Below are 127,928 nucleotides of genomic sequence, written 5' to 3'. Positions count from 1 at the left end.
CCTCCGGCGCAAAGAGAGCTGAATCCGGCGTTTGTGCCCTTGGTTTCTGTGTTCCTCTGCAGGTAATGCCACCACAGACCTGCGGCCGTTCAATCCAAGCCTTGGGTCCCTGATTAATCCAGGAACATGCCCGCGTGACTTTGTTTCCACTGGAGGCCACAGCGTTTCTTTCTTTTGGGGGGGGCTACGTCAGCATCTTCATGCAGCGAGCCCTCCGACCCGTGGAGTTCAACCGGACAGAGCGGCTGATAGGAACCCACTAGAGATTCCTATCCCGGGGTCGGCATGCAGGAGTTTCACGTTCCAAAGGGCATGAAAAACAAGACGGCACCGCCCATCAGCCGTGTACGATGCCGGAAGTCGTACGGATGGGAAGTCGCGGTTTTGGGCGACGGCCTGGGTGTCCAGAGGACAGGACAGTTTGTGAAAAGGGTTATTGGAGCAGAGGCCAAAGTGTCTTTCGGGGGGGGGGGATAGTTCATCTCTAGGTTTGGAGGGGTAGTTGGGGGGGTGGAAAGGGGGAGGAGAGCAAAAGGTTTATTTATGTATTTATTAATTTATTTTGTTGGTGGGATGACCTAGCTATTTATTTATTTTTTTAACGAAATGGCAGGACTCTTGTTTTTTTGTGTAATTTCCCGCTAGTGAGCTGTGGTCTAAGTGGAGCCATGGGTGTGTGGCTGTTTTCTTTCTCTTACCGTGATGAATCTGTCTGATGTTGGATTGTGGCCTTTCCCCCCCCCCCCAACTGCCCTTTACTGCGCAGTGAGGACAGGAAAGAGGGAATGATGAACAGGTGCCAATCGGAGAGTAGCAGGAATTCATTCTCCCCATCTCTGTGCACCTTAAACAATGAGCCAGGCCTACGTTTTGAGGGTTTTTTTCCTCCTTTTAAGAGTGTCTCTTTGTTAAGCAGAGATCAAAAGGTCACCAGCAATCCAAAGGCTGGTGCTCAGTCAGGGTTGCCAACCTCCAGGTGGGGCCTGGAAATCTCCCAGAATTACAGCTGATCTCCAGACTACACAGATCAGCTCCTCTGGAGAAAATGGGTGGTTGACAGGGTGGAGTCCATTGAATTACACCACGCTGAGGCCCCTCCCTTCCCCAAACCCCACCCTCAGGAACCCCTTCCCCAAATCTCCAGCTATTTTCCAAACCAGAGCTGGCAACCCAAAATTCGTAGGGTTGCCAACCTCCAGGTACTGGCTAATCTCCTGTTAAGGAAAAATATCCCAACACGCAGCCACTTCCAATTCTTTTGTTATTTTTATATTTTTCCCATGCTTAGTATCTCTTTAAATACCAGTTCACAAAGTTTTCATAACACGATTTACAATACTAAACCACCATAGACAAGATGGATAAATTGTCCACAATGTCCTGCAATCCAAGTCCTCAAAGAGAAATTACAGATGTCTTGCTGCACAGTGTCGTCTTGCAATATGTCTTCTAAAAGTCAGCTGACAAGCTGACCAATAGGATTCCTCTTTTGCACAGCCGTTTAACAGTCCATACTCAGTATCCACCGTAGTGAATATATGCAGGCTAATGCAATGATAATATGACAAGCAACCGGTTATGCCTTGTTTCGCTGGATTTCTGCTTCTTCAGATAATTACAATTTCATCCGATCACAATTTTGCGATTCAAAGTTCCATGCTCAAGAGCCTTATAGGCACCTTCTATGGCACTGAAGTCCCTCCCCTCCCCAAGCTCTGCCCTCCTCAGGTTCCACCCCCAAAACCTCCTGGTATTTCCAAATCCGGAGCTGGCAACCCTAACAATTCGGCACATTTCACTGGTATCTATGGGAAAGGTAGGCATGTGCTTTTAAATTGAGGGGAGTCCACAATGCCTAACATTGGCTGCATAGTGCCTCTGAACTTTGGGGAGTAATAACATAAATGTAAGCCAAAACGTTGTTTTAAAATGTCTGCTGTGCTTTGAAGAAAGAGTATGATAACTTTGATCATGTGTATTCCAGCTTAAATAGGGTCGCCAACATGTCTTCATGGGGTCTTAAATGTTCATAACCATTTGACCATTCAAGATAAAACAGAATTGTAAATGGCGCGATTGGTTTTTACGGGCCAATGGCTCACACAAATCCACACTTGGATTTCCACCCCGTGTTGTGTTGCAGCTGAACGGGCAAATAATTTCCTACCATCAGCACTTTGTATCAAGACAATTGGACCTGTCATGGTTGATCTGCCGTGTCCCGGTTGGACATGTGAGTCACCAAACACTGCAGTCATTTAAGGGATGAAAGTTTGAACTAGGGGTGCACTCCGACAGGAGTCTCCCTTGCCAAAAGAAATTCGCTCTCCCACAAAGAAGTGAGGCTGCAAGGCAAACATAGCAAAAAAGTCTCAGAAAGCCTTTGATTGACTGGCCAAGATTCCACAACGAAAAGAGATTCTTTTGCTAGCAGAGAGGTGCTCTGTTAGAGCAAATTTTGCCCTCCCTCTCCAAAAATTGCACCTTTCACTGTGAAAAATAAATTGCACCTCTAACTCTCATTGGTAGGGTTGCCAACCTCCAGGTACCAGCTGGAGATCTCCTGCTACTACAACTGATCTCCAGCTGATAGAGATCAGTTCACCTGGAGAAAATGGCCACTTTGGCAAGAGGACTCAAAAATCTCCAGGCATTTCCCAAACCGGAGCTGGCAACCCTAATTACAACTGATCTAGAGATGACAGAGATCAGTTCCCGTGGAGGAATTGGCTGCTTTGGAGGGTGGACTCTATGGCATTATGCCTCGCTGAGGTCCCTCCCCAAACCCATGTCTCCCCAGCGTCTACCCCCCAAATCAGAATTTCCCAGAGCCTTACCATTAACAGCAGCGTTGCTTGCCTGTGCAAGAAAACTTGCAGACACGATGAATGAGCAGGTGGCACAGCAGGGCTGGGGGGGGGGACCCTTAAAATTCTGGGTTCAGACACAGAATTCTGCAACAAAGGGGAATTCTGAGACTTCAATACAGTATGCAAATTGGGCAAACATGTATTATGGTCCTTATTTTGCATAATTTATTGATAATTTAGGAGGAGAAAAAAAGCACCCAACAGTCACTGAAGAGACACTTCTAAAAAACTCTTCACAGCCATGAGGGCTAGGAACTTGCTATTTTTATTTTGTATAAGGATTGGTTCTGAAGCAGGTTATGGGCATGAGGAAGGCAGGCTGCAATTTCCATGGATTTCCTTCTCAAGGTACACTTTTTCCTGAGGATCCTGCAACCTTTGAGAATGGCTTTTGTGGGAGACGTAGGGTTGTGGCAGGAAGGGACACGTAGGAAAGAACCATTCCTCTCACAATTATTAGCAGCCCATCTACTGACTGATGAGATTTTCTGAACAGCCAGTTTTGTGCCATTCTGCATTTTGCTTCTGCAAACCCGCAGAGAGAATGAGATGCAAATGGATTTGGCTGCCTGATGCATTGATCCCATGCTATCGGGAATCTCATTTGCCTGGAAAAACAGATGGGGATATTTATTTCAAAGCATGAGCCAATTCAAACCAGATTTCCACATGTATTTGGGCATGGAAATCCAGTACAAGAGTTATCCTTTTATATCTGGCCAATTATCTGTGTGTGAATTTATCCTAAATCCAAGGTAGGATTGCCAGCCTCCAGGTGGGGCCTGGGGATCTCCCAGAACTACAACTGATCTCCAGACTACAAGTATCAGTTTCCCTGAAGAAAATGGCTGCTCTGGAGGGTGGACTCTATGGCATTATTTCCTTCTGAGGTCACCCTCAAATTCTGTCGTCGCCAGAATCCACCCACAAATCTCCAGGAATTTCCCAATCTGGAGTTGGTAACCCTAGCCAAAGGGACAAGGATTCGGGAAGGGAGAAAGCCAATGTACTCCTCCCCCAAGGAGTCCCTTAGGTCAGAGGGACATGCACATGCTAGGGTTGCCAACTTCCAGGTGGGACCTGGAGATCTCCAGAAATTACAACCGATCTCCAGACTACAGAGATCAGTTCCCCTGGAGAAAAATGGCTGCTTTGGAGGGTGGATAGTATGGCATTATACGCTCTCCAACACCCACCCTTCCTAGGCTCCATCCCCAAGATCTCCAGGAATTCCCCACCGAGGAGCTGGCAACCCTAACCACATGCCCAGAAGAAACTGCCACCTTTGACCGAGTCAAAAGTGTTGTGGCCAGTACCTTCTTAGAGATAATCAAAGGGAGTTTGCTCTCTGAAAAATGAAAAAGGTTCACAGAAGCACTTAAGAGTAAATCATTCTGAAGTTGCTAAAAAAAAAAAAGTGTTGGTGTGCCAGAAAGAAAAGGTTCATCTGTTAAGCTATTTTTTTATTTATATAAATATATGTATATTTTAGCCTTTAGCAAAAAACGTGCCAGTGTTCTGAATACCAAAATGCTCCTTCCCTGTGTCTTAATCCCAAATAACAGAGCACATAATTTTATGGGTGTGGGGAGCTGTGAAAGGGGAGGGGGGCAGGGATAGATACAATATATGGCAATCAACAGGTTAATTGTGGCCAATTCATTGGATAGCTGGTGGTTCTCTAAATCTTAAGTCTTCTCTTGGCATTTGCAAACTTTTGGGCATGAGACAGTGGCAGAGTTGAATCGAGGCTTCTCGGGAAGGTGCAGGGAATTATAAATGCTTTTGAATTCTGAGAGGTTTCTTCATCTTTTTAAAACTTTGCCAAAATTATTTCATCAAAATCAGTCCTCAGCAAAAAACATGGGTCACAAATGGTGGCAGGCACCGTTCCTTTCCAATTTTACATGTCACCTCCAAACTCCCAAACGTTTACACATTTCAAGGCTGGATTGAAAAATTCAGATGCAGTTATTGCAAATCTGGGAAATGGTCAGTTTGGTTGCCTGAAATTTAATAGTGTTCAAATTCAATTAAATATTTGGACCTTCTCCTAAAATACCAGAAACCAGCAAACTTTAATCAAGTTGTACCCTCGCATCTGAAGACATAAAGAGATCTTCCTTTTAAAGTACTACAGTTCCAGGCTTTAGCAAAATGACTGTTTATGATTTTCTAAAAAATAGGTTAAATATTTGCAATAATTCTTTTCCTACCTTATATACTTGGCTGGGTGAATCACAATTCTCTAGACTGCAAGGATGACTTGCAATTCCAACTTTTTAATGGATTGGAGAAATTATGGTTATTGTTATGATCTTACTCCATTTAAAATGCACCTTTCTCACTGGGACTCAAGGTGGGTCACAAAATATGATCTTAAAAATTCAATCAAACAGCAAAGATCTCTAATGAGCAAACAATGTAGTGGGGCTAGGACTAAAGAATTGGAAAGGTTTAACAGAGGGCTTAGAACTCATTGTCCCATGGAGCAGTGGGTCAGACCAGTGGTCCATGTCATCCAGCATCCTTTAAAATGCTTAGGGCTGTTTAGCTTGGAAATAAGGCGGTTAAAGGGAGATATGATAGAGGTCTATAAAATTTTGCATGGTATGGAGAGAGGAGACAGGGAGGAGCTTTTCTCCCTCTCTCATAATACCAGAACGTGGGGTCATCTGCTGAAGCTGGAGGGTGAGAGATTCAAAACAGATAAAATGAAGTCTTTCTTCACAAAATGCAGAGTTAAATTGTGGAACTCCCTTCCCCAGGATGTGATGGTGGCTGCCAACTTGGAAGGCTTGAAGAGGGGACATGTTCATGGAGGAGAGGGGTATCCACGGCTACTAGTCAAAATGGATACTAGTCATGATGCATACCTATATTCTCTAGTATCAGAGGAGAATGCAGGTGCTGTGGAACATAGGCAGGATAATGCTGCTGCAGTTGTCATGTTTGTGGGCTTCCTAGAGGCACCTGGTTGGCCACTGTGTGAACAGATGGCTGGACTTGATGGGCCTGGGTCTGATCCAGCATGGCTTGAACAGGGCATAGAGGCTGAGGCCCTCAATGCTTCCTCCTAGCATGGGTGTCTGGAGGTTTGCTACCTCTGAATACGGAAGTTCCCTTTAATCCTCATGGCTAGTAGTCATCGATTGACCGCTCCTCTATGAATCACAGTAGATTGGATCTGGTGAATCCCATTCTACTAATGATGAGGCCTTCTTCTGGAACAAGGAGACCTCTTCCGCTGGAAGAAGGCTCTGCCACAAGTGGAATGGATTTAGAAAACCCAGCCTAGAAACTGCCATTGCCACAAATGCTTCTTTGGAAGCAGGCATCACCTTTCCCCAAAATACAAGATATTCCATTGCAAATAGAGAACAAAAACTGCGCATCAGATAAAGAGAGGTGGCTCCCATGTGCCCACATTGGACAAGACGTTGGAAGCACGATGAGGGCTTCTTGTGCCTTGTCTGTCATTGGAAGATCCATCTTTTGAGAACCACCATATTCAGGAAATTGGAGACAGGCCTGTGAGACCAGAAGGGAAACCTTTGCACTGCGATGAAGAGGTGGGTTTTCTTTCCGTAAAGGACGAATTGGCAAAAGGCAAAGTGAGCTGAGAGAGGGGAATGTAGGGACAGAAAAGAAGGGGGGCTTTCGTTTGCTAAGGGGGTGACCCGAGAACAGCCTGTCTTGATATTCATTCTGGTGACTCTCTCGACCCCATCAGGAGACCTTCATTTTTTTGGGGACACTTTGGGGGCAGAACTATCATCTGTAAATGCACTTTGATGTTGTTGCTTTTCAACTTTGCCGAATGTAAACAATGCGTATTTAAAAAGGAAAAAACAGCTACATGTTATAAGAGCTATTTTATGATTCAGTGGTGAATAAAGGTTCTTCAAATTAAGCGGGCTGGCTCTCTTTACCTTTTCCACATGACCGCTGAAGGGTTATGGTCAGTCCGCATTAGAAAATGGGTCCCAGGGTATGTTTGGGAGAGCGCGTGATGAAACCACCTCACCAAAGGTAAACAGGGAAATGTCCCTATCCCAAGATGAGTAGGTTCGAGTCCAAAAGCATCTTCGAGAGCAACAAGATTTTCGGGGTATCTTGAAAGCTCATATCTTGGAAATCTTGTTGGTCTTTAGGGTGCTACTGGACTCTAATCTCACTGTTCTATCGAAGACCAACATGGCTAACCTCTAGAGTTGCCAACCTCCAGGTACTAGCTGGAGATCTCCTGCTATTACAAATGATCTCCAGCTGATAGAGATTGGTTCACCTGGAGAAAATGGCCGCTTTGGCAATTGGACTCTATGGCATTGTTCCTCCCCTCCCCAAACCCTGCCCTCCTTAGGCTCCACCCCCAAAACTGGTGGCAAAGAGGGACCTGGCAACCCTACTACCCTCTGAAACTATACAGAGATGGTAAACGATCCCCTGAACATATGAAGAACTAGATTCTAGTCCAGTAGCACCTTCGAGATCAACAAGATGTTTGGGATATAAGCTTTTGAGAATCAAAGCTCCCTTCAAGAGTCCAAGCTTATACCCTGGACACCTTGTTGGGGAGGGTCTGTGGCTGTGTTTGTAGAACATCTGCTTGGCATGCAGAAGTTCAATCCCCGGCATCTCCAGTTAAAGGGACTAGGCAAGTAGGTGATGTGACAGACCTTCTGCCTGAGACCCTGGAGAGCCGCTGCCGGTCTGAGTAGACAAGACTGACTTTGATGGACCGAGGGTCTGATTCAGTAGAAGGCAGCTACATGTGTTCATGTGTATTTAAGGTGCTACTAGCCTTGAATCGAGCTCTTCTCCTGCAGTGCAGCATGGCTACCCACCTGAAACTACCCCAGAACATATGCAAGGTTTTCGGGTGCCTGAAGGTGTGGACAGGATTGGAAGGTTGGAAAACCCTACAGCTGTCCCATGTCTCTGCTCACGGAAACTGCCCCTTCCAGCGTGGAGAGCCAGCGTGGTGTAGTGGTTAAGAGCGGTGGTTTGGAGCGCTGGACTCTGATCTGGAGAACAGGGTTTGATTCCCCACTCCTCCACATGAGCGGCCGAGGCTGATCCGGTGAACTGGATTTGTTTCCCCACTCCTCCACACAAAGCCAGCTGGGTGACCTTGGGCTAGTCACAGCTCTCTTAGAACTCTCTCAGCCCAACCTACCTCACAGGGTGTCTGTTGTGGGGAAGGGAAGGAGATTGTAGACCGGTTTGATTCTGTCTTAAGTGGTAAAGAAAGTTGGCATATAAAAACCAACTCTTCCTCTTCTTCTTCACCACCTCACACCCTGAAGGTGCCAAAAACAAACCGGGTAACTCCTGCTGCTACCAACAACTGAGAGTATCTCCTACTAAACAGTCACACATTTAGCATTCTGTACTTCTGTTGCTGTTCAGAGGCTCCACCTAGTTGCTCCACCTCCTGCTTCATTACTACAAGCTAGCGCGGGGGGGGGGGGGAATCACAATTTTGCCATTTCAAGCTATTGTGCTCCAATGAGGGAGAGCTAACTCACTGTCCCTTATTGTTACCACACTTCAGATAGCAAAACCGAAATGGTATGGTTTGTTGCTGGAGATCAGGATTACAGCATTCAAAATGTAAAGAAGCGTGATAAATGAATAAAAGGAATACACATTGTTCAAGCATTCAGGCTGAGCAAGGTTACAAAGAAAGGGTGCGAACGCACAACCCTCTTTCCCTGCATTCGGTACTTATCCTCAATGATGTTTAAATAGGACAGGCTAGTATTACTTGACGTTGCACTGGTTAAAGCTCTGCATTGCCTTAGATCTCATGGTTAGTACTTTTTCACATTGTCCCTTGACAATGGAGTCCCTAGGTTAAAGTTCGGTTTTTCATGACCCATGCCCATCTGTGGGGAAGAGCAATATGAAAGAAAGTTTCTTCTCTGTATCCAGAGAATTTATAATATTCCCTTGGGAGAGTCTGTCCCCCACGCCTCTCATTTCCTGGGATCATGCATCCTTTCTGCTTCAAGAAGGATGTACATACTGTGTAGCATCACATGCTGCTACCTGAGGGTGGAAGTTGGATCCCAGGTCAAGAAAAGTCAAATACCATCCTTAATAAATGCATTTATTTTATTTATTTTCATTTAGAGATCGCCTTCTCGCTGAGACTCCATTCCACAAAACTCCTTTTGTCAGCCTTGATTTTTTTACGCAACCTACCTGCAAGAGGGGATTTTTTTTACTAGCTCTAAATCTGGGTCAGAGCTCTACAGTTCTGCACACTGCAATGCCTAACAATAATTAATATTCAGAGAGACACAATCTACCAGGCGTGTCTCTGCATCAGCAATTGGCAACCTCCCATTCTGGAGAAACAATATCTGGGTAAGGGCCCATTGATGCAGCTGAACATGCCCATCAGGCATTGCGATGTTCACAGCATTTAAGCACTCCCTGCTTCCTTGGACAGTGAGAAGTGTGGGAGTAGCACAGGTCCTTGGCTTTTCTTCTGGGTAAGAAGATGAAGAGTTGCTTTTGATATGCCGAATGTCTCTACCTTTTAAGGAGAATCAAACCGGCTTACAACCGCCTTCCTTTCCTCTCCCCACAACAGAAGAAGAAGAGTTGGTTCCGATATGCCGACTTTCTCTACCACTTAAGGCAGACTCAAACCGGCTTACAATCACCTTCCCTTCCTCTCCCCACAACAGACACCCCGTGAGGTAGGTGGGGCTGAGTGTGACTCGCCCAAGGTCACCCAGCTGACTTTGTGCGTAGGAGCAGGGAAACAAATCCAATTCACCAGATTAGCCTCCGCCGCTCATGTGGAGGAGTGGGGAATCAAACCGGGTCCTCCAGGTTAAAGTCCACTGCTCCAAACCACCGCTCTTAACCACTTCACCACTCTGGCTCTCCAACAACAGACACCTTGTGAAGTAGGTAGGGCTGAGAGAATGTGGAAAGAACTGTGACTAGACCCAGGTCAACCAGCAGTAGGGTTGCCAACCTCCAGGTGGTAGCTGAAGATCTCCTGCTATTTCAACTGATCTCCAACTGATAGAGATCAGTTCCCCTGGAGAAAATGTCTGCTTTGGCAATTGGACTCTATGGCATTGAAGTCCCTCCCCAAACCCCGCCCTCCTCAGGCTCTGCCCCCAAAATCTCCAGGTATTTCCCAACCTAGAGCTGGCAACCCTACCCAGCAGGTCTCATGTGTAGGAGTGAGGAAACCAACCTGACTCACCAGATTAGAGTCCGCTGCTCATGTGGAGGAGTGGGGAATCAAACCCCATTCTCCAGATTAGAGTCCGCCGCTCTTAATCACTACCCCACACTAGCTTTAGGGATCATTACAGGCCTTTTGCGATGTCCTCAACCACCTTTATTCGGAAAAGCCATGATTCGTGTTTTCTGAAAGCACGCTAGCCCAGTTTTGGCCAGGGCTTTTAAAAATCCAGTTTTCGTACTGAAGAGAGAAACCAGGTCCTGCCAATAGCAAGCCTCAGATGAAACAGGCCCACAAGATCTCCCAGCTGGGGAAAGACTTCGGTAAGCACACCGTGTTGCTAACCAGAAGCCAAGACACCCTCCAGCCACGAGGCTTCATGTCAGGCAGAATTATACTCTCAATGTGATGTATAGAAGTAGGTCAGTGGGCATAAATCAAGAGCTCCAGAAATCGAGAGGGCCAGAAGCAAAATGCAAGAACAAGGAGGGTTCCCGAGGGATTTGTATCAACTACAACCTTAGCTTCAGAATTTCAGCTCAGACTGTGATGTTCAAACTGTGCCCCTGTAGGGTTGCCAACCTCCAGGAACTCAAAATAAAGACTAGTGCCAAATAGAAACTGGTTATAGGAAAAGATAGCACTTATGGCATATACTGACTCATAATCAATATTGCTTTAACATTTTATCAGATCATAACAGTTATGCGAGTGCATTGGAGGAATGTTATTCAGATGTTACATAACTGTTGTGTGTGTGTGTTAAGTGCCGTCAAGTCGCTTCCGACTCATGGCGACCCTATGAATGAAAGTCCTCCAAAATGTCCTATCTTTGACAGCCTTGCTCAGATCTTCAATTTGCAAGATCTGAGCAAGGCTGTCAAAGATAGGACATTTTGGAGGACTTTCATTCATAGGGTCGCCATGAGTCGGAAGCGACTTGACGGCACTTAACACAAACACACAACAGTTATGTAACATCTGAATAACATTCCTCCAATGCACTCGCTGAATATATGCATTCAATACAAGTCATGGCAAAAACAAGTTACACTTCAACTGTATAAGTTGCCGGATGGGCTCGAGTTTCTCCTGTGTCAAAAGTTCTCCATGTGTATGAAGAATCTTCTGCGGATGCCAAAAAATAGGTTTCCAAAAGGTAGTCCTATTTCGCAAGGCTTTTTCAATTTCGGCTGTCCCGCGTTGTGAAGCTTGAGCCGTTTGGAACTTTTGTTCAAAAACCGGCGGCGTGTTGCCTCATTTTACAAGCGGATGGCGATGCTGCGTCCTCTGACGATCTCCAGCCGATAGAAATCAGTTCAGCTGGAGAAAAAGGCTGCTTTGGCCATTGGACTCTATGGCTTTGAAGTCCCACCCCTCCCCAAACCCCACCCTCCTCAGGCCCCGCCCCTAAATCTCCAGGAATCGCCTCACCCAGAGCTGGCAACCCTATGCCCTTTCCCCTCCTTAGTGCAGCCGGCTGCTCTGTGCAACTGTTAGCCTCTGCGCAATTCAATATTGTCTTAAGGACTAGAAGCTTGTGGGATTGTGAACGGAAACAGAAGCTGCAGTGCTGTAATGGTTGCAGATTCCTGCGGCTGTGCGGTGCAGTCTCAAAACGCACAACGCTCCGGCGGAGCCATCCTAAGCAGAGGGGTGGTCTTCCAAGACCATGCAAGCCAATGGGCTTGCAAAGCCATCCTAAGCAGAGGGGTGGTCTTCCAAGACCATGCAAGCCAATGGGCTTGCAACTCAGGATGCAACTCAGACCCGGCTTGACAATATGGTAGTACTGGCCTACTCCACAAGGCTGTTGTAAGGATTACTATAATGCTTCATGAAGCCGTTTGAACACTGAAGCTTGTGGGATTGTGAACAGAAGCTGTAGTGCTGTAATGGTTGCAGATTCCTGCGGCTGTGCGGTGCAGTCTCAAAACGCACAACGCCCCGGCGGAGCAATTTCTCTCTGGCCCGAGCAATAAGCAACCGGCGCACGCTTTTGCTGTGTCAGGAAGGAGAAGACGTCGAGAAAGCACCCGGCCCCTCTTGGGCATAGCTAAGCTTACTTCTAAATAATGTTCAGGCAGGTATGGATTTTCCGAGCTGATGGGCAGGTTTCCTTGGTTACCTTCGGTCTCAGCTGAGCCGCACAGCGCAGCTCCCCGAGCAGAACACCGATCGATCCCAGGCGTCTGGTTTTTGGGAGCAGCTAAAACCTCAGGTTTGACGACCTCTCCTCTTTCCAAAGGAAAAAAAATGATGCTCTTATTCCGGGCAGTCTGGCATTGCCAGCTGTTGCCAGGTTAGGCCCAGGAAATAACAGCTGCCACGTGAACTGAAATAAAAGGCAGCTCATTATAACAAAATTCACAATAAAATGCCCCCCCCCCCAAATTAGGACTCAGAGGTGCCCATAATGCAGCCTGCCTGCTTTCATGGCTACACAGGGCTCTTCAGTTCATTCTCCTTGAGGTGGCAAACCCATGTCTGAGCTGTACCATGTCAAACTGCAGGTGGGGGGCACGGATTTGAATGCTCCTCCGTATAACAAGAATCCCTCCCCACCAAGAGACAGCTCGCATATCAAGGACGGAGGTGGGGAGAGCCAGCGTGGAGCAGTGGTTAGGAGCGGTGGACTCTAATCTGGTGAAATGGGTTTGATTCCCCACTCCTACACATAGGACCAGCTGGGTGACCTTGGACTAGTCACAGTTCTCTCCAAACTCTCAGCCCCACCTGTCTCACAAGGTGTCTGTTGTGGGGAGAGGAAGGGAAAGGAGATTGTAAACTGGTTTGATTCTCCTTAAAAGGAAGAGAAAATCTGCATCTAAAAACCAACGCTTCTTCTAATCCAGGGATTCCCAACCTTTTCGAGCCTGCAGACCCCTACAGGATTTTGACACCGTGTGGTGAATACAGTCACAAAACGACTGCCACAATCAAAAGCCCCGCTGGGCAAAAGCCCCACCTATCTCTGCCTATTTTCTAAAAACACTTGGCGAGCACCACATTGTCTGTGGGCATCATGTTGGGAACCCCTGGCCTAATGCATCAGCTGCTAGCTTCCTATGCACAGGGCATTTTGTGTATGAGAGAGCATTAATTCACGTGAGCTCGTATGGCACAGCTCAGGTGCCAATTCACTGGCTCCATGAGATCTAAATCTTCCTCAGTCGGGTTATACTTTCACATCACCTACTACCTGGTCTTCTTTAACTGGAGATGCGGAGGACTGAACCTGTGACCCAGCAGATGCTCTACCACTGAGCCATCTCTCTCAGCCTAACCTACCTCGCAGGATACCTGTGAGGACAAATTGGGGGCAGGGAGAGAAGAAACGCAGGTGTCACCCGACAGAGCTCCTTGGAGGAATAAAATTGCATAAGCAGACATTTTCTAAACAGGTAAAATAACACTCTACTGCGCATGTGTACACGCAAATTACATTTTTGCAAGGTATGCCCCAAATCCGCTTCAGAAAGCAAGCACATGACCATATTGTCAGGGACAGAAACCAGAAAACAGAGACAGCTAGAATACAGGTTCCTTCCCCAATCCCCCCACCCCAAGCGGGAGAAATTTCTTGTTCTTTGCACCCCTGAAGTGTTTCATGCGCAATCACATCTCTTCTCAGTCACGGCTAATGTGCTAGAAGAACAAAACCCTAAATGGGTCTCCATCAGCCCGAGTGCACCGTTTTAATGACCTGCTAAATTCAGACATGTTAAGGACCTCGCCAAACGAGCCAGGGACCCGACTCGCTACAAATTGGCAATTAGCGCAGGTAATTTGCTTTCCACAAACAGAATGAACAGGGAGGGAAGAGAAACACGCTGGACCCGCTCAGAATTGCAGGCAGGCATCGAAAGAGAGGGAGGGAGGAAGGGAGGGAAGGAAGGAAGGACCGGGCACCAGGAGATGAAACAGCGGGAACTCTGCTTTGATTTCACTGCAGTCCCCACAGGTTTCCCAGAATAAACATGCGCAGGCACTTATGGTTAAAGGACCACAGTGGGGACTCGCAAGATTTTTGTAGATGGGCCACCACCTTCTGTCCAACTCATCGCGATGGGGGCGAATTGCTGCCTCTGTCCTCACACATTGCAAAAAGCCACCCAGTTTTGCAAGTGGACCGAGGAACAGACAGAGCCGGTAGCCCGTCACAGCTGGTGCAGACGTTGCGGGTTCAAATGTCACCTCTGCCACAACCTCATTGGCAAAGCCATCCTAAGCAGAGGGGTGGTCTTCCAAGACCATGCAAGCCAATGGGCTTGCAACTCAGGATGCAACTCAGTCCTGGCTTGACAATATGGTAGTACTGGCCTACTCCACAAGGCTGTTGTAAGGATTACTATAATGGTTCATGAAGCCGTTTGAACACTGAAGGTTCTAAAAAATTATTACACTAGCAGGGTTGTGTTGTAGGCTGGTGTGCTGCAGAAAAATTGGGTACAGAATTGGGTACAGAATCTTGCATCTTGCAATTCTGAACATTTGTTCTTAACGTTTGCTAGCCCTGTCATCAGGAGGCAGATAAACGCTTGAGGTTCCTTCTGTTTTAAAAAAAGGGATAGAAGCTGAAGCCTCTTACCTGCAGGATCTAAGAACCAAGAAGAAGGAAGAGGGAGGAATAAGGAAGGAAGGAAGGGTTAGTTTCTATATGCCGACATTCTCTACTACTTAAGAAAGAGTCAAACCGGCTTACAATCACCTTCCCCTCCCCCCAACAGACACCTTGTGAGGTAGGTGGGGCCGAGAGTCCGGAGAGAACTGTGACTGGCCCAAGGTCACCCAGCAGACTTTGCGTGTAAAAGTGGGGAAACCAACCTGGTTTGCAAGATTAGAGTCCGCCATTCCAAACCACCACTCTTAACCACTATACCACGCTGGCAGCAAAGCATATATTTCCCACCCAGTGTTTGTGTGTGTTTCTCTGCCTGAGACCCTGGAGAACAGCTGCCGGTCTGGGTAGACCACTGGTTCCCAACCAGGGGTCCATGGACCTCCAGGGGTCCGCGAGAACTAAATTAAGGTCCGTGAAACAAAGTTATAAACCCATAATAAATTAATATTTTCAATTAAAGTTCTCTATTATAAAATATATATATTCAAATATAATTCTAAGTTTAATGTTTAACTAACAGTTATGATTAAAGTTTATTTTCAAATTCCCGGAATTTTTATTTTGAACCTTGGGGTCCCTGCACCGAACAAAAAAGTCCTAGTGGTCCCTGGTCAAAAAAAGGTTGGGAAACACTGGGGTAGACAATACTGACTTGGATGGACCAAGGGTCTGATTCAGTAGAAGGCAGCTTCATGTGTTCACGTGATTTGTAAAGTGTGCCGCTCCTGAGGAGAGGGTGCAAATTTCCAGGGGGGTATCCTATGACTACCACCTGGATTTATCAGTGCCTCCTTTAGTGTTGTGCCAACTCTCCTCCCTAGCTACCTAAGGCTGTGGTGCAGTTATATTGACTTCATTTATACCTCACCTTTCTCCCCGACGGGGATCCAAAGTGGCTCATGACATCCTTTTCCCCTCCAGTTTATCCTCGCAACCACCCTGCGAGGTAGGTTAAGCGGAGAGTCTGCGACTGGCGCAAGTGCACCCAGCAAGCTTCCAGGGCAGATTCAAACCTGAGTCTCCAAGATTCTGTTCCGACACTCTTAACCGCTACCCCACATTGGCATGCAGAGGATAAAACCCAAGTTGTGGGGTTTTATAAGGAAAAGCAAGCAGCGTTGCAAGGTTCCCCTTCTTTGCCCACAAAGGGCTCAATTCCAACTAGGGTTGCCAATCTCCAGGTGGTGGCTGGAGATCTATTACAACTAATCTCCAGCCGGTAGAGATCAGTTCCCCTGGAGAAAATGGCCCCTTTGTCAATTGGACTCTATGGCATTGAAGTCCCTCCCCTCCCCTCCCCAAACCCCGCCCTCCTCAGGCTCCACCCCCAAAACCTCCAGGTATTTCCCAACCCAGAGCTGGCAACCCTATTTCCAACAGTTATGTACAGTCGTCAGATATGAGACTGTCGTGTTTAGATGCCATTAAGGCCTTGCACCTCTTCGATGCCTTCTTACCCCCGTGCCCAAGGAGATAAGGGAATCAATATTTTAAATAAGAGAAAGGACTGTAAAACGGCAGTCACAGAAGAGGGAGCCGCCATGACGCAGCAGGGCCGCATCTGCAGTGAGGTCCAAAGACAGCGGAAGCCTCCCCACACCCCCGGAGTGCCCCACCTGGCAGAACCCCTCACCACCCAAAGGAAAGCTGCTTCAAGTACTCCTCCAGACAACAAAAAAAAGTTGGTTTTTATACCCTGCTTTCCTCTACTTTTTAAGGAGAATCACAGAGGCTTACAATCACCTTCCCTTCCCCTAGCAGACACCTTGTGAGGTAGGTGTGGCTGAGAGTTCAGAGAGGACTAGCCCCAGGTCACCCAGCAGGCTTCATGTAGAGGAGCAGGGAATTGAACCCCGTTCTCCAAATTAAGAGTATGCTGTTAAGCTACACCACACTGGCTCTCACAAAAACTCATGAAACCTGCCTTCTCGGAAATCTGTGGGCTTTCTTTAGGGTTGCTGGTGGTTCAACTAAAATGCAAGGCCACCTCATGCTTATCTGGAGAGATGGCAGGCAGGGTGTTGTAGCCCGTGTGTGCCACTCAGAAGAGAACACCATGGAGTTGCCACCCACTCACGGTGACCCTCGTCCACAGGGCGTTCCAGGCAAGAGACTATGGGCGAAAATGCATGGTTGCTTTAGCCTCCTTTATTCCGTTTCAGCCAGGATTCAGCCAGGATCGAACGCATGTTCAGCAAAAACGCATGAGTTTGATCCTGGCTGAAACAGGGAATAAAGGAGGCTAAAGCAACCATGCATTTTTGGCCCAAGGAGAGGTGGTTTGCCATGGCCTTCCTCCTTGGGGCCTCCCTGGTCTTCCTTGGTGGCCGACCTTACTTAGCTTCCAAGCTCTGGCAAGCCTGGGCTATTCAGGCTGCCCCTTTAACTCAGAGCATGCATTATTGAAAGCTGGATGTTAAAACAATGCAGGCTGTACGCATACCTCCTGAGGGCTTTCCCCTTTAGGCTCCGAGGAGGCAGCAACTGCTGCTTCCAGGCCATTTCCTGGGACCAGGACACATGAACACATTAAGCTGCCTTCTCCAGAATCAGATCATCGGTCCATCAAGGTTGGTATTGTCTACTCAGACCAGGGGCTCAGGCAGAAGTCTTTCACATCACCAACTTGCCTAGTCCCTTTAACTGGAGATGCTGGGGATTGAACCTTCTGCATGCCAAGCAGAGGCTCTACTGCCGAGCCACAGCCCCTCCCCTGTACTCACAGCTCCTGCTGCAGAATTTATAAGCGGTTACTATACAACCGGGGGAAGCGACCATTTTAATCACCGGGGGGGGGGGGGAGAGAGAGAGAAGAAAAGAGGCAAGAGCATGGAACACGCCACCAGTTTTCAAGTTGTTTATTTTGTTGGTGTCATGAGGCTTACACCTCCAGCACAAAAACCAATAAATACAGTCAATAGCCAACCTTCCAGCAACATGCCGACATTAGAGATCCGGAGGCCTGAAGCTTCAAAACTGATGGGCAAAGAGAAACTTGGAAGAAGATCTGGGGGGAGGGGGAGGGAAGAGATAGATATGATCTATTCTCTGAACTTGTATGCAAAGGGTGTGCAGTTCTAGGGATTTGCCTCACTTTGCCTGTTATGAAAAAGAGGAGCAATTCTGCAGTGGCTGTCCCCTCCCCCCATCAAAAGGGGAAACATCCCAACTCCCCCACCCCAGCGAAGGAGTGCCCAGCGGCTCGTGTTTTACCAGACGACCTCTCAACTGCCAAGCCCCCAACCCCTGTGCTGGCAAAGCCGCCCCTCAATGGTTGTGGGGCCGGCCCCGCCCTCTGCCACGGCCCACAGGGGGGCCATCTACTGTGGAGCGGGGGTTCTTGATTGTCTCGTCCACGGACACGATCAGGCACGCCGCCTCGGCCGCTGCTGTAAAAGCGTTGATGCGCACCACCGCCGGCTCCCACACGAAAGCCTCGAAGTTGTCGGCGATGTCCTCGTTGTTCACGTCCACTCCATACCACATCCCGCCCTGGAAGGCAGAAAACACGTTTGTTAGGGCAGAAGTCAACTGCTCCATGTATGAGAGAAGACTCCCCAAAGAGCAGCATGAAAATGATTTTAAAACACATACACACTGTTTGAAAACAATAGTAGGAAGCATTTCAGTCAGTATAGACTATACCAGGAGTCCCTGACCTTTTTGAGCCTGCAGGCACCTTTGGAATAGAGTTGGAAGGGACCACCAGCGTCATCTAGTCCAACCCCCTGCACAATGCAGGAAATTCACAACTACCTCCCCCACACACATCCCCAGTGACCCGTACTCCATGCCCAGAAGATGGCCAAGATGCCCTCCCTCTCATGATCTGCCTAAGGTCATAGAATCAGCATTGCTGACAGATGGGCCTCTTCTTAAAAACCTCCAGAGAAGGAGAGCTTACAACCTCCTGAGGAAGCCTGTTCCACTGAGGAACCGCTCTGTCAGAAAGTTCTTCCAAATGTCTAGACGGAAACTCTTTTGATTTAATTTCAACCCGTTGGTTCGGGTCCGACCTTCTAGGGCAACAGAAAACAACTTGGCACCCTCCTCTATATGACACAGTGTGGTGGGCTCAGCCACAATTCTGACACAGTGTGGTGGGCACAGCCACAAAACGGCTGCTGCAGGAGGCGGGGCCAGCCACAAAAAATGGCTGCCACAGCTTATCTTCAGTCCCACAGTGAAGATCTTTGTGTTGTGGTGGCAGCTGCTGACAAAGTAATATTTTTAAAAAAATCTGCACAGGCCAATCAAATCTCCAATGGCTAATCAGAAGATTTGCAGGGCAAAAGCCCCACCTGGTCCCACCCACTTTCTAATCCACTTTGGGGACACCATGTCACCCACGGACCACGTTGGAGACCCCTGAGCTATATGATCACTTGCAAACCAGAATGGTTATTGTAAAATTTTGTTGTATGTATTCCATCTTCTGTTCAAGAACTATCTTTATATACAATAACCACTGCTCGTATTGTCTTCACCAAACACTGGAAGAAAAATTCCCTCCCCAGTAAAAACAAAAAACCCCCAGCTGTTAGAGAAATTAAATAACATGATTTGTATTATCATAGAAGTTGGAAGGGACCACCAGGGTCATCTAGTTCAACTCCCTGCACAATGCAGGAAATTCACAACTACCCCCCCTACATCCCCAGTGACCCCTACTCCATGCCAAGAAGATGGTCCATGTAAGAAAGGGCCACAAGCGCCAAACACTTGCAATTTTAAAAGAAAGCCTCCAAAAATGACAAATTGTGAATCAGATGGACAACTAATTTTGGTTTACATTAAATAGCTGACGGTAGTGACGAATCCATTTTACTTATATTCTGCTTGTCTCACTGTACTGTGAACTAAAATACTTTATCCATAGCATGCTTATCTCACTGAATTTCCTGTGGGATATGTTTTCTGTGTGCAAAAACAAAACAAAACAAATTTTAAAAGCTAAAAAGGCAAATAAAATAAAACACACCCTCAAAGAACACTTAGCAGAGTGATCAACAAAGGTTACAAGCCAACCCGACACCCGAAAAGTTCTAATTTAACAACCAATAAGTCTACTTTTATTATACATTGTGCACAATGGTTTAAAAACACAGGGCCTAAAATACAGGCTTCCTAAAAAGCACAAACATAGTTGCAAATATTACCAACACATAACAGTTGATGTTAGTACATAAAATGACCCAAATCTGACCAGATGCGTTTCAGCCTTTTACAGGCCTTCCTCAGTGGTCATACATACACAATTTTACAATACACATCCTGACATATACACAAACATTGTACCAGGTAAAAATATATATATAAAAGCCTTTTGGAAGGAGAAAAAAAGGGGGGGTGAAAAATCCAATTAGTATTACCTTAATAAATAATATAACCATTTTGTTTTTTAAAAAATATTGAAATTACATGTTCACCTTTCATTCTTACATGTTCACTTTCATTCTGTGTGGCTTTATGTTAAAATAGTTCATGTGCCTTAAAACATGACCCAGGTGTAAGCCATGAGCCAAAATACATTTTAAAAAAATCTTAAGTCATAATGCCCATACAAGAATTTTTTCTATAACCACCCTCCCATTCCTTAGAAATATCCCAAATTTCCAATTAAAACCGACCTTGTATATGGTGTCCAGCGTTTCAGGATGTGTATGTATGACCACTGAGGAAGACCTGTCTAATGCCAAAATCTGTCTGGTCAGTTTTGGGTCATTTTATGTACTAACATCATCTGTTGTGTGTTGGTAATACTTGGAACCATGTTTGTGCTTTTTAGGAAGGCTGTATTTTAGGCCCCATTCTTCCTGTGCACACAGAGCCTAGACAGCAGAGCTAGCATGAGAACTGAAATAAAAAGAGAGAAGTAGCCAAACGGCTGGGAATTCGTGTCTGCTAGATCTGCCACATGGAAAAATGTGCCCGATGAGAGCTTTGACCTTCACACCTGCTCCGGCTACAGAAGCCCACCTGTGCATGCTTGGCTCGCAGTTTGTTGAGGATGTTGGTGGCATCGAAGCCAGCGTTGTCACAGAGTTGGCGGGGAATGATCTCCAACGCTTTGGCGTATGCGCCGATCAGCAGCTGCTGCTTGCCCGGAATGGTCCTGGAGTAGTCGCGGAGGTACTTGGAGAGCTCCATCTCGATAGCACCCCCGCCGGCAACGACAGAGTCGTTCTGGAAAACACAACAAGGAGGGAAAAGGTCATTTCCTTTCTCTGGAGAGTCCGTTGCTCCGATGGCTTGTGCCCTTCAGAAGGAAGGCGCTAGCTGCTTGCCCGATGCCAACCTGGCTGGTGGCATTTGAAAGAGCGGCAGGGAGCTGTCGGATTCAAGCCAGTCGAACCCAACCGCCAGCTGGCCGGCACGCACAGGAGAGGCGCAGCTGTTGCACGGTTTCAGACCAGGCTTTCAGAATCTGTCACCAAAGAATCCACAAATCCATGCAGAGAGCGAGATAGCCTCTTGTGGCCCCCGCAGGCTGCCAAAGGGCCCCTTCGCACGTGACGAAAACGACAAACCTGGGTGTAAAGCCAAGCATACATTCAATGCGAAGAAGCACTGAATCCCTGGCTCCATGCCAATATACAAAGCAACCCCCAAAAGACCAGGGGAAGGCTCACTTACAAAGCAGTGTGGCTACTTCATTGAGGACCATGTAATTGTGAGCCCAGGCCCATGGGGTTTCCGAGGCAAAAAATGAGCAAAGATGGTTTGATGTTGCCTGCTTCTGCGTAGCAACCCTGAACTGCCTGGGTGGTCTCCCATCCAAGTACTGACTGTGACTGACCCTGCTCAGCTCCCAAGCCCTAACAAGATTGGTACATGTGGGACTGCCTCTCCCAATATACCCCCCAATGAGCGCTTCACTTATCTGGCGAAGATCTCCTGGCGATCCCTGGCCCAAAAAGCACCCAGCTGTCCTCAACCAGAGCCTTCTTTGCTCTGGCCCCTGGTGGATCGCTATGCCCAGTGAGGCTCAGGCCCTGCGGGACCTAAAACACCCTCCACAGGGCCTGTAAAACTGAACTGTTCCGCCAGGCATACAGTTGAGGGCAGCGACAGTCTTCCATCTAGCTGGCCAACCCCTTCTCTCATTCCCTCCCACCTCCACTATCCCCCCACAGATAATAAATTGTTATTGCTGCTCTGGTCCAATGCATTTTTAATTGCTGCTGTGATATAAATGGGCATCTGGGTTTTTATGGGTATTACTGTTATATGTATGATTTGGACTGATTTTTAGATTGTTTTAACAGAATGTAAGATGCTCTGAGCCTGGCTTGGTCAGGAAAGGGCAGCCCTGGAATTGGATAGATAGGATGGGATGGCGGTGAGAGGGAAAGAGGAGGAAGGGGAGGAGGAGAGGGAGAAGAAGAGTTGGTTTTTATATGCCAACTTTCTCTACCGCTCAAGGGAAAATCAATCCGGCTTACAATCACCTTCCCCTCCCCACAACAGACACCCTGAGAGGAAGTAGGGCTGAGAGAGCTCTAAGAGAGCTGTGACTAGCCCAAGGTCACCCAGCTGGCTTCGTGTGTAGGAGTGGGGAAACCAACCCAGTTCACCAGATTAGCCTCCACTGCTCACGTTAGAATTTCTGTAGCAGGGCTGCTCCTCTGGTCACCTGCATTGGCCTACACCACCCAGACCACTCGGAGCAGGGGGCCAGCACGCTGGCTGCAGGTGGGCGGTCGGGAGTGGAAAGCCTTTGGTTACTTCTCATTCTGATTCTATGAAAGGTCGGGGGGAGAGTTAGAGACACTCAGTTCAGCTGGCTCAGCCTTGCTAGTTGCCCCCGCCCCAGTTAACATTCCCCAAGAGTGAACATCAGCCAGCCTGCTCACATGCCTATCTTTTGAGACTCAGGGGAGACTCAAAGGCAAAGTAACAACAACATTAATAATTCCAGTTCACACAGGTTCTCTGCCAGATTGCCTGAAGGTGATTCTTCATGGCCAATGGGGGAATCAGGCAATGAGCAACCGACCTCTCCAGGCTGGCCAAGCCCGCAGAGGTCAAGAAAACTCCAACGGTACCTTGATGGCTCTTCTAACGATCATGATGGCGTCGTGGAGGGAGCGCTCCGTCTCCTCCATGAACTGCTCCGCCCCTCCTCGCAGGATTATCGTGCAGGTCTTGGCCTTGGGGCAACCCGTGAAGATGTTATACCTGTCAAGGACAGCACGTGAGAGGAAGGGAGAAGCTGGGGGGGGGGTGCAGAAGGGTGTGCAGCTGTCAGGGAGGATGATGGAAGACGCTTCTTCACAGCAAACTGCTGTTACCTCACCCACGCCCTTGGAAGAGGACAGGCCATCGATCAAAATCAGCATCCTATTGCTAAAGCTTGCTAGGGAAGCTCTGGGAAAGGAAGGATGGAGAGGACTGACATTTGGCCAACCATCCCAACGTATGATCAGAACACTACATTGCTACCACTGGCTGTTCGTTTTTTTTTTTTATATATATAATATTTTTATTGGTTTTCAACAATAAATAAGGGTACAGAAGGAAAAAGGCACTGGCTGTTCGTTTTGACCACCAAGCGAAACAGATTAGATTTCATCTAGATTCGAGTCCAATATCTCCTGAGAGACCAACCAGATTTTGGAGGCATAAGCTCCCCAAATATCTGGTTGGTCTCTCAGGTGCTCCTGGACTCGAATCTAGCTGTTTTACTGCAGACCAACAGGGCTACCCTCTGAGACTAGACTTCAGTGGGAAAGAAAGTTATAGCGAAAGGGCAGGTTAGGAGATTTAAGTGTTGATTTCACAAAATAGCAACACAGTGAAGCCTCTCGGTTTTTGGAAAGGAAGAGAAACCCCAGGAGTTTCTACCATGCAGATCAGCTACGCGGCCCACAAAGCTTTCCAGGTTGCCTTAGGGTTGTTTGTGACAAACACCAGCCACAGAAGGCAAGGAGAAAAATTCAGTTGCTGGGAAGGGGTCCGTGATGATCTGCAAGCCGCCTGAAGCAAGCCACACACAGCGGCCAAGGGTTACCCCGCTCTTCCGACAGCCCAGCCAGTCCACATGTACCTCTCTCCTCCAACCTGCACCTCCTCGAAAAGTGCACAGTGGCCCAGGACATCGGGTGTCAAGGCGCCAACGCTGGTCTGGATGGAACCACCACAGGCCTGAGAGACACAAAAGAGACCGCGGAGTCAGCAGGAGAACCGGAACTACGAAAGGACCAACTTCAAACCCAAACCAAGGCCTATTAAACAAGATTTCCCACTATTAACATTTAACGTGTTTTTAGAAACATTAATGCCAAATCAACGTAACCTAGCCATCCTCCACCTCCCCACCCTGCCCCACCATTTGGCCTGTATTCACACTTAAACAGACAACAATGAAAACTACTAACCTCCTTCAATAAGGATTACTTATCTTGTAAATATGCAGCTGAGTACAACTAGATCAGCGGCCCCCAACCTTTTTGAGCCTTTTGGGCACCTTTGGAATTCTGATGCGGTGTGGTGGGCGCAGCCACATGAACACATGAAGCTGCCTTATACTGAATCAGACCCTGGGTCCATCAAAGTCAGTCTTATCTTGTCAGACCCTAGCAATGCTTCCGCCCTCACCACCACTGGTCCTGGGCGTTTGGCCAATACAATAGAGACGAGCATCTTACCATCATGGTCCTCTTGAGATCTTCCTCGGGGACCCGGCCAGCACAGAACATGTCCCTGTCGGCGAAGTACTGCGTGGCCACGTCACCAATGGGCAGCTTGGACAGCACCACTTTGGCGCCCGAGTCGTACAGCTTCTCCAGCTTGTCGTACAAGATGTTCCACTCGGCGTCCACAATGGCCTGGTAATCCTGCAAAGGGAAACGGAGGCGAGAAGCCTTCAGTTCCCAGTTCTTTAGCATGCTGGCGGCAGCAATTACAGTGCCAGGCTAGACCTGCATTCAAACTTCCATAAAATGCCCGTGTAACACGGGGGAGCTGGGAACCATTGAGCATGTTGTTGTTTTTATGACCCCTCTACAAGTTAGCCCACTTCAATATTATTGGCCCTTTGATTAGGGAAATGGGCTCTGGTGATGAGGGTGAATGGACCAAAAGGTTTGTGCTGGGAAGACAGCTCACCAATCACCACCCAGGTTGCTACATACTGTGCAGTAGCAATGAAGCTATGTCGCCTTTACGTACATCCTCAATCTGTGGAAATGTAAAATTGGGTGATTCCTAATTTCGCTGGCCTTGGTTGTAAACATCTACTCTGTATGGTCAGTTTCTGTTTTACCTTTTTTATCTGGCATACTAGCAGTAAATAAAAAATTATGTATTAATTTATTTATGCACTGGGTGACCTGGGGTTTGGCACTCACTCATTCTCAGCTTAACTGACATCTCAGGCTTGTTCTGAGCATGAATACGCATGAACACACATGAAGCTGCCTTCTACTGAACCAGACAGTCCACCAAGGTCAGTACTGTCTACTCAGACTGGCAGCGGCTCTCCAGGGTCTCAGGAGGAGGTCTTTCACATCACCTACTACCTGGTCCTTTTCAATGGGAGATGCCGGGGATTGAACCTGGGACCTTCTGCAGGCCAAGCAGGTGCTCTGCCACTGAGCCACAGCTCGTCCCCACAGGGCCCCTCAGATGAGACTCTTAAGGAGGGATGTCGGCGTGATGCAGGATTCCACCACCTATTGCAGAATGTGGTATGCAGAATCCAAGTCAAGCCATTTCTGCCTGGCATGTAGACTGTCAGCAATACAGCACCTGACCAAAGCCCTCGCTGAGAAGTTACATCTACCCGCCCCGCTGCATCACAAACCCCGCCTCTCACCTCCACGGTGTGGACTCGGACTTCAGCGTTGTCCTTCTCAGCCTTAAGCTCCAGTTCAACATTCAGCAAAGCAATCTTGGGAGACTCGTACTTCTTGGGCTGCATCTCAAAGCCGGCGTAAGAGAAGGTTTTCTTGAAGGCCACTCCGGCCACCAGCTGGGAATCCTGGAGGAAAAGCCGGAGGAGCTGAGATCTGAGGAGATGCGCAAGGCCTCTGCAAATCCACCAGCCAGGTCCGGGCCTTCACCAGCCAGGTCCGGGCCTTCACACAACCAAGGTTTGCAGCGTTTGTGCCCAAGGGGATATTATTATCTTTAACCCGCTCCTCCTCCCATGTGCCAACCAATGTCCTTCTGTACAACAGAGCTTCTGGTTCGAGTCAATCCTCCCTCCCAGCCTGCAGACTGACTGAAGGAAAGAAAGATAAAGGATGGCCCTGTGTTTACAACCACACTCTCTTTCTTTCCCTTGGAAAGAGGGGAAGATGATAACCTGGACGGTCACCTCAAACCTATGCACTGGCCTGCATTGTTCTAAGATATTTATTCTATTCTGGACAGCGAGTCTTGACAAGTACAACTGGCTTAAAGGTTTTGGAGTGACGGGGAGAGAATTATTACTCTTTTTCCAGTTTGCAAAAATCTGGGAATCTCCTGATTTAACATCTGAAAGACCAACTTCCCACTCTCCCCCCAGTGACTATCTTATCTTCACTAAGGACTAAAGGCAAGTGGGAAAAGCCTGCATTAACTTGGAGAAAAATGATTAATTTAACAGCTGCAAATGCTGAGCATTTGGTATCTTGGATTCTGACTGAAACTAGGAGACTGAATTGCGGCACAGCTGGTGCCCTGAGGGGGGAAAATGCAATAAATGATGAGATGAAGGGCGGGAGACTCACTTCCAGGGCTCCTCCCTGCACCTTCTTGATCCCGATCATTTTGATCTGCAGGAGCTCATCCAGCATCATAACGGCGTCCACCACCATCTTGGCGAAGAAGTCCTTGTGCTGGGCGATCAGCTTGGAGCTCAGGGCGGTGGCCGCGCACTTCTCCAGAAGACCTTTGAACTCCCTGCAAGGTGAAGTGCATGCATTAATGCCAGCCTCCATCCCAAGGGTACATATCCCACAAGGGCACGGCAGAAACACCAGTAAGCCTTTTTGGAGTCATAACCATATAAAATATCAAAGCCCTGGCTGGACACTGTTGAAGCAGGGGTGTCAAACATACAGCCCGGGGGCCAAATTCGGCCCCTTGAGAGCTCTTATCTGGCCCCACGAGCCACCCCTCACTCCCGATCTGGGCTGGCGAGCCTGAAGCAGACGACGCAGCCAGCGCCCCCCCAGCCCCCAAGGTGTCAATGATCAAAGACTTAAATAAAAGAAAACACTGTATGAGTGTCATTGTTTTAAGCACGTTTGTATTTTAAATAAAAAAATAAAGTAAAAAATATCATGAATTGGCTTTGCCTGTAGATCATGATGGGTGGCCGTGTTAGTCTGTCACTAGCAGTAGAAAAGTGTAGGAGTCCAGTAGCACCTTAAAGACTAACAAAATTTCTTGCAGGGTATGAGCTTTCGTGAACCACAGCTCACAATCTCTAGATTGAACAGAAGTGAGCTGTGGCTCACGAAAGCTTATACCCTGCCAGAAATTTTGCTAGTCTTTAAGGTGCTACTGGACTCCTTTGCTTTGCCCGTGTCTCCTATAAAGTTTGTATCACTGGTACCTGGCATTAAATTTTATGGTACACATGGCCCGGCCAAGTGACATTATGTCATATCCGGCCCTTGTCACAAATGAGTTGGAGACCCTGGGTTAAAGGGCCAAAGACACTGGCCTGTACCCCACTGACTGACTTCCACATCAGCAGACAAATGTCAGCAAACGCCTTTTCACACACCCTCCCGTGTTCCACACTGGGACTGGCAAAAGGGGTCCCTGGCAGAACCCTTCCTGAAGGCGGTTTGTTTGCGTGCTGGCTTGTGCCCTGAACAGCTTGGGTTCCTTGGATGAACTCAGTCAGAACATCTGCGGGAGTGGGGACTGAAGAGCACTTTATGTCTCGTGTCCCAGCATGAGAAAAAGTGGCTGACGTGCAGGGGAAAGAGCTGTGGCTCAGAGACGGATCTGACTGGCAGGCAGAAGGTCCTAGGTTCAATCCCCGGCATCTCCAGTTAAAGGGACTAGGCAGTAGGGGATGGGACTCTATCCTTCTGAGCCGGCGTGGTGAAGTGGTTAAGAGCAGTGGTTTGGAGCGGTGGAGTCTGATCTGGAGAACCGGGTTGGATTCCCCACTCCTCCACCTGAGCGGCGGGGGCTAATCTGGTGAACTGGATTCGTTTCCCCACTCCTACACACAATGCCAGCTGGGTGACCTTGGGCAAGTCATTCTCTCAGCCTCACCTACCTCACAGGGTGTCTGTTGTGGGGAGGGAAAGGGAAGGTGATTGTAAGCCGGTTTGATTCTGCCTTAAGTGGTAGAGAAAGTCAGCATATAAAAACCAACTCTTCTTCTATCCAAGACCCTGGAGAGCTGCTGCTAGTCTGAGCAGACAATACTGACCTTGATGGACCAAGAGTCCGAGTCAACATGTAACAACTGAACTTCCAGTTGCTTATGTCTAGATTGAACATTTAATTAATTTATGTTTAATTCATGTTACTGATTGTCTACCTTTCTCATTTGGACTCAAGGCAGATTACACAGAGTGAAATAATACAATCAACAGGATGGGGCACTTAATAAACAATAGAGTAGAATGAGCATTGTAGAACCTACCAGAAATCTAAAAACACAACTGAAGCAAAGCTTGAGTATTAACATGATACATTAAATGATGCTCCAGTTACATAGTGAGATCTTAGTTTCAGCAAGCTAAACACGGTAGTTTATTTAAAACATTTGAATGTTGCCTTTTCACCGAACGTAGGCAGTGAAAAATCACAGCAGTGCTAAAATACATATAAATACACATAAAATATTTAAAACAAACACACAAACAGGACAGTAGGGTTGGTGAAAGTTAGTGAGGGAATGCAAAATAAAATAAAAATATCTTCACCCGCTGGCAGAAGACAACGATAGAGGGAGACAGATGAATCTCTGTGGGCAGGGATTTCCAACGTTCTGGGGCCACAACCAAGAACGCCCTTTCTTGGGTTGCCACCCATCTAGCCTCAGATGGCAGGGACGGCAGAAACAGAGCCTTTGAAGATCACCGGAGTGGTTGAGAAGGTTTATCTGGGAGTAGACAGTTTTCAAGGTACGCTGGCCCCAAGCCATTATATCAGTTGCTGGCCCCAAGCTGCATAATGCTTCAAAGGTCAACACCAGCACCTTGAATTGGGCCCAAAATCAAACTGGGAGCCAGTGTAGGTGGAACAAGACCGGAGCAACATGGTCCCTCCAGCCCACCTGCTCAATATTCTGGCTGCAGCATAACGTACCTACTCTTAACTTCCTGGCACTCTTCAAGGGTAGCCCCACAAACAGTGTATATGAGACTGGCAATGTCACCACTTTCGAGGATGCAATAAAAACCCCAACCCCCAACTGCAGATGCAGCAGAGTGGCGCACACTTCACATTACTTCAGTACACACAAAGATTGTTTCAGGTGTCAGTACAAATACGCACACAAGACGGTCACATGGGAAGGGAAGCTGAAGACTGATCCCTTCTAAGAGATATCTGGACGAGACAGAAACTTACTCGTGGTCCGACTTCTTGACAGTGACCGCAATCGCCTTGATCCTCTCGACTGCCTGCCAAAACACGGTGACAATCAGTTGGTCTTCTGACCCTCCATCTGCCGCTCGCCCTGATCTTTCAGACATCATGCATGCTTACTCCAATTTCAAGCTCTCACTGTGACCACAGTGTAGTGGCAAATTCTCTCTACTACGCCCACGGTCAGTTCTCATTCAGTTAAGTGCAAGAACCACACCCTGGGCCAGAATTTGCGGCACTAGCAGCTCAGCCACTGAGAAAGAATTTCAAGCCAACGTCTAAACAAGAAAGACACACAAATGACATGAAGCTCTCTGGGGTATCTGTTCTATTTTTGGTTTTCATAAAGATTAATAGCACAGCACGTTTCCAGCAGACATGCTGACTCAATCCATGTCTGGTAACACACGGAGACATCAGTTATAAGCCTTGAAACAGAAAATCACTCTGTACTCCATAGGTCCCCAACATGGTGCCTGTGGGCACCACAGCACCCACCAACACCTTTCCTGGTGCCTGCCAAGTGTTTTAAGAAAGAGGGCCAGGACGGGCTTTTACCCAGCAAAGTTCCTGATTGGTTGTGTCAACTTTTTAAAATGTTGCTTTGGCAGCAGCTGCCACCACAGCACAAAGATCTTCACTGTGTATCTGAAGCTAAGCTGCGGCAGCCGTTTTGTGGCTGTGCCCATCACACAGTGTCAGAATTCCAAAGGTGCCCATAGGCTCAAAAAGGTTGGGGACACCTGCTCTATTCTCCGAAGTTGTTGGGTGTTTTATTTTTTGTTTTTAATATGCCTACTTTCTCTTCCACTCAAGGGAGAATCAAACCGGCTTACAATCACCTTCCCTTCCCCTCCCCACAACAGACACCCTGTGAGGTACGTGGGGCTGAGAGAGCTGTGACTAGCCCAAGGTCACCCAGCAGGCTTCACGTGTAGGAGTGGGGAAACAAATCCAGTTCACCAGATTAGCATCCGCCGCTCATGTGGAGATCAAACCCGGTTCTCCAGATCAGAGCCTACTACTCCAAACCACTGCTCTTAACCACTACACCACGCTGGCTCTTCTAAGTGACATCTGGACAAGACCGATTAAACCAAGGAGAGCTGTATTGGTTGCTCAGATAAATTACTGGCTTTAAAAAAACAACACCAATTGCAGTATTAATTCTCAGCCCCGGACTATGTTTAGAGCCCATTCAGGAGTCTCCTTGTTCTTGCCTCCACCCCCCCCAAAAAAAACATTTCTTAGGCAGAAGTGTTTGCACAACACATGCTCTCTTGTGGGCAACCCTGGGCCCTGAGCGAGACCTCGCGGCAGCCCTACGGCCCCTTACCAACTGAGTAGCTGTGCGATAGGCCCGAATGATGATCTGGGGGTGCAGGCCTTCCTCCACGTAGGGCTTGACTTGCTTGAGGAATTCAGCTGCTAGGAGGGTGACCGAAGTGGTGCCGTCACCAACCTGCAGGGCAAAAATCGGTAGACTTAAATGTAATTTTTTTCTAGGAGACTCACCAACGAGCCTTTTCCCCTCACTCCCTTCTTTTTTTTAATTTTTTTAAATTAAATTTATTGCCAACAAAATTACATCAAGATGATAAACAGGATAAAAAGGGAAAGGAAAGAAAGAAAAAAATATAAAAACACAGACAAAAAGATACTTTTATTTTTGTTTGTATCGAATATAAAACTAATTAAGAAATTACTACCTGTTCTCTATCTACAAATACAAAATTATTTTTTAAATTATTCTTACAACTAAAAATCAAACTTTTCTCTGTCATGGCTACATTCTTATTCTTTTAATTTTCGAACCCACAAATAATCAATTCATTTTTTTGTAATGCTCAACAAGTCAAGTAAGGGTTTCCAATTTTCTACAAACTTAGGTAAGTTATTTTCTCTAACCAGAGCAGGCAGTTTGGCCATTTCCGCTAATTCCACCATCTTGACCAGCCATTCTTCTATTGTAGGTATATATGACTTTTTCCATTTCTGTGCATATATTATTCTTGCTGCTGAAATCATATATCCCTCATCTCCCTTCTTGATTTCACTACTCTCAGCCCCATCTGCCTCCTCTCACATGCCAGCGTCTCATCTGGCATCACAAAATCAACATCAGAGAGCTCCTTCCAAGAGACATGAGGTCTCTGGGCTTAACGGTGCTTCAGTACACTCATACCACGAGGCGCTTCTGATGCCCACTAAAGGCTTAATGAAGCTTAGCAAACATCTGTACAGAGAAGAGATCTGAGCACCACCTTCTGTCACTTTCTGAGAACAGCCCCATTCTTCTCACCTCTGCATCCTGTGACTTGGCGATGTCCACTAGTGTCTTTGCAGCAGGGTGCACCACGTCAAGAAGCTTCAGGATGGTGGCGCCGTCATTGGAGATGGTTGCTTTCCCTGCAGCAGAGGTTATAAACAAGCATCCTGATTCGATGCCTCAGCCAACAGTGGAGCAAGTCAACTAAGATTCTACACCTCTGGGCTAATCCCAAAGTTAACAGCACACAGAAAGAAGAGGAGTTGGTTTTGATATGCCGACTTTCTGTACCACTTAAGGAAGACTCAAAGTGGTTTACAATCACCCTCCCTTCCCCTCCCCACAACAGACACCCTGTGAGGTACTGTTAGGTAAATAAAGATACAACTGATGACTAAAATATATTCCAAGGCATACCTGTGTCCCCGATCCCAACTCACCCTTTTCTTAAGTACCCCAAATTCTGATCTCTTATGAGGTAACATGCTAACTCCTAATTTACAGATCTATAAAATGTAATTCCTTACAAGAGACCGGGCATTAAGATTATTGGACTGTTAATATGAAGAGATACTCTCTTCCACCTTCTTAGAAGAAGATGGTTTTTATATGCCAACTTTCTCTGCCACTTAAGGAAGAATCAAACCAGTTTACAATCACCTTCCCTTCCCCTCTGCACAACAGTCACCCTGTGAGGTAGGTGGGGCTAAGAGAACTGTGACTGGCTCAAGGTAACCCAGCTGGCTTCATGTGGAGGAGGGGGGAATCAAACCTGGTTCTCCAGATTAGAGTCCACCGCTCTTAACCACTACACTATGGTAGCTCTACAGAACAGCCTGAAGCTATTCTTTCTACTCGGCAAAAACTTCAAGAAAAGAAGCACCCACGTCAGAGGGGTAACCTGGTACTACACCCAAACGTCGGTCACCCTCCCAAATCTGCATGATGACGAACCCAAAGAGGTTTGCACCACTGTCCAATTTTAATAGATCTGGGTCAGCTGGAAGAAGTTACTGAGCACAGCTGTTGTCTGAAAAGTGTCTCCTCTCTGCTGACACCTGGACCAAAGGCGGGCATGCTTACCTCTGTCATCGACAATGAGCTTGTCCATGCCCCGGGGGCCGAGGGTGGTGCGGACAGCCTCTGCAATGACCTGGCAGGCACTGATGTTGCTGACCAGCTGCGGGACTCCCTGAGAGGTGTCCGTGCCCTCCTTCAGCAGGATTACAGGTGTGGGCTGCAAGCAGGGCGAGGGGTTAGACAAGAAAGCATCCCAAGACTTACAGCGCAAGCACAGTGATCGTCAACGTGGCTAGCATAATATAGTGCTATAGCCCTTTGCACTTGAATGATTGGTGTTGTTAAGCACACTGTTTTCCATACGCAAAAGACAGATAAGTACAAGACAGTTCAATAAGGCAACAAATTCAATGCTTTATATCCATAAGAACATAAGGAAGGCCCTGCTGGATCAGACCAAGACCCATCAAGTCCAGCAGTCTGTTCACACAGTGGCCAACCAGGTGCCTCTAGGAAGCCCACAAACAAGACGACTGCAGCAGCACCATCCTGCCTGTGTTCCACAGTACCTCCCTGCCTCCCTGGGGCAGGGAGTTCCACAATTGAACTAGTCTGGCCCTTTCGACGCTACCATTCTATGAGTTTTCAAGACCAGGCTGGACAAGGCAGCTGAGAAAGCAGAGTATATGCCAGCATACCACCCTCAGCGCCCTTGCCAGGAGATGCCAAGGGTGTGCCGCCTGCTTTGCAGAAACGCATCCCGACAGACTCTAATTCCCAGCATGCACCGGGAGACTACAGGAACTACCCGACCCCGCGAAAGGGCCCGGTGTGCCGGAAGGGGGGGGGGCACACCCTACTCCAGCGGGAACCCCGACAAGCACAGGCTGGAAGAGAAGGAAACCTCGGCCACGAGATCCCCAGGCAACGGCGCGCGGAAACGGCAGCGCCACCACGGAGGACTACATTTCCCAGCAGCCCCCCGCGCGGAAAACGCCGTTCCACAACGAGAGCCGGCTCCCGCAGAGCTTGCCGGGGTTGGCAGTGCATACGCCCTAGCCTCAGGCCGCCCTTAACGACGCCCGTCTACCGCACGAGGAAGGCGTGCGGGGCAGAGACTCCGTATTTCCTTCTTGCGGCCTCTAATTCCCCGCCGCCCCCGGCCGATACCGCCTCGGCCTTACCGGAGGGGCTCCCCCGGGGACCGAAGACCCCGCGAAGAGGGAGGCCGGCCCGTCCCCGAGGCGGATGGAAGCCGATAACAACCCCCTTCCTCCTCCTCCATTCTTTCACTCACCATCATCTTGCCGGCTAACGGTCCCTTCCCACAATGCACTTGGCGCGCACCTAGAAAATTCCGGCAGGGAGGCGGGACAAGTCTAGGAGGAGGGGCTTAGAAAAGCGGAAAGGCCTGTCCTGGGAACGGGAACTCTATGCTCGGATGATGGGAAGGAGCGGCCAGTGGCTAGGGCGTCACCATAGAGACGTTCTTAGCGGCTGCATCTCTGGCAAGTGAATTCTCCCTGTAGGCGGGTCAGGAACAACGTGGGTTGCCACCTCTGGGCTGGGAAATTCCTGGAGATTTGGGGCTGCAGTTTGGGGAGGCGGGGGCTCAGCAGGGAGGTAACGCAATGGAGTCTTCCCCGCACAGTTGCCCTTTCCTCCAGGGGGAACAGTCTCTGTAGTCTGGGGTGGGGGGTATCAGTTGTAATTTTGGTGATACTCAGGCCTAAGAGACCCACCCAGGCCCTAAGTTCAGGTTCAGACCCTCATATTGGATTAAGGTTTCATTAAGCTCAAAAGTGCATAGCAAAAAGGCCTGACTGTAGTAACATTTAGATGTTTCTAGAGTTCACAGATAACGAGAGGAACACTGGAGTTTCATCAACACCGCTAAGATCACAACAAGCTCAGGTCCACCTTGTAAAGTGACCAGGAGTTACTCAGTGATGCAAATGTGGCTAGAACACACCTCTTGTTAGAAAGTGGTTCTCCTCCAAGGATGGCTGGGCAAATGCAGCAGGAGTTTATATAAGATAGTAAGCTGTATGCATGTGTGTGTTATGTGCCGTCAAGTCGCTTCTGACTCATGGTGACCCTATGAATCAATGTCTTCCAAAATGTCCTATCTTTGACAGCCTTGCTCAGGTCTTTCAAATTGAGGGCTGTGGCTTCCTTTATTGAGTCAATCCATCTCTTGTTGGGTCTTCCTCTGTTCCTGCTGCCCTCAACTTTTCCAATCATGATTGTCATTTCCAGTGACTCTTGTTGTCTTATAATGTGACCAAAATACGACAGCCTCAATTTAGTCATTTTAGCTTCCAAGGTCAGTTCAGACTTGATTTGATCTATAACCCACTGATTTGTTTTTTTTGGCCGTCCACGGAATCCGTAACACTCTCCTCCAACACCACATTTCAAAGGAATCTGCTTTCTTCAATGTCCAGCTTTCACACCCATACATAGTAATAGGGAGTACGATGGCATGAATTAACTTAATCTTGGTGGCCAGTGGCACAGCTGTACACATGCTAGAATAATAATGAGATGTGCTAATTAATAATGTACTTTCCAAATATCTATAACAGAAGGAGGAAATTAGATGCCATATATTGTTTGTGACTGGGAGTAACGGTGTGCTTCTCTCTTCAAGAGCCGCTTGAGCTGAGGGAGGGGGCACCTTATTTGTGTGCACAGAAATGAACTTTTTTTTCTATTCATCCCCGTAGTGTGGTTATTGGTTCAACAGCACGCAGGTCAAACCTGTTTAGGGTAACACTGGGAGATCTCCAGGCTGTACTCGAAGGTTGGCAACCAAAGCAACTGGACTTATACCTGTCCAAACACAATTCAGATCAATGGCTTTGTTGTGGGAGGGTGCGCTGACTCTTACTGCAGGGGCGGGGCGGAGAAACTGGCCAGGCTTGGAGTGATATCAGGTTCAAACTGCTTCACTGTTGGAAGTGCCAGACTCCCATTTGCCCAGTCATTCAGACTCCAAGGAGTGGCAATTGCACCTCTGCATGTCTGGAATTCTGGTCTTTCCATAGCTAGGAGCCTGCTGTAGAAGGAAACTCCATCTCCCATCAGCCCACACCCTTACTTATTTTAACTAGATTTGACCTTTGTGTCAGACTTATACCTAGGGTTGGAAGATTTTGGGGGTGGGTTTTGGAGATTTTGGGGGTGGAACCTACAGAGGGCAGGGTATTTGAAGGGGAGGGACCTCACCATGGTAGAGTGTCATACATAAGACCCATCAAGTAAGTTGCCAGCCAGGTGCCTCTAGGAAGCCCATAAACAAAACAACTGCAGCAGCATCGTCCTGCCTGTGTCCACAGCACCTAAGATAATAGGCATGCTCCTCTGATCCTGGAGAAAAGAGGTATGCATCATGACTAGTATCAATTTTTACCAGTAGCCATGAATATCCCTCTCCTCCAAGACCATGTCCGCTCCCCAAGTTGTCAGCCATCACCACATCCTGAGGCAGGGAGTTCCGCAGTTTAACTATGTGTTGTGTGAAGAAATACTTCCTTTTATCTGTTTTGAATCTCTCCCCCTCCAGCTTCAGCAGATGGCCCCGTGTTCTGGTATTATGAGAGAAGGAGAAAAGCTTCTCCCTGTCCACTCTCTCCACACCAGGCATACTTTTAAAGACCTCTATCATGTCTCCCCTTAACCGTTTTAACTGTCATAGTCTACCCTGCAAAGCAGGCATTTCCTCCAGGGGAACTCATCTTGTCATCTGGAGGTCAGTTGTCAAAGCAGGGGATCTCCAGGCCTCCCATGGAGGTTGGTAGCCCTACTTATAGTCATGCATTTTCATATCATAGACCTGAATATAGGGTTGCCTGGTCCCTCTTCGCAACCGGCGGGAGGTTTTGGGGGTGGAGCCTGGGGAGGGACTTCAATGCCATAAGAGTCCAATTGCCAAAGCGCCCATTTTCTCCAGGTGCACTGATCTCTATTGGCTGGAGATCAGTTGTAATAGCAGTGGGTAGCCATGTTAGTCTGTCTGCAGTAGTAGAATAGAGCAAGAGTCCAGTAGCACCTTAAAGACGTAACAAAAATATTTTCTGGCAGGGTCTGAGCTTTCGTGAGCCACAGCTGACTTCTTCAGATACAGCTAGAATGTGAATCCATCTGTCACTCTCCTCTAAAGACCGATGGATTCACATTCTAGCTGTATCTGAAGAAGTCAGCTGTGGCTCACGAAAGCTCATACCCTGCCAGAAAATATTTTTGTTAGTCTTTAAGGTGCTACTGGACTCTTGCTCTTTTGTAATAGCAGATCTCCAGCTATCACCTGGAGGTTGGCAACCCTGCCTGAATACGTATCTGGCCAGTTCATTGTCGCCTCTCCTTCCCCATTTAAATATACATATCTGCAAAAATGATTGCATGCTCCCTGCAGCTGATAAAGCGAGGCTCGTCTCTCAAAAGCTTCTGCCAAAATAAAAAATATAGTTCATTGCGGAAGTGCCACAGAGCCTCTTGTTTATTTCCTCAGTGCCCTCCGATTTTTCAGTCATTCTCTGCTGCTTTCATTCCTCCTGCGCTAGTTTTACGTGGTCCAGAAAACTTGGGAACGATGCAAACTACACTTCCCATCATGCCATACACCGGCTTCCTGTGGCTCATCGCTTTCCCTTGTACTTCCCTTGGTGGCCTAGCCCGGAAGGCGGAGCTGGTCGGAAGAACTACACCTCCCATCATGCCCCAGCCCCACTTCCGGCGTCACTTTCTACACGGCCCAGCCACAGTCGGGATGCTGCGGAGGATTCTGGCTTCCCCGGGCCCCGCCTCCGGCCTCCTGGGCCGCCGTTTGCCGGGCCTGCCGCTCTTGGCAGCGCCTGCCCGCGGCCGGAAATCCCGCACGGACCCCCCGGCCAAATCCAAGGCCGGCAGGATCAATACGCCGCCGCCCGTCGACCCGGCCGAGCTGCTGGTGGTGAAGGAGCGTTACCGCCGTTACGCGAGCATTCTGAGCTCGCTGAGGTGAGCGCGGCGTCTCATTGGTGGCTGGTTGCGTCGGTCAGAGCGGGCAGCCTATCAGAGTGGACGGTGTCTCCTGGAGCTGGGGAAGCAACCATTCTGGGGGGGGGGTAATAGAGGCGGTACAAGGGACCTACCTGCCCCCTGGCTAAAAGGAATGGACTGGCCCGAGTCTCCTCGCCCTCCTTAAAGCCTCTGTCTCGTTCGCAGCTGAATGGCAGGCAGGAGTCCAACAGGTCGTGCACTGTTCTGAACTCCACTGAATGAGCACTACATCACACTGGTTCTTGCATATGCCCTCTGTGTATCATGTGCATATATCGTACATAATCCTGTATATATAAATAGGTTGTTTTGACCAGAGTGCTTATTTTATGTGAGAGACAGCGTGGTGTAGTGGTTAAGGGCGGTGGACTCCGATCTGGAGAACTGGGTTGGTTTCCCCACTCTTGCACATGAAGCCAGCTGGGTGACCTTGGGCTAGTCACACTCTCTCGGCCCCACCTACCTCACAGGGTGTCTGTTGTGGGGAGGGGAAGGGAAGGTGATTGTAAGCCGGTTTGAGTCTCCCTTAAGTGGTAGAGAAAGTCGGCTTATAAAAACCAACTGTTCTGAGGTTGGATGGGTAGAAATGCAAAGAAGTGAGCTGTGGCTCATGAAAGCTCATACCCTGCTAGGAATGTTATTAGTCTTTAAGGCACTACGGGACCCTTGCAAAATGGAATTATTCCAGAGTAAATACACCTGTATTGTAATGAAACAGTCAGAAAGCTGAATTGGTGAAGGGATCGGTTCTGCAGCCCATACTATTGTATTGGTACCTATCTCTGTAAGTATGCTTCAGGCTTGGTAGTTTCCTCACCACTTAACATATCACATTTAAAAGCTCCTGCTTTGTCTCAGCTCTGATTTCTTGTTTTCAGATTTCTGTAGTGCCAGCGTGGTGTAGTGGTTAAGAGCGGTGGTTTGGAGCAGTGGAGTCTGATCTGGAGAACCGGGCTTGATTCCCCACTCCTCCACATGAGCGGCGGAGGCTAATCTGGTGAACGGGGTTGGTTTCCCCACTCCTTCACACGAAGCCAGCTGGGTGGCCTTGGGCAAGTCACACTCTCTCAGCCCCACCTACCTCACAGGGTGTCTGTTGTGGGGAGGGGAAGGGAAGGTGACTGTACGCCGGTTTGAGTCTCCCTTAAGTGGTAGAGAAAGTCGGCATAATAAAAACCAACTCTTCTTCTTCTCCTCCTCGCCCTATTGTACTGTTCATTGGATGCCCCGTGCTGTTGATTGTACTTGACATTCACTCTGCAATCTGTCTTGACTTTCAGCAAGAAAGGCGGACTATTGATAACTTGTAATTATTGCTAAATTGGAACGGCTTAAAGAGGCAGGAGGCGGCTTCGTGGCCCTCTCTTTAAGGGGGGTGGGGAAGCGGCGGAGGGCATTGCTGCTCTTTTTAAGGTTCCCTACCACGTCCTCCACCAGGGCCGAGTTCAAACATGCGGTGGTGATGCGGCGCTACGAGGAGAAGTTTGGCCAGCTGCGGGCACAGAGGAAGCAGGCAGCCGAGGAGGAGCACCGGCAGCTGATGGCCTTTAACGACGCCGAGAACCAGCGTCTCCAGCAACGGAGGTGAGAACGAGATCGCCCTGTCTCACGCGCATGTACAAACAGGGCCGGCAGCAGCCTCTGCAGTGGGATAACGGCACTGTCTTGCCAGAGATCCTGTTGCGGGAGATACAGGCTGCTCCTTCTGAGGCCTGTTTGGGATGCAAATGTAGGTAAGGCAGTCGAGGGGGAAGGGTGAGCCCGGGAGGGGTGGGAGCAGCTTGGCGGGAGAAGGGATGTGAAGAAGGAGGGCTCAGTCAAGTGGGGGGGGCAATGGGAAGAACAGCTCGGGAGAAGATACTGCAGGGTAGGGGAAGGCAAATTTATTTATTTATTAAAAACATCTCTTTGCCACCTTTCTACCTTGAGGAGGGGTGTGTGTGTTTGTGTGTGTGTATGTAAAGTGCCTTCAAGTTGCAACCGACTTATGGCAACCCCTTTTGGGGTTTTCATGGCAAGGGACTAACAGAGGTGGTTTGCCAGTGCCTTCCTCTGCACAGCAACCCTGGTATTCCTTGGTGGTCTCCCATCCAAATACTAACCAGGGCTGATCCTGCTTAGTTTCTGAGATCTGATGAGATCAGGCTAGCCTGGGCCATCCAGGTCAGGTGAGGAGGTTTACAATCTACATAAAGCAACAATTACAAAATGTATAAAAGACAACAGTCTTTTATAGGGCTGCCAGTAAATAAGAACTGAACCAGTCAAATGCAATCCTGAATAAAACTGTCTTCAACTGTCTCCTGGAGAGCAAAAGTGAGGGGGCCAGGCACACCTCCCTAGGGCTGCCACTGAAAAGGCCCTTTCTCATGAGCTCACCAGATGAGCTTCTTTGATTGATGGGACAGGCAGGAAAGCCCCTCCCTGTGATCTTGAAGGGATGAGGGTGATGGGGGTTGGCATCATTAGCTTTGTCAGATTGCAAAGAAAAAGGCACGACGGAGTTGACGTAGAACGCTAAGTATTCTGGGGGTAATACATACAAACTATCCTGCAAGGTAGACCAGTATTATTTCCCATGTTGTGTGTGTGGGGGGGTGGCTTGCCAAAGGCAGCATAACAAGGTCATGGGAGGTTTGAACCTGGGTCTGCCTGGCTGACCGTTCCTACTTTGGGCATCTGCAGTATAAGCCTATGCAGGCAGTCTTTTTACCGTCCATCTGGATGTGGTACAAAGCGAATGTCTTTATGCCAGTTGGCAGGAGGAAGGCCAAGCTAACCTGGACCAAGAGAGCCTGGCCGGGGGCGGGGGGGAGAGTTTGTCTGGGGGCTGTACCAACCTCCAGGTGGGGACCAGAATCACAACTCATGTCCCGATGACAGAAATTGGTTCCTTGGGAGAAAATGGCTGCTTGGGAGGGTGGACTGTATGGCATTATACCCTGCTGAGGTGCCTCCCCAACTCCACCCCCAAATCTCCAGGAATTTCCAAACCAAGAGTTGGTAACCTTAGGCTGTATGGCATCATGGATCCGGTCCTCTCAGGAAACAGGTGGTGGTCGGAGTCAAACCAAAGGCCAGCCAAGCGACGGCAGTGCGCTAACCCTTTCTTTGTTTCCTGCAAAAAGGGCCCTTTGCCCGAGGACACCATTGGTTCTCCTGAGGACTACAAGCAGCCTGTTTTTTCTCCCTTCCTTCTGCAGGGAGGTTCGCCTACGAAGGGAAGAAGCTGCAGAGAAGGAGCGGCGTCTGCGTGGGGCTCAGAAACACGCTGACTTTTTGGAGGAATTCCTCAAGGAAAGGGAGAGAGAGGTGCTCCAGCTACAGGTAAGGAAGGCCGTGGGTGGCGGAGGGCTGTTCCAACTCAGTCGGCCATTCACCACTTCACCCAGGTTCGCCATCAAAATGGCACGTCCGGCCTCAACTGACCTTTTAAGAGCCTCTAGGACTTCATGGTTTATCCTGCTTTGTTATTTTGAGTTTTACAGAATTTATCTTTAGTCAGACTTCCTGGCATTCCCTATAAATGTTTTGGCTTTCATCTATCTTATATTGTTGATGTTCACATCCTGGCTTCATATTTTAATGCTTTAACGTTGCTGTTTCATAGCTGTTTCCAGTTGTCTTCTGTAGTTTTTATGTCGTTTATTCCACTGTTCTGATCCTGTTCTTTCGATAACAGATTCTATTATTATGCAATTAAATATTTTTAAAAAATAAATAAAAAAAGACAGACCCTGCCTTGGTGCAGTAACGTAACCAGGCTTTACCTGGGTTTGATGTCTGTAACTCCTTGAGCAACACACACCATAAAGCAAAAGAAGGCTGTATCGAGGAATATATTAAAAACAAGGCATATATGAAATGCACAAAAATAACAAACTGACTAGCTTATTGGAGCCCTAACAGAGCACAATTGGTTCTTTAGCCAAAGAGTTCCAGAGCATAATCTTCTTGGCAGCAAGGAAAATTATACGAAAATTGATGGCCATAACCTCTTGACCTCCTTAACCAATCCATGGAACTTTGCATGGTGAGAGTGAATTCCCCCTCCCATACCAGACTACTGCCAAGAGGCAAAAAGCTCTTTTTTCACTAGGGATTTCAAAAGCAGTAAGAACACCAATAATAGACGAAAAGCAGTTTTATTGAAATCCTCTCCCCCATAGGGGGAGTCAACAAGCCACTTTAATAAGCCTAGATAGAGAATAACAGAGAATTATACCCAGGCCCCTTTCAGCTGCTGGAACCCCGAAGAATGACAGTGGGCTGATATGCTCACCGCTGTTCTGTGGTTTAGCCTGAGCTGAGATTCAGAGGGGGGGGGGAAGTACCCCCCAGGAACTTATATACTATTTTACATATACGTTTGTGTGAACACATGAAGCTGCTGTATACTGAATCAGACCCTTGGTCCATCAAAGCCAGTATTGTCTACTCAGACCGGCAGCAATTCTCCAGGGTCTCAGGCAGAGGTCTTTCCCATCACCTACTTGCCTAGTCCCTTTAACTGGAGATGCCGGGGATTGAACCTGGCACCTTCTGCCTGCCAAGCAGATGCTCTGCCACTGAGCCACAGCCCCTGCAGTGTGTGTGTGTGTGTGTGTGTGAGAGAGAGAGAGAGAGAGAGAGACGTTCTAATACCAAATCTTGGAAGGGAATTATACTCTCCAAGGTCAAGAGATCAGCAGGAGTCCAGTGCAAAAACTCCCCACATTCCAGCACCAGGTACATTATTTAATATATAAACAACCCATTTCCAACGTTCATTGGCTACAAATAAGTGATGAAGGAGCAAAAAAAGGTATATTTGGAATGATTAGCACCAGTCACCCCTTCAAGTCCGATACTGTCACAGAGCATTTTTGGCACACAGAGAGAAATCTGTGATTCACCACTAACTCCTCAATACTACAATGATCTTCTTCAATGTGCCACTACAGATTCACAGTTGACCTGTGTGACCTAATTAACAGGCCTTAATACAGGAACTACATGAACACATGAAGCTGCCTTATAGTGACTCAGACTCTTGGTCCATCAAAGTCAGTATTGTCTCCTCAGACCAGCAGCGGCTCTCCAGGGTCTCAGGCAGAGGTCTTTCGCACCACCTATTTGCCTGGTCCCTTTAACTGGAGATGCCAGGGATTGAACCTGGGACCTTCTGCATGTGAAGCAGATGCTCTACCGCTGAGCCACAGCCCCTCCCCAAGCGGATGGCCTTGAAGAGGAACCACCAGTTTGTGTGCATGCGGGGGGGGGGGGGATGGATAACACCTTTCGAGAATCAAAGAGCAGGAAACTTAACTGGAACTACCTGGAAAATTGTTTAAGATGGCTTCTCTCTTGACATCCAGTTTCACTCAAAAGGGTCTTAATAAGACCAGCAAGCAAAAAGGGAGTACTCAGGACAGTGTTTGAAACTGAGCCATGAACCTGCCGGCATGTCGCTTCTGACTTTTGTATGATTTGTGGTTTCCTCTTTTTGTAATGGCAGGAGGACGCCAAAAACTTCATCACCCCCGACAACCTGGACGAGAAGATCGAGGAGTGCTTGAACAACCCCCGCAACTATAATTTCGCCGTCGACAAGGATGGCCGGGTGGCGAAGCGGACCGCTCTGTCTTAGGGGCCTTTCTGGGGGAGGGGCCTCCCCGGGGAGTCGACCGTCCCTTCAGAGAAAAAGGGCTCGCGCAGCAAAGTCGATAAACCAGCGTCTGGATCGCTGGACGGATCAGTGTCAACTTGGGACTTTGTGCCAGGAGAACTTTGCGGTTCCTCTTTGACTAGGAGCTGCTGTTTTGCAGGAATAAAGGAATGGGTTTTGCCGAGAGTGATGGCTTGCAGTGTCTCAGACTTGTGCTGTTTCTCTTTTTGGGGTTCTAACTTGGCAGGCTGCCAGGATGGGTTTTGGCATTATGCCGCTGAGCCGAAGCCCTCTCCCAAAACAGCTGGGCACTGTCACACTGAGCTTCCTTGGCTGTGGTAACCCAGTTTAAACTAGATTCCGTGTGACTGCAAAATCTAGGGTTGCCAACTCCTGGGTGGGAAATTCCTGGAGATTTGAGGGGCTGAAGCCTGGGGAGGGCAGGATTTGAGGGGAGGGCCCTTAGGGGGTATAATGCCCTAGAGTCCATCCACCACAGCTGCCATTTTCCCAGGGGAACTAATCTCTCGTCTGAAGATCAGTTGTAATTCTGGGAGGTTGGAGTAGGGAGAGGAGGTATTGGGCAGTGCAACAAAAGGGCTCCCATGAGGTGGGGGATACCAGTCACAGAATGGCTGCCCAGGGGGCTGTGTCCAGTCTCAAAGCGTTGCTAGCATCTGCAAAATTCTCGGAGGTTGCAAGCCAAGTGTGGTCCTACGATGGACGCAGCAGTTTTGGCCTGGGTGCTCTCCTCCTGGGATCTTCGGAAGCACCTCCTGCTCCTGTAAGGTAGAGGAAGACAGGATAGGCCCTTAGCTTTGACGAGGAGATGCTTTGGGGAAAGAAACATTGACATGCACAGCGGTGCCCATAAGCACGGTGTTTGTGATTTCTGCCTTAGAGGCTAGACTAATCGGTTTCCTCTGGTGCCTGCTGTCTTGCTCAAGAGAGCCAGCATGGTTTAGTGGTTAAGAGTGGCGGACTCTAATCTGGAGAACTGGGTTTGATTCCCAAAACAAATCAGATTTCCTTCCTTCTTTCCAGAATGATACATGATCAGTTAGGACAAGTCTCTGTCTTCTCACTGGAGAGAAGTCAGAAGTTTATTTATTCCAGGGCTTTGGTGAAAACCTTGCATCCCGGCCAGTGATTGCTCAAGGTTGTCTTTTAAGAACTTTATTTCAAATCACTCTTCTTACACGAATCACAATGATACAGAAAACACTGACATTAATAAATACTGCAATTTTTTGTGTGTTTTTTGTCGATTTATGGCGAACCCATAGGGTTTTCTGGGCAAGAGATGTTCAGAGGTGGTTTGTCATTCCCTGCCTCCACATCGCAACCCTGGTACTCCTTGGTAGTCTCCCATCCAAATACTGACTGGGGCTGACCCTGCTTAGCTTCCGAGATCTGGCAAGATTGCTCTAACCTGCATTTAAAGATAAAATGCAATTTCTAACATTCGTAGCAAGCCCTTTAAGAAAAGATAAGCGATTGTCACTGCAACCCAGATCAGAGAGATTTCCGATTGTTAGAATGTAGATATCTTTTATCAACAATCTTTTACAGACATAATTATGTAAGCCTCAGATGACTTTATTAAAGCATTTAATTTGTTTTCTCGGTGTGATGAACACCTCTGGGCATCCCAAAGAATAATAGTTGCAAACTCCGTTCCGTTTGTTCTGAGATTTATTCCGGGCACAAAGTCATTGATTCATAAGTTATTCCTCTCAAGGCTGAAAATTTTGCTAGAACTGGGGCGCGGGGGGGGGGGGGGGGAGGGGAGGGGATCACGTTTGCAGATTTACGCAAGAACCTGAAAGCAAATTCAAAAGAAAGAAAAACTTGAAGTATTAAGTGTTTCCTACATAAAACCATAAGGAAAGCCATGATGGATCAGACTAAAGCCCATCAAGTCCAGATGTCTGTTCACACAGTGGCCAACCAGGTGCCTCTAGGAAGCCCAAAAAATGCTGCTAGACACAAGTTGAAAATGAGTACATACAGGGAGGAAAGCTTTGTTTGCCGTCTGGAGTTTGCAGAGTAGAAATATGCTAAATAAAATAAAAACAAATTTGCACAGTGGGCCATTCAGCCTCAGTCTGAAGAAAACCTTAGGGGCCGCTCATAAACAAAGTCCCTCCTTCCTGGAGGTTTTTACATTGGGGGAAAAGATAAAATATGATAACTCATAAGAGAAGCCCTGCTGGATCAGACCCAGGCCCATCAAGTCCAGCAGTCTGTTCACACAGTGGCCAACCAGGTGCCTCTAGGAAGCCCACAAACAAGCAGCATTTATCCTGCCTGTGCTCCACAGCACCTAAGATAACAGGCATGCTCCTCGGATCCTGGAGAGAATAGGCATGCATCATGAATTCTGTATCAATGTGATTCTGGTTTATTTCATCTGTTCAAGTACAACAAGAGTGATTTGAAATGGATAAACTGGCAAAAAAGGATTTTGAGTGAGTTATAGAAACTAGTTTTAATACTTTTATATTTTACTGTTAATAGATATTTTTAAAACTGTTTAGACACTTCTTCGGAAGTCGGGTGATGGGTCACTTTTTAAGGTGGGTGGAGGGTCGAAGGGGTATCTTTTTGAATTTCATAATTTTGTGACCAGGAATGTATTAATAAGTATAAATAGATACTCTTTTGTATTTTCTTTTTTTAAAAAAATTATTTATATTATTATTATTGTATTTGTTTTGTTTTATGGTGTGTGTGTGTGTGTGTGTGTGTGATTTGAAATGAAGTTCTTAAAAGACAACCTTGAGCAATCACTGGCCGGGATGCAAGGTTTTCACCAAAGCCCTGAAATAAATAAATAAACAGCTCTGTGGCTCACGAAAGCTCAGACCCTGACAGAAAATATTTCTGTTAGTCTTTAAGGGGCTACTGGACTCTTGCCCTTCTCTTTAGGATTGCAATGTAAGTGCTGCAATGTGAGCTGTGGCTCACAAAAGCTCAGACCCTGCCAGAAAATATTTGTGTTAGTCTTGAAGGGGCTACTGGACTCTTGCCCTTCTCTTTAGGATTGCAATGTAAGTGCTGCAATGTAAGTGAGCTGCGGCTCACAAAAGCTCCTACCCTGCCAGAAAATATGTGTGTTAGTCTTGAAGGGGCTACTGGACTCTTGCCCTTCTCTTTAGGATTGCAATGTAAGGGCTGCAATGTAAGTGAGCCTGTGGCTCACGAAAGCTCACACCCTACCAGAAAATATTTTTGTTAGTCTTTAAAGTGCTACTGGACTCTTGCCCTTCTCTTTAGGATTGCAATGTAAGGGCTGCAATGTAAGTGAGCTGCGGCTCACGAAAGCTCAGACCCTGCCAGAAAATATTTGTGTTAGTCTTGAAGGTGCTACTGGACTCTTGCCCTTCTCTTTAGGATTGCAATGTAAGTGAGCTGCGGCTCACAAAAGCTCATACCCTGCCAGAAAATATGTGTGTTAGTCTTGAAGAGGCTACTGGACTCTTGCCCTTCTCTTTAGGATTGCAATGTAAGGGCTGCAACGTAAGTGAGCTGTGGCTCACGAAAGCTCATACCCTGCCAGAAAATATGTGTGTTAGTCTTGAAGGTGCTACTGGACTCTTGCCCTTCTCTTTAGGATTGCAATGTAAGGGCTGCAACGTAAGTGAGCTGCGGCTCACAAAAGCTCATACCCTGCCAGAAAATATGTGTGTTAGTCTTGAAGGGGCTACTGGACTCTTGCCCTTCTCTTTAGGATTGCAATGTAAGTGCTGCAACGTAAGTGAGCTGCGGCTCACAAAAGCTCAGACCCTGCCAGAAAATATTTGTGTTAGTCTTGAAGGGGCTACTGGACTCTTGCCCTGCTCTTTAGGATTGCAATGTAAGTGAGCTGTGGCTCACAAAAGCTCCTACCCTGCCAGAAAATATTTGTGTTAGTCTTGAAGGTGCTACTGGGCTCTTGCTCCTTTCTACTACTGCAGACAGGCTAACACGGCTGCCCACCGTGACCTGTCCTTAACTGATCATCTATCATTCTGGAAGGAAAGGAGGGGGGGGGGAAATCTGATTTCTTTCGGTTTCCGCTTGCGTCTCTACTAGGGACTTGTCGGTAGAGGGGGCCGGATGAGCGAGGGCCAGGCCGCCCAATGGCGTGGGCCCGGCCCTGGCCCGGGAGGGAGGGAGGGAGGCGGGCCTCTGGCGCAGGGGTTCCCCGCGCGCTCTGCAGGGCGGCTCCGGAGATGCTCCCCGCCTGGCTGCGCGGCTGGCTGTGGCTCTGCTCGGCCGCGCACGGTGAGTCTCCTCCGGGGGGCCGCCGCCTGCTGGGGCTGCCGGGGCCGGGGAGCTCTTGGCCCGCCGCTGGCCCACCTCGCAGGGGTGTCAGCCTGCAGTGCATGCCCTGCAATGCATACGCAAACGCGCCTTCCCGGTTTCGGTTGCGGGCTTGACCGTCCGGGGTGGCTCGGGCCGAGCCAAAGGAACCCTCCCCGCCCCTCCTTTCGGTGGTTGCTGCTTGCAATGGGTTTGTTGGGGGGAGAGGCCGTGGCTCGGTGCTAGAGCCTCTGCTTGGCATGCAGAAGGTCCCAGGTTCAATCCCCAGTTAAAGGGACTAGGCAAGCAGGTAATGGGAAAGACCTCTGCCTGAGACCCTGGAGAGCCAGGGAGAGGGGCCATGGCTCAGTGGTAGAGCGTCTGCTTGGCATGCAGAAGGTCCCAGTTTCAATCCCCGGCATCTCCAGTTAAAGGGACTAGGCGAGCAGGTGATGTGAAAGACCCCTGCCTGAGACCCTGGAGAGCTGCTGCCAGTCTGAGTAGACGGTACTGACCTTGATGGACCACTGGGGAGGGGCTGTTGCTCAGTGGTAGAGCGTCTGCTTGGCATGCAGAAGGTCCCAGGTTCAATCCCCGGCATCTCCAGTTAAAGGGACTAGGCAGGTGATGGGAAAGACCTCTGCCTGAGACCCTGGAGAGTCATGGAGAGGGGCCATGGCTCAGTGGCAGAGCCTCTGCTTGGCATGCAGAAGGTCCCGGGTTCAATCCCCGGCATCTCCAATTAAAAGGACTAGGCAGGTGATGGGAAAGACCTCTGCCTGAGACCCTGGAGAGCCGCTGCCAGTCCGAGTAGGCAATACTGACTTGGATGGACCAAGGGTGGGAAGGGGCTGTGGCTCAGTGGTAGAGCCTCTGCTTGGAATGCAGAAGGTCCCAGGTTCAATCCCCGGCAACTCCAGTTAAAGGAACCAGGCAAGTAGGAGAGCCGCTGCCGGTCTGAGTAGACAATACTGACCTTGATGGACTGCTGGGGAGGGGCTGTGGCTCAGTGGTAGAGCGTCTGCTTGGCATGCAGAAGGTCCCAGGTTCAATCCCCGGCATCTCCAATTAAAAGGACTAGGCAGGTGATGGGAAAGACCTCTGCCTGAGACCCTGGAGAGCCGCTGCCAGTCTGCATAGACAATTCACAGTGGGTCGCCGTGTTAGTCTGTCTGCAGTAGTAGAAAAGGGCAAGAGTCCAGTAGCACCTTAAAGACTAACACAAATATTTTCTGGCAGGGTAGGAGCTTTCGTGAGCCGCAGCTCACTTCTTCAGTCCCCGGCATCTCCAGTTACAAGGCAGGGCTTGGAAAAAGACCTTTCTGGGCCTGGAGCTCATTGAGAGCTGCTGCCAGTCAGGGTGGGCAATACTCAGGCAGCTGGGCCCAGGGCTTGTCTTGGTATGTTAGCTTCACGTGTACATTCCTGGGATTGCCTGCTTAGGGCAGCTCAGTGGCAGAGCTCCCGCTTTGCCTGCAGGTTCAATCCCCAGCACCTGGTGTTTAAGAACCAGGTGGTCAGAGAAGATGGAGGGCAGGCCCTTCCTTTGCCTCAGTCCCTGGAGAGCCACTACTGGTCAGAGCAGGGAATGGTGTTATGCACGCCTAATTTTTCCAAGCTGCGGGGAGTTCCAAGGGCAGGGCTTGTTCCTGGGGAGGGCCATTGGGCAGAAACACAGGGATGCAGTTTCATGGCCTGAATGCGCCCAAGTATGCCTCAGGGGCAGGAAGGCAACGGAGTGAGGAATATGGCAAAGGACAGAAACCCGTGACAATATTACACAAAACCACAACAGAAGTAAGAACATAAGAAAGGCCCTGCTGGATCGGGCCAAGGCCCATCACGTCCAGCAGTCTGTTCCCACAGTGGCCAACCAGGGGCCTCTAGGTAGCCCACAACAAGACGACTGCAGCAGCACCATCCTGCCTGTGTTCCATGGCACCTCATATAACAGGCATGCTCCTCTGACCCTGGAGAGAATAGGTATGCATCATGACTAGTATCCATTTTGACTAGTAGCCATGGATAGCCCTATCTTCCGCGAACATGTCTGCTCCCTCTTAAAGCCTTCCAAGTTGGCAGCCATCACCACATCCTGGGGCAGGGAGTTCCACAATTTAACTATGTGTTGTGTGAAGAAATACTTCCTTTTATCTGTTTTGACTCTTTTACCCTCCAGCTGCAGCAGATGACCCCATGTTCTAGTATTATGAGAGAGGGAGAAAAGCTTCTCCCTGTCCACTCTCTCCAAACCATGCATAATTTTATAGACCTCTTATCATGTCTCCCCTTAACTGCCTTCTTTCCAAGCTAAACAGCCCTAAGCGTCCTAACCGCTCCCCATAGGACAGTTGCTCTAGTCCCTTAATCATTTTGGTTGCTCTTTTCTGCACCTTCTCAAGCTCTGTAATATCCTTTTTTAGGTGTGGTGACCAGAACTGTACACAGTATTCCAAGTGTGGTCTCACCATAGATTTGTACAAGGGCAGTATGATATCAGCAGTTTTATTCTCTATTCCTCGTCTAATTATGGCCAGCATGGAATTTGCCTTTTTTACAGCAGCCGCACACTGGGTTGACATCTTCATTGAGCTATCCACTACCACCCCAAGATCCCTTTCTTGGGCTGTCGCTGCCAGCACAGATCCCATCAGTGTATATGAGGAGTTGGGATTTTTTGCCCTAACATTTAAACCACAACAGTGACGGTATGATATCAATATCTCTTCTTCAGACTGTAACCTTGGGATTCTGTGACAAACAAAAATATAACAAGTACAGCCTTCATATATTATATAATAACTAATTTGCAACCAGGTAGCATAGAACTTACTGTAGCTATTATCCAAACTGAAGAAATTCAGTGGAAACAACCACCGCCACAGGAACAGGTAAGCTGTGAGCCTCTTTGAGATTCAACCTCATGCCAGGGGTGGAAGGATATGTAGCTTTGTTGGTTTATGGTCATTGCAATTGTGGCTCCCCATGAGCTGTGGAGTGAGTACAGAAATCAAGACCTCACCTAAATCCAGCTCCATTTCCTCCACTCCTGCGGTGGACCTTTGGAACTGCTTGCCACTGGCATTTCTCAGCTCTTCTTTTTGTGTGCATTCCCTTTGCAGGTTTACACATTCAGCAGTATCTCTATTTCCAAGTCCTCAGCCCCGGGGACATCCGCTACATCTTTTCTGCGACACCGGCCAGGGATTTTGGGGGAGTGTTCGTAAGTACAAGAACCAGGCATTGTTAACGGTCTCTCTAAATAATCCTTAAATTATCCTGGGTATTCAGCATGCTTGCTGATGATGTTTGTGAAAGATGAAGCCCCATCTTTTCACAAGGAAAACCAGGCAGGCAATATTTTAGTGTGACCTGACTGTGCTAGGGCGAGCCGTCAGAAGGCATCTCTCCCAGACAAATCCCGGAGTGAGCTGATATTGTAGGATCCAACAGTATCCTACTGGTCCATTACATCACCTGCTGCTAAGTTAGTGTCTGCAAATACCATCCTTTGACCATCTATAGTGGTGGTACTAAGGTTACCAACCTCCATGTGGGCGTTCTCCAGGAATTACTACGAATCTCCTGTTATACAGAGATCAGTTTCCCTGGCAGCTTTGGAGGGTGGAATCTATGGCATCACATTGCCTGCAACTTGACGGCACTTTCCGCCATGGCGGACTCTAATCTGGAGAACCAGGTTTGTTTCCCCACCCACCCCACATAAGTGGTGGACACTAATCTGCAGAACCAGGTTGATTTCCCACTCCTCCACATGCAGCCTGCTGGTTGACCTTGGGCCAGTCACAGTTCTCTCCAAACTGTCTCAGCCCCACCTCCTTCACAAGGTGCCTGTTGTGGGGAGGGGAAGTGATTGTGATTGTAAGCCTCTTTGAGATTCTTTAAGACAGAGAAAATGGGGGTATAAAAGCCAACTCTTCTTCCTCCTCCTCCTCCTCTTCTATGGGTACCTTTCAGAGAAGTAGTGGGAAGAAGGCGCCTAGACACATCTCTCTGCTGTATAATTTTGGCCAGTGAACCGAGCCTGTGACCTAACCGAGTCACATCCTTCCTTGTCTCCCCTAGAACACCAGATACGAGCAGATTTACCTGGTGCCCACGGAGCCTCCCGAAGCGTGTGGCGTGTTGAACAATGGCGTTTTCGTGGAAGGCCAGATTGCCTTGGTGGAACGTGGGTGAGTTTTCTGGCACAGGAGTTAGTTGTGCGTCGTGTGAATAAGGGTGTCCTTTTCTCCTTCCTGAGCTTTCTGTAATCCACTTCATTGGCTGATCCCAAATTCCAGCATTATGGGTGAAAAATTGCTCTCTCTACGTTCTCCATACCCTTTATAACTTTATAAAGTTCTGTCATTTCCTCCTTTTCTGGTCTTGGCTGGAGTTCAGAGACACACTGCTTCTCAGTATGGAGGTTCCACTTAATAATGACGTCTCAGAGCCATGTAGAGACGGAGACTGATTCTACATGGATGTGTCCACATCTTTGTAAAAATTTGACTGTTTTCGTCCTCAGATATCTGGTGCAGCGTAGTGGCTAAGCTATGAAGTTCCCAGTTCAAATTTCACCCTTTCTTATGGTACGACCTTTGCTTTCCCATCCGGATTATGGGTACAATAATATCAGCAGGCTTAAAAAATAGACTTTTTCCAACTTGCTTGCAGCAAGTAAAAATTTCCTTCCAGCGGGGAAGGCTTTAGGAACAAGGTAGTGAGTTCCCGCGACACTGTGTCCAATCCAGGTACGCCATATCAGTGTGTGAGGACTGAAACCCTGGGTTCTGTTTCCGACAGGGGCTGCTCGTTCTTGTCCAAAACCCGCATCGTCCAAGAGCACGGGGGCCGCGCGGTGATCATTGCTGACAATGCCTACGACAACGACAGTTCCTACGTGGAGATGATCCAGGACAGCAGCAGCCAGACAGCAGATATTCCTGCCCTCTTCCTCCTTGGGAGAGACGGGTAAGTGGCCGAGGGCTGGAACGCCCCAGGTTCAAATCTTGTCAATTAGATCTATCACAGGTTGAAGTACACCCGGGACAGCACCAGCTAGACATCAGGTATTCCTGCCCTCTTCCTCCTTGGGAGAGACGGGTAAGTGGCCGAGGGCTGGAATGCCCCAGGTTCGAATATCGTCAATTAGATTAATCAAGGGTTGAAGTACGCTCATCCGGAAACATTGTTAATTCTGTACCGGATTGTGTGAACAACTGTCCAAGTGCACGATTTGGGTTAAGAGTTTGCATCAAGCCACACAAAATATTAGATAAAAATATCTCAGAAGGTTCATTTCCAGATGTGTTTTTTATAACTTTCTGTATTTATGACCTCTGGGGAAGACCTATTCAGGCCGAAACGCATCTGGTCTAGCATTGGTCATTTACAACATTTGCATATCAACTCTGTATAAGAATTTTAAACTGATATTTTTATATGCAGCCTGCGTTCCAGGCCCTGTGTTCTTAACAATTTTATAGCGCACACACACACCTTGCAATAAATGTAATTATTTCAGTTATAATGTATATTCTGTAGCTCAACCTTTGAAGTGCTCTCGAATCTTGTCACCCCAGTCACAAGGCAGCTAGGCAAGCCTAAAGCAAATGGCTTTTTCCTAGCTTTGACGCTTGCATCTTGGTTTTAGGGGGTGGAATGGCACAGATCAAGCTAGCTGACCGTCGCAACAAGACAGGCTATTTCTGCGGCAAACAAGAAAGCCCAAAATCCAGTCTGTTGCCAAGGGCTGTGTTGCACGATTCTTTTCCCTGGCGGGTTTTAAAAACGGAAAAGTGCCGGAGGCAGCAGGGCTGAAATCTTGAGGACTGGTGGGGGGTGAGAAGAGTCTGCTTAGCTTGTTCCCTGCCCACCATTTGGCCATTGCAAATCCCCCCTCCCCTAAAATGCTTTCGTACCAACTATGCAAGAAGATACGGGACTCTACTTGTTGTGCCCTGACCTGGATGGCCCACTCACATGGAAGCATAATTCCGAGTCCTGCTACCCTTCAAACTGGAGATGCAAGTGCTGAATCTGGGATCTGTACATGAAAGGTGAAGTCTGCCACCAAGCCATGACCCCAACAATTTATGGTCAGGACCATTTGCTAAAACAATGTGCAAATTTCACTGCTGATTCAATAACTGTCATTGTTTATAACCATGACTCATTGTACTATGGTTGGGGTACTTTTGAGAACATTTCATTAAGCAATTGTAGGAGTTCTGTTTCGGTTACTAACCTGGATGCCCCAGGCTAGCCTGATCTCATCAGATCTTGGAAGCTAAATGGGGTCAATCCCAGTTAGTACTTGGATGGGAGACCACAAGGAAGTCCAGGGTTGCTACGCAGAGGCAGGCAATGGCAAACCACCTTTGGATATCTATGCCTGGAATACCCTATGGGGTTGCAATAATTCTACTGTGACTTGATGGCACTTTACCCCCACACATATGTTCTACCTCACAGGGGGGAAAACTACTTTGGGGAAGGGAATTTTGAACAGAGACATGGCAAGGAGGGGAAGGATAGAAGAAGAGTTGGTTTTCATATCCCGGTTTTCTCTTACCTTTAAGGAGTCTCAAAGTGGCTTATAATTGCCTTCCCTTCCCCTTCTCACAGTAGCCACCCTGTGGGGTAGATGAGGGTGAGTTCTGCGAGAAATGTGACTAGCCCAAGGTCACCCAGCTGGCTTTAGGTGTAGGAGTGGCGAAACCAACCTAGTTCATCAGATTAGAGTCTGCCGCTCAAGTGGATCAGTGGGGAATCAAACCCTGTTCTCCAGATTAGAGTCCGCTGCTCCTAACCACTACACCAAGATGGATTAAGCGGAACCACGCACACAGGATTTCTGCTCTCTGTTTCGACCTCCAGCAGCCGAGTTTCAGGTTTCCTTTTTTAAAGCGGCTGCATGGGTTGGGGGAGAAAAGAATCCTGAAACTGCATGTGACACGGAGAGTAAGTACATCTATACATAGATTGTATAAACACAGCTGTGGGCCCTGCATATGTTTTTGGAGCAGCTGATTCTGATGCATTTGCTGTAACTTGTGCAGTGTGGACCTGATCAGGAACCTGGGTGGGAGACATCTTCGAACCCCACGGAAATGCAGGGTGAAGGGCTAAAAAAAATACATATGCAAAAAAAATCCCGTCTGAGAGTTGCACCCACAAAATGCAGTACGTGATCCGGGGAGGGGCCAAGGCCCACTGGAAGAGCCTCTTGCTTGGCATGCAGAAGGCCCCAGGTTCAATCCCCTAAACACAATTTTATTTATTTATTATTTCCATTTATTACACCGCTCTCTCCAGCCAAAACTGGGCTTTTTTGTTTGTTTGTTTACTTGGTAACACGTTGGCAGTTGCAAGCTTTGTCCTCTTCCTTGGAGGAAAGAAAAGCTTGTCAAAATTATAAATGAATAAAAATAAAATCACGTAGGACCGAAGCAAGAGTTTCAAAAATAGAATAAGATTTGAATGGGTAAACTGTATTGCAGAGTGCAATTTAAAACACATGAAGCTGCCTTTTATCAGATCATACCTGTGGTGATCCATTAAGGCCAGTATTGTCTACTCCGACCAGGAGCTGCTCTCCAGGGTCTTGGGCAGAGGTCTTTCACATCCCCTACTGTCTGGTCCTTTCAAGTGGAGATGTTAAGGATTGAACCTAGGACCTTCTGCATGCCAAACAAATGCTTTACCCCTAACCCACAACCCCAAGCCGCCAAAATAATCCTAGAGATGAGATTAAGATACTTTCTACTTTCCCTGACAAAATGAACACATGAGAAGCTTCCTTATTCTCAGTCAGACCCTCGGTCCATCATGGTCAGTATTGTCTATTCAGACTGGCAGCGTCTCTCCAGGATTTAGACTAGAGGTTTTCATATGCCTGATGCTTTTTTTAACTGAAGATGCTGAGGATTGAACTTGCAATGCAGAGGCTCTTCAACTGAGCCAAAGCCCCTCCCCGAACACATGAAGCTGCCCCATTGGGCCATCAAGGGTCAGTATTGTCTACTCAGACTGGCAGTGGCTCTCCAGGGTCTCAGGCAGAGGTCTTTCACATCACCTACTGCCCGGTCCTTTTAACTGGAGGTGCCGGAGATTGAACCTGGGACCTACTGCATGCCAAAAAGAGGCTCTACCACTGAGCCACGGCCCCTCCCCCGAACATGAAACTGCCTTATACTGAATCAGACCCTTGGTCCATCAAGGTCAGTATTGTCTACTCAGACTGGCAGCAGCTCTCCAGGGTCTCAGGCTGAGGTCTTTCACATCACCTACTGCCTGGGCCTTTTAACTAGAGGTGCTGGGGATTGAACCTGGGACCTTCTGCATGCCAAGCATTGAACCACAGTCCTCATTCCCATGTAATGGAGGCAATCCTGACCCCAGTGTCTGTTTTGTTGATTTTGTGAATTACTTCTAAAATATAGCCCATCTTTTTTGTTCACGTGTCTTCACTGAATACTTTTTTAAAAATTTTATTTTTGTCACATCTGGCTTTCTGAATTCTGGTGAGCTTGAACACTTGCATAGTTATGAAGGAGTTGGTTTTTATATGTCGACTTTCTCTACCACTAAACAAGACTCAAACTGGCTTACAATCACCTTCCCCTCCCCACAGCAGACACCCTGGGAGGTAGGTGGGGCTGAGAGAGTGTGACTAGCCCAAGGTCACCCAGCTGGCTTCCTGCGTAGAAGTGGGGAAACAAATCCAGTTCACCAGATTAGCATCCGCCTCTCATGTGGAGGAGTGGGGAATCAAACCCAGTTCTCCAGATTAGACTCCATCGCTCCAAACCACTGCTCTTAACCACTACACCATGCTGGCTCTCAATGAGTCATTGGGTTGGTCCTAATGAAAGGTATTACATGGCTTAGGATTTTTTTTTTCCCTGAGTCCCTTTTGGTACCCTCTTTCCAGGTACATGATTCGGCGTTCCTTGGAGCAGCACGGACTCCCCTGGGCCGTCATTTCCATCCCCGTCAACGTCACCAGCATCCCGACTTACGAACTGATGCAGCCTCCGTGGACCTTCTGGTAGCAGAGGGGAGAGCCCGCTCTGGACAAAACTGGGACCGAAGGCGCCTGTCGAACCGAGGGGGGCTCACGACTCCGTACCCCAACTCTGCTGGTTTGGATGGAAGTGGGGCTTCCCCTCTCCGCCAGCTTCCAGTGGCTGTTCTCCGAGCACCTGGAGCCAACTTCCCCTACTTCTCATGTGTAGGGAGGGTTTGTCCACAGTGAGTCAGACCACGTAGCATAGCACTAACCAGCAGAAGTTCTGCAGCTCCTTAAAGGTAAAGGTACCCCCCTTTGCAAGCACAGGGCCATTCCTAACCCATGGAATTCTAAAAACTCTTGACGGGCACCGGGAAAGGTGTCAGGAGGCGCCCATGGGCACTATGTTGGGGACCCTTAAATATTTTTAACGGAAAGTTGGCTGTACCCGCCGGCGGTCTGCTTTGAGGAAGATTCCACTGCCTTAAACCCTGACGTAGGAGAGTTTTGCTCCACCAGTAGTTCTAAAGCTAGTCTTTTTTGGTTGCCATTCAGCCCAATGCTTGATGCTGTGGTCCCTTTGTAGGCAACCCCCCCCTCCTGACCTTTTTTATTGGCAGTCTTTGCCCCTTGCTTTGTGTATTGTAGTGTCCACACGCTCACACAAAAAACCGCCTTATACTGAATCAGACCCTCGGTCCATTAAGGCCAGCATTGTCTGCTCAGACTGGCAGCTGCTCTGCAGGGTCTCAGGCAGAGGTCTCGCCCATCATCTACTTCCTGGTCCTTTTGAGATGCCGAGGATTGAACTTGGGACCTTCTGCGTGCAAAGCAGAGGCTCTTCCACTGAACCACAGCCGCTTCCCGAGCTCTGTTCACACTGGCAGGGATGACCTTGTGAACCATGTCTTCTGTTTCTCACAAATAGTAGGCTTTTTCTTTGGAACAAAAACTAGACGGGTGTCTCCCCTTTCCTATTTGGGCTGTATTCTCAATCCCTTGGGGGTGGGGTTTTGCGAGAGAATTTCCTGGTGGATTGAAATGGATTCAGGTCCCCCCTCTCCAGTTTTAATGGCTTACAAGAGGAACTCTTCCCCTTCCCCTTTCTAATATTTAAATGAAGTTTATTAAAAATGTTACTTCTTGGTTTTGTTTGGGATGCTTCCCTACATTTTGAGAGTCCAAATTAGTATTTAAAATTATTGCAAATTTTTTTGGAGCTGAGGCAATAGGAGAGGAAAAGACGCTATTGAATTGACAAAAGCTTTCTATTCTACTGGAGATGGGAAACACTTTTGGGGGGGCAGGATTCACAAATGAATGGGCAAGAACCTAAATGTGTTGTGAATGCTGGAAAGCTCAAATTTCAGACAGTGACGGAGAGAAAAGGGAGAACCATGTTGGCTGCTTGGAGTGCCTCGAAAGGGTCCGGACCCCCCCCAAAAATGTACTTAGCAGAAGATTCACCAGCAGCTTTCTTGGAAACACAAGCATCTCTTGGGGTATTTTTGTGATACATTCAAGTCCAGTAGCACCTTAAGAGATCTGTTGGTCTCTACGGTGCTACTGGACTCAACTTGAGCTTTCGGTCTGCTCAGACTGGCAGCAGCTCTCCAGGGTCTCAAGCAGGGGTCTTTCACATCACCTGCTGCCTGGTCCCTTTAACTGGAGATGCTGGGGATTGAACCTGGGACCTTTCGCATACAAAACATGGGCTGTAGCACAGAGACACAGCCCCTCCCCGAGACTGGTTTCTCTGCCTTTCATTTTAATTGGGTAGCTGCCACTCTGGGAGATCATAGATTGGCTCTGCAAATAACCAAGATAATTTTCCCTGGGGGGGGGGGGAGGCTGCTTTGGAGGGTTGACTCTATGGCATCATGCCCAGCTGAAGTCCCTCCCCAAACCCTGCTCTCTTCAGGCTCCACCCCTAAAATCTCCAGGTATTTCCCAACCTAGAGCTGGCAACCCTGTCCCATGAGAGGATTCCTTGAGAATCTGACAAAACAAACACTCCTGCTTCAAGTGGTCCAGTTTCAACAGAGCCAAAGAGATGCCGGCCCTGCTAGAGGTTTTTTTAATGGCAGGCCACATCCAAGATGATGAAGAGTTGGTTTTTATACCCCGCTTTTCCTCTACCTTTCAGGAGTCTCAAAGCAGCTTACAATCACCTTCCCTTCTCCTCCCCACAACAGACACCTTGTGAGGGAGGTGGGGCTGAGAGAGTTCAGAGAGAACTGACTAGCCCAAGGTCACCCAGCTGACTTCACGTGGAGGAGTGGGGAATCCAACCTGGTTCTCCAGATTAGAATCCTTCACTCTTAATTGCTACACCATGCTGGATCCCAGGAGGTCACAAACCATCACCTTCATCGTAGGACAACACTTGGCTTGCAACCTCCTAGCATTTTGTGGACGCTCGCAATGCTTTGAGACTGGACACAGCCCCCTGGGCAGCCATTCTGTGACTGGTATCCCCCAACCCATGGGAGTCATTTTGTTGTGGTGCCCAATACCTCCTCTCCCAACTCCAACATGCCTACAGGATTGACAAGGTTGGGGACCCCGGCTCGAAGGCCTTGAGTTGGTGGAGCAAATGACTTCTACATGGGTTGCCAACCTCCTAGAATTACAACTGATCTCCAGACGACAGAGATCAGTCCCCCTGGAAAAATGTCAGCTGTGGATAGACTCCACGGCATTATACCCTCTGAGGGCCCTCCCCCAATCCTGCCCTCCCCAGGCTCAAGCCCCCCAAATCTCCTTCCCTTTCTCTCCCCACAACAGACACCTTGTGAAGTAGGAGGGTCTGAGAGAGCTCTAAGAGAACTGACTAGCCCAAGGTCACCCAGCTGGCTTCGTGTGGAGGAGTGGGGAAACCAACCCAGTTCTCCAGATTAGAGTCCACCGCTCTTAACCACTACACCATGCTGCTCTCTCGAACAAGGTGCGACAAAGTTTTTAAGCCTGCTCCCGTGTGTAGCTCATTCCCATAAGAAGATGATCCCCTCCCCCTGCCATGTAGACTCCCAAGATGTTGGGGCAGCTTCCTCCATGCCCATCTTTCCAAACCACAGCCAGTGAAACACCACAGAGCAGGAGGGAAGGAAAAAAGCAGAGCGACACCACTGAAGAGTGCAAAAGGAACTATTATTGCATGTCGCACGTTTTCCGCAAAACCGATTTAAGACGCACCAGCCCTTTCCACAGTGCAGCAGCGTATGCATAGATGTCCGCACGACCAGCAGCTTCCACAGTCTCTTTGCAAGTGGCCAACAGAACCTGTGAAGAGGGCCTGGAAATCGTGAGATGCTCTGTTGTTTGAGTCAGAGGGAGGCTGAATACCTCTCTTTCCGGGCAAGGCTGAATCACACATCCCTAGCAGCCAGGCAAGGGGAGGGTCACGGGGAGGGAGGGAGGGCTTGCCCCTGAAAGATTTAGAGGCAGTACAAAATTATAGCCAGCGGACTTTACCCTGTAAACTTTCCCAATTTGTTCTTAGAATGTGACGAGACGGGGCAGCTGTGATCGACCCTCCTCCCCGACGGACTAAGGGCGCTTTCACACACGCTGAATAATGCTCTTTCAATCCACTTTCAATGCACTTCAACCATCATTTGCAAGTGGATTTTGCTGTTTCACACAGAAAAATCCAGCTGCAAAGTGGATTGAAAGTGCATTATTCAGGATGTGTGAAAACGCCCTGATATCCAGGAGTTTGGGCTTTCAAGGACGCCCAAATTCCAAGGCAGACAATTGAACGAACTCTGGCTTTTCAGACCAAGAACGCACCTCCAAAGGCCTTTGGTTCCATTCCAGGCTGTGCGGAGACTGGAGATGTCCAGCACTGTTGTGCGGGCAAATAGAGTGAAATGACAAATCAGGGTTTGTTCTCTTGCTAAGTCAACAGGGGTTAAACCGTGGTCTGGAATGGTGAAAACAACATCCCGGAATGGCAAACCAGGACTTTATGGTACTGAGAAAGACAGGTGAGAAGAGGGTGGAAGGAGGGAAGGGGGAGAGAGAGGAACAACCCAAGGCTGAATTTTGGACAGAACAACCAACTTGTTCAGGCATTTGAAAGCAGTCAACACCTGCTGGGACAGGGTGCAGCAGTCAGTACTGTTAAAAGACACTCTGTACATGGGCAAAGTTCCTTAGCTCATATCACTTCATGTCCATTTCTTTTCATGGGCAGCAGGAAGGGTGTAAGAAGGGTCCTTTCAAGTCAGACCAAAAAGACTTTTCCTGCTGGGAGAGGGCCCCCACCCTACAAAGAACCAGGCCCCCACTGAGCTGCATGGCTGAAAGATGACAAGAGTTCAAGAAAAAGCCCTGCTTCACTCAATGCTCTTGTGGAACTCACTGCCACAAGACAGAGTGACGGCCTGGGACTCGGATTGCTTTTTTAGACGAAACCCCTAGTTATTTATGAACAGCAATTAGCCATGAGAGCACAACAGAACCTCCCTGTTCAGAGGCAGTCTATCTGATGACCACCTGCTGAGGGCTAACGGGGGAGAGGAAGGGGAGTTAACGTCTTCAGGCCCTGCTTGCGGAGCCGACCCGTGTTGGATGGGGGGATGCTGGATTAGACAGGGCCCTCGGACAGAGCTTATCTCCCAGCCTTGGAAAGCAGAAAACCCAAAGGCCTTCTGGGCCTCCCAGGGGTAGGGCTTGCTCTCTGTTCTGCCCAGCCCAGGAAACATTAAATGGCATTTCCACCGCGCCTTAACGGCTGACTATAACACCTCCTCCATCAAAGGCCAGATTGTCCCCTGGCTCATTTCCATGAGGTCAAAACGGAAAAAAAAAGTGTTCTGTATGGCAAAATATTTACGGTACCCAACCACGTTCCTCCCCAGCCGAAGGGCCACACCGGGGGGATTCTCTGTGGCTAACTCTTTTGGCCTCGGGAAAGAGACCGCCGCCCAGAAGAGGCAAAAGGGGTGCGTTCTGCCGGCCTTCACCCTCCTCTCTGGGAGCCCGCAGCCCTTTCCGACGCAGGCAGATCGCTCCCTTCCTGGCCAGAAGCCGGGTTCCGAAACGACGGAACCACCGCCTTCCGAGGGCCCCCCACCCCACCCCAGGTCTTGGGATCAGACGTCTGTCATCTCGTCCTCTAGCTCTGCGTCGTCCGGCTCCCCTTCGCCTTCCTCCTCCTCCTCTTCTGATGTTACGTCAGGGTCGCTGGCTTGGGTCAGGCACTTGGGGCAGGAGCAGGTAAAGAGGTAATTCTCCCTGGGGGGTGGGAGAAGGAGCTGCAGTCACCTGAATGCATGAAGTTGCCTTATACTGAATCAGGCTCTGGGTCCATCTAGGTTAGCACTGTCAACTCGGGTCTCAAACAGAGGTCTTTCACATCGCTGACTGCCTACTCTTTTAACTGGAGATGCCAGGGATTGAACCTGGGACCTTCTGTGTGCCAAAAAGAGGCTCTACCACTGAGCCACAAACATAAAGCTGCCTTATACTGAATCAGATCCTTGGTCCATCAAAGTCAGTATTATTTACTCAGACAGGCAGTGGCTCTCCAGGGTCTCAGGCCAAGGTCTTTCCGATCACCGACTGTCTGCTCTTTTAACTGGAGATGCTGGAGATTGAACCTGGTACCTCCTGCATGCCAAGCAAAAGTTCTTCCACTGAGCCGCGGCCCCTTTCCCAAACATGAAGCTGCCATATCCCGAATCAGACCGTTGGTCCATCAAGGTCAGTACTGTCTACTCAGACTGGCAGCAGCTCTCCAGGGTCACAGGCGGAGGTCTTTCACATCACTTACTGCCTGGGCCTTTTAACTAGCGGTGCCAGGGATTGAGCCTGGGACCTTCTGCATGCCAAAAAGAGGCTCTACCACTGAGCCATGGCCCCTCCCCATGGCTGTCAGCTATCAGTTCAGAGCAGACTCCAGAAGTTCAACTTTGCACCAAGAAATACCTATATGCATGCCCATGTGCAAAACGCTTGCTTTGCATCATTTAATTTCTGCTAGCCAGTCTAGCCAATGGTGTTGCCTTTTAGATATGGGACACCTCCCTCCCTACTGTTCCGACAGCCCCCCCGCCACCCATCCCACTTCTTTTAGCAAGGCTTTGTGCAAAAACACAGTCTTTGTGCCCACCAGCATTTACATCTAAATAGATGGATCTGCATTTATGGATAACTCTTCCCTGCCAGCCAAACTTGTCTATCCTTTCCCATCCAATTCTGACCTCTCTAATTGTCAGAATGTAGGACTATAAGCTCCTGGTGGCAGGAGCTTGTTTTCCTGCTGTGCCCACAGCTGCAGGTGGCACTCTATAGCTAGAAAGCACCACCCAGGCTGGCCAACAGCTAACCACCCCCATGGATCCAGCGCTGTTGCTCTTACCGGAGCACCTTGTGACGGCTATGACGGCTCCTCTCCCGTTGGCAGCAGTCGAGGTAGCTGATACAGATCTCCTGTGCAAACAGAAGTGAGAGAGGCAGGTTACATAAGAAGAAAAGCCCTGCTGGGTCAGACCAAGGCCCATCAAGTCCAGCAGTCTGTTCACACAGTGGCCAACCAGGTGCCTCTAGGAAGCCCACAAAGAAGACGACTGCAGCAGCACCATCCTGCCTGTGTTCCACAGCACCTAAGATAATAGCCATGCCCTGCTGATCCTGGAGGGAATGCATCATGACTAATACCCATTTTGACTAGTAGCCATGAATACCCCTCTCCTCCATGAACATGTCCACTCCCCTCTTAAAGCCTTCCAAGCTGGCAGCCATCACCACATCCTGGGGCAGGGAGTTCCACAATTTAACTATGCATTGTGTGAAGAAATAATTCCTCTTGTCTGTTTTGAATCTCTCACCCTCCAGCTTCAGCAGATTTTACCCCACATTCTGGTATTATGAGAGAGGGAGAAAAACTTCCCCCTGTCCCCTCTCTCCAAACCATGCATAATTTTATAGACCTCTATCCTGTCTCCCCTTAACCGCCTTCTTTCTAAGCTAAAAAGCCCTAACTGGAGACTTGGCTCTGCCGCAGACGTCTGGCTGAGCAGAAAATCAGTTGCGCAGGTTACGAGCGACGTCCCAAGAGGACTGGCTGTGCTTGAGCTCAGCCCCTCCCCATGCATGCACGCACAAGTGTGTGTGTGTCTAACACTTGCTAAGGAATCCTCCCCCCACAACACAAATGCAACTGTCAACAGAAATCACCCACAGAAGACCCTGCCAGTGCGGAGTAGTGGTTGAGAGCAGTGGTTTGGAGCGGTGGACGCTAATCTGGTGGACCAGATTGGTTTCCTCACTCCTCCACATTCAGCCAGCTGGGTGACCTTGGGCTAGTCACAGCTCTCTTGGAGATCTCTCAGCCCCACCTACCACACGGTGTCTGTTGTGGAGAGGGCAAGGGAAGGCGATTGTAAGCCGGTTTGATTCTTCCTTAAGTGGTAGAGAAAGTTGGCATATAAAAACCAACCCTTCTTTTTCTGCTTAGAAGAGCAAAGCTGTCATGGCAGAGTGTAGGGGGAGAGGCGGTCCCACAGGTAAGAGGGTCGTGAAGGGCTTTGCATGTGATGGCCAACACCTTAAATTGAGCCTGGGAACAAAACGGGCAGGTCTCTGGAAAGGCAGCAGGTAAATTTTCTAAACCAAGAAACTGGGACCAATTTCCATTAAAAAAAACAACAACAGGAGATCTGCTCCATGCAGAGGTTTCAGATACTCCCCAGCAGGGTCGGGGGTCTCTTACCTCTCCGGGCTGGATATCTTCCAAGGCTGTCAAGTGCAGCAGAAAACTGTTATCCGGGAACGAGGCCTCGGCGTTGGGAATGCAGCTGTGGTTGCCTGCAAAAAAAAGGAACAGGGCAAACTTATTGCCAGGTTCAAGGTGCTAGTCCTGTGGGATCATTTCCTGGGGGGGGGGGGGATAAAAGTGTTCAGTGCTCCTGAACAGGCTATTCCTTTCCTTTTACTTACAACAGCTTTGCAGGACGAAGAGGCCGGACCCTTCGCAGTTGAGGAACTCCCCTGTCTCTAAATGAAAGAGAGAGAAGGAGAGAGGCTAGAGGTCTTTCACATCACCTACTTGCCTAGTCCCTTTAACTGGAGATGCCGGGGGTTGAACCTTGGACCTTCTGCATGCCAAGCAGATGCTCTACCACTGAACCACAGCCTCTCCCCTTCATAAGTTGGAACTCAAAAGGGAAAAGGCTGAAGAGCCAGGAAACGAAAGTGACGCCTGGTGTGAAGAACTGAGAGATCTTTTGATTCTTCTCCCACAATACTAGAACTTGGGGGTCACCCTGAAACCGACAGGCAGCAGAATCAGAACAGACCAATGGAACTCCTTCTTCATACAACGCACAATTAATTTGCGGAACTCACCGCCACAGGATATAGCAACGGCTGCTAGCTTTGACAGCTTTAAAAAGGAACCAAGCCAATTCATAGCAACATAACACCAGAAGGGACCTCAAGGGTCATCTAGTCCACCGCGGGAAATTCACAACTACCTTCCCCCCACTCCCCCAGTGACCCCTGCAAATTCACGTAGGAGCGTTCCAACAAATGGCTATTGGTCACAGTGGCCAAAGTGAACTTCCATGTTCAAAGGCAGTCTATCCTTGCACTCCGGTTGCTGGGGCAGGGAAGGGCTACTGCTTTCATACCCAGACCAGGACCTTCCAAGGGCCCCTGTCTGGAACAAGAAGCGGGATCGGAAGGCCCCCAGACTGCTCTGACAGGGATCCTCTTATGCTCCCCCGGGCGGAAAGGACATGCGCATGGGTCACCCCTTGACTCAACACCCACATGCCACAAAGGAGCACGAGGCTACTGAGTGACGGCCCACAGCCGTCCCTGAAGCCCAACGATGGCTACCTGTTCAGCGGCTGCTGCCCCAATCATTTAGCCCCATAATACCAGTGATGTTCAAAGAATTTTGTTACAAAACGAAATGCGCTTCATTTTTCTATTTAATACCCTTACCCCAAATGGATTAAATACAGAATTCAATTTATCCTGTTTCATATAACTTCCCCTTTAAAAGTCAAGTTCTATCAGACAGCTGTTTCCACTTTGTCTTCTTACTTGAGCCTTCTATTTGAGTCTGTTATTTTCACAGTCTGTACCACGTATGAATTTTTTGCTAGCAGCCCGTTTGGGAGCTCCAAATTTATCCTAGGAATTGTACAATTAAGCCCTCGTTGTGAGTTATAATATTTCCTCAATATGTCTGTAGTTTGTTATAGAGGTCTTTTTTATATATTTTCGTATTCTCATGTTTATAATTTTGGATTAGGCTGATGAAGCTACCTCATGTAGCGAAAGCGCTGGAATACTTCCGGAGCCGCGTTACCACCACCTACTCCTCCGTTGTCCGAAGAACATGAAATTGACCAGAACGCAACTATATGCTTTATATGAACTTTTGCATATTTATTACTATTAAGTTATTGTTTCTACCTACTTGCTTTGTAACCTCGGTTGCTTAGCGTCGCTTGTTCATCTCGTTACATTTGTGTAATACATTGATTGCACTTGCCATTTTTGCTTGTTGACTTTTGCCTACTACTGTTTATTTGATCACCAATCATTTAGCCTGGCTGATCAAATCACCAAATACAATCTTTTTTAAAAAATCAATAAAACCATATCAAAACATTCCCGCAGGCAGATCTGTCAGTGCCAGGAGGTTATTTACTTCTCCGTGCTTCAGCACCGAGTCTATTAATCCAACTCAAAATCCCTCTGGAAAAGGTCAGCCTTAAGGAACCATACAGAAGACCTTCAGAGAAGTAGCCATTCTCAGCTCTTGAGAATGCTTCACAGTTAAGGTTCAGCAACAGAAAAAGACCCCCCCTCCCCTGGGTCTCTGCTATCTGATCCTCTGCAAAAGCCATCTCCTAAAAGAAGGCTCTCGGCCCCAATCTCAGGTCTTGGCTTAGTTGATATGGGGGGAGATGATCTTTCAGAAACCCTGGGCCTATGTTTTTTGGGACTTTAAAGGTTGCCCACCCGCCTTGTCTCTCCTGACTGAGGATTCTACAGGATTTTACCAACGCCTTGGATTGATAATATATAAATTGTCGATTTTATTAGTTTTAATAGTAATTTATAGGTATTATTGTGTTTTGAAACTGACTGTGTTTGAGATGATTATTGATGCAAGCCGCCCCGAACCTGACTTTGGTCAGGGAGGGGCGGAATATAAATTTAATAAACGAACAAAAGACATTGGTTCTTGTAGGTTATCCGGGCTGTGTAACCGTGGTCTTGGAATTTTCTTTCCTGACGTTTCGCCAGCAGCTGTGGCTGGCATCTTCAGAGGAGGAACACTGAAGGACAGTGTCTCTCAGTGTCTCCTTCAGTGTTACTCCTCTGAAGATGCCTGCCACAGCTGCTGGCGAAACGTCAGGAAAGAAAATTCCAAGACCACGGTTACACAGCCCGGATAACCTACGAGAACCAATGAACTCTGACCGTGAAAGCCTTCGACAATATTTTGAACAAAAGACAACCCACCTTTCTCAATGTCCTTATAAAGCTGGTCTATGAAAGCGTCTAACGGCTCTCGCTCCCGCGGGGGAAGCTCTAAGGCATCGCAGGCGTGGACCCACTGGCTCAAGGAGCTGGAGGCAAGGACCAAAAGGGAGAGAGTCGGTCACAGATCCAATCAGACTTTAGAACAGGGATCCCCAACCTTTCCGAGCCTCCGGGCATCTCTGGAATTCTGGCACAGCATGGCGAACACAGCCCCAAAATAGCTGCTGCGGCTTCCCATCAGTCACGCAGTGAAAACTCTTGTGCTCACGCAGTGAAGACTCTTGTGCTGTGAGGACAGCCGCTGTCAAAGCAATGTTATATAAAAAAACCTGCCCAGACAAATCTCCAATGGCCAATCTGAAGCCTGGTTGGGCAAAATCCCCTGCAGGCACCACGGCGCCCACGGACACCATGTTGGGGACCCCTGCTTCAAAACATCCAAAGCACTTCAGGTACAGGAGGAAGAAGAAAAGGAGGAAGAAGAATTGTTTTTTTATATGCCAACTTTCTCTACCACTTAAGGAAGACTCAAACCGGCTTACAATCTCCTTTCCTTCCCCTCCCCACAACAGACACCCGGTGAGGTAGGTGGGGCTGAGAGAGCTGTGACTAGCCCAAGGTCACCCAGCTGGCTTCATGTGCGGGAGTGGGGAAACCAACCCGGTTCACCAGATTAGCATCCTCCGCTGCTCATGTGGAGGAGTGGGGAATCAAACCTGGTTCTCCAGATCAGACTCCACTGCTCCAAATCACCACTCTTAACCACTACACCATGCTGGTTAAAAAGTTGGATGACTTTTGTTATCACATTGGCCTCCCACCCTTCCTCCAAGGAGCTCAGGGGAGTGTAGGGGGTTCCCCCCTCCCCTACTGTATCCTCACAATAACCCTATGAGGCAGGTTTAGGCTGAGGGAGAGAGGGATGGGTTACAGGTCGTTCCCTGGCAGAGCAGGGATTTCAACCTGGTCTCTCCCCAGTTCTTGTTTCAGTGCTCTAACCACTACACCACACTGGCTCTGCTAATTTTGTCGGAGGGGGAATGCTGTGCTTAGAGACGATGGCTTGCCAAAGGCTACCTAAGGAACGTTCACAGATGAAGCACAATCTTAATTTTTATCTCACCGTTCAGAACAATGCCAGCGTTAAAATTATACTGCAAAAAACAGGATATGAAACGCACCAAATAATTAACGTTGATCTTAGATCAATGTACAAGTGTGAATAAGTTGGTAATAAGAAGCCACCGGATTTGAACTGGGGACCAGCTGGCTCTCTCTCTCTCTAGCCACTGCAGTGGCCGTGGGCATGGACAAACCACATATGTAGCTCTAAGAGGAGCTACCTAAATGGTACAGTCCTTTCTAGCACCAGGGGACTCTACCGCCTCATTCTGTTGCTAGTGCAAGAACAGGGCCACAAAACAGGGATCACGATGACTGAGGACCTAAAAAGCAAACAAACACTAGCGACCTAACCAACAAAAAGTCAACAAATGCTAACAGCTGCATTTGGTTAAGTTTACTAGCCGTCCTGAATTGTGACTGTAATTTTTGGTTCTTCTAGTTTTCGTCAGTATTTCATCGACGTTGTAAGCTGCTTTGAGCTCCGTGGGGAAGAAAGGTGGCTTTTCTAATAAAGAGAAACCCAGCTCCACTCACCTGGTTCCCATCCCTTGGCCGTTGGTGCCCACCAGGGCAAAGAGCGAACGGAAGCCTTCGGGGGAAAACCACTGTTGGGAGAAGACAAGCAAAGTCACGCCCACCACCGTGCCCCCTGGCTGAGTGCCCGCAGCAAGAGCCAAACTTCTCCTGCAGTCCCTCTACCCGCTCACAGTTGCAAGGTCTGAACATTGTAAGGGCAGAACCTGGGTAGGGGAGAAGTATAATAATAATAATAATAAGAGTTGGTTTGGATATGCTGACTTCCTCTACCTTTTTAAGGAGAATCCAACCAGCTTACAATCACCTTCCCTTCCCCTCCCTACAACAGATACCTTGTAAGGTAGGTAGGGTTGAGAGAGTTCGGAGAGAACTGTGACTAGCCCAGGGTCTCCCAGCTGGCTTCGTGTGGAGGAGTGGGGAACTGAACCCAGTTACTCCAGACTGGAGCCCACTGCTCACGTGGAGAAGTGGAGAATCAAACCCCAAGTGTTCTCAGAAAGTTGGTGTGGTCACGTGGGGCTTTTGCCCGGCAAGGTTTATCATTGGCCACTGGAGATTTAATTGGCTGGGCAGATTTTTAAAAAGGTTGATTTGGCAGCACAAAGATCTTTGATGTGTGACTGAAGGTCAGCTGGGGCAACCATTCTGTAGCAGGCGCCACCTCCTGCAGCGGCCGTTTTGTGGCTGCTCCCACTACCCTGTGTCAGAAGGCCAAAGGTGCCCACGGGTGCAAACGATTGAGGACACCCGCTCTGGACTGAACAGTCCCCCTAGACGGGAAGGGGGCCAGAAGTTTTGGACTTACCCTGCTGACACGTTCGTCATAAAGGGCTTCTGTAAACAGCACGCGGAGGACTTCCAGCTGGCCCTGGACAAACCAACCAAACCCAAAGAAGGAAAAAAGGGCGTTTAATGTTATTTTGGGGCCAAGGAACTGTACAGGGGGTCAAAACGACACAGAATACACAAAACAAGGCAAGGCCGGGGCGGCTAGAGAGGCTGGTTGCTTCATGACTCTGAAGGACCAGTGGGGGAATCTGTCCCAAACTAGAAGAAACAAAAAATTTGGCTTGGAAGGTGCCTTCTGCTGAATCAAGACTATTGGTCCTTCGAGGTCAGCCTTGTGTACTCAAGTCTACAATACCAACAGGGGAGGGGTACCCAAAGCAAATATATACAAAACAAATACCACTATTCAACTGGATGTGATATGAATTATATAATTTCAAAAAGGCGATTTATAATTCAACATATGGATCTGTAATATTCAAAAAAAGTACGTTACCTATTTATATCCAAACACCGAAAGTGATACACCAATACAAACTAAACAAGGTTTCGAGATTTTATCCTCGTTTCACTATCAGCTTCATCAGAATTTGCGCCATGGATTTATGTTAGTTATTTTGCTCCTAAGCAACAGGACGTTGCTTAAGTCTCTCTGATTTTAAAGAAGCGGTGAAGATTTCCCTGGAAATAGCAAGATAAAAAGCTACAGACTTCTGATGTTATACATTTATATCCAATGATTGATGTTATACATTTAAATCCAATGTTTGAAACGTGAATCCTACCCCACCTGCTTTTCCCATTTTCTTCAGTACCCCCTTTTAAATGCAAACTAAATAAAAAATAATTAATGAAAAAATGTACAAAAAATGATTTTTGAATATTACAAATCCATATGTTATAAAACACCTTTTTGAAATTATATAATTCATCACATCCAGTTGAATAGTGGTATTTGTTTTGGCTACTCAGACCAGCAGCAGCTCTCCAGGGTCTCAGGCGGAGGTCTTTCACATCACCTACTTGCCTGATCCACTTAACTGGAGATGCCAGGGATTGAACCTGGGACCTTCCGCATGCCAAGCAGATGCTCTACCACTGAGCCACGGCCCCTCAGCTGTGATCAAAGTGTCCTTCCGTGGCCAAAGGACACGATGGAAGGAAGCACTATATTAAAGCTTCAAAAGGGGATGAGCACAATTCATGGAAGAACAGTTCAGCGACGGCTACTAGCCATTACTAAAAAGAATCTCCATAGTCAGAGGAAAAAAACCTCTGAACAAAATGCAACCATCAGAGGAAGGCCATGGCCTCTATGCCCTGTTTGCTGGGGGGGGGGCACTTTGAGAGGGACAGGATGGTGGACTAGATGGACCCTCACTGGTCTGATCCCGCAGGGCTTTTTCATACTCACTTAGAATCATAGAGTTGGAAGGTACCACCAGGGACATCTAGTCTAACCCCCTACACAATGCAAGAAACCATCTGTAAAGAATCAATGTGTAATTCTTTTGTTTTATAACTATGAATTGCTGTTTTTAAGATTCTGGGTCCTTTTAGGAATTTTGTGCTTTATTGGGTGGGCATTCTAACTGATTGAGGTTGTTGACTGCTTTGTGGGGGAGATGCCCAGCTGTAAATGGATATCTCCCGAGTAGATTACTGTTTCAGTTAGTGTTTAATTTCAGCTGTGGGTAGTTAACCACTAAAGTTCTTGGCTTCCTAATCAGGTACTGGATACACCTGATGGAAATCAAGTGTATAAGATCTGCTATTCCATCCAAGGAATCAGCAATCCTTCCTAGGTGGTCTGAGAGAGGCTCTGCTTATTCTTGTAGGAGGAAAGCTGAAGCCAGACTTTTGTTTTGCAACCTGAACCTATGGACTTTGGTAACAAATCTCTGTATTTTGTTTTATGAATCTCTCCACTTTGCCAAGGTATTACTGATTTGCAATTTTTGTTATGGAATAAATTCCCTTAAAATGTTCTAAGTTTTAGGTGTGGTGCTTTTGCCTTTGTTAAGATTCCAAGCCTGAGTCTGAGGTGCTACCTGGCTTGCTACCTATTAAATTACTTACGGTTTCTGTAGTCAAAAACCTGGATTCTATCTCCTGGGTTGGGGGTAGTATCCAGCGCACCCCCAGTGACCACTACTCCATGCACAGAAGATGGCCAAAAAAAAATCTTCCAGGATCCCGACCTATCTGGCCTGGAGGAAAATTGCTTCCTGACCCCAAGGTGGTGATCAGCATTCCCCTGGGTGTGTAAGAAAGGGCCACGAGAGCCAAACATGGAAGCAGCCCTTCCTGCCCTCCCTCTCACGATCTGCCTAAGTTCACAGAATCACCATTGCTGACAGATGGCCGATCAACTCCCCCCCAACCTCAAAAGATCAGTCAGTTGACACACTTCGGTTTTCGGGGTTGCTCAGACCTTAAACTTCTCCCCCAGAAGTTTGTGGACAATTTCTTCCTCCTCATTGGCCGTTTTGCTGCAGAACTGAGAGAAGAGCTTGATCCACCAGTCTTTATCTTTGGCCTGGAAGAAAAACAAAGGAACATCTGTTTTTCTTTTATCCCCCATCAGAGAGGGACCCCACCCCCAGCTCCTAGGCAGTGACCTGGAATGAGAGCGGCAGCATCCTCTGAACCTACCTGAACAATGAGCTATTTATTTACGATTTTGGGCTTTCAACAAATTTATACGAAAGCAAGCTTGCATCGGGCCAGACTTGAGCCCAGGTACAGAGACGTAAAATGTCTGGAAATTTTGAACTCATGGGGGGAGATTCCTTCTGCCGAAGGAAGTCGCCCCTGCTACTGGAACAGATTTGCAGGACACTGGCAGTGCCTGTCAACCAGTGGGAGGTTTGTGGGGAGGGGGGGCAGAGTCCTGGGGGGAAAGCCCCCCCCCCTCATCTAATAGATTACAATAAAAGATAAAAAGTCAATCATAGTTAAAAAATTTAAAGTGTGAAAACAGTAATAATAAAATCAACATGTCAATGGCGTACGTCAGCAGACCAGTTGCTGGAAAATTCAGAGCAGTTCTATATAAAATAAAATGGGGGGGGGGAGGTAGGAAGGCCAGCAAAAGATTACAACCTGCGGCTACCCTCAACCTTAGACCTGCCGGAATAACTCCGTCTTGCAGGCCCTGCAGAACTCTTTGAGGTCTCGCAGGGCCCTGATGTTATTAGGGAGGGCATTCCACCAGGCCGCGGCTAGGGCTGAAAAAGCCCTGGCCCTTGTCAAGGACAGCTGTACACCCTAGGGCGGGGGACCACCAGCAGATTGGAATTAGCAGAATGCAATGTTCTATGGGGGGTATTCCAGGAGAGGCGGTCCCGAAGTCCAAGGTTGGGTCCCCTTTGGCGGGCACCTTTGGACTTCTGAAAATGGCTGCTGCAGCTTCCCTTCAGTCAGATCCTTGTGCTGCGGTGGCAGCCACGGCCGAAGCAACGCTCTTAAAAATTTGCACAAACCTCCCATGGCCAGTCAGAAGCATTGATGGGCAAAAGCCCACCCACTTTTTAAAAACACTTGTCAGCGGGCGTTACAGAGCCCATGGGCACTACATTGGGGACACCTGTACTAGCCCTTGGCTGTGTCAGCCCAAACACACACCTGCTTGATGACTGCAACCATCCTCGCCATCAGCATGATACTTGACGTCTCCGGAGGATAATGGATGTTCCTGGATGCAAGAGAGAAGCAGCACGCCTTTTCATAAATTCATCAACAAAAGTCGTTCTCCCAAAGACCCAGCTAGCTGCCCCACAGATCAGCTGTTGCCATCTCAAACACATCTAGCCCCTGTATGGTCTACTCCTACACATGAAGCCAGCTGGGTGACCTTGGGCCAGTCACAGCTCTGTTAGAGCTCTCTCAGCCCCACCTAGAATCATAGAGTTGAAAGGCACCACCAGGGTCATCTAGTCCAACCCCCTGCACAATGCAGGGAATTCACAACTGCCTCCCCCCACACCCCCAGTGACCCTCTTCTCCATGCCCAGAAGATGGCCAGGATGCCCTCCCTCTCATCATCTACCCAAGGTCATAGAATCACCATTGCTGACAGATGGCCATCTAGCCTCTGTTTAAAAACCTCCAGGGAAGGAGAGCCCACAACTTCCTGAGGAAGCCTGTTCCACTGAGGAACCGCTCTAACTTTTAGAAAATTCTTCCTAATGTCTAGACGGAAACTCTTTTGCGGAAACTCTTTTGATTTCATTTCAACCCTTAGGTTCTGGTCCAACCTTCTGGGGCAACAGAAAACAACTCGGCACCACCCTCTATATGTCGGCATATTTAAAAACCAACTCAACTCTAAGCCTGACAGCTGCGTTTCCAGCTAGACCCCGGAAGAGTCACATCCATCAGTCCTATTTGAAGGACCATCTCCCTGTGGGCTTACTACGGCAGTCAGGTGGCCATCTGTTGACTGTCCCACCACTTACGGTGGCCCGCCTGGCATCGGTGACAGCCAGGGCCTTTTTCGCCGTGGTTCCAGCTCTGTGGAACGGGCTTCCTGAAGAGATCAGGGAGGCCCCCTCCTTGGAGATCTTCAGGAGGTCCTGCAAGGCCTGCCTATTTGCCAGGGCTTTTGAACAGCAGGCATCTTTTAAGGGGGAGGGAGATTTGGGGTTTGCTATTTTAGTTTTGGTTTTAGCAGGGGACGTTTTAAACTATTATCATAAGCCCCCGTTGAACCCCGAGGAAAGCCAGGATAGCAATGGTTTAATAAATGACTTAAGAAGAAGAATGGCGAACCACCTCGGAACATCTCTTGCCTTGAAAACTCTATGGGGTCAGAAGAAGACGAAGAGTTGTTTTTTATATGCTGACTTTCTCTACCACTTAAGGCAGAAGTCAACCGGCTTACAATCACCTTCCCCTCCCCTCCCCACAACAGACATCCTGTGAGGTAGGTGGGGCTGTGAGAGCTCCAAGAGAACTGTGACTAGCCCAAGGTCACCCAGCTGGCTTTGTGTGTAGGAATGGGGAAACCAACCCAGTTCACCAGATTAGCCTCCACTGCTCATGTGGAGGAGTGGGGAATCAAAGCCGGTTCTCCACCGCTCTTAACCACTACACCACTCTGGCTCTTGCAGGCCACAGGTTTCCGCTGAGCTTACCGCCAGGCCTCCTGCAGTTTGTTGAGGGGGTGATTGGGGTCCTCCCTGGAGGGGCCGAGGCATAAGACTTGGTGGTACTGATCCCAGGCCGCCTGCCGGCACTCTGGACTACAATACACAACCTACGAAACAAGAGGGATGAAAACAGAGGGTGAGAAAGGGAAGGCAACTGACAGGCAAGCAGGATCAAAAGAGCATTCTGGGCTAATAATGACATGATTACGCGTGAAGCTGCCTTATACTGATCAAATCTTGGTCCATCAAAGTCAGTAGTGCCTACTCGGACTGGCAGTGGCTCTCCAGGGTCTCAGGCAGGGGTCTTTCACATCACCTATTTGCCTAGTCCCTTTTAACTGGAGATGCCGGGGATTGAACCTGGGTCCTTCTGCATGCCAAGCAGACGCTCTACCACTGAGCCACAGCCCCTTCCCCAAACATGAGGCTCCCTTATACTGAATCAGACCCTTGGGCCGTCAAGATCAGTATTGTCTACTCAGACTGGCAGCGGCTCTCCTGGGTTTCAGGCGGAGGTCTTTTGCATTGCCTCCTACTTGGACCTTTTCAACTGGCCATGCTTCAGCAGATGACCCTGCGTTCCAGTATGAGAGAAGGTGAAAAGCTTCTCCCTGTCCACTCTCTCCAAACCATGCATAATTTTATAGTCCTTGATCATGTTTCCCTTTAACTGCCTTCTTTCCAAGCTAAACAGCCCTAAGCGTTTTAACCACTCCTCATAGGGCACTTGCTCTAGCCCCCTGATCATTTTGGTTGCTCTTTTCTGCACCTTCTCAAGCTCTGTAATATCCTTTTTTAGGTGTGGTGACCAGAACTGTACACAGTATTCCAAGTGTGGTCTCACCATAGATTTGTACAAGGGCAGTATGATATCAGCAGTTTTATTCTCTATTACTCGTCTAATTATGGCCAGCATGGAATTTGCCTTTTTCACAGCAGCCGCACACTGGGTTGACATCTTCATTGAGCTATCCACTACCTCCCCAAGATCCCTTTCTTGGTCAATTTAATTCAATTCAATATGGTCATTGACCAGCAAATATTCAAAGGAATTAGCATTGATTAAAAAGGTAACATATAACAATATATCTGTTTGTAAGATATTCAAGCACAGATCCCACACTGTATATGTGAAGTTGGGATATTTTGCCTCAATATGTGTCACTTTGCACTTGTAAGCTGCTTTGCATCCCTACTGGGGAGAAAAGCAGGGTATAAATGAAGTAAATACAATAAATAAAACCCACGTTACCTGGCAACTGGGACAGAGTTGATGCAGGTCTTTGCGGATGCTGCACTGCTCCGGATGAGGCAGGGCCTGAAATCTCCCCAGCAGCCTTTGGGCGTTCTCTTCTGCAGTCTCCAGCGCTCGCAAGCAGTGGTTGCAGGCTGCAAAAGCAGAGAATGAAAGGGGAGCACAGCTGAAGAAAACAGTTTCTGGGCATGCATGCACACTGTCTCCCTCATTGCAGGAACTCATGGTGTTTGGTTACATGGGTTAGCATGCAAATCGCTGGAGCGCAGGGTTGGCCCTGGTAAGTATTTTGGATGGGTGACGTCCAAGGAACGCCTGGGTTGTGATGTGGAGGTAGGCAATGGCGAACCACCTCAGAACGTCTCTTGCCTTGAAAACTCTATGGGGTCAGAAGAAGAAGAGTTGGTTTTCATATGCCGACTTTCTTTACTACTTAAGGCAGAAGTCAACCGGCTTACAATCACCTTCCCTTCCCCTCCCCACAACAGACACCCTCTGAGGTAGGTGAGGCTGAGAGAGCTGTGACTAGCCCAAGGTCACCCAGCTGGCTTCATGGGGAGGAGTGGGGAAACAAATCAAGTTCACCAGATTAGCCTCCGCCGCTCATGTAGAGGAGTGGGGAATCAAACTCAGTTCTCCAGATCAGAGCCCACCACTCCAAACCACTGATCTTAACCACTACACCATGCTGGCTATGACTTGACGGTACAAAAAAAGGAAAGGGTCCAGTTCTAATTCTAAGCCCTGACCTGGATGGCCCAGCCTACCTCGATCTTCTCAGATCTCAGTAGCTAAGCAGGGGCAGGCCTTGTTAGTCCTTGGAAGGGAGACCACTCGGGAAGTCCAGGATCACAATGCAGAGGCAGGCAATGGCAAATCACCTCTGTTCGTCTCTTGCCTTGACTTTTTGCCCAGGCTAGCCTGATCTTGTTTGAGCTCAGAAGCTAAGCAGGGTCAGTCCTGGGTAGTACTTGGATAGGAGACCACTGGGGAAGCCCAGGTTTGGTACACAGAGGCAGGCAATGGCAAAGCACCTGTTTGTCTCTTGCCTTGCAAACCCTACGGGGGGTTGCCATAAGTCAGCTACACCTTGACGGCACTTCCTACCGCAACCAGTCCAAATCCTTGTTCCAGTTCCAGGCATGACCTCAGGGGCAAGCTCCTTAGGGGGGATGAATGCTGCTGGCCTAGATTTGGATCTGGCTATCAACAATTCCCAACCCAGCTACACATGCCATTTAAGAATATCTTTAGCTGCCTTACACCATCAGCCTGATAGCCCATGTTGCTCATATTGCTTTCTCTGACTGACAGCGGCTCTCGAACACAGGATGGTTATTCTAAGCCCCACCACCTGAGATTTTTTTTTAAAAAACTGGAAATGCCAGGGATCGAACCAAGGACCTCCTGCGTAAAAAGCGGGTGCTCAATCAGCCTCGCCCACATCAAATGTGAGCATGTGAAGCTATATTAAGCAGAGTCACACACATAAATGAATGAAGCTGCCTTATACTGAATCAGACCTTTGGTCCATCAAAGTCAGTATTGTCTACTCAGACCGGCAGCAGCCCTCCAGGGTCTCAGGCAGAGGTCTTTCGCATCACCTACTTGCAAGGTCTCTTTAACTGGAGATGCTAGGGATTGAACCTGGGACCTCCTGAACATCAAGCAGATACTCTACCACTGAGCCACGCCGCCTCCCCTGAGACCAGTAGTTACTGCAGCCAACGACACCCCTAAAGTTGGCTGCTACATACGACTCACTGAGTCAAACCAGTGAGAATCTCAAAGACAGTCCTTGAGGAGCCTGTCCAGGGTCTGGGGCAGAAAAGAATGTTTGCCAACATTTATGATTAATATTGCACAGGAACACATGAAGCTGCCTCCTACTGAATCAGACCCTTGATCCATCCAGGTCAATATTGTCTAGTCAGAATGGCAGCAGAACCCTAGTCGCAGGTAGAGGTCTTTCACATCGCCTACCACCTATCAACTGGAGATGCTGGGGATTGAACCTGGGACCTTCTGCATTCCAGACAGACGCTCTACCACTGAGCCACGGCCCCTCCCCACAGCCAGGGATCAAAACCCCAGGTCTTCTACAGGAACAGCAAGTATTTTCCTGGAAAGGAAGGAGACTCCTTATTTATTTCAAACATTTCTATGCCTGTCTCTCTCCCGAACCACTCTAGACCCAGGCATCCATGGACCACCAAGCCATTATCCAAAGCAAGAACGGAACAAACATGGTATTATCAAACCCGACAAGCCTTACCTTTATATTTATACAGGGCGTTCCAGAGGAACTGGGCTGACACCACCGGCTTTTCTACAAAAATCGTCTCCCCCTTACGGATGTTCCTGGTGGCAAAAAGTCCTTTCCCCTTTAAAACGGAGAGAAATCAATAAAATCAGCCTAGGCAGTGACCAGTAGGTAGCAGCTTGCCAGGGTCTCCGGCCGAGGTCTTCTGCATGTCCTACTGCCTGATACTTTTTTTAAAAACTGGAGATGGGCCCAGGGCCTTCTGAAGTCAGGGACCCTGTTCTGATGGGCCGTGATGGGGTGGCAATCCTCATGAATGAATAGTTTATTTGCATATAGCCCTAGGCCATTGCAAACATATCAACAATTCCACAAATATATAACAAAATGAAAAATACTAGGTTAATAATATGCTAGATTTATAATAAATATACATAATAAATTATACTAAATTGATGCATACAGAGCAATAGTGACTAAATGGTGGCAATCCTCATCAGGTAAGGCTCACTGAGCTGTGGATAGGGTTGCCAACCTCCAGGTGGAGCCTGCAGATCTCCCAGAATTACATCTGACCTCCTTATGCTGGCCTATGGCCATAAAACTAAATTACTGAATTATATCTGACCTCCAGATGGCCAAGATCAGTTCCCCTGGAGAAAATGGCTGCTTTGGAGGGTGGACTCTACGGCATCATACTCGGCTGAAGTCCCTGCCCTGCCCACCCTACGCTCCATCCCCAAATCTCCAGGAATTTTCCAACCTGGTGTTGACAACCCTAACTGGGGGGAGGTATTTTGGGGGGTGGGCAGGAGGCTCACAAATCTTAGGGAATACTGTATTCCGACAACACTGCGAGAAAAGAGCAACGTGTGGAGTCACGGTTAAGGTTTTTATGGCAAAAAGACCTGGGTTCAAATTGCCACTGAGATGTCAAACGCACTAGGCAACCATGAGCCTGTCCTACCGAAAAGGATTGTTGTGAACACAGAATAGGGATGGATTTTTTTAAAAAGTGGTACATTGTATGTTGGATCAGGAAAGGTCTTTTTGGTCATTGGACCATTAATGCATTTTTCAACCCATAAGATTGGCTCCAGAGGCACCTTTTAGCAACTAAACAGACAGGCATCAATCAGGCAAAAGATCGTTCTTTCAACCTGTGCCCATCGATTTGGGTCGCCAGCTTCTGAACCAACTTTTGAACTCACCTTCCAGACCCTTCTCATCTGCAGCAATGAGCAAGTGACACTGTTTAGCTCTAGGCCAGGTAAAACTCCCCGGCAGATTTCTTAGGGTTGCCAGCTCTGGCTTGAGAAACACTCCTAGATATTTGGGGGGTGGGAAGAGCCTGGGGAAGGCAGAATTTCAGGAGGGAAGGGAGATCCTTGGGGATATTATTCCATAGACTCTACCCTCCAAAACTGACGTTTTCCACAGGGGAAATGATCTCTGATGCCTGCAGACCAGTAGTAATTTTGGGAGCTCTCCAGCCACCACCTGGAAGTTGGCAAATTTCTACAGATCAGGTGTTTTTTAAAAGGAGCAAAAGAAAACCAGAATAGGCTTGTTTTCTCCCCCCCCCCCACCCCAAAGCTGACAACTCCAACCGCCTCCCCGACTTACCGCATTGCAGGCCAGGAACTGCCATGCACGTCTGAACGCGGATACAAAAGAAACAAGCCAGCGTCCCTTGACTTGGTATTTCCCCCTCCCCCTTCAGATGATTGTGCATTGCCGCTGGGCTTTAATCAGAAGTCAGCCCTATTAAGCGCGCATTGGCCTTGCATTCTGCAGGCTTACTCGGGAGCCAGCCCGCTAGGAAGCTTATTCCTGGGAAGCGCACACAAGCATTGCGCCTCGAGTCTAGCCTCGGAGAACAGCTCATGGAAAGATAAGAATATAAGAAGATCCATGCTGGATCACACCAAGGCCCATCAAGTCCAGCAGTCTGTTCACACAGTGGCCAACCGGGTGCCTCTAGGAAGCCCACAAGCGAGACGACTGCAGCAGCATTATCCTGCCTGTGATCCACAGCACCCGATATGATAGGCATACTCCTCTGATACTAGAGAGAACAGGTATGCAGCATGACCAGCATCCATTTTGACTAGTAGCCATGAATACCCCTCTCCTCCATGAACATGTCCACCCCCCTCTTAAAGCCTTCCAGGTTGGCAACCCTCACCGCCTCCTGGGGCAGGGAGTTCCTCAATTTAACTATGTGTTGTGTGAAGAATTTCTTCCTTTTGTCTGCTTTGAACATAAGACAAGCCCTGCTGGATCAGACCAAGGCCCATCGAGTCCAGCAGTCTGTTCACACAGCGGCCCACCAGGTGCCTCCAGGAAGCCCCCAAACGAGACGACTGCAGCAGCAGCATTATCTTGCCTGTGCTCCACAGCACCTAAGATAACAGGCATGCTCCTCTGATGCTGGAGAGAACAGGTATGCATCATGACTGGTTAATACTTAGAGGCAGGCAATGGCAAACCACCTCTTGCCTTGAAAACCCTATGGGGATGGCATAAGAAGCTAAGCAGGGTCAGCTGGTTAGTTCTTGGATGGAAGACCACCAAGAAAGTGCAGGGAAAAAAGAACATAAGACAAGCCACGCTGGATCAGATCCAGGCCCATCAAGTCCAGCTGTCTATTCACACAGTGGCCAACCAGGTGCCTCCAGGAAGTCCACAAGCAAGACGGCTGCAGCAGCACCATCCTGCCTGTGCACCACCGCACCGAAGATAATGGGCCTGACCTCTGAGACTGGAGAGAATAGGGATGCAGCATGTCTGGTATTCCTTTTAGCACTAGAAAAGGGCAAGAGTCCAGTAGCACCTTCAAGACTAACACAAATCTTTTCTGGTAGGGGATGAGCTTTCGTGAGCCGCAGGCTCACGAAAGCTCATCCCCTGCCAGAAAAGATTTGTGTTAGTCTTGAAGGTGCTACTGGACTCTTGCCCTTCTCTTTAGGATTGCAACGTAAGTGCTGCAATGTAAGCGAGCTGCGGCTCATGAAAGCTCATCCCCTGCCAGAAAATATTTGTGTTAGTCTTGAAGGTGCAACTGGGCTCTTGCCCTTCTCTTTAGGATTGCAATGTAAGTGCTGCAATGTAAGCGAGCTGCGGCTCATGAAAGCTCATCCCCTGCCAGAAAATATTTGTGTTAGTCTTGAAGGTGCAACTGGGCTCTTGCCCTTCTCTTTAGGATTGCAATGTAAGTGCTGCAGTGTAAGTGAGCTGCGGCTCACGAAAGCTCCTACCCTGCCAGAAAATATTTGTGTTAGTCTTGAAGGTGCTACTGGGCTCTTGCCCTTCTCTTTAGGATTGCAATGTAAGTGCTGCAGTCTAAGCGAGCCGTGGCTCACGAAAGCTCATCCCCTGCCAGAAAATATTCGTGTTAGTCTTGAAGGTGCTACTGGGCTCTTGCCCTTTTCTACTGCTGCAGACAGACTAACCACTGTGAATGGTATTCCTTGTGCCCAGCAGCCCTCAATGCAGACTGCATCGCGGCAGCCTGGCCAAGACCCCCCCATCCCCATCATCCCCATCCCCATCCCCATCATCCCCATGGCGGCTCACCTTGCTGTTGCTGATGAAGCGCACCTCCAGGGCGCGCCGGGCTTGGGCGGCCGCATCCATACAAAAGGCGAACGTGTCGCACGTGGGAGCAGCCATCTTCGCCCAACTCTGACCCAGCTGGGAGGGAGGAAGTCCCGGCCACCCCCCTCCCTTCCCTTCCCCTCCCTTTCCCCTCCCCTCCCTCCGCCCCGGGCCGCCAGCCTCCCTGCCGCGGACCGCCCCGGCGGAGCGCGCCGCGGAGCAGCAGCTTTGCGCACGGACCAGGCGCCGGGCACGGGGGAGCGCGCGGGGCTTGCTCCCGAGGAGGCCCGCGGGGGGCTGCAGTGCAGTCGCTTGCCATCCCCCCCGGGGGGGCTTTGCCCTGCAAAGGCGGCCGATTGCACGGGGCGCCCCCCCCCCCCAGCCACCCCCGGTGCCAAATGCGCGCTGGGCACGGACAGGCGCGCCCGGAGAGGTCTCCGCTTTTGGCACAGGCGGTGCCTGGGATGGGGCTTCCCAACCTCCGGGTGGGGCCTGGAGGTCGCCTGGAATCACGACCGATCTCCAGCGATCGAGGAGACGGCAAGATTGGAGAGTGGGCTCCGGGGTCTTATTTCCTTTCTTTTTTTTTTATTTTTATATATATATATATATTATTGCATTGGAGGTCATTTTACATCTCCATACCTTTATAATTACAATTTACGCTTTCCTTCTTCCAATACAAATTTCCCCCTTTCCCTTCCCCCACGGACCAATCCGTAATATCACGTTTTCAGCCATGAGCATAGCCTTTTTAGTTTTACTAAAGTCTCTTCGCTGGCTTCTCCTCTTTCTACCCAATTAATGTATGGGTTCCACTTAGTCTTCAGTTCCATTTCTTCTGTTTCTCCCATCGTCTGTTGTTTCAAGTATCCCGATACATCTGTTTGCACGTATTCGAACACATAATTATTCCACCTGTCCATAGTCCACTTTGTTTTATCTTTCCATCCAAAAGCTATAACTGCGTCAGCCGCTAATATCATCGCTTTAAACATCTCTTGTTCACTCTTTTCTACCTTCTCACAACCCATTATTCCCATAAACATCAGGGTCTTATTTCCGACCGAGCTGCGGGCAACTGAGCTCCAGAGATCAGTTCCCCTGGAGCAAGTGGCTGCTTTGGCAGGTGGACTCTACGGCATTATGCCCCATTGAAGTCCCTCCCCAAACCCCACCCTGGTCAGGCTCCACCCCCCACGTCTCCAGAAATTTAGCACCCCAGAGCTGGCAACCCCACTTGCGGTCCTTGCAGAAATGTGTGGCTGTTTCTTGGAGATCCAGCGTGGTGTGGTGGTTAAGAGGGGAGGTTTGGAGCGGTGGACTCTGATCTGGAGAACCGGTTGGATTCCCCACTCCTCCGCATGAGCAGCAGAGGCTAATCTGGAGGACTGGGTTGGTTTTCCCACTTCTCCACATGAAGCCAGCTGGGTGACCTTGGGCTAGTCACAGTTCTCTTAGAGCTCTGTCAGCCCCACCTAGGGGAAGGGAAGGTGTTTGTAAGCCAGTTTGGTTCTGTTCTGTTGATTAAGCTCTGGAGAAAGTCGGCATATAAAAACCAACTCATTCTTTTAATGAAAAGATGGGGGGGGGGGGAATAGCCACCAGCAAAAATTGCAGATTCTGGTTGCTACAGGGAAAGGGGGGGCCTGTGCTGATTTATTTTTTAATTAATATCCCACCTTGCTATCAAACGGGGCCCCAAAGCAGCCTACATCATTGTCTTCCTCCAGTTAACCCATACAACCCTGTGAGGTAGCGTAGGCTGAGTATGTGTGACTGGCCCTGTCACCTGACAAGCTTCCATAGGCAGAGCAGGATTTGAACCTGGGTTTCCCAGATTCTAATCCAACACTCTAAAATGACTAAACTGAGGCTATCATATTTTGGTCACGTCATGAGATGGCAAGAGTCACTGGAAAAGACAGTCATGCTAGCAAAAGTTGAGGGCAGCAGGAAAAGGAGAAGACGCAACAGGAGATGGACTGACTCAATAAAGGAAGCCACAGCCTTCAACTTGCAAGATCTGAGCAAGGCTGTCAAAGATAGGACATTTTGGAGGACTTTCATTCATAGGGTCACCATGAGTCGGAAGCTACTTGACGGCATTTAACACACACACAGTCCAATACTCTAACCACTACACCACACTGGGGCTTTGTGTAGGAATCTTCCTCTATTACAGTAGATCTCCAGGCAATCAAGATCAGTTCCCCTGGAGAAAATGGCTGCTCTGGAGGGTGGACTCTATGGCATTATACCCACCCCTCCCCAAAGCCTGTCCTCTCCATGTTTTACCTCCAAAATCTCCAGGTATTTCCCAACCCAGAACTGGCTTGTTTTAGGCAATGCCAGATTATGGGGGTGGGGCAGAGAAAACAATAACTCAAGCGAAGGCTTGTCCACTTGTCAGCAGGGGCTGAAGAAGCACTCTCTATTTCCTTGTGCAATTTCCTTCCAAGTTTACCAGTACAAATACAATTAAAAAAAACACACACACAACAAAAATTGGAGGCACCCCCCCCAGTTTAGATCCAAGGCCTTCCCAGTCAGCTGAGCAAGGATCCTGCTCCCCCCCACTCTCCCCACACCCATCACCTTTCCAAGCCCCACCATGTGACACAGAATCCTTTTCCTCCTCGGCAGTATGATGCAGCTATTTTGCCCCTTTGGAAATGGTTTGGGTCATTAAGCTTTTTGACTTTGGGGGTGGGGGGACCAGGCCGAAGAAGAAATGAGCAGCAAGAGGGGCAGACAGCTTATGGTCAGCTCTCCGGAAAAATAGGGGAGGGGGGAAGAGGGCCAGACAGCTGCCCCATGTCTGAGATGGAAGAGAAGCCCGAGGGCAGTGAATGAGCTGACCTTGGCCCTGGGCCTCTGGGGTCTCTGCAAGTGGAGAGACACAAACCACATGCTGGAAAATGCTGAGGGAAGAGGAAGCTTGGGCGAGCTCTCCACACACAAGCGCACAACTGTTCTCCGTTAGTGTCACAAATGGACTAATATGAAATCGACTGGTGGGCAGTATCTGGAGGCTCCAAGCGCACCAAGGGGCATTTGCATTTTTCGGCAGCCCTGGCAAAAAAAGAAAGAAAGGCCAGGATCTACTCCAAGTAAAGGCTGTGATCAGAACAGGTCCCCTCTAGGTTTCCATCCCACATGCACAAAAGTTCCACGTGGCAGCCCCCTCCCCAAATCTATCATGAGCCAGGAGGGGGACGGAAGGTCCGGGAAATGCGGGCGGGCAAGCGACGAGCTACTTCTTTAGAATCTGAGCCCTGGCGCAGTTGATCTTGTTGGCGACCGATGAGTCGGTGGGCGCGGTGCACTTGGACAGGACCAGGTTCATCTCGTTCTCGTTCTTGTGTTCGATGGCTGTGTCGGCGGCCAGGCCCAGATCCCTGCCGTTAGGAGGAGAGCACAAGAGAAGAGAGAAAAGGCCTTTAAGAACTACTTTAAGGATACTGTTCATATGGCCAGTTAGGCCCTGAACAATGTCTCACTGAGATCAAAATAAAAGGGGGGGGGGAAGGCACGATCTAAATAACCCATAAGGAAATTAGTATTTTTTAATCTTAACTGACTGGGAAAGAAATTTGGCAACTGCCAATGTAGTATTAAAATCCAGCCTTGCTCAAAGAACCCTCAGATTATCCAGTTTAGAGACAGATTCCTGAATAAAAGGCTTTATCCATCTGTTCCTAGCCCCTTGAGCAAGTCACAGCTAAACAAGGAATGCTGAAGAGAGTCTATTTGGTCAGAACCGGCCTTTAAGAACAGGGAAGGCCAACCTGGGGCCTGGAGATCTCTCAGCATGACAACTGATCTCTAGATCACAGAGATCAGTTCCCCTGGAGAAAATGGCTGTGTTGGAAGGTGAACTCCATGGCATTATACCCCTAAAGTCCATTTCCTTTCTAACGCCCCCCCTCATGACTCCATCCCCAAAAAGGGATTAGACAGATTCATGGAGGAAAGGTTGATTAGCAGCTGCTGGCCATGGTGTCTTAACAGGAACCTTCATATTCAGAGAAGAAGAAGAGTTGGTTTTCATACCCCGCTTTTTCTCAACCTTTAAGGAGTCTCAAAGCGACTTACAATCACCTTCCCCCACACAACAGGCACCTTGTGAGGTAGATGGGGCTGAGAGAGTTCTGAGAGAACTGTGACTATCCCAAGGCCACCCAGCTGGCTTCGTGAGCAGGAGTGGGGAAACAATTCCAGTTCACCAGATTAGCCTCCGCCACTCATGTGGAGGAGTGGGGAATCGAACCTGGTTCTCCAGATCAGACTCCACCGCTCCAAACCACCACTCCAAACCACCCACTGGCCCCCAGACATACGCACAGTAACATGTGAACGGGGAGGGCATCACATTCCTTTTAGATCTGCTAGCACTGATGAGCCTAAACGAAGTGCAAGACTACTGTACTCTGCTCCCAGAGCTGTGGGGACGATGGGGCAGGAGGAAGGGAGCTGTGATGGAGGACCCAGAGAGCCCCCTGTTCAACATCTTTATAAATGATTTGGATGTTGCTTTCTGTTGCCCCAGACCAGAACCAGTGGGTTGAAATTAGATCAAAAGAGTTTCCATCTAGACATTAGGAAGAACTTTCTGACAGAGTGGTTCCTCAGTGGAACAGGCTTCCTCAGGAGGTGGTGAGCTCTCCTTCCCTGGAGGTTTTTAAGCAGAGGCTAGATGGCCATCAGTCAGCAATGCTGACTCTGTGACCTTAGGCAGATAATGAGAGGGAGGACATCTTGGCCATCATCCAGGCATGGAGTAGGTGTCATTGGGGTTGGTGGGGGGAGGTAGTTGTGAATTTCCTGCATTGTACAGGGGGTTGGACTAGATGACCCTGTTGGTACCTTCCAACTCTATGATTCTAAGACCTGTGGTCGCCCAGGGCGTAGGGCATGACAGTCAAGCAGAGCCTTCCCCATTTCAATCCCTCCCTCCATAGATTCAGGGACACAAAGCAGACCGGTGCATGCCAAAAAGACAGCACAGAGCTGGTGTGCTTCAGACAGGGGCCCACATCCCCTTTGGCTGTGAAGGAAGGCACTTTCTTCCAATCTCTGGAAATCGACAGGAATGAACCCCCAGCCCGCATGCTCTCTTCAGGCCTTCCCTGCCATGCTTGGACCCACCAGGGAGAAGGAGGGGAGAACATACCCCACCAAGATCAAGGCTTTCACCCTCTGCTCCGGGGTGACGCGGAGGGTATACTTCTTGGCCTCGTGGCGGTTGTGGTGCTTCATGCAGATCTCGACGAAGGGCTGCAAGAAACAAGCCCAAATTAATACAGCTAAGAACATTGTCCCCCCTCCTTTCTCAAACAACAACCCTGGGAAGTAGGCCAGGCTGAGACCGTGGCGGGCCCAAGATCACCCAGTGAGCTTTCATGGCAGAGAGGGGAATCGAACCTGAGTCCCCTCCCTCTGATCCTAGTCCTACACTCTAACCACACCACACTGGCGGAAAGGGTAATTCATAAATTCATAATAATTGAACAATGGTTGAGGTTGGTGTCGTCTCTATCAGGAAAACAATACATGGAGGAAGAGTTCGGCACTCCTTGGCTCAGGAGTACGGCCCTGATCCAAATCACCACTCTCCTGCAGCTGTTTCGTTGTAATTTAAAAGGAGACGGAGAGATCTGAATCTAGGACTCTTGCATATCGGACGGCGTGATCCTCGCTGGGTGAGGCCAGGATTCGTTCGGTCCCTCCTCCTTACCATGTATCCAATGGGTGACTTCTTGCACTTGGAGAACTTCTCCAGTTCATCCCAGTCTTCCCGCTCAGCCAGGGCGCTGATCTTCAGCCACCAGAACCTGTCCAAGCATGAAGGGAGCATTCAATGAAGAACCACGCTGGCCATGTCAGACAGATGCACTGGGGCCCGTTTATCAAATACAGGGGTCCCCAATGTGATGCCCAGGGGTGCCACGGCACACGCCGACACCTTTCTTGGTGCCCGCCAAGTGCTCCTAGAAAGAGGGCATAGCCGGGCGGTGCCAGCAGAGCTTCTGATTGGCCAGTGGCGATCTGACAGACACTGCCAGGTAAGTGTTTCTTAGCTAGCTCAACAGGCATATTTGTGTGTCTACAAGAAAATATTTTTAAACAAGATGTTCATTTCAAAAAGCATCCTGAGAGGGAATGACTGGCCTACAGGGCACTCAGAAAGCTTTCACAGCAGAGTGAGGATTTGAGGCTGGGTCTCCCAAATCCTAGTCCAACACCCTAACCACCGCACCGCATCACACTGCCTGCCAGGCAAACTAACAGAGCTAGGCCCAAGGCTGCTTGAGGGGAAATGTTGCAGGCAAACTTCGGCTGGATCCACGCCGGGTGAAACCACCAATATACCAGCACCGAATTTCCTGCTGATCATTCTGGAGTGTTTCTTTTCCCCCTCCCATCCCCCTCCACCCTGTAGCTTGACTCGTTAGCTTGAGTGACATGGAAATATCTGCTCTGTGACCACTGCAGCCCAGTGTCCCTTCTGGGTTTTGATTTCTGTTTGTGGCAAAAAGCTGGTCTGGTTGGGTTGCCAATCCAGGTTGGGAAATTCCTGGAGATTTGGTGGGGGGGGAAGCCTGGGTAGGGGAGGGACCTCTGTAGGGTATAATGCTATGGAGCCCCACCCTCCAAAGCAGCCATTTTCTCCAGGGGAACTGATCTCTGTAGTCTGGAGAGCAGTTGTAATGCCAGATCTCCAGGCTCCACCTCAAGGTTGGCAACCCTATGGTCCAGATTGTGGGCTTTGGTCTGGGGGGAACCACCAGAACAAAGGGGTTAGAACATAAAGACCATGTTGGATCAGACCCATGCCCATCCAGTCCAGCAGTCTGTTCACACAGTGGCCAACCAGGTGCCTCTAGGAAGCCCACAAACAAGACGACCGCAGCAACATTGTCCTGCCTGTGATCCACAGCACCTCATATAATAGGCGTGGTCCTCTAATCCTGGAGAAAATCAGTATGCATCATGACTAGTATCCATTTTTACTGGTAGCTATGAATAGCCCTCTCCTCCATGAACATGTCCACTCCCCATAGAACAGGTCCTATGCCTGTTCTAAACCATTCTGCTCCCGTCCTATCCTTGGGACCCAGAGCACTCCTGCGCCCCTCGGCCCGCGCAGCTGCTCTGACCGTTTGTCGGGGATCTTGAAGTCGCGGTACAGCTGCTCGGCCCGCTTGTGGTTCTTGTCCAGGATGAGGTTGTAGACAGTATCGTGGAGGGAGTAGTCCAGGTACGGCTTGTCCTCCTCCTTCTGCATGCGGTGCTGGATGCGCAGCAACTTGACCTGGTCTTCGGTGGCCTGTGGGGAGGGCGGCAGACAGAGAAGAGGTCACAATGCCCACAGGCACCACATTAGGGCACCACTCTGCCCTAAGAATTTCTCCTCTGCTCTAATCAAGCCGACTACATTTGGCATTGTATCTTTTCATCCTGACTCCCTTCTTTGCAACACCCCTCCCACATCCTGACTGAGACAGAAGGGCTCAGGAATCTCCGTTCCTGCTTGTATCTGATGAAGGGAGCTTTGCCTCTTGAAAGCTTCTACCCCCGAAATCTTGCTGGTCTCTAATGTGCTCCTGGACTTGAATCCAGCTGTTGAAACAGACAGGCTCAATTCCCGGGTGGGGAAAAAAAATGTAAACTGGGCTGCAGCAGAAGCAATGAGAAGTCTTGTGGGCATCTTGTGGCAGACAGTTCCATAGGCTACAGCCCACATCATCATATACATGAAGAGAAACCACAGTCAGTATTGCAATCTTGTGAAGTGAGAATGTCACCTAAAGGAGACCCCAGCGCTGCCCATTGACTTCCCTTAGAGAAGGTTGGTAAAAGGAGGGGAAAGGGGGGGGAAGAGCACCCCCTTTCAGGGAAGATGGACCACCATTTGTTCCAATCTCAGAGAAGAACTCCGGACAACCTTCCAAGGAACCCCAGCGTTTCTCGGAGCACAAGTTGGAAAGTGGAGATATGGTAGAGATTCTTTGGCAGCAACGTTTGGAGACAAGGCCCGGATCACAAGTGCAACGCAGCGAGGCGCCTCACCTTGGCCGCAAACTCATTCTTGGCTTTGTAATATTCGTCCACAGCATTCACCAGGCTGGCCACACGCCCCTCGATCCGCTGAGGAGGAAAGAACAGAACATAGGTTGGGTCCAGAGCAGAGAAAACAGGCATGGGTGGCATAAGAACATAAGAAAAGCCATGCTGGGTCAGACCAAGGCCCATCAAGTCCAGTAGTCTGTTCACACAGTGGACAACCAGGGGCCTCTAGAAAGCCCACAAACAAGGCAACTGCAACAGCATTGTCCTGCCTGTGTTCCACAGCACCTAAGATAATGGGCATGCTCCTCTGATACTGGAGAGAATAGGTATGCAGCATGATTAGTATCCCTTTTGACTAGTAGTCACGGATAGCCCTCTCCTCCATGAACATGTCCACTCTCCTCTCAAAGCCTTCCAAGTTGGCAGCCATCACCACATCCTGGGGTAGGGAGTTCCACAATGTAACTATGTGTTGTGTGAAGAAATACTTCCTTTTATCAGTTTTGAATCTCTCACCCTCCAGTTTCAGCAGCTCACCTTTCTCTAGAAATGCCTGGTTCAGAACAAGATGTGAGAGATCTCCCAAAGATCTCAGCCCTTCCTTGGAAGGGGAAGGATCGGCCAGTTTACTTGAGCGGCCCTACAATCTCCAGTTCCATGTACACTCTGCTTAAAATTTTTGAAAGGTATCTATTACATTCCTATTATTCAAACTGTTGTGCTAAGGCAGTGGTCGGCAAACCGCGGCTCGCGAGCTGTATGAGTGTTAACATGGAACAGTAACAGCACAATCCTATGCAGAGTTAGTAAAATCTCTGCCTATTGAAATGAATGGGCTGAGACTGGAGTAACTCTCCTTAGGGTTGCACTGCTAATGATGCAAAATTACACAATAGAATTTTACAGCAAACTATACACAGTAGTATACTTGCAGGTTATGTTATTCTACTAGCGATAAAATTCTACTCCTTCCTTCCTCAGGGTTTTGAAGTTTCACCTGGCACTTCTCCAAGCCATTTTCTGCAGTCTTAAGGGCTAGAAACTTGGCGGTTTCTTTTTAATTTGTTTCAAAACAGAACAACAGGAGATACACAGGTTGCTCAGTTCTGCTCTAAGACTTTATCTGTGAGCTCAGGCAATGCACCTGTCAGATACCTGCAGCCCACCAGAACCTCCTAGAGCAGCCCAAGACCCTCCCGTGGGCTTGCCAAACTCTGCCAGCCTCTCTGCCCATCTTCCTCTGGCCGTGCCCCCAAAGCACCCACCTGCTCATTGGTGTAGCTGGAGCGGACAAAGAAGTTTCCGAGTTCCTGGTGATCGTCATCTTGATTGTAGAGGTCTTTGAGAGTATCCAGCTCTTGGTGTTTGCAGAACTGGGGGTTAGAAACCCGAACGTTAAGGGAAGCAAGACCAAGAGGAAGGCATAAGCTGGGTTGTCGGGAACACACAATGAGAAATTATTTAGGTAAATTCTTATTCACTCCATTTACTCCACTTTTCTTCCCAATGGGAAACTAAAGTGGTTTACAACTTTCTCCCCTCCTGCATTTTATCCTCACAACAACCCTGTGAGGGTTGGCTCAACCACATCCACATCGTGCACTAAGTCACTGGCAGCACCACAGAGTATGACGTCCGGGATCGCCTCCCCTCTGGTTGGGTCCACGACCAACTGTTTGAGGGCACAGTCAATGAGGACGTCGATAAATTTTATCTCTTTGGCTTGACTGGAGCATGCATTTATCCAGTCAATATGAGGGTAGTTAAAGTCTCCCATTATTACTACTTCATTACCTTTGCATGCTTCCCTGATTTCATTCTCCATCTCTAGATCATTCTGAGCCTTTTAGTGAGGATAGAATGTCCCCAGTACTAAATTAACTTTGGGACCCAGAATCGTCACCCACAAGGATTCTGTGGACGAGAGATCATGGTTGCATCCAAAAAGTGCCATCTACAATCTCTGCGGTCTTCAATCATATCCCCCAAGGTGGCCGAAGTCTTACAACAGCCCTGTTAGGTTGACCACTAATCATCACCATCCCAGCCAAGACCTTATCCTACCCTTTCTGTAGGGAGCTTAAGATTTTCAATTTTATCCTCACAATCACCCTGCGAGGCAGGTTAGGTTGAAAGACAGGCTCATGGACACCCAGGGAGACTCATGGCAGAGTGGGGACTAGAACCCGGATGTCCCCACTCCTAGGATGAAACGCTCAGCGTTGCCCCTCACCGGCTCTCAAATGAGTGTTTGTTCTCTCTCTCTCTCTCTCTCTCTCTCTCTCTCTCACACACACACACACACACACACACACACACACACACACACACACACTGACCGCGTGCTTCAAGAAAGCCTTTCTTTAGTGACCAGATGGATCCTGGGCTTCTGGTTGCCTCTGCAGCAGAACTCAGTACATAGGACCACGTGCACACTCATGTTCACACAATCTAAAAATTCTTACCTGGCGATAGAGGCTCAGCGCCACGGGCTGGTTCTGCAAGGTCATGAAGAAAGAGCCGCGGTTTAGTACGTTCTTCAGGTGCAAGACCACGGTGTAAACTGGCGCGGGAGGAAGGGCAGAGGTTAGGGGGCTAAAAAGGTAGCCTGCGTGGTGCATGAACACAATGGAAACACATATGATATTGGTGACAGTGGCAGGGGATTCCACAGGGGTGGTCAGAGACAGTTAAAAACTAGACAGGCTCTCAGGCTGTTCCTAGATCATGGCTTTCCCTATTCCCATGACCTTCATCTGCAAAGACAGCAAGGTTGGTCCAGTTGGCGGCTTCCAAACCCCACCTACAACATGCAAACCACTAGATTTTTCACTCAGCACAAGCATTATTTAGATCTACCTGGATCAGCAGTTTAAAAAATTCTTCTAGTTGAGGCTCACTTTTCTCCCCCAAAATTCAAACCAGAGGCATGCTTCACACCTGCAAAGACCCATTTCTAAATGGCACCAAGGTAAGAATTTTTGGGCACCCAAACAAGTTTTGGCACAAATCAAGGTCTGGCTTTCTGATTGGGAATGGGAATGACTCGTGTAGAGCTGCAGCAAGCAGCTTCTTCAGAGAATTCTGCTGACTGAAGAAGCTCCAATCACATCCAGTGCAAAATTACCTGGCAGAAAGAAGCCGGGCAAGAATGGTGATTCGTGCACAGGCACAGTAAGCAGCCTCCTTGGTGCACAAATATTTGATGCTCACAGAAGCCTTGGGCAGGGGACCAACATGTGCAGAGCTGTGGTGGGCAGCCAGAGAATCCCACTGATTGTAGCTTGAATCGCATCCAGAGTGAAATCGCCCAACAAGAACAGTGATTCATGCAGAGGCACAGCAAGCAGCCTCCTTGGTACATGAGGATTTGGTGCTCACGAAGACTTCACAAGTCCCTCACAACTGACTACAGGTGCCCACCCTTCAGCTTGGGACTGACTGTCCACTCTTCCTCTTCTCTCCCCACAAAAGGTAATCATGCAGGTGGTAAAAATGCCAGACTGCCCCATTAGTGGCAAGTTGCAATAGAGGGGGATTGTAGGAAGAGGACAGAGACCACCATTTCTGCCGCCTCTGGCTCTCTCAGGAACACACATGAAGCTGCCTGCTACTGAATCAGAACCTTGGCCCATCAAGGTCCGTATTGATTGGCAGCGGCTCTCCAGGGTCTCCGGCAGAGGTCTTTCACATCACCTACTTGCCTGGTCCTTTCAACTGGAGATGCCAGAGATTGAACCCGGGACCTCCTGCAGCCGAGCAGATGCTCTACCACTGAGCCACGGCCCCTCACATGAAGCTGCCTTATACTGAATCAGACCACTGATCTATCAAGGTCAGTATGGTCTATTCAGACTGGCAGCAGCTCTCCAGGGTCTCAGGCTGAGGACTTTCCCATCTAGGGTTGCCAACCTCCAGGTGGTAGCTGGAGATCTCCTGCTATTACAACTGATCTCCAGGTGACGGAGATCAGTTCCCCTGAAGAAAATGACCACTTTGGCCATTGGACTCTATGGCATTGAAGTCCCTCCCCTCTCCAAACCCCGCCCTCCTCAGGCTCTACCCACAAAATCTCCAGGTAATTCCCAACCCAGAGTTGGCAACCCTATTGCCATCACCTATTGTCTGGTCCTTTTTAACTCGGGATATGGAGAATTGAATCGGGGACCTTCTGCACGCCACGCAGATGCTCTGCCACTAAGCCATGGCCCCTCTCCCATTGCAGGCAGCATGGCAGACCCAAGAGAACCAAAGGGAAAGTGCCGGCAGCCGGTCTCCCGCCCTTCAGGCCTCTCCATCTCCCCGGTGTCCAAGGCCGGGGGCGTCCTCCCGTACCCAAGTCGGTGTCTCCGCTCTCGATGGCTTTGCTCAGGGCCAGAGTGCTCCTCATCATCTTCAGCAGCAGCGGGACCTGCTTCCCGGATCGGGGCTCATACTCCAGCAACTGTGAGAAACCACAGGGGAACGCTTTTGTGTGGGCGGGAGCACAGGGCCAGGTGAGGGGTGGGTGGGGAGGAAGCCACCAAAGGGACCCTTGCCACAAAAGGCCAGATTCTGCCACCCGCAAGTACTGCGCCAGTTAAATGGGCTTGTAGCCATTTGCCTCTTCTGCAGGGATGGCCTGTCCACCAGAGACTAGTCGGACTGAGGGGACCACCCAGGGCGCCAGAGGCAGAGAAGAAGAGTTGGCTTTTATATCCCGACTTTCTCTACCACTTAAGGAAAAATCAAACCAGCTTACAATCTCCTTCCCTTCCCCTCCCCACAACAGACACCCTGTGAGGTAGGTGGGGCAGAGAGAGCGTGACTAGCCCAAGGTCACCCAGCTGCCTTTGTGGGGAAACAAATCCAGTTCACCAGATTAGCCTCCGCCGCTCAAGTGGAGGAGTGGGGAATCAAACCCAGTTCTCCAGATCAGAGTCCACAGCTCTTAACCACTACACCACACTGGCTCCCCAGCCAGCCCTGTTGCTACCTCGCCCTTCCCCGGCAAGGCATTGGGATCTGCTGTGGCAATGCCCACCCTGGGAGGTGCCCCTATCCCTAGGGTTGGCCCACAGCGAGACTACACATTCCCTCCCTGCCTCTGTTGGCGGGGAGGGGGGGAGAGAACAGGAGCAGATGAGCCTGCTTCATCCCTCCCAGGCAGCAGGTTCACAAATTCCTCCTCATGGTGCTGGGTGTGTGTGTGTTCTTATGAATATGCCTATTACATTAGGTGCTGCGGAACACAGGCAGGATGGTGTTGGAATATGAGACTGCACATGGCAAGCAGATGGCAAGCAGATGTAAAAGATCTATGTGACAGCCAGGTGATTGGTGGTGTCACATGACAGCTCAATGACTGAGCAGAAAAACTGGCTTGTACTGGACTGAGCTAGATAGTCCTGGAGACAAGGCAGCCAACAGGTGATTGGCTGAGAGACTATGCCAGATATGTATATAGGTGTGTTATATATGTATTGGGTTGTGGAGAGTTGATGACCAAGCGGAGCATTCTGGCACTGTGAATAAAAGAGCACTTTTGTACTACGTGCTGAGTCTTCTGTGCTTACTCGCCTGTAGAGCTGCAACGCTTTCTAACATACGCCAACAGGGTTATGGGCCCAGTTCAGCTCAACTGCGCTACATCCTGGAGGTTCTGAGCAGAGGTACTATCTGTGGAACAAGGGCTGTAGTGAGCAGAAGGCGAGTGGATGTCTGAGGTTGAGTCAGACGGAGCAGAGGAGGTGCCCAGCAGGTCTGTCAGCAGCAGTGCGTCTGAGGCGGAGGAGGAGAGCGACACGGAGCAGGAGCAGCTGGGAGCGGGAGAAATTATGGCTCAAGCTGCAATGTCCTTGCTTGTGGAGAAGCTCACTTCTACCAACTACAATGTGTGGGCGTTACGAATGCAACACTACCTTAAAAGAGAGGCACTGTGGATTTATGTCTCCAACCCACCGGATCCTGAGACGCCGCAGGACGTGGTGAAAGATGAGAAGGCACTGGCAAGCATAGTGCTGAGCGTGGCTGACGACCAGCTTGTCCATGTGACGGGAGCTTTGAAAGCGAAAGCAGCCTGGAACTCATTATCACAGGTCTACGTCCAAAAAACAGCTGGCTCTTTGATAGCCATAATGAGGCGTTTGTACAGAACTTTTCTTTTGCCGTCAGTTCCTGTGAGAAACCATATAAATGAACTGACTGAATGTTTCCAAATGCTGGAGCAGAGGGGGAAGACTCTACCGGAGGATGATAAAGTTTATATACTCCTGAGCTCTCTGTCTGAGCAGTATAACATGCTAATTACAGCTCTGGAGTCGGTTGAAATTGATAAACTAACTTTACAGTATGTTATTGGAAGAATTTTGGAACATGAAAAAAGATTGCTTGCAAGAAATCCTGAGAAGCCTGCCAAGCCGGAGGGAAACCTGCCAAGCCAGGAGACGCGGAGGTTTGCCGGCGGAGAAAGGAATGCGGAGCAGAGAAAGCCGGGTGATTTACAGCAGCACGTGGCTCTGAGGGTCAGACGTTGCTACATCTGCAAGGCTACAAATCACTTAAAGCGTGACTGCCCAGAAGCAAGGAAGAAAAGCCGAAGGGACCAGTCGTCACGTGAGTTTGTGAGCGGTCAGAAGGCATCATTGGTGCTGACTGAGCACAGTGACACAGCCGGTGTCTGGATTTTAGACTCTGGTGCGTCACAGACCATTTGCCGGCATCAGGAACTTTTAAAAGACACACGGGACTCAAGTTTGCCGCACGTAAGCCTCGCTGATGGAAGGAATTCTGAGGTGACACGTGAGGGGAGTGTGTGGTTCCCAGCTTTGAACTATACATTTAAAAAGGTGCTATGTGTCCCTGAACTAGAGAATAATTTGCTAAGTGTAAGTGCCCTTGACAGGGCTGGATATACTGTAACATTTACAGACAAGGCTTGTAAGATATCCAAAGGTGGGAAAGTGCTTCTTACAGGGAAAATGTGTAATAATGTGTATGTGGTAGAAAATAGGCATGTGGAGGCAAAGATGATAACTAATAAGAGCCCCCATGACAATTGCATACATCTGCTACATAGAAGGTTGGCTCATGCAAATTATGAGACCATAAAGAAAACGCTAGCCTTACTGGGGAAGGAAAAAGTTAAAGAGTGTGGGAACTACCTGGATTGTGAGGTATGCAAAAGTTCCAAATCTAAGGCTTACCCAGTGGCTAAGCATAGTGAGAGACTCTCAGACACTGCATTAAAGGTAGTGCATGCAGATGTAATAGGCCCCTACAGGGAGAGTCACTCAGGTAACCATTACGCGTTGATTCTGGTGGATGATTGCACCAGATTCTCCTGGGTGTATCCTTTGAAAAAGAAGTCACAGGTGTTTGAAACATTTAAGTATTGGGCCAAAAGAGTGCAGAAACAACTTAAATGTACCTTGGATTCTCTCCAAACAGATTTTGGGGGAGAATTCATGTCAAATGAGTTTAAGAAGTGGTTACAAGTGCAAGGTGTGAGGCACAGAGTTGCCAACGTGGCGGTGCCAGCAGAAAATGGTGTTGCTGAACGACATGGGGGAATGCTACAAACAAAAATGTATTCCATGTTGCAGGATGCAGGGTTGCCAATGACATACTGGGCAGAAGCAATAAAGGCCGCCTCCTATGTTTCCAACAGGATCTGGACCAGGTCCATACAAGACATACCCTATAGGGTTTTGTACCAGAGGGATCCTAGCTTAGGTTACCTCAGAGTGTTTGGTACAAAAGCCTGGGTTGATGTGCCAATATCCAAGAGAAGGAAAGGAGGAGCGAGAGCTAAAAAACTAACCTTCCTTGGGTATCAGTCTGGCATGAAATCATACAGGTTTGCTGATGAACATAATTCTCTCAGCTACAGCAGAGCTGCGAATTTTTGTGAGGGTAATAACTGGGCCAGAATTCATGGACAGGAGGAGCCAAAAGAAATTGAGCTACCATTGACAGATCTCTCACAGGATGCAGATGGGGTGAAGCAGGAGGGGTCTCCTCAAAGGGCTTCATCGCCAAGGGCTGAAGAGGGGAGACAGATTCCTAGGGTGTCAAGCAGGAGCACTAAAGGAATTCCCCCGGAGAGGTATGGTTTTGAGACCACTGATGTAAATCATGTACAAGTCAAAGAACCAAAGAGCTTTCAGGAGGTAATGGCTTTGGAAAGCAGGGAAAAAGAGGCCTGGCTAGAAGCCATGCAAACTGAGTTTGATTCCCTGAAAGAGAATAAGGTATTCTCTGTAACAAAACTGCCAGCTCAAAGAAAAGCCATAGGGTGCAGATGGCTTTACAAAGTCAAACAGTGTCCAGAAGGGAAGATACTCCGTAAGGCCAGGCTTGTGGCTAAGGGTTATTCCCAAGTTGAAGGGCAAGACTTTGATGAATTATTTGCTCCCACTGTGAAGGCTGATACTATAAGAGCTGCATTGTGTAAAGCTGTCAGAGATAACATGTTAGTGCACCATTTTGATTTCACCACTGCATATCTGAATGCAACAATAAGTGAAGAAATATATATGGAGCAGATCCCTGGGTTTGAATGCAAGGGTAAACAAGGAGTATTAAAATTGCATAAGGCTCTGTATGGATTAAAGCAGAGTGCACGTGCATGGTCCCAATGCATTAGTGAAGCATTGGCAAATCTTGGGTTTAAGCAAGGTGTTGCTGATCCTTGTATGTTTACCAAATGTGTAAAGGGCTCTGACTGTGTTGTATTTTTATATGTTGATGATCTTTGTTTGTTGTGTCATACAAAGGAACAACTAAACTGGTTTAAGGAGGCAACTGGAAAACTGTTTAAAATGAAGCATCTTGGTGACATTCAAAATTATCTGGGGGTAGAAATTACCAGGAACCCAGAAGGATATTTTGAATTGTGCCAGGAGAAAAAGATTGAACAGCTCCTAGAAAAATTTAAAATGACAGAGGCCAAAAGCACTGAGACTCCCATGACAACAGGGTATGTGAAAGAGGTGGATGATAAGGTATTCCATGATAAAAATCAATACCAATCGTTGGTGGGTTCATTGTTATATCTGTCATGTTGGACAAGACCAGACATTTGTATGGCAGTACATTTGCTTTGCCAGAAATGTGCATGTCCATACATGAAAGACTGGAATGCAGCAAAAAGGGTGCTGCGATACTTAAAAGGCTCAGCTTCAGCCAGGTTGTGTTTAAAGGCTGATGCAGAGGAAACAATCACAGTGTATAGTGACTCCAGTTGGGGGGAAAGAGAAGAAGGAAAGTCTACCACTGGGTACGTGTTATTTCTACATGGGGCACTGGTTATGTGGAAGTCTTTAAAACAGACTCATGTAGCTACCAGCACATGTGAGGCAGAATATTCTGCATTAAGCGACAGTGAGATTCAGCTGGAATGGCTGTGTCAACTGGCTAAAGACCTAAATCTTGAATATGAAATGCCTGTAAGTGTTTACTGTGATAATACTGCAGCACAGCAATTGGCTGGATATCAAGGTATAAGAACAAGAAGTAAACACATCACAATAAGATACCAGAATGTCAGGGAAGCGGTAAACAATGGTTTAATGGTTCTGAAACATTGTGCTTCAAATGTAAATATTGCTGACGTTTTCACCAAATGTTTGTCTACTGAAAAGTTTGAACTCTTTAGAAGCAAATTGGGGCTTGCAATGTCAGTCTAGGAGGAGTGTTGGAATATGAGACTGCACATGGCAAGCAGATGGCAAGCAGATGTAAAAGATCTATGTGACAGCCAGGTGATTGGTGGTGTCACATGACAGCTCAATGACTGAGCAGAAAAACTGGCTTGTACTGGACTGAGCTAGATAGTCCTGGAGACAAGGCAGCCAACAGGTGATTGGCTGAGAGACTATGCCAGATATGTATATAGGTGTGTTATATATGTATTGGGTTGTGGAGAGTTGATGACCAAGCGGAGCATTCTGGCACTGTGAATAAAAGAGCACTTTTGTACTACGTGCTGAGTCTTCTGTGCTTACTCGCCTGTAGAGCTGCAACGCTTTCTAACATACGCCAACAGATGGTGCTGCTGCAGTCGTCTTGCTTTTGGGCTTCCTAGAGGCACCTGGTTGGCCACTGTGTAAGACAGGATGCTGGACTTGATGGGCCTGGGTCTGATCCAGCAGGGCCTTTCTTATGTTCTTATGAAGGCAATCTGATTTTCAGACAGCAGCAGATGATACTCTGCAAGGGGACCCTGCGCTAGTACAACGCCTCGTTTAATCAGGGGTGTTTGCTGCTTTCGCAGAGGTATCCACCCAGTTTGAACACAGCGCCGTGTGAGCACAAAGCCCCCCTGGAGAATGCTTTTGACCTGCCCAGCATCACATTAAAAGGAAACCTAGTACTCACTGATGTGATGATTCAGTCTGGGCTGTACCACTTCAGATTCTGGTGGGAAAGGGATGTGGCTGACATAAGTGATTTCTCATACAAAGTATCTCCCAGCCCCTTCCCTAACCTGCTAGCTTTCTATCTGCAGGGAATTCTTTTGTATGGAGATGCAGTCAGTCAAATGGGTCTCAAACTGCCATCGGAAGGGGTGTAGCCTGGAAACAGGTGCGTCGGGAACAACCTTTAGATGCTGTTGTGGGGTATGCTGCCTTCCCGGCTCACGCTGGCCAAGAGTCCCTTTGTGCCCCAGTGCGCCAGAATCCCACGGACCCTCACCCTCTGCCCCTACCTTAATGGCCAGCTCTGTCCGGCCGCACTCGTACGCCCGGGCAGCGATCTCCGAGTACGAGATGCCCGGGGTGTCACCCAGCTTCTGATTGATGGCGTAAGCCACTTCTTCGTCGGAGCTGTCCTTCTGTTGAACCTGGGAAAGTTCAAATTTTATTTATTTATTTGTCTCATCCAGCATGGCTTGTCTTGTGTTCTTATGTTCTCTCCAGGGTCAGAGGAGCATGCCTATTCTATTAGGGGCTGTGGAACACAGGCAGGATAAATGCTGCTGCGGTCGCCTTGTTGGTGGGCTTCCTGGAGGCACCTGGTTGGCCACCGTGTGAACAGACTGCTGGACTTGATGGGCCTGGGTCTGATCCAGCAGGGCCTTTCTTACGTTCTTATGCTCCGGATTCACACTGCTAGCAAAACCTCAGCCCCAATCCTTACCTTGTAACATGCCCAGTGAGCCAGGATCCGGCTGATGCCCTGGAACTCCGAGAGGCGCAAGTACTCGCAGATCTTGATTGCGATGGGGTACAGCCTCCGCAGCACCAGCCTAGGGCGTAAAAAAGCAGAAGCCGTCGCTACCGACACCAAGACTGTCCCACTCACGGAGGACCAGGACCATCAGCCCAGGTAGCCAGCAGCAGAGCCCCCGTGGTCAATGGCAGTATACCTCGAACTGCCAGAGGGCGGAGACAGGTAACAGGGAATGGTAGTCTCCACGGAGCTCTGTTTATGAGCTTTGGAGGGGGGCTATCAACTGGAATCCAGATCCACATCCAACTCTAATCTCCCACATCCGACTTCCAGGGTGAAAATCATCCGATTGCAACTCAAGGTTAGGCCAACAGTCCAAACATGTACTGCCTTTTCTGGCTGAATGTTCCAGAATGTGCACTCCCCCCACCAAAAAAAAAAAAAAAGATGTATAGCTTACTTGAGAGGAATGCTTACCTGTCCAGTAAAACTTCAATGGTGAGCTGTTTGTACCTATAGCAGCTGCTAAGGAGAAACTCTTCAAAGGGTATCTGCTATTTGGGCATCAAACCTGATCTCCAAAAGCCAAACGCTGCTGGTCCCAAGGAAGCAGCATGTACAATAGATGTGTCCGGACATAAGTACATAAGAACAGACCTGCTTGATCTGACCAGTGAGGGTCCATCTGGTCAAGCATCCTGTTTCACACAGTGGCCAACCAGTTCCTCTGGAGGGCCAACGACAGGGCAGAGAGGTTGAGGCCTTCTCCTGATGTTAATTCCTGGCACTGGGCCGTGGCTCAGCAGCAGAGCCTCTGCTTGGCATGCAGAAGGTCCCAGGTCCAATCCCTGGCATCTCCAGTAAAAAGGGACCAGGCAAGTAGGTGATATGAAAGACCTCTGCCTGAGACCCTGGAGAGCCGCTGCCGGTCTGAATAGACAATACTGACTTCGATTGGACCAAGGGTCTGGTTCAGTATAAGGCGGCTTCATGTGTTCAAAGGTTGACTGCCTCTGAACATTGAGGTTCCCTTTAGTCTCCAGGACTAGTAGCCACTCATAGACCTCTTCTCCATGAATATATCTAATCCTCCTTTTAAAGCTGTCTATGCCCATGGCCATCACTACATCCTCTAGCAGCAAATTCCCCTTGATCATCACTCATTGTATAAAGTAGTATTTCTTTTTGTACGTCCTGAGTCTACTGCCCATCAGCTTCACTGGATGCCCTCGAGTTCCAGTGTTTTGAGAGAGGGAGAAAAGGTTCTCTTTGTCAACGCTTTCCACTCTGCATCATTTTATGAACCTCTATCATGTTCCCCATCAGTCTTCTCTTTTCTAAGTCCCAGACTCTTCAGCCTTCCCTCATACAGAAGGTGCACCAACCCCCTTCATCATCTTGGTTGCCCTCTTCTGTCCCTTTTCCAGCTCAGCAATGCCCTTTTTAGGATACAGTGGCCAGAGCTGCACACAGTATTCCAAACGAGGCTGCACCATGCAACAAGGATGGGTCACGGCGAACTCCACAAGGCAGAAAGGGGTGGAAATTGCCAGGCAACCAGATGCAGCCCCCTTCCCCCCAATAGTGGGCCTAGGTCCTCTCAGCTCCTCCCACCGTCAAGAGAAGGAGGGGCTATGCTGGGGATTCGTGGCTCCACTGTGGACAGAAACCACGCTGGGATGGGGACTGCACTGAGAATGGGAACTGGGTGAGACCCAGCAGAAAACAGGTGGGATCCAACCATCCGTTTCCTACCCTGGCCCTCCAAAGAGCGGGTGCTGCTTCTGTTACCCCAAACTTCCCCAGCGACTCTGGTAGGCATCAAGCTCTTCTCCTCCAATCCCTTGGATAAGCTCCTGAACCTATTCTCTCTATCGGGGTTCAGATCCAGAACACAAAAGTAATAGAAGAGGGTGTTCAAGCTCATACAAAATAAACCCCACTACAGCTATTCACAGAGAGAGGGTTTTGGGCCCCAACTTATCCAGGATTAGAAAGCAATCTGGATGTGAGCTCTAATACCTCTCTTTTTTTAAGACATTGATTAGCCACATTTCTTCCTTATGGAGCACAAGGCAGCTTATGACACAGAGAAAACGCATAAAATAAAACATTCAAAACCCAAAATTTGCAATCACAACTAGTGACTCCTAGTAAACTTAGCCAAATACAGTCCTAACTAAGACCATCTTCAACTGCCTCTGAAAGATCAAAAGTGAAGGGGCCAGGTGCACTTCTCTGGGGAGGCTGTTCCATAGTTGTGGCGCTGCCACGAAAAAGGCCCTTTCTCGGGTACCAAGCAAACAAGCTTCTTTGATTGGTGGGACAGTCAAGAGGGCCTCTCCCTGTGATCTTAATTCCCAGGCAGGAACATACGGGAGAACATGGTCCTTCAGATACCTGAGACCCTGGAGAGCCGCTGCCGGTCTTAGACAAGACTGACTCTGATGGACCAAGGGTCTGATTCAGGATAAGGCAGCTTCGGGTGTTCACCTTAAAGACCACCCCTCTTGCCAAGTCCGATCATTCTCTTTTTAAACAAAGGATACTGAGCGTAACTGAGGGGGATCCCAATCTGGTAATCCCGGATGGTGTTCAGCACCCGGAGGTCCCGACACGTCTCCACAAAGCTCTCGGGGGGAAACTTGTCGATGAAGCATTTCCCAAAGGAGGCCGCCTGAAGGCACAGAGGAATGAACACAGGAGGGTGTACGGGTTTAAAAAGGAAAGTTTCTAGTCCCTACGGCTGCAAAATTAGGCTGACAGGAAGTGGGCTGTCCAGTTAAAACTTTCTGTTGGAAGCCAGAAGCCAGGGAAAGTAGCTGAGACTTCCTGAGATAAAATGGAAGAGAGGAGAATGGTGTGCACTGTTTTGGGGAGAAAGTGGGGTAGAAATGAAATAAACAAACAAATGGATCAGGGTGGAGACTTCAGCAAGGTATCATGCCATACAATCCACCCTCCATAGCTGCCATTTTCTCCCGGGGAACTCATCTCTGTAGTCTGGAGATCAGCTGTAATTCCTGGATATCTTCAAGCCCCTCAAGGGGGTGGCAACCCTATTCGAGATGGGTTCAGGATACTCCCATGTCAGAAAGCTTACTGAGGTTCGTCCCTCGGATATGGAGCTACACTGACCCCCCTCCAGCGCGCGCATGCGCGCACACACACACACACACACACTTCTTTACTTTCCTTCAAGTTTCCTTCCAGGGCCAGTCAGAAATTGAGTACAGGTTTAAATATCCCCTGACCTTGCGGGCTCAGGCTAGCCCAGCCTCATTTGGACGGAGACCACCCAGGAAGTCCAGGGTTGCTATGCAGAGGCAGGCAAGGGCAAACCACCTCTGCTCCTCTCTTGCTTGGAAAACGCTACGGGGACACCATACTCAATTTCTGTACTCTATTTCAAGTCAGCTGTGACTTGAAGGCACTTTCCATCACCACCACCACCACCACCACGTAAATGTTGATTCTGCTGCTTCCCGGTTCATCCATCGGAATAGAACCGTCAGCCCTCTTTCCAACCATCAGTTTGGATCTTATTTCTCTGCTTCAGTTAATAAAGCCTGTGCTATTCTACAAGCACATGCACCCACCCCTAACAGAGACAACAACTCAAACAGGCGGAGCACATGAGAAACTGAAGGATCAGCCCTTTACTTAGGGCTACCTGCCCTGCAAGATCACTAGCACCTCTTTTAGCAATCTCACCCTTGGGGTGGCATATAGACTATCCCTTTTATCCTCACAACAGCCCTGAAAGGTAGACTCGGCAGAGAGAGGGAGAGTCATTGGCCCAAGGTCGCCCAGTCATTTTAAAGCAGAGGGGAGCCTTGAACCCGGGGCTCTATCCACTCCACCTGGTGGGCTCTCATTTGCACAGGGAGAGAGCCCTCAGTCGCAGCCCCACACCTTTCACGACTCACCCGAAGGAGAGCTTTTTGGATTTCTGGGTCGTGTTCATAGCTGGCTGCTTCAATGCATTTCATGACCGCCTCCGACAGCAGATTCTGCTCCTTGATCTCCCGCAGGTATTCATCGGCCTTCTGGCTCTCTTTCTGAGGGGAAAAGAAGATCCAAGCCCACTGTGGTCTGGGCCCTGCATATTTCCTCCCCCACACGGCTCTGCCCAGATTCTAGGGTCCCTTATGGAAGTGCAGGGCAGGGCCTTAAGAGCAGTGGCCCCTCCCACAGGAAGCTCACTGCTTCAAGAAACACACCGGGGCTCCATCCTGGACGACCAGCCAGGAGTTCAAGTGGGTGTTTTACTGCAGTTGGTTTTAATCTCTCTGTAATGCATTTTTATTTTATCCTTGAAGATAGTTTTAGAGGGTCTATAGCAGAACAGTCCAGTAGCACCTTAGACACCAACTAGATTTTCAGGGTATAAGCTTTTGAGAGTCAAAGAAGGGAGCTTTGAACCTTGGAAGTTTATACCTCAAAAATCTTGTTGGTCTCTAAGGTGGTACAGGACTCTGTTCTGTTTTATTTTCCCCTTCCTCCAAAAAGCTCATTACTTCTGACTTGCTCTCTGTATCATCACATGAAGCTGCCTTATACTGAATCAGACTGCTGGTCCATCAAAGTCAGTATTGCCTACGCAGACCGGCAGCAGCTCTCCAGGGTCTCAGACAGAGGTCTTTCCCATCACCTACTTGCCTGGTCCCTTTAACTGGAGATGCTGGGTATTGAACCCAGGACCTTTGGCAAGCAAAGCAGGTGCTCTAGCGCTGAGCCACAACCCCTCCCCAAACAGATCCTTGGTCCATCAAGGTCAATATTGTCTACTCAGACTGGCAGTGGCTCTCCAGGGTCTCAGGCAGAAGTCTTTCTCATTAACTACTGCCTGGTACTTTCAACTGGATATGCTGGGGATTGAACCCAGGACCTTCGGCATGCAAAACCGGTACTCTAGCGCTGAGCCATGGCCCCTCCCCAAAGAGGCAACAGTCCCTGGCACTAGCCCCTGCCGATTCTGCATTACCTCGTATGCCTTTTGGGCTTCCAGCAGCAAAGCTCCTGGTGCCATGGATGCAATCTTGAAGATCTCCTGGGTGGACTCTGAAAAGGAAGGGGGAAGTTCAGCTGGGGTTCAGGATCCACAGCAGAGGGGCAAAAGTCTCCACTTTATTTAATTAATAAAACATTTATACCCCACCTTTCCTCATGGTCCAAGGAGGCATACGATAACAGTTAAAAACATTTCCAGTTAAAACCAGAATCAAATAGCAAACCCCAGTTACCAGTTTATTTTTAGAGGAAGCTACTGTTTCTTTCTGCTTTACTGGAACACTGGGAAGACTCACCTGGAATCTCATGAAGGAATTCATGGGTGGAAAAGGAGAAAATCCGAACCCCGTCAAGCTCCGGCACCAGGTACGAATCCTCATCAAGGTGGTATCTGTGAGCGGCATTAAGGAATCCCCAGGACACACAAAGCACCATAACACTGGAGAGACTGGGTGAAGCTATATGATCAGCAAAGTGGTAAAGCTTGTCCTGGACTGTACCACTCGAAGATGCAAGGGGGGGGGGGGCTTTCCATAATTGGCATACATCCCCTTCACAGCATATACATGGTTCAGCCTGCCCTTATATTTTTGACAAGCTGTTTTTCTATACGCAGAAAAACAGCTTGCCCATACTGGACGATCAAATGCACACAACCCAATCTGCAGCCAGACAGTGCGAGGATATTTTCACTATCATGATACAGCTTCCCCTGCCGTATTAAAAAAGCAGCTTGCAAAGGTGCGGAAAAGCTTAATAGGAAAGAGATTTAACAGCAGCCTGCCAGGAGGTACAGGAGAGCTGCTTTTCAAGTTGTGTGTGTATACTACTTCGATGACGATTTGTATACACACAAACAGAACTCTCTTTGTACTTTTTTGAACTGGAACCTGCCTAATTAATCTGGCATAAGGTTTGTTGGCAACAGCTGACTTTTACAGACACAAGGAAACCTCCCCTGCAAGTTTCTAGTCCTCACTGTAGCAGAAAAGGTACTCTTAGTTGAAGGCTTGGAATCGACAACAGTCTATGCACAAGAAAAGATTGTAAGAAAAGCCCTACTAGATCAGACCAAGGCCCATCCAGCAGTGTGTTCACAGTTGCCAACCAGGTGCCTCTAGGAAGCCCACAAACAAGACGACTGCAGGGGCATTATAACATAAGAAAGGCCATGCTGGATCAGACCAAGGTCCATCAAGTCCAGCAGTCTGTTCCCACAGTGGCCTACCAGGTGCCTCCAGGAAGTCCACAAGCAAGACGGCTGCAGCAGCATTGTCCTGCCTATGTTCCACAGCACCTAATATAATAAGCATGCCCCGCTGATCCTGGAAAGGATAGGCATGCATCATAACTAGTATCCATTTTGACTAGTAGCCATGGATAGCCCTGTCCTCCATGAACATGTCCACTCCCCTTTTAAAGCCTTCCAAGCTGGCAGCCATCACCACATCCTGGAGCAGGGAGTTCCACAATGTAACTATGCATTGTGTGAAGAAATACTTCCTTTTATCTGTTTTGAATCTCTCACCCTCCAGCTTCAGCAGATGACCCCATGTTCTAGTATTATGAGAGAGGGAGAAAAGCTTCTCCCGGTCCACTCTGTCCAAACCAAGCATAATTTTATAGACCTCTAACATGTCTCCCCTTAACTACCTTAATGGTTTTGGTAGTTTGGGGGAAGACAATAGCCCACTATAACTCCCTGTCCTGTTCTCACGAACCTGGGCCTTCTTTGTATAATAGAATAATTGTGCTCAGTGAAACATTCAAACTGCCTCAGATCTCCCTCCACAAGAATTTCCAAATATACGATAGCTATGATATGTTTTCAGATTTCCGCTCTCCAAACTTCTCTCTTGCAGCATGCAGTCTGGGAGCCAACGTTATGATCAAACACACACACCTCTCCTCTTCCCACAGGACTTTCCTCCAAGGATACTCAATCCCCTTTGGGGCGTTCCCAGCCACAAGGAGGAGCCGGTCCCACGCCAAGGCCACCGCGCGCTGCTTGCTTCGAGGCCGGATACACCTGCCACGTCGAGAGACTGTCAGTAGGTAAGATGTGGGCACCTGAAGACCAACCTGTGCAGGCTTCCTCTATCATCATTCCCTCTGGTGCTAGCCCACCCTGCCCAACAGTACCTAGCAGAGCACAAGAGGCAACTCCTGGTCTCTGAGAAGTCACCTTGGTCTTTTCTAGTAGCAGAAAACATGCAACAGACATAGCAGGCCTCTCCCAGGAGGCCTGCAGAGGCCGCCTTTCTCTGCTTTTCCCAGGTCCCTCCCAAACCCCCAAACTGGCCTTCCTACTTCACTGCGATCCTGTGCGTTGGGGCAGCCATTTTGTTTGTGAACACTGCACATGCGCCGTATCATGAGGATGTGTGGCTTATGGAACTGGTGCATCACAGAACCACCAATTTCATTGGCGCTGTTTAAGAAAGCCAAACTGGCCTTCAAAATTCACTGTGACCTCATGTATCAGGGCTGCCATATTTGTGGGACCCACTTTCTTTTTGAACATTGAGTGATTGATGTCCATACTCACCAAACCATCTGCTTTGGGGGAGTTCGCAAATTGCAGGTGAAGTCGTACAGTTTTTCCTGCAGGGAGGCAGAGCCCAGACAAGGACGGGAGGGACACGAGAAGAGAAATCAGACAGGTGAGCAAGTTGGAATGCAACAGTGGACAAACAATACAGCTTTTGTTTAAAATGGAGGGCAAGTTTCTAGCCTTCATACTTATAAAGAGTAGGTAATGTCCAGGGAAATCTCAGAGGCTCACAAAAGGAGGACAAACAAGACATCTAGGGCTTGCTCTGCCGCTTGACTAGCAAAACAAGAAATATGCGGACGGAAAGGAAAATATGCACATTTTCTTGAGATGCATGATTTACTCCAGTTGCAGAATTGGGGTTACCGTTTATACTTTGCCCATGCCAATAGGTGCCTTCCTTCCTACCTTCCTTCCTTCCTTCCACTAGCTGGTGCGCAGACAAAACAAACAAGACCTGACAGCAGACGGATGTCTGTCAGGCTAGCCCAAGGGCACCTGGACTGCCAGTCTTCCCTGAGGGCCAAGGGTGAAATCCAAGATCCCATTCCCTCCCCATCGGAGTGGAGACAAATAGGCTTGTTAAGTGCTTGCTTTGGGTGGGTTAGCCTCCCAGGGAATGGCCACTCCTCCCACCCTTACGTTTCAGCCAGTGTGAGCGGCTACATGCTAACGTCACATCTGGGCAAAACCCTGGACGAAATGTCAGCGAATACTTTAAAACTCTATGGTAATACCACAGAGTTACTAGAGTGGTTGATTCACTGACATAACATCTGGGGCTTTGCCCAGACACGACACCGGCACACAGGCCCACTCGACCCGTCATACGTGATTTTCAAATCTCTGCGAGCCGGTGGAGTGGGACGGATGGGAGGTGCGGGGGCCACGGGTGGCTGTCGTCCTCCGTCCGGCGGGTCCACGGGTGGAGTTTGAACTTTCAGTTCATCCATGGCTCGGGCCATCTCCAGCATCACTGCTTGCATGGTATCCATCCGGTCCAGTAAATCCTGGCGCTCTGTCTGCCAGCGCAGCTGCTCCTCATCCATCTGATGAAGTAGCAGGGCTTCCTTTCGGGCGGGATCATCCTCGAACCCCAACCCGTGAACCACAGTCCGTCTTGACTGCACGTCGCTCTTCGGGGGCGACCAATGCCGGGGAGTTTCCAGCCAGCTCTCCAAGCGAGTTTGCTTGGCCTTTGTTCCCAAACCTGATCCAGAGTCGGTTCCACTGGTCGTCTTCCCAGTCGACTTCCCTTCCGAAGGGGGTAGGTCAGGTTTTTTGGGTACAGCGTTGTCCTTCTGGTCGCCGTCGTCCGGCTTGCCATTGTCATCCCCGTTGCCTGCCATAGCTGTCCAGGAACGGTACAGCAGCAGGTCAACGCGGCAGTGACTTGCAACTTAATGTGAGGGTTCCCCACCTCTCTGTGCAAATCCCATAAAGCCACTTGCTCAGACAGTCGTGCAGAAACAAGGATCTTTATTGAGAGCTTCAGAAGGTGTAAGCCATACACTGGTAAAGTTGCAAGTGATTACTGATTCACAAAGACAGAATTATAACCCCTACAGGGGAGCAGAGGTCAAGCATATGTTATGGGAAGCAATGGCTGTGCATGGTACAGAACATCAAAGCAATTAGGGAGCTTGTTAATACAATCTACTCTCCAAGGCCGTAGCCGAAGGAAGGGAGTCGGAGAGGGCAAGGGAGAAACGTGGGAAGAGAAGAGACACATTCCAACCTGGGCCCCGTCAGGCGCCGCGCCTGAACCAAGGGCATTGACCTGGACTGCTTTTACGAGTCCAGAGAGGGGGGGGTGGAAACCAGACAAATGCAAAGGCCTCACTCAAGGCAAAGACACACAGACCCTCACACATACCTAGGGATGGGTGAGATTCATCTGCACATCAGAACACAAATACCTTCTGACTGGTGATTCCAACAGGCAGGGCTGGTCTGTCACGCTAGTAGCTGCACGACACTCAGCGGAGGGCAGCAGCCTGTGAAAAGGGCATCGGTGTGGCTTCCGCCTGCATTGCCGTTCTTCAACTCCAAGGAGGGCTACAGGGAGCAGCGCTAAGCAGCCAGCCTTGGATCTAGCAGGGGTAGCGCCAGAGGGGGCACACGCTCTCCCCACTACTGAGCTGTTCTCTGCTAGGCTGGGTGCTGAATCGCTTCCTCCACAGTTCATCCTGGACCAATCCAGAGGATGCCCTGGGCAGCAAAATACCTAAAGCCTCCCCTGCCAACCTCATAGAATCATAGAGTTGGAAGGGACCACCAGGGTTGTCTAGTCCAACCCCCTGCACAATGCAGGAAACTCACAACTACCTCCACACACACACACAGTGACCCCTACTCCACGCCCAGAAGATGGCCAAGATGCCCTCCCTCTCATCATCTGCCTAAGGTCATAGAACCAGCATTGCTGACAGATGGCCATCTAGCCCCTGCTTAAAAACCTCCAGGGAAGGAGAGCTTACCACCTCCCGAGGAAGCCTGTTCCACTGAGGAACCGTTCTAACTGTCAGGAAGTTCTTCCGAATGTCTAGACAAAAACTCTTTTGATTCAATTTCAACCCATTGGTTCTGGTCTGACCTGCTGGAGCAACAGAAAACAACTCGGCACCATCCTCTATATGACAGCCCGTGAAGTACTTGAAGATGGTTATCATTGGCACGGGCAAAGTATAAAAGGAAGTCCAGATTCTGCAACTGGAATAAATCATGCAACTCAAGCAAATGTGCACATTTTCCTTTCAGTTTGCATATTTCTTGTTTTGCTAGTCAAGCGGCAGAGCAAGCCCTGGAAATCTTGTTCATCCTTCGTTTGTGGCCCTCTGAGATTTCCCTGGGCATCACCTAATCTTTTGGTTTCAGAACTTCACCCCCCAAGCGATGGCGGCTCACCTTCAAGTGAGACATCCCCATCCAGATGTAGCCGGTGTCGGTGAAGAGAGCCAGGTAGCGGTAGTTGAAAGACACCGCCATGCGCAGGTAGGAGCCGGCAAGGGGATTCATCCCCGGCAGGGTCTGCGGGCACAGGCGAGAGCAGCAAATCATGGGCCCTGGATTCGAATCCCATTCTGCATTCACCTCCTCCCAATTCCAACCCATGTCTGGATGTTCAACCCACTTCCGCTTCTCAGCTGGCCACCGACCACAGTGCAGTCGCCAAACCCCACTCAGTTTGGTTTTGGTCCGGATGATCACCTCAGACCCCCCCAACGCAACGCAATGCAACGCAGCAGAAGCAGAACCCAACCTCGCAGCTGTCAGAAGGTGCCCAACCCCCCCTCCCTGCCCCTTCGACACTCACGTACCACCTGGGTGCAGGTCGTGTTGTCCAGGAGCAGCAGGTCTTGGCCGATCGCCAGGAGGAGGATGGCCACTCTGTCCTGGCACAGGACAGCCCAGCATGAGGGGGTCTTCTGAAGACCTGGCAGGGGGCAGAGAGCCCGGATTAAAAGGAGGGCTTATCAGACGCGTGACGGAGGCGGGACAATATTTTGTACGTCTCCGATTGGCCACAGTTGCCTCTGACATCAGAGATGGGGCTTTGCGACCCATTAGCTAAAGCAGCTCCTCGCTCTTATTTATGTATTTATTTTCAAAATTTCTAAGCCACCCTCCCCAGCCAAGGCCATATGTATATATCTCATTAAAATTAAAAACCGTAGAACAGACACATTACGAAATACTAAAAACCCACAGATGGCACTTATGGCCCATATGCAGCATCTGCTGCGTCAGACAGACCAACTGACAACCAAACCCAGCACTGAAGCCAAGATAACAATGAGGTACAGTATGTATCATAAATTTGTATAATTAGATAGTGACTTATTCCACATCATAGGCAGATATGTGTGACACATGGTACCCCAATAACCATACAATCAATCGGAAAACCACACCACTGTATAAATACAACCAATTATATGGATAAATGAAACCCCTAGTTAAAGCCAGAGCGTTGTTATTTCCTTATAGAAATGAGATAGACAGACAGACAGAAAGCTCAATAGATAGAAAGCTCGATAGATAGAAAGCTCAACAGACAGATAGCTCAATAGCTCGCCCAATAGCTAGATAGACGCATGAGATTTTTCTTTAACAGATTCTGTATTTTAGGAACCCCATGCAGAAACAAACATACAAAAAAAGGCGAAGTTCGGAGTAGGGAAGGACACGAGGCCAAGGTAAAAACAAGCACGGACAACACACCTGGCACCTCAGGCATCCTGCGGAGCTTCAAGTCATCAACGTTGGTGGCCAGAATGAACCTGTGGGCCCCTGTGAGGATGGCCACCCCGGTCCCGTACTCTGTATGAAAGACTTTGGCCTCCACCACGTGGTTCTGCAGCACCTCCTGAGGAACACAGAGAGACCACGTCAGAGAAGGATTGGCTTTTGGGCAGGATGTCCAACTGTGTCATCGCCACAACCCTGCGAGGTAGTACTCTACCATTCCAAAGAGACAGAGAATTTCACACAGCAACTGAATGGCAGAAAAAGGCAGGCTTAGAAGTGCTTTCAATAAATAAAAATTAATGCATTTGTCAACCAGCTTTTTAACATCTACTCATGTTCAAAAATGTTTTTTGCATGAGCAGGGTTGATAAAACCACCATTAAATTGCATTTGGTCAAAAACATTTTGAACAGTTGGAGGTGAAGCGGACAGGGGAAAAATAGCAGCTGGTTGAGAGAAGTCCCTACCCTGACGCTGGCAATGTCCCAACACAAAGTCCCCACTTTTCTGTAATCTTGTCTGTGCAATTTTGCTCAAATGCTACAAAGTCTATACCAGGGTCCCAAACCTTTTTGAGCTTGTAGACACCTTTGGAATTCTGATACAGCGGGGTGAGCATAACCACAAAATGGCTGCTGCAGGGGGCGGAGCCAGCCACAAAATGGCTGCCACAGCTTACCTTCAACCACACAGTGAAGATTCTTGTGCTATGCTGGCAGCTGCTGCCAAAGCAACGTTTTTGAAAATATGCACAGCCAATCAACTCTCCAACGGGCCAATCAGAAGCCCCACTGGGAAAAGCCACACCTAGCCCCACCCGCTTTCTAAAAACACTTGGCAGGTGCCAGGAGAAGCGTTGGTGGGTGCCCCCGGACTCAAGGCTCGCGTCAGCTTTTGAACAGAAGTAGATAAACTGTTGAAAGCCCAGTTCCACAGTACACACTGCTCTGCCTTTAGCTGATGCCAAAAATGAAAAGTTACAGTTGGCTCAGTGCTCCCCCCCACATGCACGCTCATGTGCGCACATGCCACTCACGTTGCCCATTCTGAAGCAGCGCTTGAACTCGCAGAAGATGCTGTAAACGAGAACCGAGCCATCTTCCAGAATGCAGAGCAGCTCTTCACCGGCCGTCCAGCCGAGGTGCACTGCCGGGCTGTTCTTCCACTGGGAGAAGGAGTGAGAGAACACCATGTTGGGTACCATGCAACGCTTCTAGTTTCAGGAGGCAGGGCCTCGAGGGGGCCAACCCCGACGGCAGCTTGGCCGGCTGCACCTTTCCTAAGCGGCTGCTTCACAGCAACACCAGGGTTACGCTTGCCCTTATGAACACATGAAGCTGCCTTATACTGAATCAGACCCCCCTTGGTCCATCAAGGTCAATATTGTCTACTCAGACCGACAGCGGCTCTCCAGGGTCTCAGGCAGGGGTCTTTCACATCACCTACTTGCCTGGTCCCTTTAACTGGAGATGCCGGGGATTGAACCTCGGACGTTCTGCATGCCATGCAGATGCTCTACCACTGAGCCACGGCCCCTCCCTTCCTTCCCTGCAAAGCTTAACAGTTTTTACCATAGTTCTTTGCCCAAATACCAGAGCGTCTCCCGCATTGTTGGTGACATGATGATGTCCCTTCTAGAAGTGACACCATCATGTCACCAACGATGAGGGAGATGCTCTGGTATTTGGGCAAAGAACTATGGTAAAAACTGTGCCGTTGGAGACAAGGCCTAGGCCTCAATTTGCAGCTGGTAAGACCCCTGCCGGCCACGTGAATGGCACAGGGGTAGGGGCCCCAAAGTGGGGGATCCCTCAGTCCCGGTGGGGGTCTGGCAACCCTAATTCAGGCACTTCAGGCCAGCTTGACATGATGCCTGAATGCAGCCTAGATAATTAAGAACCTGAAAGGAGGTTTCTGGCCCTTGGAGGAAGGACAACTGAAGAAAATGGGGAACAAAGAAACTCAACCTGAAACTATTACGCCACACTGGTTGACTCTTTTCTTCACGTTTGCTGATGTTATACACATCCTGAACAGAATAATATATATGTGTGTGTGTGTGTGTGTGTGTATACATATACATAAGTGTATATATGTGTATGTGTATATATATATATATACACACACACACATATATGTGTGTGTGTGTATACATATGTGTGTGTGCATGTGTGTGTGTGTATTTATTTATTTTTACCTTGTATAAAGTATACGTCAGGATGTATATTGTAAAATTGTGTATGTATGACCTCTGAGGAAGGGCTGTAAAAGGCCAAAATGCGTCTGGTCAGATTTTGGTCATTTTATGAACTTACATTAACTGTTACGTGTTGGTAATATTTGTAACTTTGTGCTTTTTAGGAAGCCTGTATATTAGGCCTTGTGTTTTTAAATACAATTGTGCACAATATATAATAAAAATAGATGTCTTGGTTGCTGTATTAGATAGTGTTTAGCTCAATCCCTTTGGTTTCCCCTCAGAGGGAGGCCCATCTCAGCAACAACGGGCTGGAGGCTCCACTCACCCGAGGGTTGCCAGTGCTGGGTTGGGAAAGTCCACAAGATTTTGGGGTGGAGCCTAGGGAGGGTGGGGTTTGGGGAGAGTAAGGACCTCAGTGGGTATAATGCCACAGAATCCACCCTCCAAAGCAGCCTTTTTTTCCTCCAAGGGAAACAATCTTGGTTGTCCGTGGATTAGTTGTAATTCCGGGAGATCTCCAGGCCCCACCTGGAGGTTGGCGGCCCCACTCACCAGAGTGCTAGCCAAGCGGACCCCCGAAGCAGAATAGATGTGCAGCTCCGGCCGGGAACTGGGCGATTTCTCTTTCTTGGGTTTCAGCAGCGCTAAAAGAAAAAGACGTTACAATCCTCCAAATCCCCGGCATCCTCGGTTCTCATCACTCTTCCTTGTACGCTTATTAAAGCATGGACGAATCGTGTTTCCATTATGTATGCATAATGACTGGCCCACGGTCACCCAGCGAGCTTCCATGGCAGAGCGGGGATTTGAACCTTGGTCTTCCAGATACGAGTCTGACACTCTTAACCATGACGCCACCCTGGCTCTCTCTTGGGGGGCCTTGGGAGAACTGAGGGGCTATGGGGGATATCCCCTTTCCCAGTGGGAGGGGTGACTGGGGGGAGGAAGCGGAGTCCTCTCAGACACCAGGCCTAACAGGCGAAAGTATAGAAGCAGCTGATTTTGCGAATTTAGGCAGATCATTAAGTTCCCTTCAATAGCTCAGCTGGCAGAGCAGAGGACTGTAGAGGCGTTGCTTCAAAGCGGGGATCCTTATGTTGCTGGTTCAATTCTGGCTTGAAAGAAACAGAATTTTGGGGAGGGGCCATGGCTCAGTGGCAGAGCATCTTCTTTGCATGTAGAAGGTATCAGGTTCAATCCCCGGCACCTCCAGTTAAAGGGACTAGGCAAGTAGGTGATGTGAAAGACCTCTGCCTGAGACCCCGGAGAGCCGCTGCCCGTCTGAGTAGACAATACTGACTTTGACGGACCGAGGGTCTGATTCAGTATAAGGCAGCTTCATGAGAGAGAGGGAAGGAGGGGATGAGCCAGCGCTCGGCTCTCATGACCCTTTCTTACATGCCCACAGTCATGCCAATCGCCACTTTGGGGTCAGGAAGCAATTTTCCTCCAGGCCAGATTGTCCAGGGATCCTGCAGGGTTTTTGCCTTCCTCTACGCATGGATCAGGGGTCACTGGGGGAGGGGTGTGGAGGTAGTTGTGAGTTTCCTGCACTGTGCAGGGGGGTTGGACTAGATGAGGTCCCTTCCAGCTCTATGTTTGAGTAAACCTGCCAACTTGGGTCGTACCAATGGGTCCCCCGTAAGGTGCCGCAGCTACCAAACACTCCCGCAGGCCTTCTTCCCGCAGCTCCCAGGCCATGGAGTACAGATCCAGTTTCCTGCAAGGAACAATAAAAGGGGAAACAAGCAGAAGGAAACGTTAAGAGGGGCAAAGCGATTTTTCTCCCTTGCGCCCCAAATTGGCTATCAGCAGGTCGGTCAGAATTCAGCGGGAACACGGAATCCTTGCAGAATGGGACAGTGGGTCAAACACACAACCCCAGCCCATTTTCGTTTTTAAAAGGGAACAAGTTCCTAGGCCCCAAGGTTTGTTGTTTGTTTTATTTATTTAAAACATGTATTACATGCCTTTCTACCTTATAAGAACTCAAGGAGGCTTACAATGTAAATAAGAAAATACATAGAATGTGTAAAAACCACTAGTTAAAAACAATAGTTCTACAACTGCCGGTTAGGCAGGAGAACTAATCAAATGCTGCCATGAATGAAACTATATTTAGTTGCCTCCTAAAGATTGAGAGTGAAGGGGCTGCAAAGACAAGCTTAGCGATAGGTGAGCAATCTTTGCTAAAACCAGCGATCTTTGCTGAAACCAGCGATCGGGGCCGTGTTTCAGTCTATTGCACGACTTCCTTCCCTCTCACTCCTCCGCAGTTAGCACCACAACACCAGATTCAAGGAATGGAAAGAAAACATGGAGAGATGTTCAAGCGGCATACTTTAGCCTGGTCAGAACCGCTGAGCTATTCGGGATGCATAATGATGCACCCAGCCTGGCTGCCATAAGAAATGTGAAAAACCAACTAAGGTTTTACTTTTGAGGGACCAGTGCAGCTGTTTCCGGGATGGTGAGATCCTGATGTGTCTTGGTGCTTGCACATGGGTGCACCGACAGAACGTCCATGTTGCAAATCCATACACACCCACTCTGGCTGAAGTATGTTAATGGCGGCATGCAAAAGGATGCTGAGTATGTGCCTCTGCAGAGAACTACCATCATGTAGCTGTTAGAGTAGGGGAGTCAAACTCAATTGTTACAAGGGCCAGATATGACATAAATGTCATTTGGTAGGGCCAGGCCATGCCTCGCCGGCCCAGATCGAGAGTTGGGGGGTGGCGGCTGTCTTGAACACATGAAGCCGCCTTATATTGAATCAGACGCTTGGTCCATCAAAGTCAGTATGGTCTACTCCATGGTTCCCAACCAGGGGTCCATGGACCCCCAGGGGTCCGCGAGAACTAAATTAAGGTCCGCAAAACAAAGTTCTAAACCCATAATAAATTAATATTTTCAATTAAAAGTTCTCTATTATAAAAAAATATTCAAATATTATTCTAAGTTTAATGTTTCACTAACAGTTATGATTAAAGTTTATTTTCAAATTCTCGGAATTTTTATTTTGAACCTTGGGGTCCCTGCACCGAACAAAAAAGTCCTAGTGGTCCCTGGTCAAAAAAAGGTTGGGAACCACTGATCTACTCAGACCGGCAGCAGCTCTCCAGGGTCTCAGGCAGGGGTCTTTCGCATCACCTACCTGCCTAGTCCCTTTAACTGGCGAAGCTGGGGATTGAACCTGGGACCTTCTGCATGCCAAGCAGATGTTCTACCGCTGAGCCACAGCCCGTCCCCAACTCATGTTGTTTGACATGTTTGACAAACCTTATGTTTGACACCCCTGAGGGTCCAACTAGCTTCAGGAAGGACAGAAAAGTTCCCCATTCTCCCAGGGCAACCTCGCAAAGCAGTAGTCAGAGGAGTGGTGCTCTGAATCAGGGCCTCCTTAGTCAAGCCTGACATGTTAACCCCTGTGCTGCATTTAGGGTTGCCAACCTAGGGTGGGGCCTGGAGGTTTCCCAGGATTACAATTGATTTCCAGACTACGCAGGTCAGCTCTCCTGGAGAATACTGCCGCTTTGGAGGGTGGGCTCCATTGTATCATACCCCAGGGAGGTCCCTCCCTTCCCCAGACCCTGCCTTCTCCAAGCTCCACCCCCAGATCTCCAGGAATTTCCCAACCTGGAGTTGGCAACCCTAGCAAGCAAGAGTCTTGTGACGCCTTCTGCAATAGCAGGGAGGGAGAAGGGAGCTTTGGGAGGGGGGGTGCAGGGTTCCCAACGCCGGCCCACCTCGCAAGGTTGTTATGAAGGCTGCAACAAAGCAAGGCCTAGGGAAATCCTTTGCAGGCTAAGCATCATTATTGCAAGGAGGGGGGTGGATTTGGGGAGGGGGGTGCAAGGGAGAGCTCAATGGCATCTCGTGGGAGGGGGTCCAGGGGCTAGGGTGGGGGGCTGGCACTCACGGACCGGTAGTAAGCCTCGTCCCCCAAGGGGTTCCAGTCGGCCGTGTAGCAGTCCATGGCTGGGGGAGCCTCCTCTGCGCCTCCTGCCCGGGCACTTCCGCCCTCACCGCCCGTCCCAGGCAAGCGGGCGGAGCGAAGCCGCCGCCGCCATCTTGCCCGAGGGCACCCAGGCCGTGGGAAAGCGGCTCTCTGCTGCCCTCTGGAGGGAGATCGCAAGCCGCCTCCCGAGTCAGCCTCGCGGGGCGAGTTGGGTTCCGCGCAGTTTTAACCTCGCAATTTAGGGAAGAAAGGTGACATGGAGAAAGTGGGTCTGATAGGTCTGCCTTATTGCATCAAGGTGTGCGTGTTAAGTGCCGTCAAGTCGCTTCCGACTCACGGCGACCCTATGAATGGAAGTCCTCCAAAACGTCCTGTCATTGACAGCCTTGCTCAGATCTTGCAAACTGAAGGCTGTGATCTGATCTTGCAAACTGAAGGCTGTGAACTGAAGGCTCAGATCTTGCAAACCATTTATAGCAGTGGTTCCCAACCTTTTTTTGAGCAGGGACCACTAGGACTTTTTTGTTCGGTGCAGGGACCCCAAGGTTCAAAATAAAAATTCAGAGAATCTGAAAATAAACTTGAATCATAACTGTTAGTTAAACATTAAACTTAGAATAATATTTGAATATGTTTTTTTATAATAGAAAACTTTTAATTGAAAAGATTAATTTATTATGGGTTTATAACTTTGTTTCGCTGACCTTAATTTAGTTCTCGCGGACCCCTGGGGGTTCGTGGGCCCCCGGTTGGGAACCAGTGCTTTATAGAGTCAGTCCATCTCTTGTTGGGTCTTCCTCTTTTCCTGCTGCCCTCAATTTTTCCTAGCATGACTGTCTTTTCCAGTGACTCTTGGCGTCTCATGACGTGACCAAAATACGACAGCTTCAGTTTAGTCATTTTAGTTTCTAGGGTCAGTTCAGGCTTGATTTGATCTAGAACCCACTGATTTGTTTTTTTGGCAGTCCACAGTATCCGTAACACTTTCCTCCAACACCATATTTCAAAGGAATCTACTTTCTTCCTATCAGCTTTCTTCACTGTCCAGCTTTCACACCCATACATAGTAATAGGGAATACGATGGCATGAATTAATCTAGTCTTGGTGTCCAGAGTCACATCCTTGCACTTCAAAATCTTTTCTAGCTCCTTCATGGCTGCCCTTCATGGCTGTCTCAATCTCCTTCTGATTTCTTGGCTGCAGTCTCCCTTTGGGTTGATGGTGGAGCCAAGGAATAGAAAGTACCAAATAGCAATACCAAATAACAATAAAACAGCAGGAGGTTGAAGATTCAAAAGCAGTTTGTTTTATTGGCCTATACACAAAACGCCTGGTGAAAATTGCCCAAAGCGCAGGACAATTCACACACACATCAAAGGACTGCAAGCACAAATATAGACTTCGATAATGGGTGGTTACAGAGGCGTAATACACACGTAAGAACCCAAATGCCCAATACTCGGGACCCCCATATTAGCATAACCTATTACAGTGTCAGTTGCTGCTTTGTTTGATCCTAAGTTACTGCCTTCTTATCTTGGGCTTTGATTTCTGCAAAGGCTCTAACTATGGAAGTTCCTAGCTGGTTTTTATCTGTGGAAAACCAGCTTATGAGAGCATACTAAGATCGTCTATAGCTTCTCTAATTAACTTCTAACTAAAGGGTAAAACGTGGCCTCTTTAGGTTTGAGGCCTGCTAACATCTATGGGTGCTTGGTGTGACTTTATAATAGATGCCAACTCTTATATGCTGACTCTGGCATGTTTATAAGTGCAGATTATACTTTATTGATTACAAAGAATATATTTCAAATCAAATAATACATTTCCCATAGCATATAATGATTCAGGCATTTCAGATCCCTTTTATATGTGGTGTGGGAGGAGAGTTTTACAGATAGTGTGGACCCCCCAAAATACAAATCAATGGGTTGTATATCAATTCAAGCCTGAACTTGCCCTAGAACTGAGGTTATTGTTAGGGTTGCCAGCCTCCAGGTGGTAGCTGGAGACTTCCTGCTATTACAACTGAGCTCCAGCCGATAGAGGTCAGTTCACTTGGAGAAAATAGCCACTTTGGCAATTGGACTCTATGGCATTGGTCCTTCCCCTCTCCAAACCCCACCCTCCTCAGGCTCCTCCTCCAAAATCTCCACGTATTTCCCAACCTGGAGCTGGCAACTCCAGCTATTGTAGTTTGGTCACGTTGTGAGAAGATGAGGCTCATGGGAAGAGACAATAATGCTAGGAAAACCTGAAGGCAGCAGGAAAAGAAGAGAGAGACAACATGAGATGGACTGACCCAATCAAGGAAGCCAAGGCCTTCAGTTTGCAAGACCTGAGCAAGGGTGTTAATGATAGGACATTTTGGAGGACAATAATTCATAGGGTCACCATATGTTGAAAGCAGCTTGACAACAGTTCACACATACACACAGATTTATATGAAATTCTGAGGACTGGCATATTTTTGAAAACAAAGTGAGAGATTTGTTATGAAGCTATTGTACTTTAGGAGCCCCGTGGGACAGAGTGGTAAGCTGCAGTACTGCAGTCAAAAGCTCTGCTGCTCACGACCTGAGTTCGATCCTGACAGAAGTCGGTTTCAGGTAGCCGGCTCAAGGTTGACTCAGCCTTCCATCCTTCCGAGGTCGGTAAAATGAGGACCCAGCTTGCTGGGGGTAAAGGGAAGATGACTGGGGAAGGCAATGGCAAACCACCCCGTAAACATAGTCGGCCTAGGAAACGTCGGGATGTGACATCACCCCATGGGTCAGGAATGACCCGGTGCTTGCACAGGGGACCTTTACCTTTTTATTGTACTTTGGTCACATGAGAAGACAAGACTAATGGGAAAAGACAATTCACAGTGGGTAGCCGTGTTAGTCTGTTTGCAGTAGTCAAAAAGGGCAAGAGTCCAGTAGCACCTTAAAGACTAACAAAAAGTGAGCTGTGGCTCACGAAAGCTCATACCCTACCAGAAAATATTTTTGTTAGTCTTTAAGGGAAAAGACAATAATGCTAGCAAAAGCTGAAAGCTACAGGAAAAGAGGAAGACCCAACCTGAGCTAGATTGGCTCAAAAAAGGAGGAGGGAAGAAGAGGAAGGAGAAGAAGAGGAGAAGGGGAAGAAGAGGAGTTGGTTTTTATATACCGACTTTCTCTACCACTTAAGGAAGAATCAAACCAGCTTACAATCACCTTCCCTTCCCCACAGCAGACACCCTGAGAGAGCTCTAAGAGAGCTGTGACTAGCCCAAGGTCACCCAGCTGGATTCATGTGTAGGAAACAAATCCAGTCATCTTGTTTGTGGGCTTCCTAGAGGCACTTGATTGGCCACTGTATGAACAGACTGCTGGACTTGATGGGCCTTGGTCTGACTCAGCAGGGCTTTTCTTATGTTCTTTTGTCAGATTATCCAATCAAATTCAGCATCAACTTCAAAGGCAATATATAAGGTGAAAATGCTGACTTGGAACTCATCAAGAAATTCAACACACCACGCCATCCTGGCTTAAACAGAAACCTGGATTTCCTAACACTTTACAATCTGTACTAGCTCTACCTTTTGTAGAAATTTTACTCCGCTGTTCTTCAGATGTCATATCATAACATCTCTCTTTATGGATGAGAGTTAATCCTTCTATTGCAGTCTAACACGGTTACCCTCTGAAGCAATCTCCTTATGTTTCGGACGGTTCCTTCCAAATTAGTTGAGTTTCCCCTGCTTCATTATTCCATCTTTATTTGTATGTAGGGTTGCTAACTGCAGTTTGGGGGGGAAATTCTGGCACCAGGGAGGGTGGGGTTCGGGTTTGTATGGTATAATCCCCTAGAGTTCGGGGTATCAACCTCCAAGCGGGGGTGCCTGACAATCTCTCAGAATTACAACTGATGTCTAAAGATCAGCTTCCCTGGAGAAAATGGCTGCTCCAGAGGGTGGACTCTATGGCATTATACGCTACTGAGGTCCCACCCCCCCAAACCCACCCTCCCAAGACTCCATCACCTTAAATCCCCAGGAATTTCCCAACCCAGAGCCAGCCACTCTACACAGAGTCTGTCCTCCAAAGCACCCATTTTCTCCAGGTAGAGTTGCCAACCTCCTGGTGGTGAAGGAGAAAAAAAGACACCTCTGTACTATTATCAGGAGGATGAGAAAACCAGTACAGGAGCAATGCTGATAACCATGCCAATATATTATAGCTACATATACACTTTACAGTATGTGGTAATGAAACCACCAACAACACATACATTCAGTACAACAGAGGATGTACAAAATCCCACAATTAATTTGAAATATAAATCCTATAAGGTAAGTATTAAATAAGTCCTTTGAATTAGCTATCTTGGTCTTTTCTCAAAACAGATGCTGCAAGATGAACAGTCGAGGAGAAGACGATCGTTTCGGAGCACAAGGGCTCAGTTCTTCTTTAGTCCTTCAAAAAATGCAATGCATGCAATCCTATATCACCATCCATGTTGTGTAGTGTGTGTTAAGTGCTGTCAAGTTGCTTCCGACTCATGGCGACCCTATGAATGAAAGTCCTCCAAAATGTCCTATCTTTGACAGCCTTGCTCAGATCTTGCAAATTGAAGGCTGTGGCTTCCTTTATTGAGTCCATCCATCTCTTGTTGGGTCTTCCTCTTTTCCTGCTGCCCTCAAGTTTTCCTATCATGACGGTCTTTTCCAGTGACCATCCATGTTACCAGGTTTCAAAGAACAACCTTTTCCAGAATAAAGTGCATAATGCTTCCCCAGAAGGGTAAGATGCTGAGTTCCTTCCACTCCTGGAGATGAGTTGCAACCCTGGGAATGCTCCAGGCCCCCCATGGAGGTTGGCAACCTCAGATCTCTCTCGGAGAAGACTTCAGAATGGCAGGTACAGTGGATAGGGTGCTGGACGAGTATCCGGAAGGTCCAGGTTCGGGGTCGTGGTGGGGAGAAAACGGAGGGGAGGAGAATGCTTTGTGCCGATCAGCTGAGAAGGGTGCGGTGTAAATGAATGAATGAATGAAATACCTAACGTGCTCCGGTCTTTGCACAGAGAATCACACCCGAGCTGCTCAGGACAGGCGCAGCTTGGGGAGAACAAACTCTGGACTGGGCATTTACTTGTAGGGATTTACTTGCACCCAGAGCGCAGATCCCTTGCTCCAACTTTGAGCATCGGCCGGCTCCAGTTTCGCTTTCGTTTTCTTGAAATCACTGGATTTTTTTTTTTTAAGCAAATTTTACTCCCCAAAAGCCCAGCATCGCTGATGCACGAGCGAGATGCCGAGAGATGCTTTGCATCTCCAAAGCGGGGGGGGGATCACGTTTGCACGCTGCCTTTGCAACCGTTTGCACCCCACTCCTTGGAGGGGCAGAGACCCTTCCCGCCAGCCGTCTCCCCCCTCCTTGCAAGGGAACTGACCCATGCGGGATTCCACCCCCTGGCCCTCCCCCCTTCCAATGGGGCCAGGCTGGCCTTGAGTGACAGCGCTGCGAGCCAAAAAGAAGGCTGGCCAAATGCCCCCCCCCCCTCCCGGGCTAGCTCCCCGCCTCCGGCTACATCTGGCTGCGCGCTCCGGAGTTTGGTGGCTGAAGTTGGGTTTTCCCCCAATTCCCTGGCGGTCTGCATGGGGGGTTTCTTTTTTATTGCAAGCGTGATATTGCTCCCCTAGCCCTGCTTGTGGTGAGTTGGGCAGCTGAGAGGAGGGGGGAACGGGAACTCTGGGTCCTGGGTTCGAATGCTGCCTCTGCTCTGACTTCTCTGCACCAGACCTGACAGGTCGGCCTGCGGGATCCGCTCCGCCGCGTGGGGGAACTAAAGCTTCTGCAACGTTGGGGGAGAAATCCCTCTGGGCTACTTTTCAGGTCTGTTGTCAGGGTGGTAAACTAGGGTTGCCAGCTCCCGGTGGAGGCATTCCTGGAGATATGGGGACCGGAGCCTGGGGAGGGAGCGGAGCAGGTTATTAATGGCATAGAGTCATCCCTCCAATGTTGCCATTCGCGCATCTCTGTTGCCTGGAGATCAGTTGTAATTCTGGGAGAGCTCCAGGCCCCACCTGGAGGTTGGCAACCCTGCTGCTAACAGACAGACATGCAGGTAACAGGCATATATGTGTGTGTGTAAATATATATATTATTATATATATATATAAATGCTGTGACAACAGGTGAGGGCAGAGTCCCTTTGGGGTTATGTGCGCATGAATGCTTTGGGAAGGCATGGTGGGGAATGTGCACAGGCAGTTGGAAGGGGTTGGAGGGGTGTGTGTATCCATGTACAGAGCCAACGCATTGGCTTTCCTCCCCGCGTGTGTTGATTGCATTTGTGCGGAGCCTGCACATGAGCTGTAGGACTGATTCACACATGCACGTGGTTCACTAGATCGCCGTACGCTTTTAGAAAGGCCCTGGAATGCGTGAACGGATTCTGTCGGACTGTGCGAGTTGCTGGCCTGATGGCAAAACTCATAAGTGTTGCTTGGCATTGTAGTATTCGAGCAATGTGTGAAATCCACATTAGAGTGTGTTGAAGGACCTGTCAGGTAAGTGCTTATGCAAATAGTTGTGCACCTGCCTTTTCAGACAGGAAGGAATTTTTCTTCCTGCTCAAATCATTTTCTTCCTGCTCAAATACAAAACCATTGTATTTTGGGTTGGGGACCTGCGGATTGGCTCGCTTGCTTGAGTCGCCTGAACTTGTCTGTTGTGTAGGAGATTGCCCTGCAGTGATTCCCAAGAGGTGTCTGTGCTAGTTTGTTGCGGCCAAAAGGAACAGCAAGCCCCCTGTATCGCTTGAAAGATGGAAGCTTTTGCTGCAAGTTTTCATCCGCAGAAGCACTGCAAATAGCCGGGTTAGTACTTGGATGGGAGACCACCCAGAAAGACCTGGGGTTGTTCTGCAGAGGAAGGCAGTGGCAAACCACCTCTGCTCCTGTTTTGCCTGCAACGCCCTGTCGATGGGATTGCCATGAGTTGGTTGTAACTCGATGGCACGTGCTTCTTCTTAGTCCATGGGAACTTATGCTGGAACAAAGAAATCGCTACCCCTTAAAGTGCCCCGCCTGTCTTTTTTGTCTTGCTTGGGCTCCACTTCTCCCCACCCCACCTCCTGACAACTGTGAGAAAAGTTTGCAAAACTTTCTCTCTTCCTGTCTAAAGCTCTCCTCCCTCTGTGTGTGTGTTTGGGGGGGTGTAGGAAAAGAAGATAAACTTGAAGGCCAAAAAATGGGGATGTGGGAGTGGAAACAGAAAGGCCAAACTCCTTTGCCTAGGGAGAGCATATTAATGGCTTCCCCCCCCCCCAAAAAAAAATCTTGTGGGCTCAGACTCTCCGCCCTTCAACAGCTGCGTGGCAAACGGAAATCAACAAAAGCAAGTGGTCGGGAACTTATGCAAAAATAGTCAGTGTTGCTACATCGAACCAGGACATGGTTGGCGTGTGCCAGTGGTGAAAACAGCCAAACCAGGTCATAGAATCATAAGAGTTGGAAAGGCCATAGAGGCCATCTAGTCCAACCCCCTGCGCAATGCAGTACAAATAAATGCCAGGTCATCCCCTGGCAAGCTAATTTCTGCAAACTCTGGTGTTTCTGCAGACCCAACAGGTCTTTCCAGATACATAGAAAAATATAACGTTCCAGGAGGCACAGAAAGTTGAAACTGGATGAGTAGGGCTGCCATCTCTGGGTTGGGAAATTCCTGGAGATTTGAGGGTGGAAGGTGGGAAGGGACCTCAACAGGGTGTGATGCCGTGGAGTTCACTCTCCCAAGCAGCCTTTTTCTACAGAGGAATTGACCTCTGGAGTGTGGAGATCACTTGTAATTCTGGGAGAACTCCAGGCACCACCTGGAGATTGGCGACCGAAGTTGAGAATCAGCTAAAGGGAAAAGGGGGGGATTATGCTGTTCAAGCCTCTGAGTGTGTACACAGTCTGGGGAGGGGTGGTTTCATTGGTGGTGGAAAGCATTGTCAAGTTGTAGCTGACTTATGGCAACCCCATAGGGTTTTCAAGGCAAGAGAGGAACAAAGGTGGTTTGCCATTGCCTTCTTCTGCTGTAATTACCCTGGACTTCCTTGGTGGTCTCCTATCCAGGTATTAAAAAGGTAAAGGTCCCCTGTGCAAGCACCGGGTCATTCCTGATCCATGGGGTGACGTCACATCCGGACGTTTACTAGGCAGACTTTGTTTACGGCAGTGGTTCCCAACCTTTTTTTGACCAGGGACCACTAGGACTTTTTTGTTCGGTGTAGGGACCCCAAGGTTCAAAATAAAAATTCCGGGAATTTGAAAATAAACTTTAATTATAACTGTTAGTTAAACATTAAACTTTGAATATATATATTTTATAATAGAGAACATTTAATTGAAAATATTAATTTATTATGGGTTTATAACTTTGTTTCGCGGACCTTAATTTAGTTCTCGCGGACCCCTGGGGGTCCATGGACCCCTGGTTGGGAACCAGTGGTTTACGGGGTGGTTTGCCAGTGCCTTCCCCAGTCGTCCACACTTTACCCCCAGCAAGCTGTAATCCACATATTAATCAGGGCCAATTTCCCTTTGCTTCCGAGATCTGATGAGATCAGGCTGGCCTGGGCTGTCCGCATCGAGGCAAAACTTCCGATTAGTTTCATTTTAACCCCAGTTGTTTTGCAAGGGCAACTGGGATGAGCACAGCTGGTGTGAAATTGAGAGAGTGACATCATCTGGACAGTTTTGTCTTTGGTGTCTGATCTGCGGTTCTGCCAGAGGGAAAAACTTAATCAAGGGCTTGTTGCAGTTGTCTTTGCAAGGCCAGGAAGAAGCTGCTGATTTCCCCTCTAGATATGCAGAACCCAGCAGAGCGGCCTTTGTTTTCAGGGGTCATTTACTGGTGATGAATGGCACTAGTCAGGAAGCCTGTGATCTGCCTTCAAGAGATCAAACGTTCACAG

General features: G+C 48.8%; 5 protein-coding genes and 2 non-coding genes across 7 annotated transcripts; 3 read left to right on the top strand and 4 right to left on the bottom strand.

The window, feature by feature from the left end:
• Positions 1–17,959: 17,959 nt before the first annotated feature.
• On the bottom strand, positions 17,960–33,919 carry CCT7 (chaperonin containing TCP1 subunit 7). Its single transcript, XM_056855654.1, has 12 exons — positions 33,850–33,919; positions 32,616–32,769; positions 31,566–31,672; positions 30,600–30,725; positions 29,246–29,298; positions 26,431–26,602; positions 25,530–25,694; positions 24,361–24,549; positions 23,760–23,857; positions 22,759–22,891; positions 20,690–20,896; positions 17,960–18,202 (listed from the first exon to the last, which is right to left on the bottom strand). The coding sequence occupies exons 1-12, from the start codon at positions 33,853–33,855 to the stop codon at positions 17,978–17,980; spliced, it is 1,635 nt and encodes a 544-aa protein (XP_056711632.1). The 5' UTR covers positions 33,856–33,919; the 3' UTR covers positions 17,960–17,977.
• Positions 33,920–37,323: 3,404 nt separating this feature from the next.
• On the top strand, positions 37,324–43,224 carry MRPS26 (mitochondrial ribosomal protein S26). The gene is made up of 4 exons (XM_056855896.1): positions 37,324–37,553; positions 39,033–39,179; positions 40,799–40,922; positions 43,093–43,224. The coding sequence occupies exons 1-4, from the start codon at positions 37,324–37,326 to the stop codon at positions 43,222–43,224; spliced, it is 633 nt and encodes a 210-aa protein (XP_056711874.1).
• On the bottom strand, positions 42,729–42,800 carry TRNAV-CAC (transfer RNA valine (anticodon CAC)). The gene has a single exon. It is a non-coding gene; the product is annotated as a tRNA-Val (tRNA).
• A 737-nt stretch (positions 43,225–43,961) lies between the features above and the next one.
• On the top strand, positions 43,962–56,602 carry PRADC1 (protease associated domain containing 1). Its single transcript, XM_056855767.1, has 6 exons — positions 43,962–44,026; positions 47,447–47,511; positions 50,652–50,752; positions 51,616–51,725; positions 52,339–52,506; positions 56,471–56,602. The coding sequence occupies exons 1-6, from the start codon at positions 43,962–43,964 to the stop codon at positions 56,589–56,591; spliced, it is 630 nt and encodes a 209-aa protein (XP_056711745.1). The 3' UTR covers positions 56,592–56,602.
• TRNAS-GGA (transfer RNA serine (anticodon GGA)) lies at positions 48,377–48,448 on the top strand. Its single transcript has one exon. It is a non-coding gene; the product is annotated as a tRNA-Ser (tRNA).
• A 5,045-nt stretch (positions 56,603–61,647) lies between the features above and the next one.
• SMYD5 (SMYD family member 5) lies at positions 61,648–81,860 on the bottom strand. The gene is made up of 13 exons (XM_056855649.1): positions 81,765–81,860; positions 78,198–78,306; positions 75,920–76,056; positions 74,653–74,774; positions 73,142–73,211; positions 71,949–72,053; positions 69,531–69,593; positions 68,723–68,793; positions 67,043–67,149; positions 64,496–64,552; positions 64,269–64,363; positions 62,916–62,986; positions 61,648–61,789 (listed from the first exon to the last, which is right to left on the bottom strand). Exons 1-13 carry the CDS (start codon positions 81,858–81,860, stop codon positions 61,648–61,650), a joined length of 1,245 nt encoding a protein of 414 aa, XP_056711627.1.
• Positions 81,861–85,041: 3,181 nt separating this feature from the next.
• VPS16 (VPS16 core subunit of CORVET and HOPS complexes) lies at positions 85,042–119,014 on the bottom strand. Its single transcript, XM_056855362.1, has 24 exons — positions 118,960–119,014; positions 116,662–116,753; positions 115,586–115,677; positions 113,870–113,998; positions 112,807–112,951; positions 111,903–112,018; positions 111,490–111,612; positions 108,577–108,632; positions 107,968–108,057; positions 106,325–106,419; positions 106,003–106,079; positions 104,945–105,076; positions 103,565–103,692; positions 101,493–101,528; positions 100,983–101,091; positions 100,552–100,686; positions 94,197–94,305; positions 92,327–92,424; positions 91,127–91,234; positions 89,862–89,939; positions 88,949–89,118; positions 87,526–87,622; positions 86,962–87,065; positions 85,042–85,186 (listed from the first exon to the last, which is right to left on the bottom strand). The coding sequence occupies exons 1-24, from the start codon at positions 119,010–119,012 to the stop codon at positions 85,042–85,044; spliced, it is 2,517 nt and encodes an 838-aa protein (XP_056711340.1). The 5' UTR covers positions 119,013–119,014.
• Positions 119,015–127,928: the final 8,914 nt, after the last annotated feature.

This window comes from Euleptes europaea, chromosome 9, assembly GCF_029931775.1.
Source record: "Euleptes europaea isolate rEulEur1 chromosome 9, rEulEur1.hap1, whole genome shotgun sequence".
Taxonomy (NCBI): Eukaryota; Metazoa; Chordata; class Lepidosauria; order Squamata; family Sphaerodactylidae; genus Euleptes; species Euleptes europaea.
Note: the sequence above shows the minus strand (reverse complement) of the source record. Positions and strands in the feature narration are given on the sequence as shown.

What these genes read in the sequence shown, in the direction of transcription:
- CCT7 (XM_056855654.1), bottom strand. An exon ending in CCAAGTCACAGGATGCAGAG is followed by an intron (nt 30,726 to 31,565) that starts GTGAGAAGAATG and finishes TTTGCCCTGCAG; the next exon opens with GTTGGTGACGGCACCACTTC. An exon ending in ATCTCAAGAGGACCATGATG is followed by an intron (nt 23,858 to 24,360) that starts GTAAGATGCTCG and finishes TGTGTCTCTCAG; the next exon opens with GCCTGTGGTGGTTCCATCCA.
- MRPS26 (XM_056855896.1), top strand. Translation starts at nt 37,324, where the DNA reads ATGCTGCGGAGGATTCTGGCTTCCCCGGGCCCCGCCTCCGGCCTCCTG. An exon ending in CAGCGTCTCCAGCAACGGAG is followed by an intron (nt 39,180 to 40,798) that starts GTGAGAACGAGA and finishes TTCCTTCTGCAG; the next exon opens with GGAGGTTCGCCTACGAAGGG. An exon ending in GAGAGGTGCTCCAGCTACAG is followed by an intron (nt 40,923 to 43,092) that starts GTAAGGAAGGCC and finishes TTGTAATGGCAG; the next exon opens with GAGGACGCCAAAAACTTCAT.
- PRADC1 (XM_056855767.1), top strand. Translation starts at nt 43,962, where the DNA reads ATGGACGCAGCAGTTTTGGCCTGGGTGCTCTCCTCCTGGGATCTTCGG. An exon ending in CGGAAGCACCTCCTGCTCCT is followed by an intron (nt 44,027 to 47,446) that starts GTAAGGTAGAGG and finishes CGCGCTCTGCAG; the next exon opens with GGCGGCTCCGGAGATGCTCC. An exon ending in TTCCTCCTTGGGAGAGACGG is followed by an intron (nt 52,507 to 56,470) that starts GTAAGTGGCCGA and finishes CCCTCTTTCCAG; the next exon opens with GTACATGATTCGGCGTTCCT.
- SMYD5 (XM_056855649.1), bottom strand. Translation starts at nt 81,860, where the DNA reads ATGGCTGCTCCCACGTGCGACACGTTCGCCTTTTGTATGGATGCGGCC. An exon ending in AAACTGCAGGAGGCCTGGCG is followed by an intron (nt 73,212 to 74,652) that starts GTAAGCTCAGCG and finishes TCTTGCATCCAG; the next exon opens with GAACATCCATTATCCTCCGG. An exon ending in GGCCAAGGGATGGGAACCAG is followed by an intron (nt 67,150 to 68,722) that starts GTGAGTGGAGCT and finishes CCTTGCCTCCAG; the next exon opens with CTCCTTGAGCCAGTGGGTCC.
- VPS16 (XM_056855362.1), bottom strand. Translation starts at nt 119,012, where the DNA reads ATGGACTGCTACACGGCCGACTGGAACCCCTTGGGGGACGAGGCTTAC. An exon ending in TGGGGATGTCTCACTTGAAG is followed by an intron (nt 108,633 to 111,489) that starts GTGAGCCGCCAT and finishes GCCTCCCTGCAG; the next exon opens with GAAAAACTGTACGACTTCAC. An exon ending in CGCTGAGCCTCTATCGCCAG is followed by an intron (nt 91,235 to 92,326) that starts GTAAGAATTTTT and finishes TCTAACCCCCAG; the next exon opens with TTCTGCAAACACCAAGAGCT.